Genomic DNA, 144,179 nt, shown 5'->3' with positions numbered 1-144,179 from the left:
ATAATATTTTAAATAATATTATCATCATTTCGAGATTTTTCATTGCTAAATATGGAGTTGAAAATATTCGATGTATGCATTTTACAGCTGTGTCTAGAGAGAAGTTTTTCAAGTTTGGGAGGGAACTAATTATACTTGTTATAATTATAGGGTACAAATGCAAGCGGTGGTGGGGCGCCACAAATGGGTACGCTTTCTTCGCTTTACCTGCTGAGGCTGTTCATCAAACTTGGGGACAATTTGTTCGAAAAGAAAAATCAAGAAAAACATGACATAGATTGGATAGATATTTTCATCTTCAAATTTTGTCTTCTACCTCTTGTCTGCTTCTTTAATGATAAAATTTCATTTTATAATTACAAGGTGACCGAATGCCAACCGTGAACTGACCAACGGGGGACTAATCCGATTCAATCTTTACCATTGTGTCGGTAAAAACAAGAACAAAATAGATAAATCAGGACGATGAGGAAATAGAGTGACTTATTTAATGGTAGTTCATCATAAAAACTACATCAAGCTCTTGAAAACCACAGAAACCAGTGATGATAAGAACAGAACCATAAAAAAAGGCCTAAATGATAGATCTTAAAAACTCTAAGACATTAAACATCCCAAGTAAAACCATAAACGACCCAGTTTTTTTCCCCTAAGAAAGCTGTCCACAGTCGGCGATAACGACGGGCTTGGAGGTCCTTCCAGCCTGGGACCCAACCTTCTCAATGGCTCTCACGACATCCATGCCTTCAACGACTTGTCCGAACACGACGTGCTTTCCATCGAGCCACTCGGTCTTGGCGGTGCAGATGAAGAACTGGGATCCGTTGGTTCCGGGTCCGGCGTTGGCCATGGAGAGAATACCGGGTCCAGTGTGCTTCTTGATGAAGTTCTCGTCGGCGAACTTAGATCCGTAGATGGATTCACCTCCGGTGCCGTTTCCTGCGGTGAAATCGCCTCCTTGGCACATGAAATTAGGGATCACACGGTGGAAGGATGATCCCTTGTAGTGGAGGGGCTTGCCGGATTTTCCGATGCCTTTCTCGCCGGTACAGAGGGCACGGAAGTTCTCGGCGGTGCGTGGAGTGACGTCGGCGAAAAGATCCATCACAATTCGGCCGGCAGGCTGACCACCGACAGTCATATCGAAGAAGACTTTGGGATTTGAGGCCATAGTGCTGAAATTTTTAAGAAGAGATGATCTGATCAGAGATTTTTTTGCTGTGATGGTAGTTAGGGTTTTAAGCCAGAGAGAATATGATTATATAGGAAGAAGAAAGATCTTGATCGTTGAGATAAGGAAACGTGGAATGATCGTGACGGGGAGTATTAACCAGAGTAAAGTTTAAAATCTGACTAGGGTTAGTCGTAGGTATCCAAGGGAGCTTCGCGGCATATGCTTTTTTGTCGGTATTGGCCAATGGGGAGCAGACGACGCCGTTTTCCTTCAAATTAGTAAAGTAGTAGGTAGCAGGAGTTTTAGTTTTGATTTTGACGGGCCTTCTGAATTTTATGGTTAATAGTTTTAAAAAATATTTATAATTGTAAATATAATAATTTGAATATTTCATTTTTAATAAAAATACAGAGATAATTTATTTAAATATAAATTTTAAAAAATCAAAGTACTAATATTTTTAACGTTAAGTGATAAATAGATATATATTCCTTTATCACGTTGAACATTTTTTTGTTTAAATTTTTGTATTAAGTAAAAATCTAACAATTCAAATATGTTATGAAGAGATAATTTATTTCAAATATAAGTTTTTGAAATATAAAATAAATTTAATAATTTAAAAATAGCTACCTAATAGTTGTCGGAACCGTCTTTCGGGTAGGTCCCAGAATTGGGCTTCGACTTAGAAAAATGTAAAATATGTTTAAATGCATAATGCATGCAATCTTCGAGGCATTGATCCAAAAAATGTGTTTGTTATTATAAATAATCCTTATTGGGAACAAAAGTGTTACGTCTAAAGAGACAAAAAATATTTTGATGGTATAGATCCCGAACAGCTCCTGACAAGTTTATTCGTCTTCCGTTTTTTTCCTGTCACCGGTTGAATATCATGTCGAACCGTTTCTGCTTCTTTGGCTAAACTGTGCAAGTGATGAGCTGCTTGCCCCAAAAAAGTCTCGAATGACTGCATCTCCAGCTTTCACTCTCTGCTGAGCCTGTTCCTAACGAAAATGCCATTGGAGCCCTCCATCCGAGGTTTATCTGCTTGTTTCTTGAATTCGTCAATAATGGTCTCCAGCTTAGCTAGGGTTTCTCCATCTTGTTCTCGTAGTCTTCGAAAGGACTCTCTGGGTCAGTAACCTTTTCTCGTCTTGCCCCTGCAACCTTTGCCAACTCAAAAAGTTAACCTTTGGTGTGTACAGTGTAAATCCCGGACCATTCTAAGTAATCTCTGACCATAGCATGACTTTTGAGCTTTTCATCTATTGTATTATAACCCCTTTGTCCATTAATGCAAATTATTTACGTTTAACGAATACGTTTTTGGTGGATCAACACCTCTTTTGAATGATGCAAATGATGAAAATTAAAATAAAAGAGAGCAAAAAAAAGTTAGCAAGGTAAATCAAAATAATCATGAAAATAAAAGTCCTACCCCACATGATATCTACCTAACATGTTTATTATTCCTACCCAGACATGATCTCTATCCCATAAGTTGATTTTGAACAAGTCCTAACCGCATAAATTTCTAGTTCACATGTTTTAAACAGAAAATAAGGCAGGAAATAATATCAAAGCAGTCGAGGGTTTGAAATGAGGTTTTGGGGTGGGCTCTAATTCTCCATAGTCTCCCCGTTTAGGTTTTAAAAAATGGTACTCGAGTTCTCCTTGCTGGTGCCCCCTTGGGCTTGCCAAACCCTTAGTCATAAGCCCATTACAAGCTTGTGTGGACTAAGTTAAACTCGAGAGGAAACATTCCCTTATGCCCGTATGGTGAATAAATTCACACGAAGACATAAGGTTTATGAATCCCGAAGGCTACTTGCTAGGCTCGCACGGTGAATAAATTCACACGAATGCGTCACTTTTACCCCCACTTAAATAGGGTTCGGAGCTCGGTTATAGAGCCTTAGATGAAAATCAAGTTTGGAAGACTGGAATCATTAGAAAACAGTTAGTACAACTATTTACTCAAAAATATAATCAAAAGTAAGCAATAAGGATTGAAATGTTACCTTAAAATTTAAACTTACCATTTTCGTTAAAAAGACAACAGAAAATTACCTTAGTCTGACTCACTTACCTATCCTCAACGGAGTCGTCAAGCTGTCACGACCGTCTTTTAGTGGGCCCCGAAATTGGGCTTCAACTTAGGAAAATAGATTGGGAGTCGTCATCGATCTTTTATTTTAAAACAAATGGGTAGATCAGATACCTTATTTCTTACCTGATCTGCGTATTTCCAAAGATGTGTCGGATTCAGGAGTCGGTTACAGTCAAGGAAAGGTTAACACCCTTGAACTGCCCTTTCACTACTACGTAATTTCCAGTTGTCTTTAATTAAGAAAATTGTAATTTTAAATTAAAAGGTAAAATAACGATCCCAATTACTTACCTTTGACAGTTTTGAAAACGTATCCTTTAGAAAGCTAAGAAACGTGTTAGAAAAAAAAGATAATGAAAATAAATAAAATAAGGAAAATGAAATAAAGGAAATCAAAAATGAGATAAGGTAAAGATAAAATAAAGTAAATAGAGTACATAAAATGAAGAAAAATAGAAAAGATGGAAACAAAACAAAACAAGGGGAAACATAAAGAAAATAAATAATATAAAGAAAATAAATAATATAAAGAAAATAATATTAATGATATACACATAATAAACAAATAAATAAAAACAAGAATAAAAAAACAAATAAAGAAATAAAGAAATAGAAATAAATATAAAAGAAAATAATAATAAATATACATAAACTAATAATAAGATATAGTATTTAATACAAAGCAAATAAAAATGATAAAATACATGTATACATATAATATTAGAGAAAACAATAAAAAAGTAACGTATGTATATATATATATATATTAATGGATAAGCGAAATATTGGATAAAAATAAGAAATAAAAATAAAATGATTAAACAATAAATAATAAAATAATAAAAGGGGTAAATTGTAAGAAAAGTCAAATCTGGGGCTAAATTCCCCCTCTGAAAATGAAAACACGCGGGTCATACGCCCTTGGGTCGGGCCATGGGTCTTCCTCGGGTTGACTACATAAGTCAACAATTAAAAATAACTTTCATTCTTCACTTCTCCCCCCAAACGGATCAAATGAGAGAGAGACAAATTCTCTCCATGGTTCTTGCTTGTTCTTCGTTTTGAAGAACATCCATCGCAACAAAAACCAACACACGGTGGCGTCGTCTCACCGGCCACCTTTTATCGACGCCAATCGCTAGTTATCGCTGGCGATTTATAAAAAGTTTTATTTTTTGGTAGATCTTGACCCCACTTTCTCAATATCTGAATGATTTTTACAAAAGGGTCTCGGGGTTGCGTAGATCTAAAGAAATGGTTTCGAAAAACAACCCCTTTTGGTCATCGGCCGAACACTCCTACATATGGTTTCGAGTCAAAAACACAACCATCGCAAACATGCAAGCATAAAAAGGTATAAAGTTTACCTTATATTCTTTTCGCAAATTTTGAAAGAAAAACGCCTCGGTTTTAATTCATAATCTCTGTCTGTATTTCGTATGAAAATGGTGTGTACCAAACTGACCTTGATTACATGAATTTATAGGAATAAAAATCTTATTTTTAGGTGTTTAAAACCGAATAAAACACTATTGTTTTGTGTTTGTTACGGGTTGTTGGTGGTTATCGTTATTGGCACCATGAAATGCAGAGGAGAAGCGTGCGGTCGTATAGAGTCTTTAGGGGTGAAATGTGGCGTTGATGGAGAAGAGGCTAGGGTTCTGGAAACCCTAGCTCACTGATGTGGGTTTAGCTCGGTTCGGGCTGCTCCAGCAGGTCGCATGTTCTGGAAGCGGGTCGAACTTGGGCTGCTGCACTGGACCCGAGTTGCTACAGTTGGGTTGCACGTATGGCTTGGGTCTGGTGCTCTGTTGGATAGCTGACGGGCTTGTTTGAACTGGATCTTGGGGTTTAAGTTTAACATTGTAACATTGGGCCTGATGCAAAAAATAAAAAATGTGTGATATGTATCATATTGTATAATATAATCAATAAATATATTATAGTAGTATGATCGTAGTAATATTAATCGAGGACGAAATTTGGTGTCTACAATAACTTATTATTTTCAAAATTTTTTGTTTAAAATTTTGTATTAAGAAAAATATTTAACATGAGTATATGATTATTACACACAATTAAAATATTAAAATAATAAGTATTAATCACTCCGTCTTGACCTTATATAATATTCAGGTTATCTTCTCGAGGAGACCTATGGTGGCCTTCCACACCTTATGATAAGCTTGCATTTCCTTTTCAATATTTTTTCAAATCTCAACACAGGCAAATAAAGTTTTAAAAATTACTTAAAAAAGCTCCCCTTGCCATTATCAATATTATTATCCAGATATCTTGACTGTTACTATAAGGATTAGGGGTGTGTAAAATTATTAGATTCGTCGATCCAGATAAAAAAATCGGGTAATTTTTTAAAAAAACATTATCTAGCCGGGTCGAGTACCAGACCTGACACTTTCTGGTTCGGGCTTGGGTTATAAAAATTGAGTTTTTCGGTTACCCGAATATCCGGTTAAATTTTTTTAATATATTAACTAAAAATCGCTATGATGCAGGTACCCGAGTAAATCCCAAAATTGAGTTTGCACGCTCCAGGCCTCAAAGGCTCAAACCATCTAAATCCCTAACAGGCAGGACAGTCACGCTGCAGGTTAATCGTCAAGCTCCAACCTCAACTTTCGTGGAAGCCTTCTACGCTCCGGTCAGTTCCAGCCACTCAGACAGGTAACAATCCACTCAACAGTGTTGAGTCAACACCCGTAGTTCTAACTTATAAGCTTTCCAATCTTCCACGCTTGCTGCTACTATTGGCCATGCTCTGGGCATAAATTAAACTATACTCGTCAATTTAAGCATTGATGCAGTGATGATATTGCCTCATTTTTCTGTTATTGCAGTGATGAAATTGATTTCACATCAGCTGGGCTAGTGTTCCATATTCTTTCGAAATGCATGAATGAATCCTTGGATTTATAGGGAAAATGGGTATATATTTCATTGTATGCAAGGTATGCATGCTACTGATGCAAACACATCGCAGTGAGAGAATGATTTTCCATTTGATTTTGTTCCTTGAAATAAAATGTTTAATTATCACCAATGCTATTTTATAATTTGAAAAAAATTCGGGTATTCGGGTACCTGCAAAATCCGGGTACCCGGAACATCCGGGTCGGGACACGGACCGAGAAATTATTGACATGGATTGGGTACCCGGATTTTCACACCCCTAATTAGGATGGGCATGGGACCCGAATTCGACGGTTCCGACTCGATCCAACTCAATTGGATCGAGTTTTTTTAAAAATATTTGAGTTCGGGTCGTTTCGGATCAGATTTTTTAAAGGTGATGTTCGGGTCGGTTCAGGTCGAAATCGGGTTTAGGGTAAAAATACTCGACCCAAAAAATATAATGTTCCTTATATATTTAGGAATAATTACAATAATACACCTCTATATATTATTATTTTCAATTAAATCAATGTTTTATTGAATAAAAATAATATTTTTTATTATTTCGGGTCGGGTGAAGGATGTAAAATTTTAGGGTAGGATCAATCTGACCCATGCCCGTCCCTAGTTACGATCTTTAAAAAATTCATCAAATAATACTGCTTACATTTATAAAGTTAAAAAAAATTAAAATAAAAAGTTTAAAATTATATTTTAATAAAATCTCTAATTTTTCTCAAATCTTAAAAAATACCCTAAATTTTTTAAACCTTCATTCAAACCCTTTAACCCACTGTCGCTGCTGCCCTTTGCCACTATTGCTCGTTCTTTGTCTCTTGCTGGTAGTTCGGCCAACTATTGTTTTCCCTTGCCTCTTGCTGATTGTTCATTGTTAACCACCGTGACAACAACCTCCCACGCGACAGCAGTCTCCATTGCAACAACAACAGACAATAGCTACGTGTGATCGTATTTCGATCTTCGACTGCATTGGAGGATTCGGTTTGCAACTTGAATCCGTCCTATAACATGTCGGCAAGGGGGATGGCAATATAGTAGTGGTAAAGAGGAATAAAATTAGGGTTAGAGTTTTAGATTTTGTTTAGATTTTTAAAAATATTAAGATTTTTATAAATATAATAAAAATTATAAGTTTTATTTAAAAAATAAAACTTTCAAAATTTAATAAATGTAATATATCTCATTTAACAAATTTTTTTAATTGTCGCAATGACTTAGGCGCCTAAATGATAACATTAGTATCATTAAATACCTAAATTAACAAAAGAAAAATTAGAACACCTAAATAAGAAAAGTCAAATGCGTCCTTGCCTAGGGTAACCCTCCCACTAATCATTTAGGGCAATCTAGTATAATAAATTAGACGAAACATAACGTAAGTTGTTTTAATTTGATTTGGTCACGTTTCAATTGACACATAATTTGATAAAGCCGATTTGATTTTTTTAACGAGTTGAAATGAATTATTTAATACTCAACTCAAAAAGTTCATGAGCAACTCAGAAAATATAATATATTAAAATTTTAATTTTAAAGTAAATTATTAATAATATTAATATTTATAAGTTGTTTTTTATAATAAAAAATTATAGTGTAAGGTTTTTATGTGTTTAAAGTTCAAATTCAACTTCAAGTTTCAATCAAATTAAGGCTTAAAATATTTTGAGTTCAAGTTTTTTTGAGCTCGAGACAAACTTTAATTTTGTATTTTGAGATTGAGTCAAGCTTGACAATTTAAATTTGTGAATTTTTGCGTCAAATCAAACTTAACGTTAAATTTTTTGAATCGCGTTGAACTTAACAATATTCAAACTTAAATCTACTCGATTATAGCCATATACTCATCCCACCTGGCCCCTACAAATTTCATGATTAAGCTTCATGCCAATCTAGGCCCCTTTAACATGCACAAGGAAAGAATTCCTACATCAAGTGTTATATGGGTTTAAAGATCTTAACATAGAGAGCTCAAATGGCCCAATAAACAACATAAAGCTCAAATATCCCAAAGATGAACCACCCATCTCAAATAACCCCTTCCGAATGGGTATATTGGTCGTCCTATCTTCCAATGTTACCATTTTCAGAACATAGGCCAAAGCCCGTAAAAGGAATTTATCAGATTTTGGCCCAAAGGGATAAACTGTTTTATTAATTAGCCCAATAGAATATATAGAAGTTTATTTTAGGATTTACGACATTTACTGTAGTGTTCAATAAACTCAACACGTCGAGGTGATGAGTTTCAATAAAAAAAAATTATTCAAACTCGTTACGTCGAGGTGATGAGTTTTAATAAAATATATATTTTTATTAAATTTTATCACATTGGAGTAAAAAGTTTTAATAAACTCCTTCAAAGTTGTGTGAACAAGGCTTGAATTGCTAGATAGGGATGGACCGAGGGGTCGGTGGGGTGATTGTCGTTTCTGAAAATTTTAAATTCTCATTTAGATATTTTTTTATATTTTTTATTGGCTGTTTTCGTCACTTTATAAGTTGGCTAGATATTGTTGTTAAGTTGCCATGCATTGTTAAACAAGCAAAACGGTGTTGAATTATAGGTATGGAGAGCTTCATTGGTAGAGCTTCTAGGGACATTGCTGGTTTTTGCATTGGACACCATAGTTATTTCGGCATTGCAAACCGAAACATCGACACTCAACCTTGTAATGTCGGTTCTTATCGCCTTTGTCGTCGCGGTTCTCCTCCTTGCCACATGCCCCATCTCTGGCGGCCATATCAATCCTATAGTTTCGTTCGCCACTTTACTGACCGGCCTGGTTTCCGTTTCCAAAGCTGCTGCCATATACATTTTGGCTCAATGTGTTGGTGGCATACTAGGTTCACTAGCACTCAAAGCCGTGGTCAACAGTGGCATCGAACGTACATATTCGTTAGCGGGGTGCACCTTGACAGTCATTGTACCGGGGACACATGGTCCGACCATGATCGTCCTGGGGACAAGCCAGGTCCTTTGGCTCGAGATAATTTGTTCCTTTGTGTTCCTTTTTGCTTCAGTATGGATGGCTTTTGATCGTCGTCAAGCTATGGCTGTGGGACTAGTACAAATTTGCGTTTGGGGGTAGTGTTGGGTCTTTCAGTATGGATGCTGGTTTTGATCGATATTTGAATCCGAAACTTTTAAAACTAACAATCATTTTTTGACAACTGAAATAATTTAGTTCGTGCATTTATAATCATAAATATCAAACGTCATATAAAATTTTAATTTTTTTGAATTAATCACCACTACAACAAAACTGGCATTTTGCGGCGTTTTTTATACCTTTTGCGTCGCTAAAGTTCGCGACGTTTATGAACAAAAAAGGCCGCAAAATGTAACGATATATAGCGGCTTTTGTTCAACAACCGTCGCAAAAGGTGTTGATATTTAGCGGCGTTTGTGCCGCAATAGGTTTAGACATGTCGCGACGTTTGTCTTAAAAACGCCGCAATAGGTTTTGACATTTAGCGGGGTTTGTTTTAAAAACGCAACAATAGGTTTTGACATCTAGCGACGTTTGTTTTAAAAACGCCGCAATAGGTTTTGACATTTCGCGGCGTTTGTTTTACAAACGCAGCAACAGGTTTTGACATTTCGCGGCGTTTGTTTTACAAACGCAACAATAGGTTTTGACATTTAGCGGCGTTTGTTTTACAACCGCCACAATAGGTTTCGACATTTAGCGACATTTTTAGGATAAAACGTCGTTGATGATCTGGTATATAGCAGCGTTTTTAGTATACAGATGCCGCTAAATGTACGATATATTGCGGCGTTTTTTGTAACAAACGCCGCTAAATAACACAGAATTTAACCAGTTAAAGAATTATTGTCGATTACCCCAAATATGTTTCTCAACCTGTTTCATTATCCAACAATCATAACAACCATAACATAAAACTCTATATCCATAACAAGCAACATAAATTCCAATATAATAAATAAAAGTTTTCATTAACATAATATACGTTCAATTAAACACGGTTTAGTAACAATAACATAATGTTGATAACATAAATGAGTCTATGATGGTGGATTTTGAGGTTGAGTTTTCTGTATCATATTCATCATATCAGTGAGTCGTTTTTCAAATTCTTCACATCTCTGTTGATATGTTGCTTCTCTCTGTGCTGCCGCTGCTTCCCTTGCTTCATTTTCCGCTTTCATGTTAGCCATTTGTTGATCCATATCAGCCAATTATTGTTTTACACGACTAACTTATAATTGGGAAGATTGAGACTGTGATGACATGTACTGTGATGAACTGGATTCAAAATATTTGGTCGGAACAAATGATCCTTGACAACGCACCCGACCATATCTTTCAGGACCCAAAACGTCATTAATAGCTCGGTTTTCAATGTCATCATCATTAACAAGACCGTGACTCGAACCCGAAGCATAATACTCCGCCCTTTTCTCCTTCAAATTTTCCTAATAATAAGGTGAATAATTAATTAAAATAAAAGATGTCATGGTACAAATATAAATAAATTCAGGTAAATTTAAAACATGTACCCAATAAACATACCATAATTTTTGCAGCTTCAGTAGTCATAGGAGTTCCATCCTTCTTCGTATGTGTCATGTCGAATAGTTGGATTTGGCCAACTTTAGAACCGGGTGTATTTTCCTACAAAATATCATAATATAATTACTATGAGTTTGTATGTACATAGAATACAAAAAACAATGTCAATAATCTATAATACCTCCTCATTAGCTATACAAGCAAAACTCTTTGATCCAACCGTGTGCGTAAACTTTTGATGTTGCCTGCTAGCGACACCAACATGCTCTCGGTCCTATAATGTCAAACAACCAATTTTAATGATGATTTATAATTCGTTACAATTATTTCTGAAAAATACAACATACATGTCCTTTTTGTGAACTCCAAAATCTGACTGCATCTTCCCATTGGTACCTGAGCATTCCAGGTGGGACTGTTTGCAGCCTCTCTTCAAGACTGAGATCATTCTTGAAGTGTTTCTTCTTTAAGAAGCTCTTGTGGTCCCTCCATCTCTTCCCTAACGCTTGCTTCACATAATCGTCAGATACCTCTAAAGAAAATTTCTCCTATACAACAAATAAGTGTGCACCGTAAGTATACGTTAGTATTGAATTGCTATAGAGTATATACTAATAATGACATTATTACCTTAATAAAATCCAACGCCTGATTTTTGTTACTATTAGGCATTTCGCGCCATGACTCATAATTGATCGGTAACAGATTCGTATTACGTCCAACTATGCCTAAGTAACCTGCTAGAAGACGTGCTTCTGGGCCAATAGGTTGACCGACATCATTTCTTGAAACTTTGACACGATGCCCAGGAGGAAGTTGATATAATTCCTTCAAAGTTGTACGTCCTCGAGTCTTGCGCGTTCCAGCATTTTCAACTATGTAAGAAATTATTAAATGTCAGTTTTGAAAATGATCAAAGTAGTAAATTAAGTTTTGAAGATTACCTTGAATTTCTACTTATTCTTCAACAGTTTCAGGAACTTCAGAAGACTCAGGTGCATTCGATTCTTCGTTATTTCTTTCTTCATGGTCTTCAGAAGCTCGAACAACTCGTAAATTAGTTATTTTTCTCCTCGGCATGATATATGTAATAAACAAACATGTGTAATAAAAAACGAATTAATTAATATATTGAAAGACAAAATGTTAAAGGTTATAACATTATAAATAAATAAATGAAGATATAAACTCGTACGACATTCTTATGTAATGTCAGTTGTCATAAATATCTTCATCAACGTCCTCTCGAACCCATTGAAATTGTGTTGTATTTATGATAGTTTCATCTAAGTTTTGTGGTAGTAGAGGTACACATTCTGATCTTGTTTCAATTTTATCTCTACTTCCATCTCCGATGTCTATCACGTCTCTGGGAGTATTTCGGAGCACAACATACCAACCGTCATCCATTGGATAGTGACAATAAAATACTTGTTTCACTTGAGAAGAAAATACATATGGTTCATCCATCAAACGTTGACCCGTATGAATTATTCGAGAGAAATTCACCATTGTAAACCCGAATTTATCTCTTTTTATGCATCTGTTTACATCAACCCAGTCACACCGAAACAGGACAACCTTTCGTTTTCCATAATAATCTAACTCAATAATGTCCGTAAGATTTCTATAATAATCGACATCTCCCTCCTACGGATTATTGTCCCTGACAGTAATATAACTTGTAGTTGACGAAGTAACTACGACTCCACAATTTTGTGTCCTCCTTAATCTTTCACGAGATTTCGTGTGGAACCTGAACCCATTAATGAGGAAGGCATTATATCTTTTAACTATTATATTCGGACCTTGAGAAAGCCATTTAACATCTTCACTAACTTCTCTCCCACTCCAAACCTATTACACATGAATGGTGAATTAATTTGCATTGATGTCAATATAAAAAGCAAGACATATATTATTTATAAGTATTCCGTAAGATTTAGTTGCTTACCATATGTCCTAACCATTCATGAAAAGTTTCTGTGAATAACTTATGTAGCTCTCGCTGATTTAATCTTCGGGGAGCGTGCACGAGATCTCAAGACTTCTTTAAACTCACTATAAAGTATATTATGTCGTTAAAAATTGATATATATAAAAGATTAAGAGATTTCATATAACTTGGGTCCGAAAGACTTACGTGCGAAAAGGATATTGAATCGTGATGGAAAAGAACATATCGGTGTTCTTGTACCCAAGACGTGTCATCTAAGTGTGCAATTTCAACTTTCCTTAATGGTTGACCATAACTTCCAAACAAATAATGTTGAGGTAAGTCATCAGTACTCAACACATCATTTCGATTTGGTCTACTCCATCTTATTTCAACATCTTCCAAATATCGAGAGCAAAATGTCATACATTCCTCTGCCAAATACCCTTCAGCAATTGATCCTTCCGGATAACGCTTATTACGACAATAAGACTTCAACTTGCCCAAGAACCTATACACAAAACAACATACTACATAAATACATTTTATTAAAAGGTATAATCAGTAGTAATTTGAAACGTGTAAATCAATTAACACCTCTCTATAGGGTACATCCATCGATAGAATACTAGTCCACCAACTCTTGCTTCGTGAGGAAGATGAATTAGCAGATGCACCATAATTGTGAAGAATGAAGGCGGAAATATCTTCTCCAAGTTGCATAAAGTCAATGCAACTCGATCTTGTAATTTATCAAGTTTTTCAACCATTAGAACTTTCCCACAGATGGCTTTCATTATATTAGAAAGTTCAATGATAGAAGACGTCACCTTACTCGACATACAACCGCGAACTGCTACTGGCAGTAAATCTTGCATTAATATGTGATAGTCATGTGACTTTAAACCATAAAGTCTTCGTTCTTTAACACTGACTGATCGTGAAATGTTTGATGCATACCCATATGGGACCTTTATATCCTTCAACACCGTGCAAAACACTTCTTTTTCTTTCTTCGAAAGAGAAAAAATAGAAGCCGACAAGAAATATCTTTCATTCGGATGTAATTGCGGATGAAGATCATGTCGAATTCCCATATCCACTAAGTCAAGTCAACTCTTAAGATTATCTTTAGATTTTCTAGCATCATTCAGAATGGTCCCGATAATATTCTCACAAACATTTTTTCTCAATATGCATTACATCAAGATTATGTCTCAAAATCTGCTTTTTCCAATAAGGCAACTCGAAGAATACACTCCTCTTTTTCCACAAGTCTACCTCATTTGGATCATTCTCTTCATCAGACTCATCATCAGTTTGTTCGTCAACTTCAACCTCTTCATTAACATGTTTTGCCTTTTTCTTTGATCATGTACTACTTGGTTGATTCATCTTTCCATAAGTAAAATTGATATTTTTCAACATTCTGAATATTTCAGAGCCTGTTGTTTGCTCAGGAGCATTTCGAAACTCTTCATCACCATCAAACATATTCTTTTGACATCTAAATCTATGATTATCAGGTAACCACACGATGTCCCATATAAGAGAACTTATTTCCATTAACCAACCACTTCGAACATGTTTGTGCAGCACAACAAGGACAAGCATAACGACCTTTGGTACTCCAACCAGATAAATTTGCATACGCAGGAAAATCATTAATTGTCCATAATAAAGTCGCGCTTAAATTAAAGTTCTCCTTCGTCCACACATCATACATTTCGACCCCTTCCCATAACTGTTTCAACTCGGCAATTAGCGGCTGCATGTAAATATCAATATCATTTATGGGGCCTTTCTCGTCGGGGATTATCATGGATAAGATGAAATATGATTGTTTCATGCAAATCCAGGGTGGCAAATTGTATGGAACAAGTACAACAGGCCAAGTACTATACAAAGTACTCATGATTTTGAATGGATTAAACCCATCAGTTACAAGATCGAGCCTGACATTTCGAGGATCTCTCGCAAAACTTGGATACTTATTGTCAAATGACTTCCAAGCTAAAGAATCTGCAGGATGCCGTAATAATCCATCATCGGTTCTGCTATCATGGTGCCACCTCATATACTCAGCAGTCTTGGATGACATAAACAATCTTTGTAGCCTAGGTATGAGAGGAAAATATCGGAGAATCTTGACCGGTTTATTTCTTGATGGTGCTTGAGCTTCATCCTCAGTAACATTTTCTGCCTCCCTACGCATCCATCGAGATTTTCCGCATACATGACAAGACTCCTGATTTTTTCGATCACCCCAATACAACATACAATCATTCGGACAACTATGAATTTTGTCATATCCAAAACCCAAATCTTTTATCATTTTCTTCATATCTTTACATGATTGAGGGATTTTGCATAAGGAAACACTTCTCCTAGTAACTCCAACAATTGCGTAAAGGAGTTTCCAGTCCACCCTCCCAGGCATTTTAAGTGGAAAAGACGAATGCAGAAAGATAGCTTTGAAAACTTTGATCCATCATAAAGTTGTTCATTCATTTCATTCAGCAACTTGTAAAACTTTGTCGCTTCTCCATTTGGCTCTTCATCGCATCCAATTCTTCCCATCTCAATGGAATCATTAACATTATTCTGCCAATAATTTTCTGTCACATACGACTGACTATTGTGCATATTAAATGCATCTCGTAACATCCCTTCCATGTCATCTTCTCTAAAAGTTGGATGGTGAGAAGGAGCAGGATAAGTCGAAGAACTCGTGGAAGCAGATCTATCTGATACAAACTCTCCATGAAAGATCCATTTTCTATACCCCTGAACAAAGCCAAAAACAACTAGATGTTCGTACATAACTTCACGAATGTGCCAGTTAATGTTAACACAGTTCTTACAAGGGCAAAGAATCATATTCTCTTGGCTTGCATTCAGAAAAGCTAAATTTAGAAAGTTTTCAACTCCATTTCGATATTCGATGCTGACCCTTGAGAAATCCATCCAACTCTTATCCATTTCGTATTTCTGGAGTTTCAAATTCAAATGTTAATTGCTAATATTATAGATAAATTTAGAACCTAAACAGAAGCATTACATTTAATTTCACATTTTATTACTAATACTATAGAGAAAAGTAAGTAATTAATCTTGTACATATGATCAAGACATTGTATGGATATCATATATTGAACATGTCATAATATATGTTTTCCTAGATTCCGATAATTAGTATATATCATCAAGTTGCTTTGATTTTGAACCTACTAAACATCAGTAGAATCTAAACTAATAGATCTATAATTGGACTATCAAACTTTAAATTTCCCTTAAAAAGCTTGATTATGTATTCTTTCATATTTTCAATGTCAAAGCTAAGTTGAATTTAGTATATCTATCAGCAATGAAATTACATCTTTCCGTTTCAGAGTTCAACAATAATTGGTTGACATAATGAGAAGAAAGAAAGTTTGCGTTTATTTTTCTTATCTCAAATAGCTAAAAGAAACACTAGTAGTTAATTTTAAATCAGAAGAGCCAACTATACAATGTCTATTCAGAAAGCTAAATATCTTTAAAAGAGAAATAATCAACTAAACCATTATTGTGTTAATTATTTGGATTAATTAATAACTTAAAAAAGGAATTTTTATTTCACTTAAAGTAAGAATTTTCTTTTACAATTATGAAAGAAACACGCTTCAATACTTTTAGCTTGTTAAGTATCCAACCAAGAACCAACAATCAAAACCATTTGACTACTGGTTTTCGGTTGGATCAGACCATAATATAATTTGGCATGATAGCACTTGAGCTTGGGCCTTGTTTGTTAACCCAGGCTTGATATAGCAACAATTAAAGCCAGTATCACACAATACATAGAGATCAAATACATGCCAATTGCCTTTTGGGCTAATACAATTATACAGTTTGATGGTGTATGATAGAATTCATGAAAATTCTTAGAATATACAGGTTTTCCTTGAAATTCAGATACTAAGCTAAGCATCCGGGTGTTGAACACAATAGAAACAGTAAATGAGCCACCAAAAATATTATAGAGGAAGCGTACTTGTATTTCAAAAGAAAGTTTTGTTGAAGAATCTGAATGTTTGTCTTCGGTTTTCTCAGTGCTTGAAGCTTTTGAACAATAAAATCAAACACCTATAGAAAGATAAACACAGATGAGAGATTCCTTTATACTAATTAGTTCGTAGTAAAAATTAATTTAAAGAATATGCAACAGATCAGTACCACATTATCAATTAACATTTTTTAATTTTGACAGCCAAATACCATATTACCATCAACATAGTAATCAGAAAACATATAAATGAACTCCAACATATTGTAGATTTCAGTCTACGCTCAACAAAAACTGAACATAAGCATTTTATCTGGTTAAATACCAACAGAAGATTCCAAAGAAAAAAAACAGCAAGACCTTCTAACTCTTAGTTTTCGTCAAGATCAATGTTATAAAAATCTAAAATCTGTAGAATAAGAAGTAGATGTTAAATTAAGTTAACATGCATCGTTCGTAAGTTTAAATGACATCGTGAAGGGGTCCTGATTGTGTGAATTGATTCTGAACCTGACATCTCTAACCATTAAGAGAAAACATCATTTCTAATCCAGACATGAATATGTGGAGGTGGTTTAATTTTTAAATAACTTATAGTTTATATTTTTCATTTCCAATGCAATGGATCTTAAAAGCCTACCTAGATAAACTACATTCACATTTGAAACATAAATCATTTGTATATATGATAGCATTGGTAAACAAAAATTACAGATGAATTTTCCAAATATTGACATTTCATTCCATATATGTAATGAACATTGAACTATTAATTAACGATAAAACCAGAAAAATTATTTTAGTTTCTGAACAAGGGATAGGTTCTTTGCTAAACACTAATAAACGCAAACTACTAGTGTCAAAATCCCAGATGCAGCATCAAAAGGTGTATTACCTTTGGCGCTGTTTTTGGGGAAAACACAAACAGTTTCAATTCCTGGAGCTGGACCAAAATTGGAACCAGATAAATTGGAAAAGAATGGAGAAAATAGTATATAATAGAAATTTGTGAAAAACATACCTCAAAATCGGCCAACGTTGTCGTGACCTTAAACGACCAGCAACACCGACAATATAAGGAGAAAGCAAAATACAGAGGCTCCCACGACGAACCAGAGCCGACCAGACGCGAACCAAGTCGGCTAAGCCCTACCTCGACGAAAACCCAACCCTACGGTAGCCTTAATCGGCCGAAAAACACCCCAACGACGGTGATTGTGAGCCAAAGCTGTTGGTTTCGCACTCCAAAACAGCCCCCAATGACAACCAAAACAAGGGTCACAATGTGAGGGGCTTTAAGGAAGAAGATCGAGGACCTTACCCTTAACAACGAATGCTGACAGAGATGGGATGAGTGGATAGCACCGGGGTTGAAAGAGAGAAAACGGGAGGGTGGGGGCGGTACTCGTGAAAAAGGAAAAAGTGATAGGTTTTATGATATAAAAGACCATTTATTTTGCGGCGTTTTCTAATAAAAACGCCACGATTGATAAAGCCTATTACGGCGTTTGGAGACAAACGCCGCTAAAGTACACTTTATAGCGGCGTTAATTATAAAAACGCCACTATAAATGAATCTATTGCGGCTTTTTTAGATACAAACGCCACTATTGATGAAACCTACTGTGACATTTATATAAAAACTAACCCTATTGCGGTGGTTGTACCACAAACGTCGATATATTACTACTCTATCGAGACGTTTTTTAAAGAAACGTCTCTATTTGATAAACATTAAATTAAATGTATAGATGTACTTATTGCGGCATTTTTTGTAAAAACACCGCTATTGATAGACCTATTGCGGCATTTTTTGTTAAAACACCGCTATTGATAAACCTATTGCGGTATTTTTTGATATAAACGCCGCTAAATACCTTTATTTATATAAGATTAACATATTTTAAATATTTCATTTCTTCTCTAGATAAACTAAATTTACTACCATTTACTTTTATGTAATTAACAACAACCATACATTTTAATTAAGAAAGAAGTTATGCATAAAACTACTTAACAACAAAATACATTAAAATTTAGAAACATTAAAGTTATGCATAAACAGTCTTCACCCATATTGTTCACTACAATTTAGTCTTCATTGCTCCTTCGTGGGGAAAGGACGTAGGAAAGCTGTTTTCCTTGTTTGACGACGCATCGTTAAGTTTTTCCTCCCTGTAAACTCTATATGGAGAAACTGTTCATTCATTTCACCAAATAAATCCCCTACCTCCGGTTCACCAAGAAGACTCTTTGCGCGCTTCAGTGCTTCACTTGAAACAGATAACGAACTTCCACCTATACTATGAAACTTGATTAAAGGTGGCTTGGGAAATGAATCAAACATTAAAATAAATTTAAATAGATTATATAAAATGTTTACTTGGAGTAACAGTAGAGGAAACATCGTCATCATTGAGGATACATACTGCTTTTGCAATTGAAGATTCTCTCAACGCCACAGAGTTACCAAATTCAGTTCTAAACATCGGGTATTTATCAACTCCTCTATCATCGTTCTCAATAAGCTTTGAAGATCCTACAAGCGTACGATCTATGAAATTTTAGTGACCATAGAAAAATAGTATATAGCGGCTTAAAGATTTATAGATTATTACCTTCAAGTACGAGATCGGCCATGGAAGGGTATGGAGCAATAAAATTTCCTTTCGGGTCATCATCGAGTTTTGACGGCGAGACCGGACCGATAGCCTCCCAACGATAATTTGATCCATCGTCAGAGCAAAGACGCCACGCAGACATTCCTACGATAATTTCTCTTACTCAAGGCAACACCTGCTCCTTTTTTTTCCAATACGTTAGCTTTCTGGGTTTCACCATTTTCAGAATACCCACAAAAATGAAAATGAAAATATCATTAATTTAAGAGGGATCAAACCGTGCAATTGTGTTATAGTCCGTCGATCAGAGGGCCGATTTGGTCGCTGGGATATTCAAAAGATGACGTCGCTTGGAATCGTGCTCAGCCTGTTGTTATACCATAGAAGAAGGTTTGAGGGAAGAAGAGTTGAAATGATTTTAGGGTTTAGGAAGGAGAAAAGAAAAACCATATATTTAAGATTTTGCGGCATTTTTAATACAAACGCCACTATATCACATACTTTTGTGATGTTTATAAAAAAAATGCCACTATTGATTAATACTATTGTGGCGTTTGTCTAAAAACGACGCGAAAGTATTGATTATTATGGCGTTTGAGGTATAAACGCCGCTAACTTACCGCTATATTGTGGCATTTGGCTTAAAACGCCACAAAATTTCTTCTCTATTGCGGCGTTTTTTTTGTTAAAACGCCACTATATGTCCAATATATTGCAGCGTTTGTACATAAAACGCCACTAAAAACAACAATATTACGGCTTTTATCAAAAAACGTCGTACCATTAATACTCAATAGCGGCGTTTATACAAAAATGCCTCTAAATGACTAATCTTTTACGGCGTTTGTTGATAAAACGCCACAATAAATAACTCTATACCGGCGTCTGTGCCATAAACGCCGCTAGATTACCACTCTATTGCGGCGTTTTTTCAATATTATCATTTGGCGGCGTTTGGATTATAAACGCCGCTAGATTTCAAAATATTGTGGCGTTTACTCTCTAAACGCCGCTAAAAACGTCGCTACAGAACACTTTTGTTGTAGTGCACCTAGTATTAGTTGTATTGATCGGCTAATCCAAACTGGATATTGCGGAGGTAAGGACGACTCACCCAACCTACTTTACTCCATTCGTAAACGTCAGGGTTTGAAATCTTGACCTTATTTAATGAATATAATTTCTCATCCCACTAGACTAACGACTTAGTTGTTATAAAATTTTAATTTTAATAGACATAAAATCATAATAATAAAATAAATCAAAATCTTATTGCATAAAACTTTAATCAAAATAGGCATCAACAAATAACAAATATTCATAATTATCCTCATTAAATGTCTATTAAATATAATATTTCTCGTTAAAAAATTATAAGATAAATATTTCAGTAAAAAATACATATATCTTCTATACCTTCTGATTAAAAATCTTATCAAAAAACTGTATTGAACAAAATTTTGGTTATACTCATGACATCATATAAGATCTTTAAACTTTTACAATTGTTTTGAAATAGTGATTGTTATTGTTATTAATCCTAATTTGGGTACCAATGATCAGATTTTAAGAACTAATTTATAAACATTTCAAATACTTTCTGATGATATTGACATTATATGAAAGTAATATTGATATTTTCATGTTTATGTAATTATAATAGTAATATATTCCATTGACACAACCCATCGAATTGCACAACAGGAAGTGTGATTGAGAACTTGGATTATGGCTGCAAAACGGAAGAGGATGATTCAAGGGGCTCATGCACTACGCAGTTTGATGAAACCGCGATAGGATTTTCCTCTAACTGCAGCATGATGCTCCACAAGATCTCTGTCACCAGATTCTTCAACTCATCTTCTTTAACCATCTTCCCCTCATCCGCATGTATCGTGCCGAAAACATCCGCCACGACCTGGTCAATCTGGTGAATTTCAACAACTTAAGTAAGTGACGGGGGAAAATCAAGGCCGAAACTGTATGTGCGTGATGTGCCATTGAGATACCTGTTCGACTGCACCGATCGGAGGTAGACCGGCAGATGGAGCCACTTCATCCAGCACGACGCGTAAGCACGCGGTCGATATTTTCCCGTGGCTATCTCTGGGAACGTTTTGCAAAGCTGCATTCAGTGACTGCATTTGCAAAGCGAAAGCGATGATTAGTAATGACCGAAACATTCATCGAATGAGACAACAATGGACATGTACCCTGTTGAGTTCAAACTTGTTGGATAGTAATCTCTTGATGCCCCTTCCATCGAAAGTGTTTTCACTATGGGCAACAATCACAGGCTGCTCCTTGAGGTTTTGAGCCACATGCTTTGCCACTTTCCTAAATTCTTCCAAGAAAGTTATTTTCGAGACGGGCACGCCTTGATCATAGCCATCCCATGATTTCAAAGCTGGTTCCACCGTGTTGCTCATAACCTACACCAGCATCACAAGCCAAAAAAGAAAGGTTGAAATTTTGGTTTGACATAATAATCAAATTAGCCTACAACATTTATCAAAATAGTCATTCTAGTCTCTATTATTTTCTTAATACTTTAATCCTTGACTTTTTAGTTTTTAATCAAAATTATTCTTATTAGATAAAAACTGTTAATTGACTAATAAATTAATACATGTTATGACATTTTTACAAATGTTAAATTGTTAATGTGTCATGCTACTTCATATAAAATAATGATGTAACATATGACTCATCTAAAATAATGATGTGACATATAACACATCAATCAACATGATAACATTTGATATATGTCAAGATAATGACTTAATATGTGATAATTGACACGTCAATAATTAAATATATGTAAAAATATTATTTCAATAATATTATTTATTTTATAAAAATCATTTTGATCAAAATTGAAACAGTAGAAACTAAAATATTAAAAAAAAGAGTTGAAGTAATCATTGAATATACATTAGGGTTAATTTTGACATTATTCCTTTTGATTTTGCCAACACTTCCTTAATATGCTATTGAAATGTAGATAGGGAAAGTAAATCACCCATGAATCGGAACAAGGGGGCATTCCATGATCAACCGTGAGTTTCCCAAAAGCCTTAACAATGCAATCGAGCAACGACGCATCATCATCGGAGCACCTAATCTGTGAAAATACAGACACCATCTCTGCATCATAACTCGGACCATCGATGAAATCCAACAGATCTTCTCCTTCAATACGAAGAATCACAACAGGGTCTCTCTTCAAACTCGCCGCTATACCTGGTAGAATATCCAAAAGAGCCTCTTTAAACTCTGCCTTACTCACTTTTTCTTGTTGTCCATGAGTGAACTCGTTCAAAACCTGGAAAAAAATAGTGTTTTTTAAGGAAAAAGAAAACTATACGATGGTGATTGTTGAGGACAAACCTCGTAGTAGATATTATCGGAAACAGGAGAAGAACCCTGAACAAGCAAGCCAAAAGCAGCGCCGATATCGGCAACGGCGGGCTTTAATTCCTTCACGGAGAGCTGGCCGTCGTTGTCCTTATCGAGCTCCTTGAATTTATGATCCACGAAGTTGCTAAACACCTCGTCGTTCTCGACCAATCCCATTATACTCGAACCGTCGAGTACCTGCTGCTGATCACTTTTCTCCTTTACGGAGGTTCCTGTTGTTGCTGTACTTGTCTCCATCGATTCTTTGAGCTCACTGAGACGGTGGTTTACTTGTGCGAGTCCCCTGAGCCGAATACGAGTTAAAAAGAGGTGAGCATGTTCAGATTTTGGACTTTTGGTGAAGTTTTGTCTCCCCTTTGGCTCAGACACGGACTTTTTATTTATTTATTTATAGGTGTCAGTGTTTTCTCTTGTGTTGTAACGTCGTCTTCTTTAGACTTAAAGCTCTTATTGTCGTCCTTTTTTTTTCATAAAAAAAGTATATTGCATGTTAAATTTTTTTATCATCAAAAATTATAAAATGATTAATTAATAATTTATATGTTCTAAATTTATTTATTTTAATAAAGTTGATAGTCGTTTAAGTTTGACGTTAGTTTATTAATTGAGATATAATAAAATTATATTTTTATGATATATATTGATATCAATGTTGCTTTTCAAGCACTAACTTGATAACATAATATTTCAAGTATTGGTTCGATAATATAATATAAATGAAGCATCGACTCATAAAATACAACTCTAACAATTTTATGATCAAATTTTATTATAACTCAATCAAGAGACTAACGTTTAATTTAGACGATTGCCATGAAAAAAATTAATATATAAATAAATATCTAACTATTTTATAACTTTTAATAATTAAAAATTTTAACAAAACAGTACATATGATCATAAGATCATCAGCATATTTTACTCTATTAATAAAATGTGTAAACAATTCTTTGAATTAGAATTTAAAACGTGTCGCCGAAATAAGAGAGTGAAATTTCACGTAAAATTTTAATTACTAGGAGTAAATTATTGAGGGGAAGATTAGTTAGAAACCAAACACATCCCTAGCAAAAGAATGGACCGGCGACCACTAATGAATTTGTGGCTAAGACACGTGGGGCGGTTAGGAAGCTTCCAAAAAAACAACTGGTTATGTATATTGTATAAATTTTCTATTGTTGAGGTTATTCAATGATTTTTTTATGATTTCTAAAAATTTAAAACTAAATTATTAAGTTCTAAACTTTATTTAAATAAGAATTAAGTTTGATTTTATGAAATTGTACCCGTCATGCTTTTAGTAGTACGATTCAAAAATTCTAAAATATAATTTGTTAATATACAATTAAAAAAGATAAGAACTGATTGTAACTAAAGATCTTATTAAGAGTAAAACTTTTTAAGTTGGACATATTGAAATCGAAAATGTTACATTATTCATAATATTTTCGGTTGTAAATCCTAAATTTTGTAATATAATTTTTTTATTGTAATAAAAAATGTTACAAATTTGTATTATTTTTTAGGTTTAACATAATAAAATTTTTAAATTAAAATCGTCTTAAATTAACCTTAAATTAGACTATCACATCGTAGAATTATTCGATATGTTTTTATATATACATTTTTAATTTGTTCACTAAATTTAACAGTGTAGATTTAATGCTTGACACCTAATTGGGGATTTCCATGGAAGGTCATTAAGCCTGTAAACAAATCGAACAAAAACGAACGACGATATGTTTATATTCATTCGTTTAACTTTAATAGAACAAATAAACGAACACGAACATAAATGAACAAAAAAATTCTTGTTCATGTTCGTTCATTAAGGAATGTAGTTAGTTCGTGTTCGTTCATGTTCATTCATTTAAATGATAAACGAGCATAAAAGAACGGATGTAAACAAACATAAACGAACGCAATAAACGAACAAATATAAACAGACAAAACAAATGAACAAAACAAACGAACACAAACCAAAATAACAATAATCACGTAAACGAATATAAATGAACAAAACAAACGAACATAAATGAACTTATTTTACAACAAGAACTTGAAGTTTTGAAAAAATTTATTCTGACGTTCCGACCGAGTCGTCTCCGTTAACTTAGTGAAGAGAACTAGACAACAGTGGACAAAGACTAAATAGCGTGAGGTGTGAGCGATAGCCTATAAGATTGAGATTTGAAAATAGATTTTTTTCTTCATTCTTAATAATTTTAGGATTATATTTTATTTAATTATTTTGGGCTTTTTATTTGTATTTAAACTTAATTGAATTTTAAAATATTAATGTGTATCATACCAAAATTTATTAGGCCTTAATATTTTAAATTGGTCTCGAGATATTGATCTAAACATAAATGAACGAACATAAACGAACGAAAGTAAATGAACATAATCAAACGAACATAAACGGACATAAACGAACAAACATAAATGAATATAAACGAACAAACATAAATGAACGAACATTAACAGAACATAAATAAACGAATATAAATGAATGAACGAACTCTTTGTTCGTGGTCGTTCATTTAATTAAACGAACACAAAATCTTGTTCATGTTCGTTCGTTTAATTAATAAACGAACTTCTCGTCGAACGATTCACTGAACATTCGATTCGTTTATAGGTATAAACCTCATTGGTGCTTTAATTCACATTTATTCATATTACATCAATTGAATGTTAGAGAAGATCCCCTGATTCTACGTTATTGAATTTGGATTTTTTGTTGGTCGGATTCATGTCTGACAAAATTGTATAATATCATAGGGCGATTCGTGGAGTAGGATTCTAAGATCGTAGTCAGATTCATTTAATAATAAATGTAGAATGTGATCCGTTATAAAATTTTAAAATTGATGGGTTTTATATATAAATGTCATTTAAGTACAACCATTTATATTATTTAGGCCCTAATGATATTTTCGTTCAAATAAAAAATTAATTTTTCGTTTGATTATCGAGAAAATTATAGAAAAAGTGTAAATGAAAATTTTGATAATATCTTGAATTCTTTTTATGATGAATTTTGATAAAATAAACCTCGTAGATCTATCATTATTTCAAAATTAATAAATTAATTTTAATATATATAATATTTTAATAGCGTCATCTTTTAAAATAGCACATGCCTACTTCATTCGAGACGGATCTGACCATAACCTCATGTTTCAAATTTTCAATGGGATCATGTAAAGGTCCAATATGTCACATCTATCAAATACGTTCAAAATTAACTATCAAGCAGTTTTTCAAAACACACTCTAAAATTATTATTAGATTTATAAATAATTTATATATGACTAATTAAAAGAAATTCACATAAAATTTAAAAAATATATCAATAGACTTAGAATGTGATAAAAATAACAAATGTGTTGCAATTTTTTTGTCAATAGTTTATCCTTTTTTAATTTAAACGAAGAATTATAGTTGATAATAATATGATGATTGATCGGTATTTAAATATTTTGTCTTCATAAAAAGATAAAAAAATTGGATGAGTGAAGAAACAAATTTCAAATCACCCTCACTATTTTGATCCATATATTTTATAGTGACAGATAGTGTTGATGTCTATCACACCCTAAATTTTTAGTTTATTTTAAATTTAAATTTATTAAAACTTTTGGGGTTCAAAATATGAATTTCTAAAAATATCGAGGACCGATATCTTAATTTTTAGGAAATTCGGGAAAACCCGAATTTCCCCATCACTCTCAACCAAAGAAAAAAAATTAAAATAGGTTACTATATAATCTTGAACTCGTGACCCAACGAGTAAGAGTGCCCATGCCATAGCGGCTAAGCTAGGCAACATTTTTGCTTTGAAATAATAAATATTTTTTTAAGTCTGTTTTGAAGGAGATCTGAAAAACAAGGGCCTTTTCGAATTAAAGTAAACCCCATCCCCCAAATTCAAACCTTCCCCGTCACTTCCCCCTCCGTTCAACCACCGTCCGACCGTCGGTGTGCATCATCGCCACTACTATTGCAATCTCCACCATCATTCGACCAAAACCCCTCAACTGATTTTTCGAATATCGCCTTCCGTTTCGAATAACCTTTCAAAGTTTCACCGGAGAACCAAACTATTGCCCATGTTTTTCTTCGATTCCGACCACTACAAGCGTTCGTTATTGTCATCATCTCCACCTCTAGACTTCTCGATGCCTCGCGACTAGAACCCAGCCGGTGGGTCACTCTATCATCGTTGTTCTCTTCTATTGATATTGGTAAGAAATCCGACCACTCGTTTGTTAATTTTTCTTTAATTTCAGTTGAATATTGGTGTTGATTTAGGTTATTTTTGGCGAGTGAGTAATTGTGGAGTGATCAACCACTCTCAACCAACCCCCGTCGCTGCCACGCGTTGCCATGCGCGTGGGCTTGATCTCCAACATTGATGTAACATCCGCATTACCGGGTTAGTGACCAAATTGTAAAGTTTTAGAATTTGGTGACTAAAGTAGGATAATGGAATAGTTCAATGACTTCTTGGAAATATGATGAAGGTTATTCAGTAATTATTAAAGGAAATAAAGGGTAAAATGGTCATTTGATCATTTAAGAAAAAAAAAAGAAAAAAAGGGAATTATATACACGTGGAGAGTGAGAGAATTCTCCAGAATTCTCTTCTCCTTTCTTCTTCTTCTTCACGTGGAAGCCAAGAGCAAAGGTAAGTTTGATTTAGCTTATGATTTCTTGAAAGTTTTAAGTTGGATTTGAGTCTTTGAGGGTTATATAAGCTTAAGGAAAGCTTATATAAGCTTAAAACACCAAAGAGATAGAATTAGAAAGGAATTTCTATTAAGGGTTTGTAAATGAACTTTTGTTATAGAAAGGTTTTTGAAGTTCTAAAGTTGGATTTGACTTGTCATCAGCTTAATTAAGAAGTATTAAGTGTTAGAATTGGATTTAGAACATATAGAAAATTTGGTATGATTCTTGAATCTCATAAAGAAGATAGGATTTTGAGGTTAAAGATGATTTACATGGATATAAGTTGGTTCAAGTTATAGTAGTTGAGTTTAATGTCAAAATAGGGGCTTAAAATAGAAGAATTAAGGGAAGAGTTGATGATTTACGTGCTAAAATGTCAGTTCTGGGCAATGTGCATCGATGCACATTCATTGTGCACCGATGCATCGATGATAAATACCAGAAATTTGTTTAAGGTGCATCGATGCACATGCAGTGCATCGATGCATGAATTTAAATAGAAAACATCGAATAGGATTTATGCATCGATGCATAAGGAGTGCATCGATGCATCCCCATTAAATAAAAACATCGAATGCATTTTATGCACCGATGCACAAGTAGTGCATCGATGCATACCTTCATTGAAAGAGGAAATGGGCTTTTCTCTTAGCCTAAGAAGTGACAGTTTAGAATATATCAATTGGAATATTGATATGAATCTGTGTATTGTTATGTAGAGATAGAAAGTGATCCGTTTCAGGATAATTGAGGAATTAGAATCGAATCAAAGCAAAGCTAAGGTGAGTGCAATTTATTTTGTACTTATTTTATTGAATTAACATTGGCTTGTGATGAGCCAGTGATGGAGTTACTATGGTAAGAAGTAACTTCTAAATTGTTATGTGATTACCATGTATGCATTAATACATAGAAATAGATAGATGCTACGTTATATGATTTATATGCTTAAGTGAAAATGCAACATATGATATATGTTATTTGACATGACATGCATGGTTACATGAAAGAAAGCTATGTGACTACATGTATATGTGAAAGAAGCTATAAGCTTATATGCACATGTGATATACGTGATATGAATTACATGAAATGATTTACATGAATACATGTATATATATAATACATGTGATATGATATGAGATATATGGTTACACATACATGTGATATGTGACAGAAGAGAAAGAACAAGTGATACGAAATGTATAAATAAATACCCATAGTATATGATACGAGAGCTATAGGTATAGTTGGCATGCCAAGAGTCGAGGGTTTTACCTGTGTCTTTCGAGACATATGGACAGTATACCTATGTTCTAAGGAACATATGGACAGTTTACCTAGGTTCTTTGGGACCTATGGACAGTTGCCGAGGTTCTTTATGACCTCTGGATAGTTACCGGGGTCTGTGTGACCTCTGGATAGGTCCTTCGGGACATTTATACGAGCTGTGGTGTCAGCATTAGTGCACAACCTCAATGTACTCACATACCTCTATTCTCAATAATATACATGGGCAATGAAATTGAAAGACAAATGAAAGTGAAAGTGATAAAAGAAGGTAAGTGGCATGTGTGCATGACCTGATTGTATATTGTTATCATGACATAGATTCATGCATATTGATATGTAGTGATTCAATGATATGAATGCACATACATGAATTATATGTGTTATATGATGATTATATGGTAAGTGGAAAGGATTATTGATAGTGTTTGTATATGTATGTCTTTTATTTATATGAAATGATATATGGTTATATTATATGTTTTATATGCCTCACTAAGTCTATGACTTAGCGTGTAAGTGATTTACACGTAGGTACCAAGAACGAGAAGTGAAAGAATAGAAGTGGCAAAGACAGTATCACTACTAAAAGATCAGATCAGAAGTATTTGACAAAGTATGTATTTGGTTATGTATAAAGTGTTGGCATGTAATAAGTCATTAAGTACGAGCACTCTGATAAAGTCTGTATTTTGTTTTAAATAAAGTTTTAAATTTCCCGAGATTTTTCTTAAGAGTCAAGGTTTTAAAAGTCAATGTGACACTTCGGACTCGTATCCGGGTCGGATACGGGTTGGGGGTGTTACATTTAATGATATCAGAGCTATGGTTTAGCCGATTCTCGGCATAAACCGAAGTCCAAAGTGTCATAAAAGGTGTACATGCCAACATAGATTGAAAAAAAAAATTATGATCTGATAGTGTAAGGAATATGTTGTCTTGCTAATAGAATAAGAATAATTTAATACAGTAGAAATCTGATCGTGATAATTTCGAAGTAAGTGAAAGGTGATATTCCTGATTGTGATAGCTATTCACCTGCCCTGGCCAGGCAGGATGAAGAGCGGACACCTTAGGAAATGCCTAGTAAGATCAAAAGTTGATTTCAGAAAGCTGAAATCATATCTGAATAATGATAGAAAGTTTTCATCGTTTGGAATCGGAAAAAAAACGATATAGAGTAGTTTTGCTATTATGTGGATAAGATAGAATATGGTGAACAGGTGTCACCATAAGAATGTTAAAAAGATCTAATGATGTGATGAGTACGTATAGAAGAACTCAAGGATAAGTGCATCAGTGACAAGCGTATAAGATGTATAAGTCAGAGCTTATGAGTTCGAAATGAAGGGATAACATTGTGTATAAGCCAGAGCGTTTATATGATAAGGGTTTGCAGTTAAGACGGAAAAGTTAGCGTTGGCTAACAAGAATATGCGATGGGAATGTACTGGAATTATAAGATTATAAGATATTGTCAGGATATGATAACCAGATCTGCAATGGATCTGGATATAGTTGCATATTTGGGATCATAGTAATGTGGTATAGTAAAGGAAAAGGAAGTAAGAATTTGTATATTTAAGTAAAGCTGAGGATTGATAAGAAGAGTTTGAGAATGTGTATATCGATGATCAGATTATAAGACACATGAAGTCAGAATGTTGAGTTTGAGCAAAAGAAATTTCAGGATGTATAAGAATAGAGGTGAAATTGATAAGTTGAGTAAGCGAATTTTAAGATAATTTCGATTTGAAAGGATGTATGTGTTTGGTTGATTAGGGTTTGTACCCTAGATTGAATATATGTTATTGACTAGCTGTCAGAGTAAAGGTGCTAGAGTTATAAGATTGGAGGAAAGATAAAGTGGAATTAATTGATTAGGATGTGAATTTGAATATGGTTGTATATTCTGAGCAGATAGCTATGATGTAGAAATAGAGATAAGTATTTACATGGAACCTTCAGGAAGGAAAATACAAGTATAAGAAATGATAAAGAAATGAAAAGGATTGATTTAAAAGATCAGATACGATAAGTATGGAAGTACAGATGACAATTTTGATATAGAAATAAGACAAGTGTGCAAGGTGATGTGAAAAAGATTCTTTAAAGTATAGGTTGAATCATATTTAAGAAGATTTAAGGTCGTATTCTTGGTTAAATGATGATGGAAAATGAATTTGGTTATTATAAAGTATTTAAAGATGAATTTATGATGTTAAGTGATGAAAATTGATGTTACCGTCTATGTGATTAGTGACCTTATATGAAATTTCAGAAATAGTCAAAGGAAAATGCATAAAGGAAGGAGAGAGAAGCCATAAATGGATTAAAGTTACTAGTTACTGTTTATATGATAAGTGTCAGTACATGAATGTATAAAGGAAAAAGGCAACTGAAGAAATAAATGAATGAGAGATTAAGTGAAAGAGGTAGTATGAGAACATTAGAAGATATGTTCTTATTGATATGTTCAGTGAAAATTCGAGGACGAATTTTTTTAAAAGGAGGGGAGATTTGTAACATCCGCATTACCGGGTTAGTGACCAAATTGTAAAGTTTCAGAATTTGGTGACTAAAGTAGGATAATGGAATAGTTCAATGACTTCTTGGAAATATGATGAAGGTTATTCAGTAATTATTAAAGGAAATAAAGGGTAAAATGGTCATTTAATCATTTAAGAAAAAAAAAAGAAAAAAAGGGAATTATATACACGTGGAGAGGGAGAGAATTCTCCAGAATTCTCTTCTCCTTTCTTCTTCTTCTTCACTTGGAAGCCAAGAGCAAAGGTAAGTTTGATTTAGCTTATGATTTCTTGAAAGTTTTAAGTTGGATTTGAGTCTTTGAGGGTTATATAAGCTTAAGGAAAGCTTATATAAGCTTAAAACACCAAAGAGATAGAATTAGAAAGGAATTTCTATTAAGGGTTTATAAATGAACTTTTGTTATAGAAAGGTTTTTGAAGTTCTAAAGTTGGATTTGACTTGTCATCAGCTTAATTAAGAAGTATTAAGTGTTAGAATTGGATTTAGAATATATAGAAAATTTGGTATGATTCTTGAATCTCATAAAGAAGATAGGATTTTGAGGTTAAAGATGATTTACATGGATATAAGTTGGTTCAAGTTATAGTAGTTGAGTTTAATGTCAAAATAGGGGCTTAAAATAGAAGAATTAAGGGAAGAGTTGATGATTTACGTGCTAAAATGTCAGTTCTGGGCAATGTGCATCGATGCACATTCATTGTGCACCGATGCATCGATGATAAATACCAGAAATTTGTTTAAGGTGCATCGATGCACATGAAGTGCATCGATGCATGAATTTAAATAGAAAACATCGAATAGGATTTATGCATCGATGCATAAGGAGTGCATCGATGCATCCCCATTAAATAAAAACATCGAATGCATTTTATGCACCGATGCACAAGTAGTGCATCGATGCATACCTTCATTGAAAGAGGAAATGGGCTTTTCTCTTAGCCTAAGAAGTGACAGTTTAGAATATATCAATTGGAATATTGATATGAATCTGTGTATTGTTATGTAGAGATAGAAAGTGATCCGTTTCAGGACAATTGAGGAATTAGAATCGAATCAAAGCAAAGCTAAGGTGAGTGCAATTTATTTTGAACTTATTTTATTGAATTAACATTGGCTTGTGATGAGCCAGTGATGGAGTTACTATGGTAAGAAGTAACTTCTAAATTGTTATGTGATTACCATGTATGCATTAATACGTAGAAATAGATAGATGCTATGTTATATGATTTATATGCTTAAGTGAAAATGCAACATATGATATATGTTATTTGACATGTCATGCATGGTTACATGAAAGAAAGCTATGTGACTACATGTATATGTGAAAGAAGCTATAAGCTTATATGCACATGTGATATACGTGATATGAATTACATGAAATGATTTACATGAATACATGTATATATATAATACATGTGATATGATATGAGATATATGGTTACACATACATGTGATATGTGACAGAAGAGAAAGAACAAGTGATACGAAATGTATAAATAAATGCCCATAGTATATGATACGAGAGCTATAGGTATAGTTGGCATGCCAAGAGTCGAGGGTTTTACCTATGTCTTTCGAGACATATGGACAGTATACCTATGTTCTAAGGAACATATGGACAGTTTACCTAGGTTCTTTGGGACCTATGGACAGTTGCCGAGGTTCTTTATGACCTCTGGATAGTTACCGGGGTCTGTGTGACCTCTGGATAGGTCCTTCGGGACATTTATACGAGCTGTGGTGACAGCATTAGTGCACAACCTCAATGTACTCACATACCTCTATTCTCAATAATATACATGGGCAATGAAATTGAAAGACAAATGAAAGTGAAAGTGATAAAAGAAGGTAAGTGGCATGTGTGCATGACCTGATTGTATATTTTTATCATGACATAGATTCATGCATATTGATATGTAGTGATTCAATGATATGAATGCACATACATGAATTATATGTGTTATATGATGAGTATATGGTAAGTGGAAAGGATTATCGATAGTGTTTGTATATGTATGTCTTTTATTTATATGAAATGATATATGGGCATATTATATGTTTTATATGCCTCACTAAGTCTATGACTTAGCGTGTAAGTGATTTACACGTAGGTACCAAGAACGAGAAGTGAAAGAATAGAAGTGGCAAAGACAATATCACTACTAAAAGATCAGATCAGAAGTATTTGACAAAGTATGTATTTGGTTATGTATAAAGTGTTGGCATGTAATAAGTCATTAAGTACGAGCACTCTGATAAAGTCTGTATTTTGTTTTAAATAAAGTTTTAAATTTCTCGGGATTTTTCTTAAGAGTCAAGGTTTTAAAAGTCAATGTGACACTTCGGACTCGTATCCGGGTCGGATACGGGTTGGGGTGTTACAATTGATTTTTTCTAGAAATGGTTTGGTCAGACCGAACTGACCCAAACTGAATTTACCTGAACCGACATAAGGGTTATGTTGACCTTGAACCAGTGACTTTGACCCAGACAATTGATTTTGACTTTGACCATGGTTGACATTGAGTTTGTCCAAAAAGTTAAAATATCTAAAAAGAAGAAGTTAAATTCTATATTTTTTGATGTTCTAAGTTTGATTTTGGGGTTTGTTTCACCAAATTCGAACCCGATAAGCTATTTTTCACCGTTTTATCTCCTGATTCGATACGAATTTTTACATTTAAGTTTCATTTCCGATGCAATTCATTTTGCTTTGTCTTCGAGATATTAGGTGACATCAAATTCAAGTACAAGAGCAATCAAATAGAGATTAAATGGTCGATAGGATAGCTAAAAAATTGAGGTAATACATTATTACCTTTTTCATGCTTTATGGAACAAGTCAGTAGTGGTTGATATATGAATGATTAGGATTGGTCATGTATGTATAATTTTCATTTCAAAATTCGATTTGAATGCTATAAAAAGGGCAGTGGACTGAATAAGATTAAGATAACTCATTTAAGGAACTGGAAGGCCAATAATAAATAAATCTAAGTTCAGTGATTGAATCGGCAAATCAATTAATCTCAGGATCTATAAATTTAGATTATTTTTGTTAAAAGTTTTAATACCGAAAATGATCAGATGGAAAATTATGAAAATAACCCTATGAGTTAAAATTATGAAAATACCCTTATGCTATAAAAAGACCATGTCTGTCCTTGAAAGGCGAAAATAACCCTGAAAAGATATTTTGGATCTAAATTAAACTAATGATGCGCATGTTAAATATTTACCACGGTTAGAAAACTTTCGATATTCGATTTTGTTGAGTTAATCGATTGACGGAATCGGCCAAGAGGGGGGTGAATTGGCAATAAAAATTTTGGTGGAAGCTTTTGCAGAAAATTGAAAGTAATTGCACAACGATTTACAATGGTTCGACTTTCTCAACCAAAGTCTACATCCACTACCTTAGCTATCCACACTAAGGATTTTCCAACAAATTCACAAATTTGTTATTTCTTTTGAGACCAAAGAGATAATCTTACAACTCCCTCAAGAATATACCCCAATTCTTGAGAACATTCTTTTCTCAAAGAAAAGATTACAAATTTGTAAACTTACAAGAAAACCCTCATAAGGAAAATATGTTTGCACAACACTCAAGAATAAATACAATTGAGCACAATAAGTGTTCTTCAAACCAAAATGAATATTGAATGAAAAATAGGCTTGAAAATGCTCAAACTTGAGGTTTGATGCTTTCTCTTTGATTCTCTCTTGATTCTAGTTGCTTGATGTTTCTTGTTATTGATCAATGGCTTCTAAGCTTGTTTAAATACACCTTGAATCACTTCTGAACGTTGGGGATCATTAATGAAGTTATTGGAGCCGTTTAAGTGTGAAAACAATTAATATTTCTGCTTGGAGCGTGGGGGGAATCGGTACCCCCTCATGGGGAATCGGTTCCCTAAGTGTAAAATTCAAATATTCGACCGTTGAACATTGGGGGGAATCGATACCCCTTGGGGAAATCGGTTCCCTCCGAGCATACTGGAATTTCTCGGAGCAAAACCATTCAGGGGGAATCGGTACCCTCTTGGGGGGAATCCATTCCCTCTGGACAAACTGTAATTTTTGGCTTTGAAACGGTTCGAAATACTTTGTAAAATTATTTTGAAATTATTTTAAGATTAAAACTTAATTTTACACTTTAGTAAGGATTTAAAATGAACTTTCAAATACTTTGAGTAATATTTTGATATTCGATTTAATATATCGAATATGCTTAGAAAAATCATTTTCAAAATTAAAATTCTTTTAATTTAATTTGTTATATCGAAACATCAAAATGTTTTCAACAATCTCCCCATTTTTGATATAACAAAACATTTTAAGATTTTCTAATTTCAAAATGAATTTTGATTTTGAAAAATACTACTCCCCCTTATTTGAAAAATACTACTCCCCTTACTTTAACACTTTCTCCCCTTTTTTGTTAAATCAAAAAGACCCTATAAAAACATTTTAAACAAGAATTTTGAAAAACGTAAGCCAATTGATTTATTAATATAAAGCTTAAGCTACTAAGACCACAATCAAAAGAGAGGTTAGCCATTAGTTTCATAATCAATATTCATAAACATGTAATGGATAATTGGTCATATATGTCTAAAGATGCAAAATAAACACGAAAATCCAAATCAAATGTATTAAACATAAGTTTGAACAACAAAAAATAAACAATCCAAAAGCATTCAAAATGTTTTAACAATAATGCAAATATCCAAGTTCAATTCAAACAAGCAAAGAAAAGATCAAAGTTCAAGCATCCGTAGGAGGATCGGGAGGTGGGAAATGAGCTCGCATAGCTGCCATTTCATGAGTGAGTGCATTAATACGAGCGTTGGTTGCTTTATTGTTTGCACGCATCTCCCGGAGAATTTCCAATTGTTGAGCTCCCATTGTGGATAAATGGGACTCTATAGAAGTAAAGCGCGAATCTATGGTAGCATATCAGAAATTGAATGTCTCCATGAAAGATTGAAAATATGGAGGCATTTGATCTGTTTGTTGTGCTTGCTCCTCAGGCTGCTCAGGCTCATCTTCGGCTTCATCGATATCTTGCATTAATTGTTCAAGATCAGGATCGTCGTCAGCTGCCGGTGGAGCTTGTGAAGAACTAGCTCCTGGAGTATGCTCAGTGCTTCGAACCCATTCACCAGTTTGCTTATCCTTAATCCATCCCGATCTCATTAAAGAAAGGAGATTGATTTGTTTCTTTAGAGGAAAAGAGGCATCTAGACCAACTCTAAGCCCGGCTTTAGAAAATAGATTACTCAGAATGCAACCGTAAACTAGAGAAGAACAAAGTTTCTTATTTGGAACTTGGTTTACGGTTTCAACAATTTCAGCAAAATAATCTCAGGAAGATTTATTTTAATATTGTTTTGGAAACAATGTAACCACCAAAGATCTAAAGCACGAAGAGTAGAGTAACGACCTCCGGATGGTCGAAACCACCAAGTGATCATTAGATAAAGAAAATGGTCATGAAGATCTAAGACTCTCGCATTATCCCTTCTTTTATAACGAGAACCTAAAATTTGTTTTTCATTAGATAAACCATCATTATCTAATCCTAATGCATTAGCAATTTAAGCCGAATCAAGATGAAAGTATTGTCCTAGAAGATAAGAACGAACTGCTATTGTTTTGGTTTCAGCTTGATTTTTAATACACACGGCATTAGAATAAAAGATACGAACAAGTTGATGAAAAACTTGAGGTTCAAGGTTACAAAGTTTATCAAATTTCCACTCTCGTAGGAGAGGGAGATATCTAAAATTGATATCAATCATAGCCTAAAGAGATGGGATACGTTCTTCCCTAATTTTGTAGGATTCAAAATATTGATAATACCAAAAACGATGATTTCTAGGACCAGTTTGATTGAAACACGAGTTTTGGATAGTCAAATTTGGATCAATGGGATTAGGATTAGGAATTGGAGGAATAGGTGGAGGATTTGGAGGTGGGTTGGATTGACGGTTTGAGCGACTAGATGATGACCTAGCACGTTTAGGATTAGACATGGTTTAGGAAATCGAAATAGAATGGATAACCTGCAATTTAGAAAACACATGTATGTTATTCAATCAATCCCAAAACTCAATTGAGTTCTCAATATTTCAAGGTTTAAAAAAATCCTAATGGGCAAAGTTTTGAAAACTATTGAAAATAATGTTTGAAAAACCATAGTATGTATAGTTTACATGTAAATAACATAACTAAATCAAAAATCATCAATTTTAAAATTAATTAAAGATTTTCGTTTTTTCCCTAAAATTCAAAAATTAATAGAAAATTTGTGAGATTTTGATGAAATTAGTTGTAAAAATTTAGTTTCTAAACACTAATAATCAATTCCCGATCACTAATTCTATTTAGAACTAATTGAAACTAGTCCTATGTTCAAAATCAATAAAATAGAGAGTTTAGAAAATTTTACCTTGAAAGATGAGATTGAGTGGATTTTGATGTTGTTTCCACAATTTTAATGATGCTAGCAGGTTTAGGATTTGAAAAATGATGAAATTCCGACTAGAAAAAGATGTTATGAAGCAAAGAGAAGATAGGGAGAGAGAGGAGAAGAGCACGGCGTGAAGAGGAAGGGAGGGTTTTAGTAACAAATTGGGTTATGCCCGTGTTAAAAACCAGAACCCCAGGGGGGTATCGATTCCCCTAGGGGGAATCGATTCCCCTTCAAAGGGGGAATCAGTTCCCCTTCAAGGGGGCATCGATTCCCTCTGTCCTATAATTAAAAAATCTGTATTTTAAATACTCAAAATGCTAAATTAATCTTCTCTAGTGGTATTGGTAACTCATATATCAAAAATTAATTATGTTTAATCAATCAAATTAATCCTTAAACTATATTTGAACATAAAGTTAATTTTTCATCAAGAATCATAAACTCCCCCTAACTAATAGCAATGAATGTAATCAGAAATTACTATTATAAATATTTTTCATTTATTATTATTAAAAGTGCTAAAAATTATTTTTTAAACAATAAGTGAAGATAGGTCAGTTAAACCTAATTCTCTCCTAAGTGTCCAAAAACGTTCCTTGTCTAAAGGTTTTGTAAAGATATCCGCTAATTGATGCAAAGTATCAACAAATTCTAGAACTACATCTTCCTTAGTGACATGGACTCTAATGAAGTGATGTCTTATTTCAATGTGCTTAGTTCTAGAGTGTTTGATGGGATTTTTAGTGAGACAAATAACACTAGTATTGTCACACTTGATAGGAATGGTACCTACTTCAATTCCATAATCAAAAAGTTGTTGTTTCATCCATAAAACTTGTGCACAACAACTACCAGCTAAAATGTATTCCGCTCCAGTGGTAGATAATGCAACACAATTTTGTTTCTTTGAAAACCAAGAAATCAGCATATTTCCAAGGAATTGGCAAGTACCATAGGTGTTTTTCCTATCTAATTTGCATCCTCCATAATCCGCATCAGAAAAAGCATACAAGCTAAAGCTAGAGTCTCTAGGATACCAAAGTCCTAAACTAGGAGTGTCCTTAAGGTATCTAAAGATTCTCTTAACATCTAGTAAATGTGATTCCTTAGAGCATGATTGAAATCTAGCACATAAGCAAACACTAAACATAATGTGCGGTCTACTTACAGTTAGATAAAGTAAAGATCCAATCATTGACCTATATAATTTAACATCTACACATTTACCTCCTTCATCTAATTCAAGCTTTGTTGAAGAGCTCATTGGAGTGTCATGAGGCTTGCCATTTTCCAGTCCAAATTTCTTGAGCATATCTTTGACGTATTTAGCTTGATTGATGAAGATGCCATCTTTTCTTTTCTTGATTTGGAGTCCCAAGAAAAATGAGAGCTCCACCATCATGCTCATTTCAAATTCGCTTTGCATTAGCTTAGAAAATTCTTGGCAAAGAACATCATTAGTAAAACCAAATATTATATCATCAACATAAATTTGAACTACTAATAAATCTTTACCTTTATGCTTTAAAAACAATGTAGTGTCAACCTTCCCTTTTGAAAAACCTTTTTCAATTAAAAAGTTTGACAATCTTTCATACCAAGCTCTAGGAGCTTGTTTTAAACCATAAAGTGCTTTTGTCAATTTAAGAACATGATCCAGAAATTTTGAATCTTTAAAACCTGGAGGTTGTTCCACATACACTTCTTCTTTTATAAAACCATTTAAAAATGTACTTTTAACATCCATTTGATATAATTTAAATTCATGAAAACAAGCAAATGCTAATAACATTCTAATTGCTTCCATCCTAGCTACGGGAGCGTATATTTCATCATAGTTTATGCCCTCTTCTTGAGTATACCCTTGAGTAACAAGTTTAGCCTTGTTTCTCACTATATTACCACTCTCATCAAGCTTTTTCCTAAATACCCATCTAGTATACAGTAGATTTATTACTAGGCCTTTCAACTAATGTCCATACTTTACTTCTCTCAAATTGATTTAACTCTTCTTGCATAGCCATAATCCAATGTTCATCATTTAATGCTTCTTTAATATTCTTAGGCTCTATGCATGAAATAAATGCAACATAATTACAAATATTTCTAAGAGAAGATCGAGTTGTTACCCCTTTAGATGGATCACCTATAATTTCACCATCCTTGACATAGTTGTACTCTCTTGGATAAGATACTTCCATTTCTTCAATGGTTGGATTCTCGAGAGGATCATGAGTTTCCTCATCTTTCGTTTCTTCCTTTGATGATGATTCTCAAACGTCATTTCTAACATCATTTGTATTTGTAATACCTACATCATCATTAACATAAGAATCCTTCCTCTGAAGGAGATTATCATCGAAAACAACATGTATAGACTCTTATACAACTAAAGTTCTTTTATTAAATACTCGATAAGTTTTAGAATTTAAGGAATAACCCAGAAAAATTCCTTCATCACTTTTGGCATCAAATTTGCCAAGGTTTTCTTTACCGTTGTTTAAAACAAAACATTTACATCCAAAAGGATGAAAATAACTAATGTTAGGCTTTTTATTTTTGAAAATTTCATATGGAGTTTTCTTTAAAATTGGCCTAATCATTACTCGATTTACAACATAACAAGCGGTATTTGTGGCTTCCACCCAAAAATATTTTGGCAAATTATTTTCACAAAGCATGATTCTAGCCATTTCTTCTAAAGTTCGATTTTTCCTCTCAACAACTCCATTTTGTTAAGGGGTTCTAAGTGCTGAAAAATTATGGCTAATACTATTAGAACTACAAAACTCATTAAATCCAAGATTTTCAAATTCAGTGCCATGATCACTTCTAACACTAGTGATAGAGTAACCTTTTTCGTTTTGGATTACTTTTGAAAATGTGATGAAATTTTCTAATGCTTCATCTTTAGTACTTAAGAATAGAACCCAAGTATATCTAGAATAGTCATCTACCAAGACAAATGCATATTGTTTTCCACCCAAGCTAATAGTCCTAGTTGGCCCAAAAAGATCTATATGGATCAATTGTAATACTCTACTAGTTGACACATCATTAATGGATTTAAAAGAAACTCGCTTTTGTTTTCCTTTAGCACAAGCATCACAGATTTTATCATTATCAAATTTTAGTTTAGGCAGCCCTCAAACCAATTCTCCTTGAACTAACCGTTGCAAAACACTAATGCTAGCATGTCCCAGTCTCCTATGCCATAACCAACTATCATGCTCATCCTTAGCAACTAGGCACAAATTAGTCATATTAATAGAATCTAAATGTACCATGTATATGTTTCCTATTCTATGACCAACAAGCATAATCCGATTAGATGCAATGTCAATGACTTTACAACCATTAATTTCAAACATGACATTGAATCTCTTATCGCATAATTGACTAATACTCAATAGATTATGATTTAATCTATTCACATATAACACATTTTTAATTTGTATGGAAGAGGTATTACCTATAGTACCAATACCTTCAATGTGACCTTTTGAATTATCACCAAAAGTCACTTCTCCTCCATTTTTGGCGTTAAGCTCTATGAACCGGCTTTTGTCTCCGATCATGTGTCTCGAGAATCTACTATCAAGGTACCATGAATTTGGATTTATTTCCCGTGCCTTGTAGCAATGCTCCTTTTCCTACAAACATAGATTAATTTCTAATTTTTGGTACCCAAATTCTTTTGGGTCCATATTCATTAGTTTCTAAAATCCTTGTCCCCTTTGGTATCCATTTATGAAGGACATCCTTATCTTTAGTAGTAATGAATTCTTTAGGAACCCATATACTCCTAATAATTTTACCATTCAAGGTTCGTTGAGGACTTCTATGATTGTAGCTTCTAAAACTTTTCTTAACAAAGTTGGATTTTGAATTCTCACCTTTTTAAAAAAAATTTGTTCCAACCTTATTAAAAGAAGTTTTAAGATCATCAATCTTCTTTTGATGATCATCATGAAATTTTGAAAGTAAGTTATGCAAATCAGTATTTTTCTTTTCAAAATCATTAATTTTGATTTGCAATTCTTTGATCTTACTTTCAAGCTCATTGTTGGTCTTGGATATAAGACTATTTTTGTTTTTCAATTTTGAAACATCATTTTTTGTATTTTGAAAATAGGGTCTTATAATCCGAAGCCAACCCATTATAATCCTCTAATAACTCATCATAAGATAATTCATCCAAATCGAATGAATTTGAGGTTACCTTAGAATCTTCCCCGATAGCCATCAAGCACAAGTTTGCAACTTCTTGTTCCTATTCATCGGAACCTTCTTCATCGCTCCATGTAGCTACATGAGCCTTGTGCTTCTTTTTAGATTGACCCTTTTTCTTCAATTGTGGGCAATCATATTTGACATGCCTCGACTTTTTGCATTCATAACAAATGATCGAGTCTTTCTCCTTCGATTCAGTTTTGAAGCCTTCATGATGTTTGAATTTTCTTCCTCGGTTGGGCATCATCAACTTTCTGAATCGTTTGGCAAATAATGCCATTTCCTCGTCATCATCATCGTCATTCGAATCACTCTCATCTTTTGTGGATTTGAGAGCAACTCCAATGTTTTTCTTCTTCTTCTTCTCCTTTGGTATCTCGTCAATCTTATCGAGGTCCACTTCATCTTCAAGCATCATTTCATGAGTGAGAAGGGAACCGATTAGTTCTTCAAGAGTTAAGGACGTTAGGTCCTTAAACTCGATGATTGTCGTCTTCTTTGATTGCCACGATTTTGGAAGGGAGTAGACTAACTTCCTCATAAGCTTTTCATTTGAAATGATCTCTCCATATGATTTGAGACCATTGACAATCGTTGAAAATCTATCTGTCATAGCTTTGATATCTTCATTTGGTTTCATCCTGAAATTTTCATAGCTATGCGTTAGAATACTAATTTTAGATTTCTTTACCTCATCGGTACCTTCATGAGTGACTTGAAGTTTGTCCCATATTTCTTTGGCGGTTGTACAAGATAAAACTCTTCCATATTCATCTGGCCCAAGAGCACAAAATATGATATGGATGGCTTTCGAGTTGAGCTGGAACATTCTTGTCTCTCCTTCACTCCACAATCTTGGATGAGTTAGAGGCTTGATGTATCATTCTTCTATGGCATTCCATGCTCCCATATCACTTGCTTGAATGAAATACATCATCCTATTTTTCCAATAGGCATAGTTAGCCCCATTAAAGAAAGAAGGCTTGTTGACGGGCATCGAATCGAGACCGGAGTCGAAGTTTAAAGTAGAGGCCATTGATGACTTTGATTATCGATGTAAATCTTCCCGAATCGACTCAAGAGGTGATTAAACCTTCAAATGAGTTAGGCTCTGATGCCAATTATTGAGTTAATCGATTGACGGAATCGGCCAAGAGGGGGTGAATTGGCAATAAAAATTTTGGTGGAAGCTTTTGCAGAAAATTGAAAGTAATTGCACAGTGATTTACAGTAGTTCGACTTTCTCAACCAAATTCTACGTCCACTACCTTAGCTATCTACACTAAGGATTTTCCAACAAATTCACTAATTTTTTCTTTCTTTTGAGGCCAAAGAGATAACCTTACAACTCCCTCAAGAATATACCCCAATTCTTGAGAACACTCTTTTCTCAAAGAGAATATTATAAATTTGCAAACTTACAAGAAAAACCTCACAAGGAAAATATGTTTGCACAGTTCTAGAACAAAGAAAGAACACTCAAGAATAAATACAATTGAGCACAATAAGTGTTCTTGAAAGAAAAATGAATATTGAATGAAAAATAGGCTTGAAAATGCTCAAACTTGAGGTTTGATGCTTTCTCTTTGATTCTCTCTTGATTCTAGTTGCTAGATGTTTCTTGTTATTGATCAATGGCTTCTAAGCTTGTTTAAATATACCTTGAATCACTTCTGAATATTGGGGATCATTAATGAAGTTATTGGAGCCGTTTAAGTGTGAAAACAATTAATATTTCTGCTTGGAGCGTAGGGGAATTGGTACCCCCTCATGGGGAATCGGTTCCCTAAGTGTAAAATTCAAATATTCGACCGTTGAACAGTGGGGGGAATCGATACCCCTTGGGGAAATCGGTTCCCTCCGAGCATACTGGAATTTCTCGGAGCAAAACTATTCAGGGGGGAATCGGTACCCCCTTGGGGGGAATCGGTTCCCTCTGGACAAACTATAATTTTTGGCTTTGAAACGGTTCGAAATACTTTGTAAAATTGTTTTGAAATTATTTTAAGATTAAAACTTAATTTTACACTTTAGTAAGGATTTAAAATGAACTTTGAAATACTTTGAGTAATATTTTGATATTCGATTTAATATATCGAATATGCTTAGAAAAATCATTTTCAAAATTAAAATTCTTTTAATTTAATTTGTTATATCGAAACATCAAAATGTTTTCAACAGATTTTAACCTCCGAGATGGCAAAGTATTTAGAATTCTGATTCTTGAATAAATACCTGAAGACTAATTGCCAATAAGTAATGTAAATGACAGAATTGAATGAAATGACAAAAATACCCTTAAAGTGTAAAATGAACTAAGGATGACAATGATAGTGAAAATGACCTGTGAATTCTTATTTTTAATCCGCTTGAACCTATGAATAATTGATTAAATTCCTGATCTGCATGAAAACACTGAAAGTTAGTTTCTACCTTTGGAATTCTTAATACGTCGATCTCATGTTTTTTGAATGACTAGTTAAAGACTAAATTACTGAAAGTATGAGGCATCACTGAAGTATTTATAATGATTGGATTATCCTTGAGTTTTGAAATGACCTAATTGGCCTTTGACCCAAAATAACTAAAATAACCCCAAGTACTGAAATAACTCAAATACCCTCATGATCTGGATTAAGGAAATGCTCGTTGACAAGTTCTAAAAGTAGCAATGAAGCATAATAACAAGCCCCTAAAGGTTATAGAGACAACCAAAGCACGTCATCCACTCTGGATATTATTGCAATACAAAATAAAATAAATACCACAGAAGTACTAGTTTGGTTCTTCAAGATCCGTGCAACGAAGACTCCAAAGTTAATTAGTTCAATTACTACACTTTCCTGATGCGCTTGAATCCTATATGATCCAGAAGCATCAATCTCTAAAAGTCTGATTAGCTTCGTTAGTAATCGAACTTTTTTAATAGGGACCTCTTTCTTGAAATCCAATCAATTTTACGTAAGTTCATGTTTTCTATCCTTGATAATTACCTAGTGCCTTCGAAAAATATATAGATCATCTAGCATGTTCCCTATACCCATAGTTATTTTCTCTATTTAAAAAAAGTATAACTCTGATATTTGAAATAAAAACATGTTTTCTGATCTATGATTTTTTTATCTCTGGTTTCTAATATTGGATACATTTGTCTCTTGATTCTGATATTTCTGTTTACCGGTTAACTTGTTTTATATTGGGGTACTATCTGGGATTTGTTATGGAGATATGTAGGTTCAGTCCCGATCAGGTTGGTAAATCCTTACGGACCTAAGGCGACCCTTGGGTGGGCTCTTCGGCCCAATGGGCCTAATGGTAAGACCTTACGGACCCTAAGGTACTCTATTTGGGTAGCTCCTTTGCTTTGTGCTTAGGGTAAGTCCTTATGGACCTGGGGGAACTCCCCTCAGGTGGCTCCTACATTTCAGCTAGGGTAAGTTCTTATGGACCCAAGGTGCTTCCTTAGGATGGCTCCTACGCCCATTGGGTCCAGGGTAAGTCCTTATAGATGTAGTTATGGGGAACTGCATATTGAGTGTTCGGTTGGAGGGTATTATAATGATTTTAAAAATATGTTTTACTGAAATATATTACTATCGTTTTTAAACTATGATTTCATTTATTCTAGTTTTGTGGGAACATATTAGACGTCCTATTTTCATCTCCTGAATCTGTCTCTTTGAATATTTTCTCCGTGTATGTCTCCTGATGGTTACTTGAAGAACTATTAGTGGAATCTCTGCTCATCGATAATACTTTTAGATGCTTGAATAACTAAGGAAATTTCATGATTTACCTTATACATGTTTGTCCTTTAGCATCATCTGGTAGTATTGTATTACTGAGCTTCCCAAAACTCACTCTGTTATTTACCATTTCAGGTTAAAGATCGATCCTGTGCGGTTATCAACATCTGTGAAAGTTCCTTCGGCGCTAGTTGAGAGTACGATACAAGTGTAATTAGGGGCATGTAGGTCGCATTTGTTTTTATATTGAGACACTATTAGATTTTATTTTAATATGTAAATGATTTTTCTGAAGTTGTGTTTTTATTTCTAAATTGTTTTACAGTTTAAAAAGGGTTAATATTTTATTATTTTTATGATTGGTCATTCCGATGGCCCTACTGTGACACCTCGAATCAGATCGGATTACTGTATTGGTCTGAGATTGTTACAATGTCGTCATATATATGATCATTATAGTTATTTATAAGTTGGTAGAGTCACTAGATATAACAAACTGAAAGTATATTTCGATTCTAACAAATCAAGTGGCGCCTGTAAAAAAATTGTATCAAAATTATTTCTTTTTAAATCTTTAATTTCGGAAGAGGAGTCTTCCAAATTTTATTTTAATTTTTTTGAAGACTTTGATATATCTTTTTTATATATAAAAATCAGCTAGTTTTATTAAAAATAGAAAATATCTAGAATTACAATGAAGATTTACAAGTATAACCGTAAACTAAAATATAATTAGGACATTTTCCTATAAGCATTGTCACAAAAACTAGCCACCAATATCACATAAGGACCAAAGAAAGAAAAGGTTAAAAACCCTAAACAAAAAGTTCGAACAAAATAAAAATATGAACAAATCTGACTGCATCGGTAAACAAACCACAAAAGGGGATGAAACTACTGAAATACCACAAACAAATTACAAATCAGAGGACGTGAGAAAACTATCCACGAATGCAAAACTCCTATCCAAATTAATCTGATGGTCCAAAGCATGGAAGATCATCATGATAACAAATAAGTCCCATGTTGATCAGTTGTTGCGATGTTAAATCCAACTCTGAGATAAAAGATAAACGAAGATGATGGTCAAACAACCGAAAACTACCAAAAGGCAAAGAAAAATGTGCCACAAAACAGAGATAAACGTATCGTAAAGGTGGAGATCAACGTGTCACAAAGATAAAATTATTTCTATTAAAAAAACTAGAACATAAACAAAGGAAAAAAATTGACGGTCGTGAACCAACATCAATACCGGTGCCACCATCGGATAAATTAAATCAAATAAAAAAAGTTAAATTAATATATAAAAAATGAGACAGTGTAAAAAAGAAAAGAAAAAAAAAGGAAAAAGTGAGGGTGGAGGGAGAGACTTTGATATATCGCTATGTTCGGAAGCAATTTTTTTCGAAAATTCTGATGGGTAGAAATTAATTTTACAGAATTTTTGAAGAGGTGTACAATAATAACAGCATTGGTTATTATTTAAAAATAAAAATGTTAGTTTTTACTCACAAAGTTTATAGTTTATAATATCAAGTTAAAAGAGAATTTATAATAAGTATTGTTCAGCTTATGAACATTTTTGTAAAGGAGTACGTGCCGCACCTAAAAGAAAAAGTCCATTGCTTTCCTTTTCCATTTATAAATGCTCACATCGTCGTCCCATAACTTGGCCGGTGACTGATGGACTTATCGACCGGCCAAATATGATTAGCGTCACTGTCACCGGCCCTTTAAAAATTAAGTGAATGCAAGGATGGATGATTGAAAAAAAAGGAAAGCGGTCGCTCTTTATAAATTTTAATTTTTTTTATATATTTTTAAATATTTATTTATATTTTTTATTTATATTTTGTTTTTATTTTTTAAAATTTTAAAAATTTATTATACTCTAAAATTTTATAAATCTATTATTATTAACATAAAATCGTATGTTTATCCCTACGATATTTTGAATGCTAAGCTACCCTTGACCATTAATGTTTGATTTTTGACCTTTTTGGGTTTTGACATTCTACCGGAAAGAGAATGACTTAAGGGTTAGAGATTGACTTAAGGGTTGACTTTTATCCTTTAAAAATTTTAAATTAATATATTTTAAGTAATTTTTATATTTTTAATTAATAATTTACTTTTATCATTCTAAAATTATATAAATTCATCTATTTCTAAAATTTCAAAAGCAATTCACTTAACATAAAATATCGTATCCGTTCCTGATATCCGAGTCTTTTCATTTGGAACAAGTGGGTTGCAAATGGGCATGTTGGGTGGATTTGGGTATTTGAAGTTGAAATATTAGTCGGTGTTAAAAGGGTCCGGTTAAAGTGTAGTTACCCCATCCTAATATATGTCCAAATAAACCCAAATCAAGGTTAGGGTTTCGACCGACTCTGATTGTTACTCACCTAGCCCACGACAATAAAATAAAATCATATACATTAATATTATCTTTATAATAAACTCAAATCAATAATTTTAGAAAAAATAACTTTAGTGATCGAAAATGCCTTATAATATACGATTTTAACCAATTTTTTTTGGATTTACGAAAATAACCAACAAATTCGCAACGTGAACACTAGTTTCGCAGTACAGTTTTCAAATTCGTAACGCGATTCTCCAAAATCGCAATGCATTTTTCAAATTCGCAACGCGATTCTCCAAAATCGCAACGCGGTTTTCAAATTCGCAACACGATTCTCCAAAATCGCAACGCGGTTTTCAAATTCGCAAAGCGACCAATGCTAATTACCGATATAGGTAAACACGAAACTCAATATTTAAATTCGCAACGCGAATTTCATTTTCTCAACGTTAATTACCAATATAGGTAAACACAACTATTCGCAACTCAGTTTTCAAATTCGCAACGCGAATTTCGTTTTCACAACGCGAATTTTGCAACTCGAATTCGCCAATTTCGTAACTAAATTACCGATATAGGTAAACTCGGTAGAAAAAATTCGGTAAAAATCTGAATTCGATAATTTAAAAACTGAGTTGTGTTTACCTATATCGGTAATTAGCGTTGCGAAATTCGAGTTGCGAAAACAAAATTTGCGTTGCGAATTTAAAAACTGAGTTGCGAATAGTCGTGTTTACCTATATCGGTAATTAGCGTTGCGAAATTCGAGTTGCGAAAATGAAATTCGCGTTGCGATTTTGGAGAATCGCGTTGCGAATAGTTGTGTTTACCTATATCTGTAATTAGCGTTGTGAAATTTGCGTTGCGAAAACGAAATTCGCATTGCGATTTTGGAAACTGTGTTGCGAAACTAAAGTTCGCGTTGCAAATTTGTTGGTTATTTTCGCAAATCCAAAAAAAATTGGTTAAAATCGTATATTATAAGGTATTTTCGGTCACTGAAATTATTTTCTCATAATTTTATCCATACTATTTAACTGAATTAATTTTATTCTTATATTTATTTAGGTGTATGATTTTTTTCCTTTTTTATTGGTATTAATTGTTACAATACTGATGTAATAATTAATTATGTTGACGTGATAGTTAATTGTATCGATTTTATGATCCATAATGTTAATAATTCATGTATAAATATGCCATGACAAATAGATTAAATTAATTTTTAATCAAATTTAAGGATATACTTAATTTTAATTAAAAGTTTGATAACTTATTAAAAATTAAATAAAATTTTAAAAAATATTAAAATACATATAATGATAAATTAGTAAAAAGCTAAAATTTAAAAATATTAAGAAAATATTAAGAAAACTGAATACTACTGTCACAAGTATTTGGTGGACTCTGTTCAATCTGAATGTACTACTATTCCTTGGACATATTTTTAGTGGAATCAATTATGTCCACAAATTCAAAAAAAATCAATTAAATCTCACACCATGTAAACATTATGGATCGTTATGTCCACATAGCTAACTTCTATATTAGTATCATAATGATCAATATCAATTAAAGTATAAAATTAATGTAATTAAATAGATTTAAGAATAAATTTAGTACTATTAAAAAATTAGTATAAAATTAATAATTTAAATTTACTAAAAATAATAAACCTTACTTTAATATTGTAAAGATACATGCATGAACCAAATTAACTCAGTAGTTAAAAGAATTATTGTTATTCCTAGAGGTCACGGGTTAAAGCACAAAAAATATTTACGATATACAAGGACAGAAGTAAAAATTTATTATACCCGGGGTCAAAATATTTTTTTATTTTCCATAAATACAATTTTTTAAGTGAGAGGGCATAGTAAATTTTTCTTTGTTTATTTTTTAATATATATATATATATGCCCATGATATTCTTTCCCGAAGATAATTATTTTAGCTTAATAAAAATATTATCGTAAAAACAACATAAAATCTATTAAAGCTAATGTTGTAAAGACGATTAATTTTCCGATATTGGATTCCTTATCCATTTCGTTAATTTATACCATTTTAAGGTGTAAAAATAAATATTACATAATTCAAATATTGAAAATAACTTAAAATATTATATATAAATTATTAATTTTTATTTATTGAAAATTTATTTTTTAAAAAGTAATTATTGTTTTTTAAACTTTACTAAAATAATGTAAAAAACATAAGATAAGACAAATTTATTAAAATAAAATCCAAAAACCATAAAACCAATATTTAAAATTAATAAAAAAACCAAAATTTAAAATTAATAGAAAAATAAAAAATAAAACTAATTTATCATAAATAGTTTAAAGGCAACCAATCATGTTGCTAATTTGTTGGCTATATATATATATATATATATATATGCAATTGAATTAATCTGATGGTATTCAGAATAGTTTGGAGTGATTATAAGATAATATACATTCATAATTTTTTTAACCATTGATAATACATACATACTATATAGATGTAGTTGCTCGAACCAAAGATTTCAAGGTATAATACAATTAGTTTTAGTCACTGAAGTCACTCAATAGATTAGTATCCAGAGGATAAAAATAAAAGTTTAAGGGTCAAATGAGATGAAATTGACTAAACTGAGAAAGTTCGAGGACAAAAATGTTATATTGCCTAAGAAAAAACAGACAGGTTTGCTCCATCAGCAACTATATCCGTTAGTGGATCACCAAGAACAAACTGAAGCATAATCTTCTTCTCTCCTCTCTTCTCCTTTCAATGGATTCCAACGTAATCTACTTATTTTCAAAACTCCAAAAAGAAACGCATTATCTGGGCTCCCGGAGGTTCTTCTTCTCTCATAAAGAAACGCAAAGGCTTGGGTAAGTTAACTGATTGAATTGGAGGTTTCTATTTGGTTTAACTTAAGTTTTTCCAAATTGGGTTGTCGTTTTGGTCGTTGGTTTTCATTATCTGGCTTTTATTTAGTGTTGGAATTATGGTAGTTATGGAAAGAACTATCTGAGAAGGCTCGAAAATTTTGAGCTGTGAATGCACACGTAAAAGTGAGAAAGTTGGTTTAAGCATTCAGAACAAGTTATTTCACGGTAATTATAATTGTTGTAGAACAAACTAGGGGGCACAGCTTATTTCATGGTAATTATAATGATTTTCTTTTCTATATTAGAAATTTTCCAAATTCTGACATTTGGGTTGCCTTTGGATTTGATCGAGTTATTGTCTGAATTGACTGACCTTTCTAATGTGATGTCCATGCGCAGGTATCTGGTCCTCCACAAAGAGAAGGAAATGTTGTGGTGATTCAGACTGCTGATAGCCAGAATTTGGAAATGAATGCTCTTCAAAGGGATACGTAAGCAAAATAAATTGGTGGTTTGTCAGAGAAAATGAGGGAAGTGAATGATGCTTCTGAAAGTAAAGAGGTGAATGGCGGTTCTCTGTTGGCTAAGGCATCAGAATCAAATGGTGCTGATTTCCTTGCATTTAGTGATAACGATTCTGATGATGTTCCTGAAGAATCTGGAACTACAGATCTACCTCTTCAACCTACTGGACCGCTTGAATCAGGAGCAAGACAGTCACTTGAGTGTGACATGGAAAGGTCTAAATTTCATTTGGAAGAAGTTGAATGAGTAAATAGATTTGAAGCTGATTTCCCTAGACTAGCCGTGGAACCGAAATATAGTACTTGGTTTAGCCATTTTGTTCGAGAAAACAGAGGGCCGTACGGAGGAAAATTCGGACCAACGTGATCGTTAATGATGTTTGTTTCTAGTATTGAGCTAATTTAAATGCGTAACATGTTGCTAATTAATGATAAGTAGGATTGATCCAATTTAAGCTTATCATTCACCAAAGCAAATATTAAGGCAAGAACGTAATCGTAGGACCTTACAAAATTTTCTTAGCAAGTTCGGAACTACAGTGGGTCCATCTGGTCCTGACAGTCTAAATTCATACAATATCCACCTATTTTGGGAACTTTTTACTTTAATTTAATAATGTAAGATTAAAAACTTTGGATGTTGTTTAAACAATCTAATATTTTATTTTATTAGATTAATTACTAGTTCATGATAATATATTTTTCTTAATATTTTGGGACTGTATTTTTATTATAAAGTCTACTTAAGTGTCATTAACTCTGTAAATAATTTGATGTGGCATATTTTTCTTAAAGCATATCATATACACCTTGCATTTCCCTTTTTCTACGTGAAACGGTTTTAATGAAATAAAAAAACTATATTAACGCTACTGAATTTTAGGTGGTGTATCATTTAGATCATCGTGCTTTTAATTTCTCCAATCATAGCATTAAATTTTGGTTTTAATCTCAATTATATCACTAGGACGTTAAAACCTAAACGGTGTGATGACATGAATAAAACGACATCATTTTGATGCGACTATTAATACCTAAAATGACGTTGTTTTAGACATTAAGTTTTAAGGTATATCAATTTACTACTAAACTTTTCAGCAATTTTATTTTGATGCTACACTTTTTCAATTGTTGTCGACAATCAATCAACACCTATCACTGATTATCTTTTACAAGAAGATTGATATAAAATTTCTCATTTCAGTTCTTTTTTCTTCTTTAAATTTAGTTGTTTTTTTTACGAAACTCATTCAAAATCATACGAAACCAAAATATGAGTTAAGATATAATATAAAGATTGTCACATTTTTACCACTATATTATTTTAATTTTTAAAGTAATGTAGAAAGTACTAGTCTGTTCTTTAGTTTAATTTCGCATACTAAAATTTTTAGTATGACTTTCTAAATTTATATTTTTTTGATATAAAATTTTACTCGAGTCCTTAAATATAAAATTATATTATAAAGATGGCGGTGTAAAACAGCAGTCTGCTGTACTGGATAGCGGCGTCCAATTGGATGACCGGATAAAAACAATTCAAAAGCACATGCATGAACTGACGACTCACCGACTTCAACCATCCGCCGTGTCTGGGTCACCAGTTTCATTATTACATGTTATTAAATAATTGGATAAACGTTTAAAAGTCACCAGTTTCATTATTACATGTTATTAAATAATTGGATAAACGTTTAAAAGATCATATCTGCATGCAAACATCCAAGAGGTATGGGCAGCAGTTGAAAATAGCAATAAATCAGAGGCCAAGTTGAAGGCAATTTTCAACTTTCCAAGCATTTAATTCAGTTACTGACATATATAGGAATCTGCAACAAACGCACCAGAAAAATTATTGCTTTTGGATGTGGAAACCAGTGGGCGACGTTCTTCCTTAAAATAGTGGTATTTTCTGGATTACTTTATATCCAGACTCCAAGTTGTAGTATTTCCATGCATGCAATATCATTGAGCATTTCGAATGGGAGGCATACTTTACGGTGACAAATCTGTAAAGGACTTGTGGGATTCTGTAGAATGAAATGATTGGTCTGATTTCAAGAACAGTTGGTCAGAACAACAGGTTTTTGTTGTCAGTGAAGAATAAAAGTTTCATTGCCTTACAAATTACTGTATGTTTACAAGCCAGGAAAATGATTTTCATTCTTTGATGGTGATGGAAGCATCTATGAACAATTTAATACTGTAGTTAGACTGATGAAGTACTCTTCGCTGCATGGAATTGTAAGGCCACCCATTGGATGGTGGAATCCGAATTCTTCCTCGGCTCGATTCAACAGGTCGTGAAACAAAGGGTGATTCAAGTACGACACCGGAATCACGAACCTTGTCGGACGGTTGCCTTCCCCGACATAAACTGCAATGTGGCCTTTAGGAACATTCAATGTTCCCAATGCTGCATTCCCATTTCTACCTGAAAGTGTTCGCTGGAGCTTTTGTTTTGCATGAGCTAATCCCATTAGTTGAATGCCCATTTTAGAGAAGAAAACAGATAGCAGAAAGAAGAAAGCTTTAGTTTTTTTAAGACTTGGTTTGAAAATGGCATCTTTGAGGCCAAATATATAGTGGGGATAAAGCAATTTGCAAACCTTAAAGAACCGGATATGACATTGAAGAATATTTAGAAACATACCAGGTGAATAGTTAAGTTTCACATGGTTCCGCTTTGTCTTGTGCTAACCATTATGCCCTACCATCTTAAACAAAGTGGCAGCTTGTGATATTTTTATGTGAATATAGCTTCCCTGGGTTTTGAACTTATAAAGCACTGAATTCAACAGACACTTGTCTTGATCTTAGACTATTGAAGATTCATTTTGGATTATTCACTAAACCACTGAACTTAGACCTTGTTCCTTAGCTGCTTTTCGTTGTACCAACTACCCAACATGCTTTTGAGGATTACTGCAGATCCTCAATATCACCTGTACTTGTCCGAAACAACATTTCGAGACCATTTAAGATCAGCTAACCTTTTGTAATAGTATTAGAAATCATCCTCATCCATTCATTTAAGACTGGTATCTTGGACTAACTTGGTCAAGTCACACTCAATTGTGCAGATGAATCCATTTGTCTAAGCTCTTAGTGACTATCCATAGTCAAACCACCACTCGCAACAGACGAGGACACTTTCAAAAACATACCGGGACTAGCTTCCCAGTTGATTTCATAAAGCTAGGTATAAGTTTGGGTTGCAGCACGTATTCTTTAGGACTATAGCATAACATGAGAAGATGATTTTACGGTTTCCGACATATCAAATCAGTGTGTGATGTGTTTTTGTTGACATGCCAACTGCGTAGATTTACATATTATTAGATCTTTGAACGTTCAATATATGGTCTATGTCAAATGATTAAGCTGTTAATGGTATATATCAAATGTATGCACCAAGGTGAAGTGTCAGCATCAATGTCATTACACTGCTATTGTTGGGAAATATCAGACTATTCCCAGCAACCGCATGTTTTTCGGAAAGTTCGTACCTCTGTTCTTTCTTTACAATTATGAACGAAGAGTGCGAGGAATAAAACCAATGTTTCCAGTTTCAGTATGTAACAACCAAGTAGTAAATCTTCAAAATGAAAAATAATTTGATCTGCATGTTGTACACAGTCAGAACAGTTTTCTTTCAGACTTTCACTCACTGGTATGTTGGACTTGGACATGCTTTATAATCATAAAGTCCATGATAACTCGATAAGAATTTCATCTGGACCACCATTTTTTTTCCTATTGATTGGTTGGCCATATGATAATTCATGATTGCAAAAGTTTATATTAGCATATCTGTGGAAATCTTACCTCCATAGGTAGTGGAAGGCATATCCATGTGAGTCATGATACATGTCGACCTTAAAGAAGCCCCTTTAAAGTGAGTCCTATCTTGACCACTTAATTCACTGTCATTTACTGGTCAAAGAAACTTTAGAGTATCGATACACCCTTTACAGCTAATTTTTTACCTGTTTTCCAAAACATTATACATACATATCAAGTTCCAATTAACTTTTAAAGAGTTGCAAGTCAATAAAGTCGACACTTGCCCTATTCCTAACTCTGTTAAAGCTAAGATGTTTTATGGGAATATTCTTATGTCCCCGGAGATCACTGATTTTAGGTAATTTAGTTCTCTGGAATCTGTTTCTGGTATATAGAGTTCCATCATCTTTCATTTTCTCTCATTTCCTCATCCATGGGTTGTATGTATCCAAGAAATCTATTGGTTAGTTAGGAAACTATGAATATGTCATGTACGCACGACACTTCAGCACAAGAAGGTGTTTGCACATTAGAATTACACTAGGGTTGACCTGTGCTTCGGTTAAAAGTTACTTATGGTAGTTGAAGAGCTGACGTTGCCAACCGTCTCCAACTGGATCAAATAATTTGAACTTTCTTTGTCTAATCATGGACTTCTAAGTTCTAACTTATACCATTTTGTGTACAACAGATTCATACAGTACGAACAGGTCTGGTCTTTGATCATTATTATCTCCAAACATGTAGGGCTTTGCATACCGACTCAGTCACTAGCAGATATGATTATTCTTGCATGATATTTCATCCATATAATCTGCCAGGTAAAGTCATAATCATCTGGCCATGGCTGAATGATAAACAGTATCTAAAATGGGCAATTATTGTTGGTTTCATTGAATGGTGAGCTATAATAAGATTGCAACAGAACAAAGGTACCTACTCTGTCAAAAGATTTTTATTATTTGTTGGTTCACAAGGCCATGTGAGTCCTCACAAGATATGTCTCTAAAGCATTCTCTCTTCACTCTACACCACTCAATTTGCTTGAGACTGCTTACCAATGACCATGAAGCATTTGCTCTCTATAAATACAAATTCCAAGGGATAATAGCTACCCACCCTGAGCCAATTGCCTAAGCCATTCCTTGCCAGTCCAGACAGTCATGGGTTTCCACTTGCAGAGAATTGCTAATGCTAAGAGGAGTCTAAAACGTACTCTTTCATCTTCGGAGACGACAATGGTGCCTAAAGGCCACTTTTCTGTTTATGTTGGGGAAGCTGAAAAGAAGAGATTTGTTGTCCCAATATCATTCCTGAAGCATCCTTCGTTCCAGAATTTGTTGAGTCAAGCCGAAGAAGAGTATGGATTTAGTCATCCTATGGGGGCTTTGACTATTCCCTGCAGCAAAGAAGCTTTCATCGAACTCGCCTGCAATCTACAAAGCTCTTAAGAAGAAATGACAGAAAATGTATGAAAGTGGCTAACCAAGCGGAGACTGATTCTTTTAGGAAAGCTATTGTGTATGGTGGATTGCTTTCTGCGATCCCATGCTCGCCCTTGTAAACTTAATTGTTTTCTCTAACAAATATATAAATGACTTGACTATTCCCTGCAGCAAAGAAGCTTTCACATCGAACTCGCCTGCAATCTACAAAGCTCTTAAGAAGAAATGACAGAAAATGTATGAAAGTGGCTAACCAAGCGGAGACTGATTCTTTTAGGAAAGCTATTGTGTATGGTGGATTGCTTTCTGCGATCCCATGCTCGCCCTTGTAAACTTAATTGTTTTCTCTAACAAATATATAAATGACTTTATTAAAAAGCAAATGTCGACTCGTTCTTTTCATGAATTTCGCTTCTCGTACTATTGAAGAACATATTCTTTTTCCTGGAACTTAGTTGTCACTATCAGCAGCATATTTTGCTCAGTAAAGCATCAAACAAAAATATGGACAAAAGGTGAATATTTTGATGCATACAATAAAGAAATCAATGAGAGGTTCGTTCAACTCACAACTACTTGAGGGTTGACCATTTTCTACACTAGAGAGTCCTTATCCTCATGAGAGTAGAAGGGTTACTTTCCAGGCTAAGTCTGACTTAAAAAAAAGTTTCAGGTCAACTAAAAGAAAATATTTCTTGGTCTGATTCTTGGATCTCTAAACTCTGAACTCAGTGATTCTAGAGGGGATTAGCATAGTACCATAAACTACAAGGTTGGTTCGTGGGTTAGTTTAATCAATCATGCTTTGAAAATCGAGGCTCAACTGTCCACGTTCTCTCGAAGTCTTCCCTCCCTGTTCAGTGCACTAAACAATGGCACATGCACAGGTCAACTTGTTTAATTTTGTGTTCAACATAGTTGCAGCCGTAGAAGAAATAAACAAGCAGCTGTGGTCTTCTAAATCCAAATTATCAACAAACATGTAGGGCTTTGGATACAGGTAGATAGTCATAGTAGGTGCTGGTCTCCACTTCAAAGCAGTTCATCCATACGAGATGCTACGTGCTAATCAAGCAAAGTCATAATGATATTAGGAAGTTCAAAATGGGCCACTACTGTTGGTTTCATCTAGTGGTGAGCTCTAAGGTACCAAACTTGTCAAAATGTTATTATTTGTTGGGATGCAAGGCCATGTGATTCCTCCCAATTCATGTCTCCAATGCATTCTCTATTCACCACCCAATTAGCCCGAGACAGCTCACCAGATACAGCATTCGCTCTTTATAAATACAGATTCTAATGGATAGATTCTAATGGATAGCTTCATCGAGTGCCAAGAATTGTTAATGCTAAGCCAAGTCTGAAACGGATTCTTTCATCTTCGGAGACAACGGTGATGCCGAAAGGCCACTTCGCTGTTTATGTTGGAGAAGCCGAAAAGAAGAGATATGTTGTCCCAATTTCATTATTGAAGCATCCTTCATTCCAGAATTTGTTGAGACAAGCCGAAGAAGAGTTCGGTTTCAATCACACTATGGGTGCTTTGACAATCCCTTGTAGCGAAGAAGCTTTCATTGATCTCACTTGCAACCTACAGCAAATCTCATGACAAGAAATGATGTGAAAATAGGCTAACCAAGCAGAGATTGTCTGAGATTTATCTCAACTGACATTCCCAAATTTTATTTTTAGGAAGCAAGTGTGTAAAGTGGATTGTTTTCTGCAATCCCATGCCCTTTTCAACTAAATTAAGTATTGTAACCAATATATAAATGCCAAATTTATTTCAGAGAAACCCTTTCTTTTCATGAATTTTGATTCTTACGTTGTGTGGATAATTTCAACCATAAAATATTTCCAAGGTCCGAGGGTTGCATATATTAACATGGTCTGAAGCAGTATGCAATTCTTTCAACTAGTTAAGGATTGTTTCTCATGGCAGTCGAAGAGTTGACTTCCCTGCTGCCGCCAGTGTTGGCTAAAACCCTCTCCCCGACTATAAGGTTTCATGACAACTAAAATGAAAATTTGTTTTTGTCTAAAACCATGGATTGTTTTGGATGATTAGCCTAATATTATTCATTACAAGATTGGCTAGTGCTTAACATATTCAGGCTTTCCTCACTTTGTTAAAAGCACAAACTAAACAATGTAACATGGATAGGCAACTAGTTTCATTCTCTGTTTAGCACAGTCATAGAATAATGTCACAGGCAGCTTATAAGTCTTCGATTCAACTTACCAGCAAACATGTAGGGCTTTGCATACCGAGTCATTTTGCTGTTCACCACTCAACTACATGGCATTTCATACGTACGATCTGCTGAGTTAATGGCATCTAATAAATAGTATTTCAAATTGGCCATTCTTGCTGGTTTCATTGAATGCTCGGGTATGGTAGATTTGCAACAGAAGAAGCTTAGGTACCAAATTTGTCAATATGTCATGGTTAATTGGGAGGCAAGACCATGTGATTCCTCAAACCATTCTCTACTGAAGATTTTTCCATTGAAATTTCTTTTCGACCACACACATTCAGCTCGACCAATGCCATAAACCATTTTCTAACCCTCTATAAATACTCATTCTAAGAACAGCCCCTCACTGCCAAAGCCTTCCCAACCAAGCCAGTTACAGTTCTTCTATCTTCTACACGTAAAAAAGAATATAAATTCATCACAAAACCATGGGTTTTCGTTTGCCAAAAATTGTTATCCCTAAGAGTCTAAAACGAAGTCTTCCGTGTTCAGAGACGATGGTGGTGCCCAAAGGCCACTTCGTTGTTTATGTCGGTGAAGCTGATGAAAAGAAGAGATTTGTTGCCCCTATATCATTTTTGAATCATCCCTCGTTCCAAAAGTTCTTGAGTGAAGCTGAAGAAGAATATGGATTTAATCATCCTTAACAATCCCCTGCAGTGAAGAAGCCTTCCTTGATCTCGTTTTCAGTTTCCAAAGCTCATGAAAGTTAGATTTGAAAATAGCTAACCAAGAAGACACCAATTCTCCTTAGCTCAACACACAATTACATTTTTGTTTTACATAGGAACCAAGTGTAAATGTGTAATTGGTGGATTGCTTAATGCAATCCCATGCACTTTATAAATGAAAAGAGAACAATTTCTTTTAATCAAACATATTCTTGTCATTGATATTTTTGTTTACACTAGTTTTATCAATCATCATGCTCTTGTCAATTAAATTAATTTTTGAGACCAACATTTAAATGAAATCATGCCTTTACTTTCACAGGCTTCCATTGTAATATGTTATTGACCTAGGCAGGAACATTCGATCTGAGAAAGTACTTTAGACAACTTCACGTATATAACATGCACTTGTCTTGTAATTTTCCTATAGATCTCTTTGTTGGCAGTATGGCACACATAAGGCCAATATGTGTATGTTTTAGAGGCCAAAACGGCTATTATACTTTCCTATAGACCTATTGTTGGAAGTACAGAACACATATTGCTCTTTACTTCACTCAAACAAGTGCTTTTTTGTGCCTTACACCTGTGGCAATATAAGGGTGCTGATGCCTAGAGCGATGCGATGTTGATAACACCGTTTAGGACTCGATAATGAATTCTAGACTCTATGGATGTTAATTGTACGATTGAAGAATTAAAAGGTATAGGGAACAGTTATAGCAAAGTAAAGGCCCAGCTTCACAGTAAAAGTATTATTGTTTCTGATTTCAATGGAGTGAAAACCTTATGAAAACCAAAGCAAATCTACATACATTCCTATAACTTAAGCTTCAAGTGGGGGAAATAAAGGACTTGATTCTCTTCATTGTAGCACAATATAGAGTCCACAAAAGTGAAGCCTCAAATCGTTATTCTAAAAGCGAAGAATCATTAATCACATCATTCACATGCTCCCATTAAAACAAGCAAACTCCATAATAACGACAAAGTTCAAGACAAACAAATCACCAATTCCATATATAAGATAATTTCTTGAACTTTCTTGAGTAGCTAATTGTTGATACTCGATTTGTCCGGGGCTAAGTCGGAGCAGACCCGAAGCAATGACAGGCCTATAGAAGAACCTAACCCGTTGAAGGCCCAGTTCAAGCCCAATGACCCAGTAGTGTTATCATCCAAGCCTCCAGTCCGTGATGTCCTGGAAAACTGAAAAAATGGTTATCGGGAGTTAAAAAAAACCGTAAATGGGGTGAGGGTCGATTTTTATTGATTAACTACCAGAGATTAAAAGTGATCAGGGCCAAAAAAAAAAGAGGGGAAAAAAAGAACCAGAGACGATTGAAAAGAAAAACCAATGAAAAACACAGAAAAAAGGAAAAAGGCAACTAAAGGGAGAAGACTAGGAGCAGATTGGCCATTTCACAGTGTAAAAGGGATACAAAAGAAACAATAGTGTAATCTCATAATTCAAGAATAGAGAAAACAATAGAGGTACATGTATTTTTTGAGAAATTCTCCCTCAATTCTTTATTTTTAAGTTCGTTTTCTTTGTGTGTGTTGTTAAAACTAAAATTTGAGAGGGATTGGGACTTACCTAGACTACCCAAACACGAGTGGAGTCTTGTTGACTCCATTTGTTCTCTGCGTTGGTTCCATTGTCAAGAAAAAAGTGAGATTTAGTTTAACAAGAGGATAGCGAGTGGTTGTCTACCTTTGAAAAGAATAACTATCGTCGTTAGGAGGGGTTCCCCAGACTTTTCGATCGTGCTGTTGAGGTTAGGTAGTCGTGGTAGGGATTCGATTTAGGTTCGGAAGTCTTATTTTTTTTTTTAGAGTCTAAGGCCGAGGAGGGAATGTAACAATGGGTTATCCATTTTTGAGTAAGCGAAGCAAATACAAAACAAATATTCAAAAAAGCATTTCATCATTTTAAAAATCATTGTCTTGTTTCATTGTAACAAAAGAGAAATTGAAAGTAAGAGGGATTTGATTCATTACCTGAGCAGTGGAGAGAGCGCCGTTCGTTAGGAGATAAGAATGGAGAGGAAGATGAGAGCCAGTCGTGTATTTTGGTAAATTAGTTTAGGTTTGATTTTATTTAGGTTATATATTAGAGTTTTTGGTTAAATTAGTATTTAGTCACTGAAACTTTCAGGTAAAATTATATTTTGATCCTTATAGGTTTAGCTCTTATTTTTTACTTTGGTCACTTATGAGACTGCTTTTGTAATTGGGTTTTTTGTCCTAATGTTGTTATTTTCCAGATTAGTTTCCCTGTTTTATTATTTCAGTATATTTATGCTCACGCTCCTCCTATTTAGTTATTTTTACGTTTTAATCCTTTGTTTGTTAATTGACAAATTATAACCTTGGTGCCTGAAATGTTTTTACTTTTGTATCAAGACTCAATACTTGTACAGTTTGTTATTTTAGCATCAGATTTACATTCCCATTTTAATTTGGTAATATGTCTTTAAGTTCTTTTAATTTTTTTTATCATTTTTACAATAATATGTTGTTTACGTCATTTATGTTTTAACCTTAAATTAGTTTTTTTTTTACATTTTAGTTCATGTTTAAGTTTTTATGCGTATGCATGTATAGTTAGTTAGGGTTGTTTTCGAATGTATGCTTCATATGTTTGAATGATGATGATATGTATGCATGTACACATAGGTGGTTTATTAATTATATAATTTATATATATATATATATATTAATTTGTATGATATCCTCATGTACATAACTCGACATATTACATAATTGGATTAAGGGTAATACACTTTTAATTTAAAATTGTTTTAAGTGGGTTGTCATAATGCATTTGAGGTCCGCTTTTAATGATTTTAAAATAAAAGTGTATACCATTAGTGACTCCTAAAAATCGATCCATCACTTTAAAATTTGGGAATTGAAGAAAAAGAAATGTTCGACTATTTAAATTTATCGAGAAAAGGTTGTTATAGTTTTTAAGATATGGTCTCGATATTTGTAAATAATCGAACATTCTTTATCTTTCTAAAACGACTTGGTAATTTTAATTTAATTTATTTGGGTGCTTTTGAATATTATTAAATTCACATCTTTGTTTTATGGGATCAAAAATAAAATTAAGTTCGAATTTGTAAAGTTCATTGCAAAGACGTTAATTAATCGATTAGGTACCGATTTAGGGAGTTGTGGAGGTGCTAATCCTTCCTCACTCGTAACCGACTCCCGAACTCGATTTTGGTAACGCATACTTTAACTTGTTGTTTTAATTAAAATTAATTTTTATTTAAAATAACAAAAATATTTTTGGGTGCTCAATTACACTCTAATCAAAGATTGATGGCGACTCTTCGAACCATATTTTTTTATTGTAAACGAAATCCCAAAATTTTCGAAACGAGAGGTTTTTTAAATTGCATTTGTTTTTTAAATTAGAAATCAATTGAAAGATTTAAATTAAAAATTAATGTGGTTTTCAAAATCTCACTTTCTCACTTTTAAAGAAAAAAATCGTTTCGACAGCTTGGCGACTCTGTTGGAGATTTTTTTTAGAGATTCTGGCCGATAGTCGATTAATTAATTGTCTTTGCAATTGAAAATTATAAAGTCGTTTTAATTTGGTTTTTGATCCCTTGTTTGGTTTCTAATAAGTTTTGTTTGTATTTTGATTTTTCTAATTTAATTCGATTAACTAATAAATAGTTGTACTGATATGTTTGCTAATGGTTTCAAATTAATTGTGTGAATTTAGGAAATTTTGAGTGTCTTTATTGTGTGTTTTTCGCTTTTCCTCACACACTGCACAACTGCATTTTCATGACATGAGCTAAAACTCCGCTCCGTCTTATTTAAGTAAGAGTGAGAGACTATGCCCTCGTGTGGTTTTCACCTCCGCATGGGATAGTGGATCGCTCCTGGAGCTCACACCTTATGGTCCTCGTGATGGTAATCACCTCCGTATGGATATAAAGAGGCGTGTTCCCTCGAAATTGAACTCAATCCCCTAAAGCCTGTGATGGGCCAGGATTAAGGGTTTGGCAGCCCAAGGGGCACCGACAAGGACAATTCGAGAACCTCTTACTTTAGAATCGAACCCAACATATAGTGAATATAGAGCTTGAACTTAGGTTGAGCCAAACCCGAACCTTAAGAATCCCATAAGGAGGGTACACAAGGAAAAGCTTTTTTAAGTCATTTATTTTCGTTTTCAAATAAATGCATGCGAACTAGATATCATGTAGTTAGGTTTATTTTTCGAACAAGCATGCAAATTAGATATCATGCAGTTAGAATTTTTTGTGAATAACAAAGCATGGGGGTAGATATCATGTTGGTTAGGATCTGATAAAGCATGATTGGGTAGCCAGCATGTGGGTAGGATTCTTTAACAAATTATTATCCCGACTTAATTGTTTTATGTTTACTAACCGATCTTTTGTTGTCTTTGTTTTATTTCTTTTTGTTTTGCATTACAATATCCATTACATGGTGTTGATTTGTGATCGATGTCCATATAGAAGAGTTGTTGTTTTTTTACATTTTAGTTCATGTTTAAGTTTTTATGCGTATGCATGTATAGTTAGTTAGGGTTATTTTCGAATGTATGCTTCATATGTTTGAATGATGATGATATGTATGCATGTACACATAGGTGGTTTATTAATTAGATAATTATATATATATATATATATATATATATATATTAATTTGTATGATATCCTCATGTGCATAACTCGACATATTACATAATTGGATTAAGAGTAATACACTTTTAATTTAAAATTATTTTAAGTGGGTTGTCATAACGCATTTGAGGTCCGCTTTTAATGATTTTAAAATAAAAGTGTATCCCATTAGTGACTCCTAAAAATCGATCCATCACTTTAAAATTTGGGAATTGAAGAAAAAGAAATGTTCGGCTATTTAAATTTATCGAGAAAAGGTTGTTATAACTTTTAAGATCTGGTCTCGATATTTGTACATAATCGAACGTTCTTTATTTTTCTAAAACGACTTGGTAATTGTAATTTAATTTATTTGTGTGCTTTTGAATATTATTAAATTTACATCTTTGTTTTATGGGATCAAAAATCAAATTAAGTTCGAATTTATAAAGTTCATTGCAAAGACGTTAATTAATCGATTAGGTACCGATTTAGGGCATTGTGGGGTGCTAATCCTTCCTCACTCGTAACCGACTCCCGAACTTGATTTTGGTAACGCATACTTTTACTTGTTGTTTTAATTAAAATTAATTTTTATTTAAAATAACAAAAATATTTTTGGGTGCCCAATCACACCCTAATCAAAGATTGGTGGCGACTTTTCGAACCATATTTTTTTATTGTAAACGAAATCCCAAAATTTTCGAAACGAGAGGTTTTTAAATTGCATTTGTTTTTTAAATTAGAAATCAATTGAAAGAGATAAATTAAAAATTAATGTGGTTTTCAAAATCTCACTTTCTCACTTTTAAAGAAAAAAATCGTTTCGACAGCTTGGCGACTCTGCTAGGGATTTTTTGGGAATTAGGAAATTTGAGTGTCTTTATTGTGTGTGTTTTTCCTTTTTCTCACACACTGTACAGCTGTATTTTCATGAATGAGCTAAAACCCCGCCGTCTATTTAAGTAGGAGTGAGAGACGCCCTCGTGTGGTTTTCACTCCGCATGGGATAGTGGATCGCTCATGGAGCTCACACCTTATGGTCCTCGTGATGGTAATCACCTCTGCATGGACATAAGGAGGTGTGTTCCCTCGAAATTGAACTCGATCCCCTAAAGCCTATGATGGACTAGGATTAAGGGTTCGACAGCCCAAGGGAGCACCGATAAGGATAATTCGAGACCTCTTACTTTAGAACTGAACCCAACATATAGTGAATATAGAGCTTGAACTTAGGTTGAGTTAAACCCAAACCTAACATATAGTGAATATAGAGCTTGAACTTAGGTTGATCCAAACCCGAACCTTAAGAATCCTGTGAGGAGGGTACACAAGGAAAAGCTTTTTTGAGTCATTTATTTTCGTTTTCAAATAAATGCATGCGAACTAGATATCATGCGGTTAGGTTTATTTTTCGAACAAGCATGCGAATTAGATATCATGCGGTTAGAATTTTTTGTGAATAACAAAGCATGGGTGTAGATATCATGTTGGTTAGGATCTGATAAAGCATGATTGGGTAGCCAGCATATGGGTAGGATTCTTTAACAAATTATTATCCCGACTTAATTATTTTATGTTTACTAATCGATCTTTTGTTGTATTTGCTTTATTTCTTTTTGTTTTGCATTGCAATATCCATTACATGGTGTTGATTTGGGATCGATGTCCATATAGAAGGCCAGTAATATGGAACGAATGGTTCAGAAAGAGGTTGAGGATAATGTAGATGTTCTGAGGTAGTCGGAACAGTCTCAACTGACCAACGGGGATAGTGTGATGCCTGGAAATGTGTCGGAGTTATTTGGTTACACTCACATCAATGTACATCAGAATGATCCGAGTGAGCTAAGAGAGGTATGGGAAATATGGGAAACAACCGATAAGGAGATGTTTTATCAGTTGTATGGTGATATTCCTTATCTTCTAGATGTTCCTATTGACCAAAATCTGTTTAGAGCATTGGCGCAGTTCTGGAATCCGACTTATAGCTGTTTCACATTTGGTAGGGTGGATCTGAGACCAACAATAGATGAGTATCAAGCTTTGGTTCGTTGTCTGAGGTCCCAAATGGATAGAGTATATACCAAGCTGACAATCACTCCTTTATTTAAGAAGAAATTACTATTGATGACCGGAATGAGTGAAGATTGGGTAGTTAGAAACATTAAGAAGAAGGGAGACAGTGAATGCATCTCTTGGGCTGCTTTGAAAGAAGTAATTGATCATCACCCTGATAAGAGAAAGAAGCTTGACTTGTTTGCTTTAGGGATTTATGGTCTCGTTATTTTTCCAAAGATGCTAGGATATGTAGACGTATCAGTCGTTGACCTGTTTGAAAGATTAGACAAGCACGTGGATCATGTTCCAGCCATTCTAGCTGAGACGTTCCGATCTTTGAGTTCTTGTAGGTGCGAGGGAGAATGACGCTTTATAGGGTGTGCGCCTTTGTTGCTAGTGTGGATTCTTAGTCATTTCAAACATGTTGAAATGACACCAGGACGAGTGTTTCTAGATGGGTTTTCGCCTTTAAAAGATTTTCTTTCTAAAGAATGGTCTGGGGGCTTCACCGAAAAAAATGGATGGTCATCTTTAAGGATATCAGGGATGGTGTTATTTTGTGGCGAGCTTCATGGAATATCTCTTCGGATATACTTTACATAGATTGGGTTCCTTTGCCAGGTATATGGGGTTCTGTCGGGTATGCACCGCTACTAGTTTCTAGATAGTATGGGTCAAGGCAGTTCATTCCAGCCACATGGGACTTGGTAGGATCAGATTTTGCATTCAAAGGAGATCAATATAAGGGTAAAGTTAAAGGGGTTACTAAGGCTTGAAAGCAAACTCGTCGTGTGAATCTGTTCACTTATGATCTTGAGTTATCTCAAGAGTATGAGCAGTGGAGAAGCGGTCGAGTAAATGATAACATCCTAATGATGAATCTTGAAAACATTTAGCCTGTAGAAGAACAGCTGAGAATAGTGCCATCTCCATTAGAGTTAGCTAAGCGCGATTTCGAAGCAGAACGAAGACAATAGAGAATGACTTTGCAGAAGCTAAAAGATGAAGTGTATCAAAAGGGATTGAAGATTGACATTCAGAAGAGTATAGCAGATCGAATTGAAAGAGTGGAGAAGCAACTTTGATTAGACTTTGATGATCTTCAGTCAACTTATCAGTGAATGGTAAAAGCTCAGACAGGTTCTAGCTCGAGTAAGTCATCTATCGAATGGAGGCAAGAAGTGGCGAGCCTCAAGAGAGTAGCCAGAGAGAGTCAAAATGAGCTCAAACAAAGTAGGCACCAAGTGAAGATTTTATCGAAAGAAAATGATTCTTTAGATCAGCGGTTACAAGAGAGTCAGGCCCAGAATGAGAAGTTGAAGGGGAAGATTTCAAGCTTAGAGACTGCATTATGACGATACCGAAACATGGAAGGTAGCTCGAGCCATGAGGAGGTTGAGAGTCTGAAAAAAAAATGAGTGAACTTGAAGCCATGGTTCAATATTTTCAGAGGCGAGCAAGTGAGCTGTCAATAGTTCCTTATGAGGGGGATATACAGTGGCGTTTTCGATGGGAGCAAGCTCAGGTGAGAGTTAAGCAAAGAGAGGACCTTATTGCTTGTTACCTAGGACACACGCAGGGAATAGCTCAATATTTGGTCATTCTATCTGAGGAAGCTGCTGATGTGACTGAAGAACTGGATCCCGAGGCTGAAGAAAACTAAAAGATTATGGAGTTGCTAGCACATGTACAACAAATAGGAGAGATTGTGCAGATTTATTTGTGATATGTTCCAACTTTGTAATTGAACGTCGTTCTAATATAAAGAGTTGTTCTAAGGAGTCATTCCAGTATCAACACCCTGCATTTTGCATATACATTTTTTAATGCATTTAATTTTTTGCATCGCATTTTATTCATTCATAATCATATATTTCATATTCATTAATAAACATCAACATTAATAAAAGGACTGTGTGAGAGAGTAATACTGGGAACTTTCAAGCATCCCTATAATACCCGGAAGAAGGTCATGGATGATTAAATTGCTCAATTTGAGAAAACTCAGCTGGAGTTATGTAACATCCCAACCCGTATCCGACCCGAATACGAGTCTGAGATGTCACATTGATTTTTAAAAACGTTTTCCATACAAAATATCAAAACATTTGAACTTATTTTAAGAAAATAAGTTATTCTATTGTTCAATTGTGCTTGGTATAAAATTTTGAGATAAAAATGTACTTGTGAATAGTAAAATAAGGTATGAACAGTTAACAGTATCGTATGAACAGTAATGAACAGTACCTGCTACAATACCCGAACAGTGCCATGAACACTGAAAAATTTCGAATATAAATTATGCATCAATGCAGTGCTACAGTGCATTGATTCACTGCTACAGTAACTTCGTAAAATACATATAAATTCATAAAATCCAAGGTTTCATCCGTATAAAATTTTCATTTTTACATATACGCCTTTAAAACATTACAAAATTTAATCATATGATTTTACAAAACCGATTAAAACATATCGGATTCAAATCTTTTATATTAGTACATGCCAACTAAATTCTTTCTAACAAAATACATGTAATTCGATTTACATTTCTGATCTGATCGTAGATAAGGAGAACTGACCTGTCTTATTCCTCTTTACTTCTCTTTTCGCTTTCCAAACCTACGTGTGAAACAATCACACGCTAAGTCGATGACTTAGTGAGGCATATAAACATATAATAAAAATCATAAAACATTTCACATAACAAAATACATACATGTACATATGGCAACATTATTATGATCTTTATCATATTCATACACTATTATCATTCATATTTCTTATCTCTTGTTCATATAACCTCTTATGCTCTTATCGTATCTATTATGCCTCATTCTTATAACAGATACAATGACTCATAACACACATATATCATTTCATACAATTCATATCATATAGAAACATATATCATCATATAATTCTTGTAACCTTTCATATCATCAAAAGCATATACATTATATATATATATATATCATATTTAATCTCTTTATTAGCCCATGTACACCGTTGAGAACTGAATGTATGTGAGTACTGTGAGGTTGTGCATTATGCTGTCACCACAGCTCGTATAAATTTACACCGAAGTACCACATAGAATTTGTCCAGAAGGACCACGTAGAAATGCACCGTAGTGCCATATAAGATTGTCCATAAGGACCACATATAAATTCCTTAAGAATCATATACATATACCAAGGATCAAGTAAGTGTTTCAAAAGACCTCATACATGCTCCAAAGAATACATATACGTCCCGAAGGACCACGTAGAATTTTGTCCCGAAGGACCGCGTAGACCCTCTACTCTTGGCATGCCAAATATACCTATAGCTCTCATAATATATAACATGGGCATTATTCTTATGTTTCATATGTTCATGTAATCATGTCATTTCTCTTGTAATCACATATCACATGTGTGTGTAAACATCTATCTCATATCATATAACATGTATCACATATTGCATATTCATGTAATCATATATATCATATCACATAGCTTATATCATTTCTCATATTCATATATATATATATATATATATGGTTCACTTTCACATATCACATATTCCTTTTCTCCTATTTTTCATATCATGTCTCATATAACCACATATGTATGTCTTATATCATATCATCATGTAAATCATGTCACATATAATAACATATGACACATATATCCACTTTCATGTACTCATGCACACATAAGCATCATATCATTCACATGCTTGTATTTATAGAATTATGCATTCAAATATGGCAAGACCAGAAGAGGTTTTTGGATAAGGCGTGGAAACGTCTTACTAGTTCGTGTAAAACCATTTTAGGAGTCCCTTCTTACCATAATAACTCTGTCACTGGCTCATTGCAAGCCAATGTTCATTCTATAAAAAAAATACAAATTAAATTGCACTCACCTTAGTCTTGCATTGATTCGATCCTAATTCTTTGATTGTTCCCGAATTTGTTTAGGCTCATTATCTACATAAACATAATTCCCGAGATGAATTTCAGAAGCATAAACCTTATAATTCAATACTAATAACTTGAGCTAATTTAATGAACCCAAATATTCAATTTTCCTTTAAGGGTGTATCGATGCACTATAGGTGCATCGGTATACAGAATAGCTTCAAAATTCTCATGCATCGATGCACTCCTTAATGTATCGATGCATCCTCTAAATTTATCATAGTGCATCGGTACACACTCATAGTGTATCGATGCACATGCCCAGAAATCACTGTTCATACACGAAAATTCACTACTTATAACTTCAATTCTTCATGTTTCATTCCCTATCATATTCTTAATTCAAATATACATACTTAAACCAATTTCTACTCATTTATCACATCTCAAACCTCAAAATCCTATTCTCCATATAAAAATCAATAATCATACCCAATATTCAATATACTCTAAATTTAATTCTTTCACTTCATATTTCTTAATTAAGTTGATGACAAGTCAAATTTAGTTCCAAATTCAACTTATCAACTCTTTTCCAAAAATTCACTTAAAAACCCATTTCCTTTAATCTATCATAACTCTTTTATCTTTTGAGTTTAAGATAACTTAAGCTTTCCGTAAGCTTAGTTATCATCTAATGATCAAAACCCAAGCTTTAAATCAACAAATAATCAACAAATTCGAAAACTTACCTTTGCAAGCTTGGCTCTCTCTTTCTTTCAAATGATGAAGAAGAAGAAGATGAAGTGGAGAAAATATCCTCATCCTTATCCCCACATGCCTATATATATCATTTTATTATAATTTCCAAGTCAAATGACCATTTTGCCCTTTAATTCTTTTAATAATTACTAACAACTTTCAGGAAATATCTCTACATAAATCATAAAAGTATTCAACTATTCTACTTTAATCACCAAATTCTGAAATTTTATAATTTGGTCACTAATTTGTAGTTTGGGATGTTACAAGTTACAAGAGAATATAAAGAAAATGCAAGAAGATATGATGAATGCCCAGAAGGAGATGTTTGCCAAGTTTGCGAGTTTGTTAGAAGGAAGAAATCCGAAACATGGGAAAAGCCCTGTGCCAGGAGCTGTAACTGAGGACCCACTTTATCCTCCAGGGTTCACCCCAGAACAATCTCAGAATGTTCAAGAGACTCATGTTCATGTCGGGAAGGTGTACATTAATCCAGTCGGTGCTTCTGTTAACGCACAACCTGGATCTAATTCGTATAAGGAAGAACATCAATATCATCAAGTTCCGAACCTTGATGAAGAAGCCAATAAGGACCAAAACAATCCACTGGAAGAGAAATAGAAACAGTTAGAAAGAAAAGTCAGAGCCATGAAGAAAGATACCAGCGTCTATGGATTCGACGCAAAGGAATTAAGTCTAGTTCCTGATTTGGTTTTGCCTCCAAAGTTCAAGGTTCCTGACTTTGAGAAGTTTGATGGTACTAGGTGTCCCTCTGCGCATATCACGATGTTCTGTAGGAAGATGATCGGATACATAGGGGATTATCAATTATTGATACACTGCTTTCAGGAAAGCTTAACAGGTTTGGCAATCCGGTGGTATAACCAGCTGAGTAGAGCTAATATTAAATCGTGGAAAGACTTGGCTAAGTCCTTTCTTGAGCAGTATAAACATGTAAAAGATGTTAGGCCCAATAGGATGATGTTACAAGGAATGGAAAAGAAGTCTAACGAGAGTTTTAGACAATATGCTCAAAGATGGAGAGATGTAGCGGTGCAAGTCCATCCACCATTGGAAGATGAGGAAACAAATATGTTTTTTATCAATACCTTAAGGGGCTCCTTTTTTCTCGCATCTTATCGGTAATCCTTATCGAAGTTTTGCTGATGTAGTTACGGCGGGAGAAATGATTGAAATGGTGTTAAGAGTGGAAAGCTCGAGGGAAGGGAGTCTAGTAAGAGGTCGCCAACGAGGAAAAAGGAAAACAAAGTCAGTAACGTGAGGCAATATGATTCTAATAACATCATTGTTTCCCGTCCTCAAGGAGAAGGGTCATCAACACAAAATGACAATAAACAAGGGGAAAAGGACCAGAGAAGAGATAGGCCTCAATTTGACCCCATCCTGATGACTTATAAGGAATTGTTTCAGATTTTGTATGATCGACATGTGGTTTTATCGTATCATGTGACACTAATGCAACCTCATTTTCCCAAATGGTATGATGCTAGTGTTCAGTGTGAGTATCATGCAGGGAATCCCGGGCATTCCATTGAGAATTATACTGCGTTTAAGAAGGTTGTCCAAGCTTTGAGAACAAGGAATGTCATCAACTTTGGTGACAGTGAGCAGCCAAATATAGCTCAGAATCTGTTGCCAAGCCATGCAGGGGCAGGAGTTAACGCAATTACTAAAGAGAAAAGAAAGAGAATTGTAAGGAAGGTTTGTGAGGTGGTATCACCCATGAGTTGGGTGTGGTGTTAGATGGTTAAGGGTAGGATTGTTGAAGCCCAGTTTGATAGGTGAACAGTTTAACAGTGGAGAGGTGTGCCAGTATCATAACAGTGAAGGACACAATATTCAGCAATGTCATGACTTCCTATCTTTGGTACAAGACATGATGGACAGTAAAGAAATTGAGTTCTTTAAAGAGATTGCTGAAGAAGAGGAAGCGGAAGTTTGCGCTTCAGAAGGATCGTCTAAAGGGGTATACAATGCTAGTTGTCCCCTAATCATTACTCCCAAGAATCGATTAGCTGAAAAGGTAGCTCCGAAAGTGGTTATTACACCTCCATCTTCATTCCCATATCGGGATAATAAACAAGTGCCTTGGAGATATGATTGCCAGGTGGGAGATGTGACAAAAGAGAATGAGGAAGTAGATGAGGTGTGACACTTTACCAGAAGTGGTAGGTGTTATTCTCTTGATCCACCTAAAGAGTCTGAGAAGAAGGTTGCTGTTGATAAGAGGAAAAAGGTTGATGTGCAGATAAAAGATGATGAGCATATTATCAATGAACCTGTTATCGAGAGTGAAGTAGTGGAATTCTTGAAGTTTTTGAAGCACAGTGAGTACAATGTTGTTGAACAGTTACACAAGTTGCCTGTCCGTATTTCTGTTTTATCATTACTTTTGAGTTCAGAGGCCCATAGAAATGCTATGTTAAAGGTTTTGAACCAGACTTTTGTTCCAAAAGAGTTGCCCATTGAAAAGTTAGATCGCTTAGTTTCCAATATACAAGCTGATAATTTTTTATCTTTTTCTGATGATGAGATCCCTTCCGGGATGATTGGTAGTCAGAAGGCTTTGCACATCACATTTAACTGTAAAGCGCATGTGTTGTCTCGGGTTTTGGTTGATAATGGTTCAACTTTGAATGTGATGCCCTTAGTGACTCTGAAGAAGCTTCCATTAGATAGTATGCTTATGAGAACCTGTCAAAGTGTGGTTCGAGCTTTCGATGGGACTAAAAGAGAAGTGTTAGGCAAGATTGATGTTCCTCTGACTATTGGTCCAATAACTTATGAAGTGGAATTTTTCGTAATGGACATTATGCCTACGTACAACTGTTTGTTAGGAAGGCCTTGGATTCATCAGGTCGGTGCAATTCCGTCCACATTGCACCAGAGACTGAAATTTGTGATTGATGGAAGGTTGGTATGTATTCACGCTGAAGAGGACATTATTGCTTATGTTTCTACTACTGCTCTGTATATTGAAGTGGATGAGCAAGCGATCGAGTGTTCTTTTAGATCGTTAGAGTTTGTCAATGCCATGTTTGTGGTCGAAGGCAGGAAGATACCAAAGCCTAGATTGTCAAATTATACCAAAATAGGACTCAAGTTGACCTTGGGAAGAGGAGCAAAAGTTGGAAAAGGGTTAGGAAGTCAGTTACAAGGACCGGTGAATCCAATATGTCATGTCACTAAAAGAGATCGGTTTGGTTTGGGGGTATCAGCCAACTTCGAGGGATAAGATGAGGGGAATTAAGAAGGGTCAGGAAATGAGAAAGGCCAGATTGGCTAGTGAAGACCTTAGCTGGGAACCCATGACCTTCCCGCCGTTGAGCAGCATTTTCATATATGAGGGGCATATGTTTCAAGGGAATTTAAGGGGCAATGAAGTAATGGTTGAGAATGCCTTAGAAGATTTATGCATTAATGTTATAACTGATGGTGAATTTGAGTAAATGAGAGCTACGAGCATTTACCCTGCACCGCCGGGCTTCGTGTTGAACAATTGGACCGCGGAAGAACTGCCTGTAGTTTACAAATCTTTTACAGAGTAATGCACTGGAACTTTTTCCCTGTTGTTCATACCCTGGGGCAATAGGTGATTTTATGTAAAGGGTTAAGCTGTTTGTTTTTGCTCGCTTTCAATAAAAAGTGCATTATGTTAGTTCAAAATGGCAAACATTCTACCATGCATTTTTTCATTCTTTGTTGTATATATGTATGTATTTATTCCTTTCTATTTATTTATATGGGAAAATATCCTCCCATATGTATATATGTATATATATATATTCTCTTTCGTTTTTCTTTCAGGAACTCAGATATCAATAATATGAATGCTAATGACTCTGACCCGGATATTGATTTCGAGAAGCCTATATGTCAAGGGGAAATCGAGGATTGTGATGATAATGAGGGGTGTGAACTACCTTCTGAATTGCTGAAAATGGTGGAGAATGAAGATAAGCAGATTCTGCCTCATAAAGAGTCTACTGAGATTTTGAATTTGGGGACAAATGAGGATAAGAGAGAAGTAAATATTAGTACTACTCTGTCAGTTGGAGGTCGACAAGATTTGATAGAATTGCTTCGAGAATACAAGGATGTGTTTGCTTGGTCATATGAATATATGCCAGGTTTAGATACAGAGTTGGTTTTCCATAAACTACCAATAAAGCCTAAGTGTAAGCCGGTAAAACAAAAACTGAGAAGAATGAGACATGATATGCTGCTCAAGATTAAAGAAGAAGTGAAGAAACAATTTGATGTCGGGTTTCTTAAAGTGGCTAAATATCTTGAGTGGGTGGCGAATATCGTCCCAGTACCGAAGAAAGATGGGAAAGTTCGAATGTGTGTCGAATATAGAGATCTCAACCGAGCTAGTCCAAAGGATAATTTTCCTTTGCCACATATAGACACTTTAGTGGATAATACTGCTGGAAATTCTTTGTTCTCTTTTATGGATGGTTTCTCTGGCTATAATCAAATTAAGATTAACCCTGAAGATATGAAAAAAAACGACGTCCGTTACCATGTGGGGAACGTTTTGTTATAAAGTAATGTCGTTTGGATTAAAGAACGTCGGTGCAACATATCAAAGGGCCATGGTGACGTTATTTCATGACATGATGCATAAAGAAATAGAATTTTATGTCGATGATATGATTGTCAAAGCTAAGACAGAGGAAGAACACATTGTGAATTTAAGAAGGCTCTTTAAAAGACTAAGAATATGCCAGCTAAAACTTAACCCAAATAAATGTACTTTTGGGGTGACATCTGGGAAGTTGTTGGGATTCGTAGTAAGATGAAAAGAAATTGAAATGGACCCAGATAAAGTAAAAGTTATTCAAGACTTTCCACCCCACGAACACAAAAAGAAGTCAGAGGATTTTTAGGGAGATTGAATTATATAGCTCGATTTATTTCACAGCTGACGGAAAAGTGTGATCCCATATTCCACCTTCTTCGCAAGAATAACTCAGGGGAATGGAGTGAGGATTGTCAAAGAGCTTTTGAAGCAGTGAAAATATATTTGTCGAGTACTTCAATCTTAGCGCCACCTGTCTCAGGCAAACCATTGATTCTGTATTTGTCGGTTTATGAAAATTCAATGGGGTGTGTGCTGGGGCAACGTGACCAAACTGAGAAGAAAGAAAAGACTATCTATTATCTAAGTAAGAAGTTCACTGAATATGAGACTAGATACTCACCCATTGAAAAGTTGTGATGCGCTTTAGTATGGGCTACCCGAAGGCTTAGGCAATATATGTTGTATCATACTACTTGGCTTATATCCAAGCTTGATCCCTTGAAGTATCTTATGGGTGTGCCTGCGTTATATGGAAGATTAGATCGTTGGCAGCTCCTATTGTTTGAAATTTACATCCAGTATGTAAACCATACAGCAATTAAAGGAAGTGCTATAGCGGAATTCATTGCAAGCAGGGCTTCGGAAGAATATGAGTCGTTGAGCTTTGATTTCCCATATGAGGATTTAATGGCTATTTCGATAGAAGAAACAGTTGCATCCACTAGTAAATATTGGAAGTTGGACTTCGATGGTGCTTCAAATGCCATGGGACATGGAATTGGGGCAATTTTGGTATCACCAGTGGGAGATCATTATCCTTTCACCAGTCGGCTTAATTTTGATTGTACAAACAATTTGGCCGAGTATAAAGCTTGTGTTATGGGTCTTAGAGCTGCCGTTGAACGTAAAGTAAAAATGCTCAAGGTGTATGGGGATTCAGCTTTGGTAATCTACCAACTCAGAGGAGAATGAGAGACAAAAGAGCCTAAGCTTGTACAATACCGTAAGTTGGTTATGGAACTTGTTGAAGAATTTGAAGAAGTAACTTTCAATTATCTCCCCAGAGAAGAGAATCAAATGGCAGATGCCTTGGCCACACTGGCAGCAACATTTAAGATGAACGAGCATTCAAACATGATGCCCATTGAAATGAAGGCTTATGAGTATCCAACCCATTGTTTTAATATTGAAGAGAAAGAAGATGGAAACCCCTGGTATTATGACATCTTGCAATATATAAGATATCAGAGTTATCCGGAACAGGTCAATGAGAATGATAAGAGAACCATTAGAAGAATGGCATCAGGGTATGTGCTTGATGGTGAGACTCTATACAAGAAAAGTCTAGACCAGGTCTTGTTAAGGTGTGTTAACACGAAAGAAGCCAAGTTGATTCTTGAAGAAGTGCATGAAGGAATATGTGGTATTCATGCTAATGGGCATGTTATGGCTAGGTAGATTATGAGATTTGGGTATTATTGGTCAACTATGGAAACTGGCTGTATTAATTATGCCAGAAAATGTCACAAATGTCAGATTTATGGAGATAAGATGCATACTCTTCCTCATCCGTTGCATGTAATGACAGCTTCGTGGCCATTCTCAATGTGGGGCATGGATGTTATTGGACAAATTTCTCCCAAAGCTTCAAATGGTCACCGCTTCATTCTGGTAGCCATAGATTACTTCACCAAGTGGGTAGAAACAGCTTCTTACGCAAATGTTACCCAGTCGACGGTATGCAAATTCTTAAAGAAGAAAATCATTTGTAGATATGGTTTACCAGAGAGGATTATCTCCGATATTGCGTTGAATTTAAATAATAAGATGATGGATTCAGTTTGTAAGCAGTTCAAAATAAAGCATCATAATTCCACCACTTACCGCCCGAAGATGAATGGGGCAGTAGAGACGGCTAATAAAAACATCAAAAGGCTCATAGAGAAAATGACTGAGACCTATAAGGATTGGCATGAAAAGTTTCCATTTGCTCTTTTTGCTTATCGAACTTCTGTACGGACGTCAACTGGGGCAACTCTTTTTTCTATGGTATATGGGATGTAAGTTGTCTTACCTATTGAGGTGGAAATTACCTCACTTCGGATTTTGTCAGAGGTGAAGCTAAATGAGACAGAATGGGTACAAGCTAGGTATGACCAATTGAATTTGATTTAAGAAAATAGATTGAAAGCTATTTGTCATGGTCAGATGTACCAGAAACGTATGATAGGAGCACATGGTAAGAAAGTTCGCATTCGAGAATTCCACGAAGGAGATTTGGTGCTTAGAAGGATTTTGCCTACTCAGAAAGATTTTCGAGGAAAGTGGACGCCCAACTAGGAAGGGCATTATGTTGTCAAGAAAGCCTTTTCAGGGGGAGCTCTAGTTTTAACTAAAATGGATGGATCAGAATTACCCTATCCAGTAATTCCGACGCTATTAATAGATATTTCGCTTGAAGAAAAAAATGAAAAAAGAAGAAATGAAAAAAAAATGAAAAATGATGAAAAAATAAAAAAATAGAAAAAAGAAAAATGGAAAAATGGAAAAAAAATGAAAAAGAAAAAGAAGAAAGAGAAAAATGAAAAATGAAAATGAAAATGAAAAATGAAAAATGAAAAATGAAAAAAGAAAAAAGAAAATAAAAGGGGGTTCAAGATGAAAATCCGTAAAAGGCGTCTTGAAACTAAAGGAGGTCTCAAGTTGAAAACTCGCAAAGGGCGACTTGAGTTTTGTTTAAATTCAGAATTCGTGCATGGTGGAGGTTCTGAATTGATTTTGGAAGGGAAAGAGCTCATGATATGGGTAGTAATAATGGCAATTAATGATTAGGGTTGAGACCAACGATTAATAAGTCTTGATGAAAACAACTAGGAGGGAAATTGAATGCACATGAGATTCAATACTGGTTTACGGCATCCAATGATGGGAGATTTGGGAGTTTAGAAGTAGCTTCACACTCTTAAGCATCATCCCAATGTTGGAGATCTTTTCGACAGAAGCTACACTCGAGACATTCTAACGGAGTGCCAATTCAAAAGTATTTGCATTATTGATATTTGAATAAGCCTACTCTTTTGTTCTTTTACTTTTTCCAGTTAAAAAGTTTGCCATGTAGTTACCTAAAATTCTCTGCATTATATAAATAAAGAGATGTTTTTTCTTGTTAATTTCCCTTTTGCAAGCATCTTATTTTGAAAAGTTAAAACATATAGCTTAACTTGAAGTACATGAGATCATTTGTATTATTGTGCAAAAGGTTTTGGGAAAATGCAGGTGTTCTGAAGCTAACAATGGTTTTAACATGTAAGCTTGTATAGTTACGGGAAGCTAAAACCTTGTCGTTCATAGAAAATCTCAGCCATTAGAAGATGGCCCAAAGAGATTGGCATTTAGCAAGAAGTTGTTCATGGGTACTGGCGGATTTCAAGAAGGAAATGAGTCAATGTCTTGTTAAACCGAGAGATATGAAATTGAGATTGTTAACTAGGGTGAACTGGTCAAATGTTCTGTGCCCAAGACGAAACCGAGTTCCATTGAGATCAAAGGAGATGGTGTTCATTCGAAGAAGAAAATGCATTAAATTGCATAATTGCATACATTTTAGGCATGAATAGGATCATGACATTCATAATTGCATGATGACTTAAGCATTCACAGGTTTCCCAAAGATAGTTAAAGATTGAAGATATTGAAGCATCGAGATAAAGATAACTAGTTTTGAGATCTTGAAAAGAATGATGTTTATACGAAAACTGAGCCAAAGCAGATTCACATATCCAATGGTTTCTGGACAAGTTTTCATGATGGAGATGGATTTTTAGAAATTTTCTCAAATTATATATAATATTTTCATGCATATGTTCATGATTGATAATGTTTGATTTTCAGGTTTGACCTTCGAAACAAGTCAATCTTAAGCCTTCACGAAAGAGCAATGAAGCAATTCAATCTTAAGCCTTCACGAAAGAGTATTGAAGAAATTCAATCTTAAGCCTTCACGGAAGAGTAGTAAAGCAAACTCATTTTATGAAGATCGAGTCTTATACTCTCTAAAGGAATAGGGAGCGGACACGTTTGTTGAAGATCAAGTCTTAAACTCTCTGAAGGAATAGGGAGCGAACACGTTTGTTGAAGATCGAGTCCTATACTCTCTGAAGGAATAGATAGCGAACCCGTTTTATGAAGATTGCTCGAGTTCTATACTCCCTGAACGAATAGGGAGCAGACCCATCATTCAAAGATTTTTCAAGTTTTATTTATCCCGAAGTAACAGTGGAGTGCTTTAATCTTTTGAAGTTCCCAGGACCGGACAAACTCGATCATCTTTTGATCTTTGCTCTATTCTTGTTACACGATAATGAGCAAAGAGGGACAGCTGTTGATACTCAATTTATCCGGGGCTAAGTCGGAGCATACCCGAAGTAATGACATGCCTATAGAAGAACCTAACCCGTTGAAGGCCCAGTTCAAGCCCAATGACCCAGTAGTGTTATCATCCAAGCCTCCAGTCCGTGATGTCCTAAAAACTGAAAAAATAGTTATCGGGAGTTAAAAAAACCGTAAATGGGGTGAGGGCCGATTTTTATTGATTAACTACCAGAGATTAAAAGTGATCAAGGCCAAAAAAATGGAAAAAAAACCAGAGACGATTGAAAAGAAAAACCAATGAAAAACACAGAAAAAAGGAAAAATCCAACTAAAGGGAGAAGACTAGGAGCAGATTGGCCATTTCACAGTGTAAAAGGGATACAAAAGGAACAATAGTGTAATCTTATAATTCAAGAATAGAGAAAACAATAGAGGTACATGTATTTTTTGAGAAATTCTCCCTCAATTCTTTATTTTTAAGTTCGTTTTCTTTGTGTGTGTGTGTGATTGTTATTTAAAACTAAAATTTGAGAGGGATTGGGACTTACCTAGACTACCCAAACACGAGTGGAGTCTTGTTGACTCCATTTGTTCTCTGCGTTGGTTCCATTGTCAGGAAAAAAGTGAGATTTAGTTTAACAAAACCAAAATAAAATAGAGGAGAGCGAGTGGTTGTCTACATTTGAAAAGAATAGCTATCGCCTTTAGGAGGGGTTCCCCAGAGTTTTCGGTCGTGCTGTTGAGGTTAGGTAGTCGTGGTAGGGATTCGATTTAGGTTCGGAAGTCTTATTTTTTTAGAGTCTAAGGCCAAGGAGGGAATGTAACAATGGGTTATCCATTTTTGAGTAAGCGAAGCAAATACAAAACAAAGATTCAAAAAAGCATTTCATCATTTTAAAAATCATTGTCATGTTTCATTGTAACAAAAGAGAAATTGAAAGTAAGAGGGGTTTGATTCATTACCTGAGCAGTGGAGAGAAACGCCGTTCGTGAGGAGAGATAAGAATGGAGAGGAAGATGAGAGCCAGTCGTGTATTTTGGTAAATTAGTTTATGTTTGTTTTTATTTAGGTTATATATTAGAGTTTTTGGTTAAATTAGTATTTAGTCACGGAAACTTTTAGGTAAAATTATCTTTTGGTCCTTAGAGGTTTAGCTCTTATTTTTACTTTGGTCACTTGTGGGACTGCTTTCGAATTCAGGTTTTTTGTCCTAATGTTGTTATTTTCCAGATTAGTTTCCTTGTTTTATTATTTCAGTATATTTATGCTCACGCTCCTCCTATTTAGTTATTTTTACGTTTTAATCCTCTGTTTGTTAATTGACAAATTATAACCTTGGTGTCGGGAATGTTATTATTTTTGTATCATAACTCAATACTTGTACAGTTTGTTATTTTAGCATCAGATTTACATTCCCATTTTAATTTGGTCACATGTCTTTAAGTTCTTTTAATTTTTTATCATTTTTACAATAGTATGTTGTCTACGTCATTTATGTTTTAACCTTAAATTAGTTTTTTTACATTTTAGTTCATGTTTAAGTTTTTATGCGTATGCATGTATAGTTAGTTAGGGTTGTTTTCAAATGTATGCTTCATATGTTTGAATGATGATGATGATATGTATACATGTATACATAGGTGGTTTATTAATTAGATAATTTTTTATATATATTAATTTGTATGATATCCTCATGTGCATAACTCGATATATTACATAATTGGATTAAGGGTAAGACACTTTTAATTTAAAATTATTTTAAGTGGGTTGTCATAATGTATTTGAGATCCGCTTTTAATGATTTTAAAATAAAAGTGTATCCCATTAGTTACGCCTAAAAATCGATCCATCACTTTAAAATTTAGGAATGGAAGAAAAAGAAATGTTCGACTATTTAAATTTATCGAGAAAATATTGTTATAGCTTTTAAGATCTGATCTCGATATTTGTAAATAATCGAACATTCTTTATCTTTCTAAAACAACTTTATAATTTTAATTTAATTTATTTGGATGCTTTTGAATATTATTAAATTCACATCTTTGTTTTATGAGATCAAAAATTAAATTAAGTTCGAATTTGTAAAATTCATTGCAAAGACGTTAATTAATCGATTAGGTACCGATTTAGGACGTTGTGGGGGTGCTAATCCTTCCTCACTCGTAATCGACTCCCAAACTCGATTTTGATAACGCATACTTTAACTTGTTGTTTTAATTAAAATTAATTTTTATTTAAAATAACAAAAATATTTTTGAGTGTCCAATCACACCCTAATCAAATATTAGTGACGACTATTCGAACCATATTTTTTTATTGTAAACAAAATCCCAAAATTTTCGAAACGAGAGGTTTTTTAAATTGTATTTGTTTTTTAAATTAGAAATCAATTGAAAGTGATAAATTAAAAATTAATGTGGTTTTCAAAATCTCACTTTATCACTTTTAAACAAAAAAAATAGTTTCGAAACTAATCTAGTACAAGTAATTAGCTTGTTGAAATAAAAGAAAGAAATACCTTAAAAGTAATAAAATTCAAAATTTACTCGAGAGAAGAACATTCTTTTTTGATTGTGGACTTAGAGATCATGCTTGCCTTCTTCCTTAATACCTAATAGCTTAGCCAACTCTCCAATCTCGTATGCTTCAACAGTATCTGAAAAATAGGAACACAGTTTGTTAACGTCTCTACCGATTCTATCATCCCAGCATATTGCAATGGCATAAATCTAGAAGGGTTAAATTTGCAGGTAAAGAAAAGCAAAAGTTACCATCTGAGCCTCCGAGCTGTTTTCCATTAATGAAAACCTGTGGCACAGTGCGCCTACCAACAATCTCACTCATCGCATCCTGAATGCTCCATCCATCATCTGTCAACACAAAAGAAAAGTAACTCTTCCAACTTCAAGCATTTCAAGTTCAAAATCAATTTGATGCTACTACTGTAAATTTCAGTTGAAGCTAGTAAAATCTAAGAGAAACCAAGGCTCTGCTGTACCAATTTAGTTCAGACTTTCTATCTCACAAGCAAAGCGAAATTTGCAGCCAAACAGTAATTTGTACAAAATAAAAATGGGAATTTAATTGTCAGCAGACCTCGCTCATCAAGCTCCACAACGAACGGAACTTGATTCAGCTCCTTGAACACGGCTTTTGCCCTCTTACAGTACCTGCATAACACCAAAAAAGTAGTAAATTTTAGCCCAGACATAAAATTTAGTCGTCAATATATATAAGTAATTATTTTGGAATTATTCAAACAATGAACAGAACATATTAATAAAAGCGGAATTAAAACTAAAAAAAGGAGGAGATTGTATCAAATAATACTAAAAGGGAGAAAATCAGTAAAAAACATTATAGATCGAGAAAGAACACAAAGCAAGCTAATTGATTTTTGTCATTTGGATAAGAAATCATTAATAGAAGCAGAACGAATGAGAAGAAAATCGTACGGGCAATAGGACTTTGAGAAGATGACGATCTTGTGGGCAGAGATGGTCTTTTTGACGAAAGCAGCTTCAGGCGAATCAGCCGACGATACCCAACACAGAGATGCTGTAATTACCAAGATCGACGCTATCAAGATTTTCACCGCCGCCATGATAATCCCACCCCTAAACCTCTGTATGTGCTCTCACGGTACCGATTGTTAGTCTCTATGCTTTACAAATGCAATTGTTTTTGGTAACGAAGATTGAAACACCCTAAAATCGCAGGTCTTGGGAACCCATGGGAAGCTAATCAGGCCTTTAATTTCCGACGCCCGTTCACTAAAAAGGCCGAGGCTGATGACTATTAAAAGAGGAACTCGTAATCGGCAAAATTGGCCCAATAGGGCAAACGAGTAAACTATTTGGGAAAATAGGGTAGAAGTTTGTTTTGAGATGTCCGGTATTTTCTACAGTATTTCTAGAACTCATCACGTTAAATTGTGAGTTCTAATAAAAATTATTTTTTATTCAAATTTGTTATCTCAAGGTGACGAGTTCTAATAAAATATAATTTTTTATTAAAATTTATTACATCAAGATAAAAAGAATAAAAAAAATTATTGGAACTTGTCATCTTGACGAGACGAGTTACATGCATTGTAAAAAATGCAATAGATCCCAAAATAAAAGTGTTTATATCCTATTTTACATATTTTTTTCGGGTTGCCCTATTGGGCAAAAAAAAACCACTCGCAATCAGTTCAGATAATCTGAATGATACTATTTCATTTAGGGTCTATTTAATAGATTGTAATTGGTTTTCTAAAAAATAATTTACGTAAAAAATATTACTTAAAAATTGTTTTACATAAAATGAATTACATGAAAATTATTTTACGTAAAATAAATTACATTTTTAGGGAAATAGTTTTCGAAAACTATTTTACAGTGTTTTGATGATATTGTGTAAATTATTTTCAGTAATTGTTTGATACACTATAATTAATTTTATAGAAAATGATTTTCATAAAATGAATAAAGTACGGTTTGATTAATATTTTCAAAAAAAAAAAATTCGGCTAATGATTAAAGAAAAAGAGTTCAATTTATTCGATAGGTGATTGAATTAACCATTTGAACAACCTTAATTTTAATTATTAGTATTTTATTAACGTAAAAATAAATTATAATATTAATATTAAATATATAAATTAATATTACTCATTATTAATAATTTAATAATATTATATTTATATAAAGATAATTGATAAATATTAATAATTTATTATATATTACTAAATTAAAAATAGTTTGTAATATATCTGAATATATATATTAATGTAATATTAAAAATATAATATTATTAAAATTATATTATTTTTATATTAAATATTTTATTAATTAATATTTTTTTATTAAAATGATATTAAAATATGATTTTAATATTAAATGTATAAAATAATTTTTTTTAATGCTTATACTCTGAAGTGAAAAGTTATGAAAATGTTTTATAAAAAATTTAGATGGTAAAATAATTTACAGAAAATACAAAGGAAATAGAAAAATAAATTACACTGGGAAAATTAATTTCAACTATCGAACACCGGACAATGTTTTTCAGAAAACATTTCCTAGTTATCAAACACAGAAAAAATAAGGAAAATATTTTTTAGTTATCAATTAGTTTCATAATATTATCCAAGGACTTAATCTTTTTTATTATTTTCCATCCATTGAATTTTCATCACGAATATATTTCTTCGATAACTTAAGTGTGTCAATTTTTTTTTCTCAAATACATTTTTAATAAATTTGGTTTTTTTATTAGAAGAACAATGACCTATGAGATATCTCCTATGATTTAAAATTGATGTATATTTTTATACTAAATGAATGTTCATTATTTACTATTTTAGACCTGAAATTTAATACTTTAGAAATAATCGCTATAGAACCACAATATTTTTTAGAGATAAAAATGACGGCCTCATTAAAAACCTCTTCTAGTAAGAAAAGTGTGACCAAATTCTATTACCGGAAAACCATGTCAAAGATACAATCATATGCAACTTTTTATGTGAGCAGAACTCATTAACCAGTGTGGTTTACTTCTTTTTCTGTGAGCAGTTGATAATTGATGAAGATGATGAAAGATTGGGGGAGTTGAGAAACGAATGAGGTGAAATGGTCTACAAGGCTGTTACTGGTACCTTCTGGTAAATCTTAAGATGTCAGGTCCCCCCCCCCCCCAAAAAAAAACAAGAGCGGAACAGCTGAAAACATGCTTAGCGGCAACAAGACCAGGCAGGCGAATTGTCATATCTTTTCTGTTGATCAAAACACAAGATGTCAAAGTATTTGTTCTATTTGGAGGCTTTTGAAGGGTTGCACTGTGAAGGGTTGAGTTGGCTTTTCATTTGTGATCAAAATATGCTGCTATATATAGAAGAATGATAAACAAAAAAAATCATCTAAAACATGGAAATGAAGAACTGAAATCATTAAGATAATGCTTAAGAAGTCTCACATGGTCTTGTCTCTATGATCTTTTATGAGATGGAAGGGCTGAAATCATACTATGGTCTGTATGTGGACAAACAATGTGCCCTGAAGTTTTGAGAGAAGACCAATCAAAGGCCAGCAAAAGATTGGAGTATTTGATGTAGACAGAGGAAATGAAAAATGAGAGTTAGATATGAATGCAGATGCTTAAATGATGGACCAACAACCTGCTTCACCACAAGCAGTCTCCTTAGTTGATAACTCTGGCCTGGCCTACAACTTAAAATGGAACAGAAAAAGAGGCCAATAATAGTTGGGCGCTCAAGATTTTAGGCATATGAAGCTTTATGATATTAGCTACAAAATGCTTCTGACATGAATGAAATATATAAACAAGCAATGTTGGAAGGGATTTTAGGCTAATTGGATGCAAAAAAAGATATGTCCAAGAGCCAAACACTGGCTTATATTGGCTGCAGTAGCTCATAGGGCAAGCCCTTGTGAAGAACACCTGAAGTGTGTCCTACAGGCTAGAACTTGTCAAAATGCTATTATTTGTTGGGATGAAAGGCCATGTGATTCCTCCCAATAGATATCTCTCAAGCAATTTCTCTTCACCACTCAATTAGCCTGAGATTGCTGACCATATACAATATTTTCTCTTTATAAATACAGATTCTAATGGATAGCTCCACCAAGTGCCAAAGCATTTCCTAGCTGCTTCTCTAAATTCCAATTCCACACATTTCCTCATCCTAACAATCTCACAAAAACCATGGGTTTCCGCTTGCCAAGAATTGTTAATGCTAAGCGGAGTCTGAAACGGACTCTTTCATCTTCAGAGACCACAGTGGTTCCCCGAGGTCACTTTGCTGTATACGTTGGAGAAGCTGAAAAGAAGAGATTTGTAGTCCCCATATCATTGCTGAAGCATCCTTCATTCCAGACTTTGTTGAGTGAAGCTGAAGAAGAGTTTGGATTTGATCACCCTATGGGTGCTTTGACAATCCCTTGTAGTGAAGAAGCTTTTGGCGATCTTACTCGCAATCTGCGAAGCTCATGAGATGAAATGATGTGCGAATTGGCTAAGCAAGCAGAGATTGACTGATATTTAGCTCAACCGACCCTTCCCAAATTTTAGTTTTAGGATGCAAGTGTGTAAGGTGGATTGTTTTATGCAATCCCATTCCCTTGTCAACTAGATAAAATTTTGTAACTAATATATAAATGCAGAATTTCTTTCAGAGAAACTCCATGAATTTTATTTCTGATGTGTGGACAATTTCAGCCTACGGTCAGAAGCCTTTTATGCCATCATTTACCACGTAATATATAATCTCTCACTCCTGATTTAAAGGGTTTCATGTATGAATAAGATCTATTTGCATGAAAATTCGACCTTTTACAGTTTTTTTTATTTTATTTTTTTTGAGATTTTGGAATATGGGGTCTAAATAAATGTATTTCATTTTACGAATATCGCAGTTTCTATATGTTTCCTTTCTGTCATGTACATCTTGAAAGGATACCACTTCAAGGCTTCCGCACAATATGATTGCCCTTGGAGCCGTTCAAAATCTGAAAATCATGGGTTCATACCACTTGAAGACCAATGTATAGACTCCACAGTTCAGCTTGAAGAGATGTTAACGATACCAAGAGCTTTTTGAAATCCAATGATCCAGCCACCATCGCTAGGACGAAACACAACTCCGATAAATTCAAAAACAGTGGGTGATGGTGAGGAGCAACGTCTTCAAGGATGATCTTCCTGGGTATAAGAAAAAAGAAGTGAAAGTAGAGACTGAAGATGCAGAGTGCTTCAAATCAGTGGGGGGAGGAACGTTGAGAAGGAAGAAAATAATGATATTTGGAACAGGGTTGAACTTAGAAGTGGGAAGTTTATGAGGAGATTCCGGTTGCCTGAGAACTTCAAAACGGATCAAGTTAAAGCTTCCATGGAAAGTGGGGTTCTTACTGTTGTTCCCAAAGTGGAAGTGAAGAAACATGACGTCAAATCCATTGATATTTCTGGTTAAATGATGACTTTTTGTAGGTTTTGTTGTTAAACATTGGAACTTGATTATTGGTCTTCAAGTTCGATAATTCTTCGTGTTGTTCTGTAGTGTTTAAGTGATGAGCAAAGTCTCAAATTTGTGTTTGTGCGTGTAAGACTACCAGGTCCTCATATATAATGTAAAAATGCTGGTATAAACGTGAAATGTAACTGTTTCTATCAACCAATATGGAAAATTAAAGTATGAATGGCATCATTTCTTTTCTGAATTTTCAATGGTCCCTTGTTCTCTTTTGAACTTTAATTGTTTCTTTAGGTATTACTACTAAGGTTCTAAAAGGATCAAATTCATCCATATTTTCAAAGGAAATTCTTATCCTCATTTTGATGGTCTCATCATGAGCTTTCTCCATGTCTTTCACTTATGATCTTTCATACCTGGTTAAAATGGGTTCCATACATTAACAGGATGTCTATTGCATGAAAGTATTGCAGTTGATAGCTATTTCTTTGCTGTCGTAGGCAGCTACTGTGATGGCATGTTATCAGCCAATATAGGAACATACCATATCAAAAAGTACTTCAGACAACGCTACTTGTGATCTTCTATATATATATATATATATATAACATGGACTTGTAACTTTAGAACCTTTTGTTGGCAGTGATCAATTCAGATAAAAATGGATGACTTATTATCATTGGTTAAATGTATGAATTTGAGGTCAAAGTTGCCATTAATCTGAAAATTTCAACCCTTTGTTGCACATGGTAGCTCGGAAGCATGTTTCTGCTGCTATTAGCACTTCTATTCAACCAATTATTTCTTGAAAAAACTGAGGCTATCCTCGTGTGTTGTGAGCGCAAATGAAACAATCTCACATGCATTGGCAACTAGATTATTTCTGTGTTCAACACCGATAGAGAGCAACTATTGCAAGCAGTTTTGATGTATATTATTAGTCTTTGATTCTAGTTATCAGCAAACATGTAGGTCTCTGCATACCAAATCATTTTTTCTGGCCACCGCTCGACTACATGGCTTTCCATCCATATGATCTGCTAAGTTAAATTTATTGTCATCTAATAAATAGTCTTCCAAATAGGCCAGCTTTGTTGGTCACATTGAATGCTCAGCTATGGTAGATCTGCAACAGAATGAACTTAGGTACCAAACTTGTCAAAATGCTATCGTTTGTTGGGAGGCATGACCATGTGATTCCTCAAACCATGTCTTCTTAAAGATTTTCCCATTGAAATTTCTTTTCGACCACAAATTCAGCCTCAGATTGCTTGACCAATGCCATGAACTATTTTCTAGCTCTCTCTATAAATAGACATTCTAACAACAGCCCCTCACTTCCAAAGCCTTCCCAACAGAACCAGTTACACTTCTTCTATCTACCACAAGTAAAAAGAATCCATACTCATCACAAACTCATGGGTTTTCGCTTGCCAAGAATTGTTAAAGCGGAGTCTTTCGTTTTCAGATACGACAGCGGTGCCCAAAGGCCGCTTTGTTGTTTATGTCGGATAAAGCTGATGAAAAGAAGAGATTCTTTGCCCCGATTTCACTTCTGAACCATCATTCATTCCAAAAGTTGCCGAGCGAAGCTGAAGAAGAATATGGATTTAATCATCCTATGGGTGCTCTAACAATCCCCTGCGGTGAAGATGCCTTCCTTGATCTCATCTGCAGCTTCCAAAGCTCATAAAGTTAGAGATTCTATAATGGCTAACCAAGCAGCTGACACCAACTCTCCTTAACAGGCAAATACCAGTTTGTTTTGCATAGGAAGCAACTGTAATTGGTGGATTGTTTTATGCAATCCCATACACTTTGTGAACTCAATTACTTTTTGTAATCACTCTACAAATTGAATGGAAAAATAATCTTTTTACAAAAGTATATTGTCATAGATACTTTTTCTTCGACTAGCTTTATATTACATCTAATTTGTGCTTTATTGGTCAATGATATAATTTACCAAACATATCCTTCTCTTGATATTTTAAGTTTGACCAGTTCTATGTTACATCTATTTGGAAAGCAAAAGCAAATTACAGGCCAAATGTTCAACATTCCTGGATTACTTATCCATGAATGATTAATCCAGGAAAAAATATCAGAAGGGGATAGTTAGATATTAGATGCAGATGTACAACTAAACAACTAAAAGGAAAGAGGAGAGTTTGATCTGTGATGAACAAGTATTAACTCATTGATTAGGCTTTCCTGTGTCTTGGTTGAAAAAACTGTTGTAAATTAAGGCTGATTGCTAAAGAGGGAAAAAAGCATTCTTGATTAAAACCAGTGGATGGTTAAAACCAAATTCCTGAGAAGTTATATGAATGAACATATTTCCATGACAGACTTAACTGTCAAAGCACCCAGTGGATGATTAAAACCAAATTCTTCTTCCGATATGCTTAGCAAATCTTGTAACAAAGGTTGGTTCCAAAATGATACAGGAACAACATATCTCTTCTTTTCAGATTCTCCAACATAAACTGCAACGAAACCTTTCGGTACATCTAAAGATGTTGATCAAATATGCTTAATGGAACCATCACCAGGCAGATGAATTACCAAATCTCTTCCTCTAAATGTTTATGTTACATGTCTCTGGCCATATGTTTCAGCAAATAACAAATAAGTGAATTCTTGAATTCTTCCATGCTATATGTTTCTTATCATTGAATGGTAGCTTTTATGTCTCAAGCATGCCAAACACACATGGTGAAGTAGTGAGCAAATAAGCTTTCTATGGCTCCAAAGACAAGAACATGTGACCGTCCATTCTCCCATATTAACCCATGTCTCTTTCATTACTCATCAGACCCCAGCAATTAATTGCCCCTTCCTCACTCATTCAGCATCCCCTACTTGATAGAACAACATTTCCCTTGTAACCCTCACAATATATACAAGTTCATTTGGCAACATTTATCTTCACAATTACTAAATTTGTTCACCTTTGCTTTCCAAGTTTTTAAGATCTTCTTCTTCCATAAAAAAGGTGAAAACCATGGCTATCCGCCTCCCTCGCATTGTTAGCGCTAAGAAAGTTCCCAAGGGCTACTTTGCAGTTTATGTTGGAGAAAACTAGAAGAGGTTTGTGATACCAGTGTCATTCCTGAACCAGCCTTCGTTTCGAGATTTGCTAGGCTTGTCGGAAGAAGAGTTCGGATATAGACATCCTACTGGTGGTCTCAGAATTCCCTGCAACGAAGACATCTTTCTTGAAGTTACCTCTCGCTTGAATTGATTGTCAGAGAATTTAACACTAATCGGCTATATAATTTTGTAAAACAAACATCAAGAATACTATGTAGACACCTTTTTTCTCCATCCTTTTTTTGCCTTGGGGGAATCTCCCTAAGTGAAAATTTAGAGATGGTTGTAACTGCAACTTTTTCTATCAATTAATATGGAAAATGACCGTAAGAAATGTATCATTCAATTGAAATTTTTGTCTTTTTTCTGAATTTTCCATGGTCCTTTGTTGATCTTTAGTAGCACGGTACATGATCTATCTTGTTCTAAAATGACTTCATGCTTCCAATTTGCTTTTGCATATTATTAGTAAGGCTCTAAAAGATCAGATAAGTGGATAATTGTTGGAAGAATGTTTGGTTGTGCAGATATGACAATAAATTAAGATACAAAATGATTTAAGCCATTAAGACCAACTGAAACTATTTTGCAAGTGGATGGGCGTAGCTACATGATTGGTTCTTATTCCAAAATTGCAGCTACCAATTTTATTGACAGTAAGACTGTAGGAGACACCTAATGTCAACTATTTTGTCTGTTTGTTTATCAGTACTAAGAATGATAAGCAAACAAATCTCTAAAACATGAAAATGAGTGGCTGTGCTGGGGTTTCATTATGATGATGCTTAAGAAGTCTCACATGGTCTTTCCTCTATGATCTTCTATAAGATAAAGGGCTGAAATCATATTATGGTCTGTTTGTGGAGAAACAATGTACCCTAGAGTCTTGAAAGAAGACCAGCCAAAGGCCAGCAAAAGATTGGAGTATTTCAGGTAGACAGAAGCAATGAAACACGAGATTTAGATATAGGGATGCTTAAATAATGGACCGACATGGATGAGAGCCTGAGGCTTCTATAACAGAGGACCCTTTGATCTTCAGCTTGAACTTTAGTGGACAATGCGGGGTCAGGCTCCTACTTTACCACAAGCATTCTCCTTGACTGATAACTCAGGCCTGGCCTACAACTTAAAATGGGAAAAAAAGGAGGCCAATAGAGAATAGGCTAAAGATTGGAAATGTACAGTTGGGCGTTCAAGATTTTAAGCATATAAAGCTTTATGAGATGGTACAGTTTGCTTCATACATGAATGAAATATATAAACAAACAATGTTGGAAGGGATTTTAGACTAATTGGATAAAAGAAATGTCCAAGAGCCAAACACTGGCTTTGTGTTCCTTGATTGCAATAGCTTGTAGGGCAAGCCCTTGTGAAGAGCACCCTGAAGTGTGTGTCCTACAGGCTCGAACATGTCGAAATGTTATTATTTGTTGGGATGCAAGACCATGTGATTCCTCCCAATAGATATCTCCCAAGCAGTCTCTCTTCACCACTCAATTAGCCTAAAATTGCTGACCATATACAATATTTTCTCTTTATAAATACAGATTCTAATAGATAGCTCCACTAAGTGACAAAGCCTTTCCTAGCTACTTCTCTAAATTCCAATTCCACACTCTCATTCCCTCATCCCAACAGCCTCGCCAGAACGATGGGTTTCCGCTTGCCGAGAATTGTTAGTGCTAAGCCGAGTTTGGAACGGACTTTTTCAACTTCGGAGACCACTGTGGTGCCCAAAGGCCACTTTACTGTTTATGTTGGAGAAGCTGAAAAGAAGAGATTTGTAGTCCCCGTATCATTCCTGAAGCATCCTTCATTCCGGACTTTGTTGAGTGAAGTTGAAGAAGAGTTCGGATTCGATCACCCTATGGGTGCTTTGACAATCCCTTGTAGTGAAGAAACTTTTGTCGATCTTACTTGCAATCTGCAACGCTCATGAGATGAAGCGATTTGCGTATTGGCTAACCAAGCAGAGACTGTCTGCTATTTAACTCAACTGACACCTCCCAAATTTGTGTTTTAGGAACCAAGCATGTAAGGTGGATTGTATTCCGCCGATGCCCTTGTCAACCATTTTAATTTTTGTAACCATTGTATAAATGCAGAATTTCTTTCAGAGAAGCTGTTTCTTGTGATGAATTTTGTTTCTGATGTTGTGTGGATAACTTCAGCCATAATCTATTTTCCATGCTCTAGTCTTTTATGCCATCATTTATCACTTAATCTATAATCTCTCACTCCCGGTTAAAAAGGTTTTCATGAATGAACAATGTTGCTTCATTTTTCTCCTCTTTCATTCAGTTTGTATATTAAAATCGTCTCTTGTATTCCTTCCTCTCTCTTTTTTCAAATTAATTTTTCATTCTTGTTCCGTCAACAATCTAGTTGAATCTACAAGTGTTGTCTTGCTAAACGTGTTCAAAGGTCCTTCCAATGCATGCAATATGTCTCCACTTCTATATTACGGTAACCAAATTTACAAACATGGTGCAAAGTATCGTGTATCGCCTAAAGTTCGGCTAGCAATGCTGAACACTCACTTGAACTTCTGGAAAATCCGAAGAGTCACTCCCCTCTATCATTACGGATGACACCCCCCACAGCAGCCGCACTATCGCTGGAATGAACTGATTCCACACTTTAACCCATCCTTCTAAAGGTGGCTTCCATATAGAATAGTTAACTTCATGAAAGATAGTCTTGTGTCGATGTGTACTCCCATAACTATCTCCTCAACAAGTCTCTTGCTTCGTGTTAAAACACTACCGTGTTTAATAAAATTGCTATAAAAAATTTTGAATTCTGGAACTTCCGTAAATTCCAACAAATAACTGGAAACAACATATCCCAATTATTAACATTGAAAGTCTATTATTGCTTTGCAAATTTTCCCATAGCCAGACGTTGAATGGTTTTGCCATGAACTCGACAATCTTCTTCCAATGAATCAAGTTAGTCTATAAGGAGCGAGCATTAGCGCAATGATGTAACACATGATTCGTATCTTCGTGGCTTTGTGGCGCCAAACTCTCCCCTTATTCGTAAGTAGTTTACCGATTTGAGCCAAAATACGGAACATCGAGCTTCCAAATAACCTTTCAATGCCCACCATTCGGTTCATCCTCTGTTACAACAAGTGCGCGATATGTTGATTTGGTAAAGGAAATTCTCCTCTCATCCCATCGCCAAAAGTATCAGCCCCAAAATCAGCATGCGGGGGTGCTTGTCGCAGCAATTTTTTTTAGGATAGAATCCGGTACACAATCAAGTCTTTTGTGTACTAAAGGACCCTCATTGCTCAACCAAGCATCGAACCAAAAATATGTTTGTTGCCCATTTAGGATGTTCCAACTTAAACCACCTAGCACGTCCTCCCAAACCCGATAGATACCCTTCCAAAGACGCGAACAACTATTACCTCGCAACATTGTGGGAATCAAATCCAACTATCATATAAATGAACATATCTTCAGGAGAGGGAATTGTCAAAGTACCCATTGGATGTAAAAACAAACTCTTCTTCTGCAAAAATACATTTTGATTTAATATGGAAACAACCAAGAGATGATAAAAGCAATGTTGTAGAAGATAAGATTCTCCATCTATGACAAGTAGTAGAATACAATATCAACATGGAAGCAACCAAGAAACAATAAAAGCAATGTTGCAGCAACTGATCATAACACTGACTGAGCAGTTAGAGTCCAAGACAATCCCTACTTTGTTTGTTCTTCAAGAAAATTCTTAGAGTTCCTTGGATTTCGGCTGAAATTTTCCCACAACATCGGAAACATTATTCATGACAAGAAATACTTTCTCCAAAAAGAAATTTGGCATTTATATGTAAGTTACAAAATCAGAAGACAAGGGCATGGGATTGCAGATAACAACAATCCACCTTACACGCTTCCTAAAACACAAAATTTAGGAGGTGTCAGTTGAGTTGAAGATCAGTCAATCGCTGCATGGTTAGCCGTTTTCACGTCATTGCTTCTCATGAGCATTGAATATTGCAAGTGAGATCAATGAAAGCTTCTTCGCTACAAGGGATTGTCAAAGCACCCATGGGGTGAGTGAAACCAAACTCTTCTTCAGCTTCACTCAACAGATTCTGGAATGAAGGATGCTTCAGTATTGATATGGGGACCACTGTGGTCTTTGGGCACCACTGTGGTCTCCGAAGATGAAAGAGTCCGTTTCAAACTCGACTTAGCATTAACAATTCTCGTCAAGAGGAAACCCATCGTTTTGGAGAGATTGTTGGGATGAGGGAATGAGAGTGTGGAATTGGAATTTAGAGAAGTAGCTAGGAAAGGCTCTGGCACTTGGTGGATCTATCCATTAGAATCTGTATTTATAAAGAGAAAATATTGTATATGGTCAGCAATCTCATGCTAATCGAGTGGCGAAGAGAAACTGCTTGGGAGATATCTACCGGGAGGAATCACATGACCTTGCATCCCAACAGATGATAACATTTTGACAAGTTCAAGCCTGTAGGACACGCTTCAGGTGCTCTTCACGAGGGCTTGCCCTATAAGCTACTGCAACAAAGGAACACAACCCAATGTTTGGTTCTTGGACATGTCTTTTATCACATCTAAGTATTTTATATACATCCCATTTAAGTTGTAGGCCAGACCAGAGTTATCATCTAAGGAGAATACTTGTGGTAAAGTAGGGGCCTGACCCCCCATTGTCCACTAAAGTTCAACCTGAAGATCAAATGGTCCTCTGTTATAGCAGCCTTAGGCTCTGTACCATTTTGGTCCATTATTTAAGTATATACATCCATTTCTAACTCTCATTTTTCATTTCTTCTGTCTACATCAAATATTCCAATCTTTTTCTGACCTTTGGTTGGTTTTCTTTCAATACCTTAGGGCACATTGTTTGTCCACAAACAGACCAAGTATGATTTCAGCTCTTTATCTCATAGAAGATCATTGAGACAAGACCATGTGAGACCTCTTAAGCATAATCTTAATGAAACCCCAGTACAGCCACTCAATTCCGATTCTAAAAAACATGAAATTTGACCACAGATCTAAACGAATAACTTTCAAGGAAAAAGGGATTCAAGGATACGAACAGATTGCACGAACACATTGCAAATTTAAAACCCTGTTAAAGAACACTTTCAATCTTAAGTAACAGATTGCACAAACATTGCAAGTTAATTCAGCAAACTCAAAGCCAAATCGAATCTCAAATCTAATTAAAAGATTTCGAGGCATTCATTGTTTCAGAGGGTAAACCAGGGCAATCCCAGTAACAAAAACTTCAAATTGCAATCTTAAGTGCGCAAGACCCGTGCAGATGAAATTCAAACCAAGAAAAAATTGCAAAAACAAATTAATAAACAAACCCAGAGAGAGACTAAACTGCAACCTGAAGTGAAAAGAAAAAAAAAACCCCATGAAGATGAATATCTAAACAAACCCAGAAAAATAAATAAACAGAAAACTATAAATTTCTGAAGCGCTAACAGGTTCGGAGATGGAAAATGGAAGAAGGTAGAAAAAAATTAAACCATTTCTCGATATGTTCGTGTCATCCATGCGCAGGGCATGTTGATCTTATCTCTATCGTTTCAATTTTATCGGACATCCCGAAGGGCTTACTAATATGTTTTTCAGCGATGTGGGACTTTTGGTTCGTTCCTAAGTAAATAGCAAACTATGTTAGTGAGGCCCATCGGGTGCTGGATAAGTCTTTGATTATGACGTGTCCCGGTCCGACACATCAACCCGGCCCATCTTATTATTCATAAAAAATTTTCCGAATTTCGATTCTGTGTAGAGTATAGTGACATGATACTAAATTATACAATATTATCACCTAAATTTTAAATATATATATACACACATATTAATATTCTGATATCACATGGAATACATACATTGAAATAACAAGGATAAAAAGAGTAAAACATATGAACTTCTTGCCATCAATTTGTTGATTGTTGCTAGACATTCTCCAGTAAAAGGAGATCGATTCACCGTTCCCGTATGCACAAAGCATTCCTCCTCTATCAACTCTTTAACGGTTGCTTCCAGCTTCATCGACAAGAGATATGTTGTTCCTATAATTACAACTGACAAGCATAAGTCGAGCTTGATTATTAGTTCAAAAGCCGATCATAAGATAACCCCAAGAAATAGAAATAGTTTTTTTTCCCCCGAACTCGTTCACCGACATCTTTTCAGAATGCATTGTTCCAATATAACTCAGAGATGTGAAGGAATCTGTAGGTACAAGCTCATATTGCTAAGCCCAGACGACAGATTAGCGTGATTGACGGGCAGAACCAACGGTTCAAATCTTTTACTGACGGGCACATGATGGCATAGTAATGTGACTGAGTGTGATATGAACCAACAGTTTTTAATTACATAGTTTACTCCTGGAAGCTCTTTAGATGTACAACGCTGCTACATGCTGCTTGTTCAGATTAATGCTTCATTAGGATCAGGTAATTTCCAATGAGTGTTTATTGTTCTGCACCAAGTTTCCTGTATTTGATCAAGTACAATTTCCTCCGAATGCTTTACTTGGAACTCGATTACTGTCGACATGGTACGATTAGCCAAAACCGATGACCTTTACGATATTTAGGGACATAAAAAAGATCCCTAGAGAGCAGTTTACAGTTTCGAGTGAAGGAAGGGTAAAAGGGTATGTGTACTGCAATTTGAAGCAGTAGGGGGAATGATCTCAAAGGATCATACTATGTTGTCTTTTACAGGACAAAAGTAACATGGCCTTCATGTGATGAACCAAAAGCCAAAGTCTTTTTCAACCATAAAAGAATATATCTATATATATATATATATATATATATATATATATATATATGTATCCCTCTCAAGAGACCTATCTTGGCTCAACAAAAGAACCGTATTTCGGTGATGGGTGGTGGGGCTTTCTCGTCTCCTCTTCGCTTTTTCAACCATTTCTCTCATTCACAGAACATGCAAGTGTCTTTCACAGATTGTGACAGATGAAGTAAATTGTTTGCTGTGCTTTTTGTTCCTTGTTGTTGCTGTAAAATCTAGCATTGATCTCTCAAATAACAATGTCATTAGTACATAAAATTAATTCTGTCTTTCTTTTTCATTTGGTCAACTTGTTAGGGTTATCACTAAGATGTGGAACCAAGCTAGGCTAGGAAGATACCAATGGTGAGCCTCATTTGGAAGTATAGCCATTAATAAATGTCTCTAAAATAGTATGAATATTTTCATGTTTGAGCGGTGCAGATTTCAGCAGGACCACATTAAAAAAAAACCCCACCGGCATCTTGGGGACATTCTCTCCAAATTGATGCACCCAACGCTCAAGGGGCTTTTATTCCATGGCAGGCATGGCTTCATTTTCATTTTGTAGATGAAATATGGCTAAACTGAATTCACATACTGACCATGCAAACTCCATGATCAAAACCTGCAAATCTAACAGTGGAAACCACATGGGTTTCTGCACAGAATCACAAGCCAAAACAATCACGAAATTCCAAAAACCAGCCAAACCGATGCACATTGCTCTCTGCTACACTTATTATTCAGGTAGAGATGGCATTCAAAGTTAAAACGGTAAACTATATAAATGGTCACTAATAGGGAGAGAGGGTCCATGTTGTCATTAGGAGGACCAACAAGAATAGAAATTTCAAATGGTAGCGTTTGGCTCCTTATCGTGTCCTATGCGCAGCAAATACAACAATTAATTAACACATACATACCCAAAATAACACCCATGGTTTGTCCCTTTCGGCTTAGCCCCCACAGTCCCACATGACTCCTCAGCCTCAGGCTCTCTATCAATTAATAAATATCCCTCCATCTCTCCTCTCAATCCTCCCACAACACCAATGGCAATCAGAAAACCATCCAAACTGTCTCAAGCCGCAGTCCTCAAGCAGATCCTAAAGCGATGTTCGAGCCTAGGCAAGAAACACGGGTACGACGAAGACGGTCTCCCACTCGACGTGCCAAAAGGCCACTTTGCCGTCTACGTCGGCGAAAACCGGAGCCGATACATCGTCCCGATCACTTTCCTGACTCACCCTGAGTTCCAATGTTTGCTCCGACGAGCCGAGGAAGAGTTCGGGTTCGACCATGATATGGGACTCACTATCCCTTGTGAAGAAGTTGTTTTTCGCTCGCTTACATCTTTGCTTAGATGAAAATGGCAAACAATATAGAATATCGAGCTTTGAAGGGCGCTCTGCCTTTGCCTTGGAGAAAGATGGCCAAGAGAAGCATAGCTAGTTTCTCTTTTTTTAACCTCATTTCTTCAACGTGCTTTTTGGTGGATTTTTTCCTATTTTTTTCACCCATATCAATTAGGGTTTTTTATGTTTAATTAATTAGTCATTAGATCTAACTCAGACCTAGGAATTGCGACATCTTCTGGGTTTGTTATTTGTAAAAAGTAGTGTTTTCCTGGCAGCTTATGGAAACTGTTAGTGAAAGGTTCAATGTTAATGAAAGCCTTATTCAGCTTCACAAACTGGAAAGCCTTATTATTTTTATGCATACGGGCATTGGAAACAGTAATTTAGGCTAAGAAACGAATTTATTAAATCTTAAAGAAGTGTTTGGTTCGCGGAAAAGATCATTATCATGGGAATGATTTTTTTTTAAATTGTATTCTCATGTTTGGTTCATGGAAAAGATTAATAACTTATTATCAATAGTAGTATTTTTTGGGTTAAAATTGTAGGAATGTCGTTACCTTCAAATTCTTAGGTAATTAATAATTTTCACCACTTACGATATAAATACCCCTGAAATAATGATTTTTTTTCTTCAAATGAGTCATTTTCAATTATTATTCTTCGTACGTTATTCAAAATTATAAATTTAATAATAATATATATATATATATAAAGAGTTTAATTTAATAAAATATTAATAAATTTGAGTAGTTAAAATTATTTTTTATTTTCAATATTTAGCATATTGAATATTTTATAATTTCATGAGGTGAAAATATTATTATCGTAAAAATGTAATTATTTAAAATCATATTTAATTTTGAGTTATTAAAAAATAGATCTTATACATTAAAAAATAATATATTTGTCCAGTCAAGATCACAATATTATTTTTCATATTATATTATATGTTATATAAATAAATATGACACTTATGAAAATTATTTAAAATTATAAGTTTGATATACTAATTATATTAATTATATGTTAAATTTATTTTTTTTCTTTAAACTTAGATAGTGTAATAATTAAAATATTTTTATTAGTTTTCATTCAAATATTTATAATTTAATATTAAAGTTTTATTTGTTAAATATATGACAAGGATAATTTGGTAAAATGTACATCCAAATAATCTTATATTTTTTCAACCAATACTGTAATCTTGCATTCCCATTAAACAAACCAAACAGGGTATTATAACATTCCGAGAGTAATGTTAAATTTCGGTAATCTTATTTCTAAAGATAATTGTATATTTCGTGAATCAAACGTACCCTAAGAGATGAAAATATATTACTAATAAAAAGTATAAAAATAAATTTTATAAAAAAATTAAAAAATTTAAAGGACAAGTTCATCCCTACATTCAAATTATGAAAGAAAGTGAATTTTTTGGTAGGTTAGCTTAGGTATGGAAAAGCTGAAAATGGATATCCTTAAACCAAACCAAACTGAAGGACAGGTAAGAAACACAATAGATGTATCCCCATGGGTTGTCATGTAATTAAATCTTTGAGAAAAAGATTAATTATTAAATTAAATAATATTGTTTTCAAATTCATGAAAGTTAATCTTTTAAAAACTCGTAATCAGAATAATTGTATGATGCAATTTTCTTTGTAGAATAATAGAAAAAGCAAAGACATGAGTAATTGTCACCTTAGTTGACTATTGGCATTGGGGTATGCTCTTTACTCCATCAATGATATGTTCTGATCTAATTCTCGTAATCCTAATCCTATAATAATTATTGTATGTGATACATCGTTCTCACGTTTGCAAAATTCAATTTCTCTTCTCTCTCTAACTCTTTTGAATCTTTAAAAAAATAAATAAATAATTCGGAATGATTATAAGATAATATCTATTCAAAAATTTCACAACTTATTGATAACACACCTTGTAAACATTGCTGCTCGAACCCAAAATTTCTAGAGAGATCAATATTTCTTTTTTATCAATAAGATCACTTGATGAGTTAATATCTTGTAAAATTTTTGTTTAATCTTATTTGTATTATCTTTGGACTATACATTAAATTTTAAACTCTAAACTTACTGAATATAATTACCATCTTTATCTTTTCTTTCAATGCATGGTTATCCTCTTCCACTTGAAATGGTAATTCATCCACCTGAAAGTTGAAAGTACGTTAGAAAAGTACCAGACGCATGAAAAACAATCCTCGACTTGAATTACTGAAAAATGAGCTGGATGTGCAGAGGGAACAAGTCTCACCGGTTGGCTGCATGCTTGTTTTAAGCAGGTTGTCTCCTTTGCATGCCCCACACCCCATGTTCTACGTAAATCCTTGGAATCAGCCCTAATTTAGAGTTAGCCGCACCCGTTACTCCCACGGATAACAGGTGCCTATGACCAAACTGCTCGACAATTTAAGGGGAATCGGAAAGAGTATTGAAGGGTGGTTCTCCGATTAAAATTAACTAAAAGGTAAAATATATAAATGGTCTCCTGATTATAGGGCACTATTTTGTTGAGTTATTTGACTATTAAAGTTATAAAATTGTCATTCTATTATGCATGCGTTCCAAATTTGTTCTTTCCTGTTAAAATATTGACGTTCGTCTAAGCTAAACGTTAACCTGTTGACTGAGATATGAAAAAAATCTTTTCTCAAAATCGTTTGAGATGTATTTTATAGATCGAGTCTCTATTTACATTATGTCATCAACTCAGCGCTTGAAACATCATGGTTTTTTAAAGCAACAATTGTGTATGTAGACATCATTAAAATATGGTTATATAATATCCAAGTCAGCATTTTAACGTCCAACTCAGACGGTCGTTAATCTTTTAACAGAAAAGAAAGAATTTGGAAAATATGAATAGTCAAGTGACCATTTTGTAATTTTAATAGTTTTGAGACTCAACGAAGTAGTGTTGTATAGTCAGGGGATCATTTATATACTTTACCCTTAATTAAACATGTCACATAGAGCACGAACCAAACAACCTCGGTGGTAAAGGAATTGTTGTTATTTATTTAGATCTCAGTTCGAGCACCAGGAATACTAGGGTGTGATTGTTTAATGTTAAATGGTTGAGAGTTTTCTTTAAACAAATAATACATTGTTATTAGTCCGGATTAATAAAAAAAATGTCACATTAATAAAAAAATTATTTTATTTTCAAGAAAAAATATGAGGGTAAATTATATCAACGGTTACTGAATTTTTGATAAGTTTCTTTTTCATCATTAAAGTTTCAAAAGTTATAAAATAACCATTTTATAGCAAAATGGTCACTCAATCATTAACAGGCATAACAACCATCACCGGAATCACTAAAATCTATTGTGTAATTCTGAATTAGATAGATTATTGATGAATATAAATAACTTCCTTGGACACTTAAAGTAGTCGGAGCTTCACTACGAGACTTAACTTGAAATGTATTGAGTTAGTGCTAAGAAAAGTGTTATTGCGATGAGAACCCATATATTGTGATGGGACTCAATTAGACGGTGAAATCATGGGCCAACGTGGATGCATGTAATTAATTCAGTCACTTAAATATATCATATCATATTTTTTATAATTAAAATAACAATTGTTAATAGTTGATTCACTGTTATGAATTTTTGAAGATCTACATAATAGCCTCTAAAATTATACTCTAATATATGAATTTTGGATCATTATGAATTTAGGTATAATTTTAGAGATTATTTTATAAATTTTAAGATTTTATAGGATATGAGTTGTAATTTAACCAAATATTAGGATATAAACATTTTTAGAATTGAAAATCGTCACTTATATAATCAACTAAGTCTAGTATGGCTCTCGTTGGTATGTTTGTCATTGTTGTCTTGGATTGCCTTGTTGCCTTTTGTTGTATTCTCCTTATAAGTCAAGTCTTGTTTTGTATTTCTTGGTTATATGTACTATTTTTCTTCATTTAAATATAAGAAAGTTTTTAATGAAACATATAATCGGAATCGGAATCGGAATGGATGTAGGCTTCTCTTTCCTAATAAAATTAGTTTGCCGAGAAAAAAAACTGTAAGGTTTTGGTTACTTATTTCGTTTTCGATACTTTTATCATACTCTTATATTTTCCACACAATTTAGCAATTATAAAAAATAATAATAAAATGTTTAGTTGCATGTTACAAATACAGGAGAAAACATAATCTTGTCTTTTCCATTGGTTTATTCTATATGTTTATATCTTTCTTAATTATATTCCATTTCGGGTTTGTAATATATGGGTTCAAATTTAATATATTAGTCTATAATATTTATTTTATTTAATTAGGTAATTATAAGATAATATTTATTTAAAAATAATTCTCAATCGTTTAATATTAACGCTCACACTCTTAAATTTATAATATTCGAACTTGAAATCTTAATTCATATATATTAATGTATAATTTAATACTTTATCATTAATTCAAATGATGTATAATTTTAAATGTTACTTAAACATAAATCTAGGTAATTAGCTCGTGAAATATTTAAATCAATTAATAAAATAATAAAACCTAATTTGCTTAAGAATAATGAAACCGAATTCTTCCTTCTCGAGCTAAACCGAATTCTGCCTTCTTTCAAAAACAAAAAACTCTAGTTTTTTCCAAAATTGTCCCGATATTAAAGGACACCTCGACGGGTGAATCTGAAGAGTGGGGAGGGACAAAATTGTCTTACAAATAAGGTTATAATATGTACGAATCTGTACTGGATGGTGTCCGTCATTCTTCTGCGGGAAAACCGCTTTTCTGTCAGAGCATTTGATAAAAACACCTCTCTTTCCTTCGCTCGACTCAAAGTTCAAGGCTTCTTCCACGATTTCTACTGGGCTGTTATGTATCCTCTTGTGTACCCTGCGGTTGATATTAGTATCATTTCTGCTAGAGATATAAAATTAGATAATCGTTTTAAGTTTCAGTTGGTTTTTATCATATATAACTCATGTCAGATAATATTAATAGTTTGAATAGAATAAGTTGGGTCTGAGTCAAATCAATTATGGTGATTTTCAGGTTGATTTTATCATCAGATTCAGTTCGTGTTCGGATCGGGTTAATTTCAGTTCGAATCAATACCAGTTCAGGTCAGAATGGTTTAGGGCCGAATTAGCTAAATTTCAGGTTAATTCAAGTTCGAATATACTTTAGGTCGAATCTCATTCATATCTGATCACATCATTGACAAATAAAATTCAGGTCGGATCTTACCGAGTACATATTGACTTCAGGTCGGGTAATTTTGGGGTTAATTATTTTTCTTCTTTCATGAACAATAAATTGTAATTTTTAATTGTATATTATTTGGAGTAAATTAAAAAAATGTAAATAATTATGAGTCAATTTGAATGAAACTATAATATTAAGGACTAAATTGAACAAATAATAATTTACATACAAAATTTAAATAAATTAAACAACACATGCACGAGGGACTAAATCGTAATATAAATAAGTATTGGTCAATTTCATATAAAAATATAATTGTAAGTCCACAAATTAATATTTAAATAAATTACACAATACGTAGGGACCAAATAAATAATTCTAAAAATATGAAACTAAAATTAATATAAAAATAGACTGAATTGTATCTATTTTAAAAGTTGAGGAAAAAATTAAAACAAATATATATACATTACATAGTATATATATATATATATATATATATATATATATATATATATATAATATAAATGTATATTATACTTATAAGTATATAATATAAGTATACATTATACTTATAAGTATATAATATAAACATATATTATACTTATAAATATATATAAGTATATATATATATATAACTATACGTATAAACTTTTATATATATATATATAAGTATACATTATTCTTATACATATGTATACTTTTAAAGAGTAATCATATTTAATTATCATAACAAACAATTTGTTTTAACTTTTAAAATGTAATCATATTAATTATTATAGTTTATTATAAATTTAAAATCTCACAGCTTCATCAATTGTAACTTATAAGTCATGTAAATATCAGATCAGTTTAATAATAGGTCGGATCATTTACAGGTTGAGTCAATTACGGATCAGGTTTATAACAAGTCAGGTAATATCATTTATTTATCGGGTTAATATCGGGTTTGGATTCATATCAGGTCAGATGCAGGTCGAGTTCGATTATCAAATTATCAGGTTCAAGTCGTTCTCAGGTCGGGTGCAGGTTGTAAATTTCCAGTTCCAACTCAGATTCAGATCAACACCAGTTCAGACTCGAATCAGTTTGGGATCACCACCACTTTAGGTCATAAACAATTTTAACTCAAATCGGTTTCAGTCAATTTTACAGATCGGATCAACTTTTTACATCCCTAATTTATGTCGTTGATGAGAAGAATCACATGACTCTTACCCCCACGTAGTATGAGCTTTAAATAAATCTCGAAATTGATGTATGTTACTCCCTCCATTTCACTAAAATTGTCTCTTATTAACTTTTGAAAAATCAAATCTTTTAAACTTTGACCACAATTATTTTAAATATTTAAATTTTTTTTATTAAATACATATTTTAAAACTATTTGATTGAAAGTTTTTAAAATATATTTTTTCATATTTTTATTAAAAATAAATTTTAAATAATAAAAAGTCAAAGTTAAAAAAAATTGACAAAAAAGTCAATTAAAGTACAATTTTATTGGGACAGAGGTAGTATTTATATAAAGAGCTAGAAATTCGAATATCAGACTTTATATAATTTTAAAATCTAGATATCTACAAATTTAATAATTAAAATATTAATTTGTATCTTATTTATAAATCTCGCTTACTGTATAAAGTAATAGCCTTTTGGAGAACGAGATGCATTCCTACGTAACTGATTTGGGGTCATTGTTCCAAATAATGTCGGTTAGGGTCATTTTTTAAATAATAATAAAATGGTAATTGATTTAAAAAAAACCGTTTTGAGACGAGATAGACAATCCTAAAAAGTGGTTGTCGACGTAAAAGCGCACCATTATCCCATCAATTATCGGTCCCAATCCCTACCCTATATTCGTACTTGACCAATCAAATTACTGACCCCAGGACCACCTGGTTCCCATCCATACTTTTAGCTTCCCCTACCCAGCCAATAATTTAGGCTCCTATGAATCTATGGCTTACTTTGGTATTTAAATTAAATTTCATAAATTTTAAAAATATATATATATTTGGATAATCAAGCTTTCATTTCATCCAAAAAGAACCAAAATTACAATTTTTTTAATTTTAAAATATATATTTGTAAACAATAGTTTTATGTTTTTTGGTATTCAACAAGTTATCTATATTCGATTAATGAGATTTTAACACATACGAAAATATCATATCCTCAATAGATTATGTAATACCACGTGTCACATTTAAATACCAAAATATATTATATTTATTAAATTTAATTATCATATTATCAAGAACTCAACAAATGATCTCAAAGGTAAAATTGATTATTATTCTTCCTAGAGATCATGTGTTTGAGTAAATACATCTACAGAATGTGTATACGCTATTGATTATATAAATTTTTAATAGATAATACCTTATAATCATTATAAATTATTAAAAAATATATCATATTTAAATATTAAATATATTATATTTATCACGTTCAAGTAATAAATCTTGATTTTTTTAATTATAAATATAAGATATAATTGTACACATACTTTCGAGAAACTATAAATCTAGTCAAGACGCAATGATGAAAACTATTAATCCAGTTATTTAGAAAATTCTTGGTCTAGCTAATTAATTGTCTATTTTCAATTAGATGAGGATGGAATTTATTCAATATGTCATCAAACAGTTAATTTATTAAATAAAGTAAGATATTTGAATTTTAACGATGTGAACATAGTAAATTAGATTAAATTGATTGTCTTTATAGTGAATTTTTGTAATACTCGATCTGAGTTAATCGCTCAATAAATCGAACATCAACAATTCATCTAAAAAATATGTACTTATTAATTATCCAAAATTAAAATAATTTAAATTTTTGAATATAAAATCTTATTTTATTGTATGATCATTACATTTATCGTTATCTTTGAATAAATTTGCATTAAAATATTCAAAAAAATTATCTTAGACGCAATAATAGTCCTTTTAAAGTATGAAATTTTGAAGTTGAATCATAACATAAAATTTGTATTGTGATAGGTGGAGGTACATAATTTACAATGACTCTACTCTTGTCATGAAATGGTAGAAAAATATTAACAAGCTTCATGTCCTACATAGTTCAATACATTTAAGAAATAAAAATATTATTTCTTTTTAGTATCAGATGATATAATTTACAATTAATTTAAAATAAAAATATAATATAATATTAAATATTTACTTAACATAAAAATAAGTGTCTAAACTATACTTAAAATTGACTTTTAGAAACTAAATATATTTTTTCAGTAAGATGCCTAAAGAATTTTGTAACCCCCTCAGACCGATACGGTTGGCTCCATCCGATCTGGAGCGTCACATTAGAGCCACCGGAGCGACCCACCGTAAAAATAACGTAAATTAAACTTTTTGTTAAAACGATTAAAATCATAAAACAATCTATAAATACAAAAGTAAAATTTATCAATATTCAGAAATAAAACAGATATCTGACTCGGATTTGAAAACAAAATACTAGCTACATGCCCCCAATCATATGCACCGTACTCTGCAGGCAACACTGGAGGAACTCCTAACTGAAGTCGATAGCTGCACAGATTTGATTCTTTTAACCTGAAATTGTGAGTAACAAAGAGTAAGCTTTGGAAAGCTCACTAATACAATACTACCAGTTGATGCTACAAGACATGCAAATAAATGTATAACAACAAAATTTCCTTATTGATTCAGACGTATACAGGTTTTCGGGATAAACTGGGGTTCCACTGGTAGTTTATGAGTAGAAGCCATGAAGATCTCAATTCATATGAAACATTCATAGTATCAACTTTTCAGGAGATCGAATAGGATGTCTAGTGTGTTCCAACCAAAACTAGTGAAAGATATAAATCTTTTAAAAAAGTATTTGTTTTTAACATATTTTCAAAACCATAGTAGAACCATCCAACCAAACACCGTTATGCAGTTTCCCAAAACTGCATCCGTAATGGCTTACCCTAAGCACACAGCAGAGGAAGCCAACCTAAGGGAATGCCTTGGGGTCTATAGGCCTACCCAAGGGTATCCTTAGGTCTGTAAGGATTTACCAGCTGGATCAGGGTTGTACCTCCATACTCTAAAATCATACCCATATAAAAATCTAATAGAAATCAGTTTTAACTGTAAACCGTAATATCTGGATCGTGATCCAGTAATATCTCATAACAGTGATAATGAAATAAACCATATAATTGATCTCCACTTGTACACCATAAGTATTCATATGATTAACCCAAGGGAGTACCTTGGGGCCTGAAAGCCTACCAAGGATCACCTTTGGTCCGCAAGAATTTACCAGCTTGATTAGAGTTATACCTTCATACTCCAGCCTACCCAGATAATATCCCCAAATAAAACAGTTCGAGTATAACCAGTGAAAACAAGAAACCATAGTTCATAAACCATTAAATTCCATGATTCCATAATTCAGGAACAATTCACATTTTTTTGGTGAAAACCGTAATCGGAGAACATACCAAATTACCAAGGTTCATAAACCAGTAAATCAATAATTTCATTAAAACTCATTTCAAAACATATAAAACCATCATGTAGTACATGTGGAACACACTAGAGGATCCAAGTATTTTTCAGAAGCACTGAATAGTTATTAGGAAAACGTGAAACTTAATTACTTTGATCGGATTCCAGGAACGAGGTCCTATTGAAAGGAATTTATTATTAATGGAACTAATCAGACATTTAAAGTTGATACTTTAGAATTCCACTATGATTCAGGTGCATCTGGAAGGTGTTCAGGAAACTTTATACTAAATAAATTCTAGATTCAGATTTACGGAGAGTAATTCATTAATCAAACAATCTGGGGTATTCAGGATTATGCATTGAATTAACGGAATTTTAGTCTAATTAAACCAAATGGGGTATTCAGAATCCTTTGTATCTGAGTTGTGTGATCAGATATAACTGGAGTGATTTGAACTAATAAGGGAGAAATGAAAGTTCAGGACATTGACAATTTGGGTTGATCTATCAGATTATCGAAATAACTCAAGCTGAACAACTCCCAGAACTAATGCATGTAAACCGGTCCATTTGTTGCCCTTCTAGGGTATTCACTCTTTAATACCAACAATTATTGTTCATTGATCACTTTCAGAATCATAGCTAAATATATCTTAAGGAGACGAGCATATATTCCTATAGTCTTTATTCCATTTCCACATTGTAACAATATTAGGAATTATTAATGTACTTTAATTCGTGGTTACTAACCGTTAGGGACGATACATCATGTAAGTTTATCAATGTTTCCAAACTTATCCAAATCACTTACTTAATCCTCAGTCATTGAGATTACATAGTTCATTTAGTAGTAAAGTCTATCCCGGTCACTTTAGAGTTTTCCAGAGTAATTCAGACATTTCTGACATTTGGATACATATGGTACTTCCGTTCAATTTAGTTTGGTCATATAATAAAGTTATTTTGATATTCAAGGTTGATTTTTTTTCATTTCATAGTTAAAGGTATTAATTATTCTAGGGTTTAGAGGTACTTTAGGTCATTTTACATTTTAGGGGTATTTTGGTCATTTTACACTTTAGGGTAATTCTATAATTCCAATATAGATATGGAATTTAATTCCATGATTCCAGAGCTCAAGTGTATCAAGATGTGAGTTCTCAAGTCGTCTTCATAACGTAACCATCTATTATGCTTAACACCTTAAGCATATCATCGTCATTTCATTCAAATATGCCAGTGGCATACTTTTGATAATTTAGGCTTGGATGAATTCTAGTTCCTTTAGCACTCATGTTATTTTGTTCCTTTGATCATTGTAGGTTATTACCGATATTACGAAGTTCGAGGATATTTCAGTAATTACTTTCAAGTCGATCAAATGCAGTTTTTCTAATAATTAGTCAAGTTTTCCTTTCAGAGTTATGATTCACCATCTGGAGAAGTCTTGGTATTTTTCCATTACAAGGATATTTTTGTAATTTTATCCCATGTTGCTCTTTCTGGTAATTTCATATCCAATTAATTTCGGTATTTAACCTTTTAAAGAAAATTTATAAAACTTCACGGATCTTAAAGTCAAATCATTTATTTTTCCGATTGATCTTCCTTTTTCTTAAGCGATTCATATAAGTCATATTAAGTTACCGACTTTTTATAATATTAGGATCGAGTGTAGTAAGTGATCACTACATACATGTGACCAATTATACACATCCATGCATAAACCAGTACCAACATGTTCCATAAAGCATGAAACATGTAGTAATGTATTACCTCAATTTTTTCGCCATACCGATCGACCAATAAAACTCCATTTGATCGCACTCGAACTTGAATTCAACGTCCAATAATTCCTCGGATACAAAGCAATCGAATTTACGTAAGAAACTAAACTTAATTGAAAAAACCAACTTGAATCTGAAGATAAAACATGGAAAAATAGCTTACCGAGTAAAACGGGCTTCGGAATCGGACTCAAGACGTCTAAAAACATAAAATATGTATTTTCAGAAAATTTGACTTTTTCGATCAAAGTCAAAGTCAACGATCAATAGTCAACTGGTTGACTCGGTGACTCGGTAGAGTCGATTCAGCACAAGTTGACTCAGTTGGGTCAAGCGGGTCGGTTAGGAATGTCGACCCAGTTCTGGAAAGTTTCTTGGATCCAAAACAAGCCCCACATGCATACGACGACGCGTGGTGGCGCGTGACATCGGTGACGACCTCGGGGTGGTCTGCTAATTACCCCCTACTTCAACAATCACCATAGTTGATTAATTTTAACATCAAAACTCAACTAAAACTAATTAAAAATAACCAAATGACCTATCGACGTTCATTACCAACGGCGACTGGATAAATACACGAAGACAGGGGACACCACCGACTGGGTCCTGACCACGACTGCATGGGGAGCTCGGTAGGAAGGGCGGTGAGATGAGCCGACGATAGAGGCGACCAGAATCAACGAAAATTGGGGCGTCAGTCTTAGGTTTCAATGTAGCTTCCAACGCTTGATCCCGAAGAACGACGATCGATACGGGGATGATGACAGTCAGGGTTTGGTCAGGGTGAGACATCGATTTGATTGGTAGCATCAGGGCGCGACAACCGTGGCTGAATGGTGAGATTTAGGGAGCCCGACGAGGCTTCGATTGAGGGAGGGGAAAATTAAGGATTTGATAATTTGGGGGGAAAACTTTTGGGGAATTTCACCAGATAAGGGGTTAAAGTTTCAGTGCTTAAGAAAAATGAACAAATTCAAGATTGGGTCTTGGATTTTCCTACACTTTCTAAAATGGTTTGCAAGCTTTGCGATTTTACACTTTAATCTTCAATTTCTTCTGAAATACAACTTTAATTCGACATTTTATATTTTCTAAAATTTAGCCCCTAAATTAGGGTGTGATAATTTTTTTTTAGAACTAGGTGCCTAATGTTTTTTCCATTACTCTTTTAAGTGTACACCGTTAAAAAATTGTTAAGTGATATGTGTCACGTTCAATTTTTTTTTAAATATATATATATTTTTTAAATTTCCAACTATTAATCTAAAAAATATGTATTGCCAATTATCCAAAATTGAAATAATTAAATTTTTGAATATAAAATCCGATTTTATTGTATGATCAATAAATTTATCATTATCTTTGAATAAATTTGATTTAGAATATTCAAAAAAAATTCTCAGACGCAATAATAATATTTATAATGAAGTTATGAATTTGAATCGTAAAATAAAATTTTTATTGTGATAGGTAGAGGTACGCAATTTACAATGACTCTACTATTGTGATGAAATGGTAGAAAAATATTGACAAGTTTCATGCCCTACATAGTTCAATATTTTTCAGAAATAAAATGACTATTTCTCTTTAGTCACATGATAACATTTACAATTAATTTAAAATAAAAATATAATATAATATTAAATATTTACTTAACATAAAAATTAGTGTCTAAATTATACTTAAAATTGACTTTTAGTGTCTAAAGATATTTTTTGAGTAAGATGCCTAAAATTATTTTTTGTTAGAAATAGATGTCTAATGTTTTTTCCCATTACTCTTTTAGGTGTCTATCATTAAAAAATTGTTAAGTGATATATGTCACGTTCAGATTTTTTTTAAATATTGTTTTTAAATTTCCAACTATTAATTTAAAAAATATTTACTTACTAATTATCCAAAATTGAAATAATTTAACTTTTTGAATATATAATCCGATTTTATTGTGTGGTCAATACATTTATCATTATCTTTGAATAAATTCGTATTAGAGTATTCAAAAAAAAATTCTCAAACGTAATAATAATATTTCTAATGAAGTTATGATGTTGAATCGTAACATAAAATTTGTATTGTGATAGGTGGAGGTACGTAATTTACAATGACTCTAATATTATCATTAAATGGTAGAAAAATATTGACAAGCTTATTGTCTTACATAGTTCAATATTTTTCAGAAATAAAAATATTATTTCTCTTTAGTATCACATGATAACATTTACAATTAATTTAAAATATAATATAATATATTTATTTAAATTAAAAATAAGTTCCGAAACTATACTTAAAATTGACTTTTAATGTCTAAAGATATTTTTTTGAGTAAGATGCCTAAAGAATTTTTTGTTAGAAATAGGTGTCTAATGTTTTTTCCATTACACTTTCAGGTGTCTACCATTAGAAAAACTATTAACTGATGTGTCATATTCATATTTTTTAAAATATATTTTTTAATTTCCAACTATTAATCTAGAATGCTAAAATTTTCCAGAATGCTACAGAGGATTGATACCCTGCTACAGTGTACTGATACCCTTGCTACAGTAATTTTGTCCACTTATAAAAACTCATAAAATTTAAAACTTTCATCACCATAAAGTTACCATTTACATATATATATTTAAAACATTACAAAAGTCGATTAGAGCATACATACTAAACGACTCTATTTACATGCCAACACCTATATTACATAAACAGATATACTGTGTAAGGTTCTTCTGATCTGATCTTCAAATAATGATATGTTGCGTTGCTGCTCTTAAGATCGATCTTCTTTCTTTTCTGTACCTACGTGTAAATCACTTACACGCTAAGTCATAGACTTAGTGAGGCATAAACTTATAATGATAAAGCATTTCTTATGAATATGAACATGCAACATAGTAATCAAAATTCCATATCATTTCCTATGATTCAATATATATACAATACTAATACTATAACATATAAGGCGATACACATTTTTCATATGATTTATAGGCCCATGTATATATTGAGAACATAAGATATTCGAGTACATAGAGGTTGAACACATCTGCTGTCACCACAGCTCGTATAAGTCCCACAGTGGCATATGAAATTTTGTCCCGAAAGACCTGTGAATATGTCCCGAAGGACCTATGAAACCCTTGACTCTTGGCATGCCAACTATACCTAGAGCTCTCATATTACATAACATGGGCATTAATATTATTTTTCATATAAACATGTATTCATGTCATTTTGTTTGTGATCACATATGTCTTTTCATTAATCACATTCACATGTACATTTAACCATCCATCTTATATCATATAACATGAGTCATATAACATGTATCAAATCATATGTAACCATATACGACTTATGCATATTTAATAAAAATTATAAAGTATGCATGTTCATAACCATTATACTATGAAATTGACCCAGGAAATAGACTTATCGCAAGTCTTATTTCCATTATATTATCCCTAAATTGCAATCACCTTGGCATTGCTTGCGTTGATTTAATCCTAATTCTTCAATTATTCCGGAATGAGATTACGTTCTATATCTACATAATAATAATACATTGATACAAATCAGTATTCTAATTAGTATACTCTAACCTTTCATTCCTTAACGTGTGTATCGATACACTACCTATGTATCGGTTCACAAATTACATTTGAAGTTTTTATTTTAAGGGGTGTATCGATATACTTCTTGTGTATCGTTATACTTTGAATATTTTTTGGAAATTTACCCTTGATGTATCGGTACATGTTAAATATGCACCGATACACACCAGCCCATAATTCACATTTATACACGAAAATTACTCAACTTAGCTCAATCATCCCCTTACATATTCCTAACTCACATCCATATATATATATATCCATTACTACTCATTTATCACCTCTTAAACCTCAGAAATCCTATCATCCATATGAAATTCAAGAATTACACAACTTTGCAACATGTTCTAATTCCAGCTCTAACACTTCATATCTCTTAATTAGGTTGATGACAAGTCAAATTTAGTTTCGAATTCAACTTATCAACTCTTTTCCAGAAATTCATTTAGACACCCCTCTTCTTTAATCTCTTATAACTTCTTCATCTTTTGATTATAAGACAACTTAAGCTTTCCTTAAGCTTAAGTATCACCTAAAGATCAAAACCCACTCTTAAAATCAACAAGTAATCAGCTAACAAATAAACTCACATTTGCCTTGGATAGCTCACGTTTGAGGAAGAAGAAGAAGAAAATTTTCTGAAGAAATCTTCTCTCTTTCTTATCTTATACAGGGAAATAAAAATCTTTTATATCAAATGATCATTTTGCCATTTACTTCATTTAATAATTACTATTAATAATTTATAAAATATCTCCAAATAAATTATTGAACTATTAAACTATTTTATTTTAATCACCAAATTCTGTAACTTTATAATTTAGTCACTAACCCGGTATTGAGGATGTTACAAATCTCCCCTCTTAAGAAAATTCGTCCTCAAATTTTCAAGGGGCAAAGAGATGGGGGTACTGGTTTCTCATATCCTCTTTACGCTCCCACGTTGCTTCCTCTACCTTGTGATTCCTCCACAACACTTTGACCAATGGAATAGTCTTGTTCCTCAATTGCTTAATTTCATGAGCTAAAATTTGAATCGGTTTGCTTAATTTCATGAGCTAAAATTTGAATCGGTTCTTCTTCATATGTCAGATCAGTCTGAACCTCTATTTCCTCTAGAATAACTATTTGAGAGAGATCAGACCTATATCTTCAGAGCATTGAAACATGAAAGACATTGTGTATCTTTTCCATCTTAGGTGGCAAAATTACCTTATATACTACTGGTCCTACTTTCTTAACAATCTCATAGGGTCTAATGAATCGATGGCTTAACTTTCTTTTCCGACCAAACCTCAGTACCTTCTTCCATGGGGACACTTTTAAAAATACTTTATCACCAACTTGGAATTCAATTCCTTTCATTTTCAGATCTGCATATGATTTTTGTCTATCCGCTACAACTTTGAGATTATTCTGGATCTCCTAAACTTTCTCTTCTACTTCCTGAATCAATTCAGGACCAAGAACTTCTCGATCCTTAAGTTTGTACCAGTTCAAAGGCGTTACTACACTTCCTCCCGTAAAGAGCTTCATAGGGAGCCATTTTAATACTTGACTAATAGTTATTATTGTAGGCACATTCGGCAAGTGGCAAATATTTTTCCCAAGATCCTTTGAATTCAATCACACAAACTCTCAACAATTCCTCTAAGATCTGAATAGTCCGCTCATATTTTCCATCAATCCGAGGATGAAATATTGTGCTAAAATTCAATCGAGTCCCTAATGCTCCATGTAAAGACTTCTAAAACCTCGAAGTAAATCTAGGATCTCTATCCGAAACAATTGGAATTGGTACCCCATGTAATTTGATAATTTCTCTGATATACAGTTCGACATAATTATCCATGGAGAAATCAACTCATACTGGAATAAAATGGGCTGACTTAGTCAATCTATCTACGATCACCCAAATTGAATCTCTTTCATTCGGAGTCAAAGGCAACCCAGATACAAAATTCATCATTACATTCTCCCATTTCCACTGAGAAATTGACATTGGTTGCAATAATCCTGACGGAACCTGATGCTCAGCTTTGACTTACTGACAAGTCAAACATTTGGACACAAATTCTGTAATATTTCTTTTCATTCATGGCCACCAATAACGACTCTTGAGATTCATATACATTTTGTTTCCTCCCGGGTGCATCGTCAAAGGACTATAGTGAGCTTCCATTAATAAATCATTCTTCAACTCATCATTATCTGGAATTATTAATATCCCTTGATAGTATAAATTCCCATCAGCTTTTATATCATAATCATTGAGCTCTCTGTTTTGTACTTGTCGTAACATTTTATTGCACTTTTCATCTCTAGCTTGCAATTCCTTGACTTTGTCTATCCACGATGGTCAAAGAAATAATTCTACACATAAAGCACCATCATCATTCCATGATAACCTAGCATCCAGAGCTCGTAAGACTGCAAATGTCTTTCGTCTTAAAGCATCTGTTACTACATTTGCTTTTCCATGATGGAAGTCAATTACTACATCATAGTCTTTTAGAAATTCCACCCATCTTCTTTGCCTTAAATTCAACTCCTTCTAAGTCATCAAGTACTTTAAACTCTTGTGATCGGTATATAAGTAGCAACGTTTACCATATAAATAGTGACATCAAATCTTAAGAGCGAACACTACTGCAGCTATCTCTAAATCGTGTGTCAGATAATTCTTCTCATACGATTTTAATTGCCTTGAAGCATAAGCCACCACCTTACCTTCTTGTATCAATACATATCCCAACCCATTATGGGACGCATCACTAAAAACCACATAGCTATTGCAAGATTCAGGTTGAACCAATACTGGAGCTTCTGTCAAAATTCTCTTTAACGTTTCAAAACTTTCTTGACACTTCGGAGTCTAAGAAAATTTTACATCTTTCCTCAATAACTTAGTCAAAGGTAAAGCTATCATCGAAAAGTTCTTAACACATTCGATAGTAACCTGCCAATCGCATAAAACTTCGAACTTCAGATACATTTTTTGGGACCTCCCATTCTAGAATAGCTTTTACTTTTTAAGGATCTACTCGAATTCCTTCCGCAGAAATCACATGTCCGAGAAATATTACTTTATTCAACCAAAACTCACATTTGGATAGCTTGGCATATAACTTCTTGTCTCGTAGAATCTGCAATATTGTTCTCAAGTGTGCACTACGATCTTCTTTCGTCTTTGAATACACCACTATGTCATCGATGAAAACCACTACAAATTGGTCCAGATACGGCTGAAATATTCTATTCATTAAATCCATAAAGGCAGCCGGTGCATTTGTAAATCCGAAAGACATCACAATAAATTCATAGTGACCATACCTTGTTCTAAATGCGGTCTTTTGAATATCTTTCTCCTGAACCTTCAACTGATGATATCCAGATCACAAATCAATCTTAGAGAAAACAGAAGCTCCTCTCAACTGATCAAATAAATCATCAATTCTAGGGAGATAATACTTATTCTTAATAGTTACTTTATTGAGCTGCATGTAGTCGATACAGAGACGCATTGACCCATCCTTCTTTTTAACAAACAAAACTGGAGTTCCCCATGGTGAAACACTCGGTCTTACGAATCCTTTGTCCAAAAACTCCTGTAATTGTATCTTCAACTCTTGCAACTCTTTTGGAACCATTTTATATGGTGCCATGGCAATAGTTGCAGTTCCAGACATTATTTCAATATGGAATTCCACTTCTCTATCCGGAGATAACCACGGTAATTGTGCTAGAAAAACATCAGGAAACTCGTTGACTATAGAGATTTCTTCTAACCCTTTTTCCTTGGTTCTAGTGTCCAATACATTAGCTATAAAACCTTGACATCACTGTAGCAATAGCTTCTTGGTTGACATCCCCGAGATGACATTTACTAACGGATTCCATCTTTCACTGAACACTACCACTTCCAATCTATCTGAACTGATTAGCGTTACTCTCTTCAATCTACAATTAACATTTGCATGATAATGGTATAACCAGTCCGTTCCCAGTATCACTTCAAATTCTTCAAAGGGTAATTCCATTAGATTAGCAGGGAATTCAATTCCCTGAACCTGTATGGGACATCCCCGACATATTAAATTCACACGAGCACTATACCCTAATAGATTTGTCACTATCACTTCATTGTTAATAGCTTCTAGCGGAATGTTCAGTTCTCTCACTAACTTACTATTAATGTATGAATATGTAGACCTCGGATCAATCAATACCATAACACGTTTATCAAACAGTAAAAAGATACATGCTATTATCTCTGAATCATCCATGTCTTCATTGGTTTTGAGATTATACACCCGAGCAGTGGAGCAAACTTCATGCTGTGTAGAGGATTCAGGTTGAATTCTACCCCTTCCTCTACCTCGTCTCCTCTGGGACATTAAAGCAGATATCTCTGGTGGAACAAACTCTTCGGCTCTCAATGGACAGTCTCCCATGAAATGTCATGTTTCCCCACATCAGAAACAAGCTCCTGTTTTAACTCTACATATTCCACTATGGTTTCTTCCACAGATCTGACACTGCCCAACTTGACTCTGCTGTGCTCGCCCATCACTAGTCCCTACAGATTGAGTTTTTCTAGCTCTTACTTGATTTGATCCTCTAGCAGAGGATGCCACTGATTCGGATCTTTCTTGATATCGAAAACCAGAATCTCTACCTCTCTTAGGTAGTGCAGAGCTTAATGAAGCTCCAGTTCTTTTTTATGGTTGAGTTCTCTGCTCCCCAAACCGTTCACTCTGAGCTCTCTCTAGAGCTTTAGTACGGTTTACTACTTCTTGGAATGAGGAAAAATTCAATACAATCAACATTTCTTTTATCCTTAGACGCAAGCCCTTAACAAACCACTCGCATGCATCTTTCTCTATAGGCACCAACTCTGCTGCAAAGCGACTTAACTTATTAAATTCACACTCATACTCATACACCGTGCCGTTCATTTGCTTCAGATTCAGAAATTCTTGCTTCATTTGTTTTATAAATTGGTCTCCTATATACTTATGCCTAAACTCTTCAAGGAACAGAGACCAGGTCACCTGATTACTGGTCATTCTCAAGGTCATATTTGTCCACCAAATTCTCGCTTGCCCACGAAGCAAGGAGACCACTCCGTCCAGCTTCTCCACATCAGAACAATGAAGTCCTTCTAACATGATCTTCACATCATTGAGCCAAAGGTCCGCATCAATAGAACCTTCATCATCTTCACTCTAAACTCTGGAGCTCCTAAACCCTTCAACTCATTTACAACATTCATTCTCGGAGTTGAAGTAGAAGGAGGTTGGAAACGCGTCAATACCGTATCTAACGTTCTAAAGAACACATCTTGATCAGCTACATGCACTCCAGAAGGTGTATGTTCTTTACCTTGCCTGGCCAGGGCAGGTGAATTACTACTTTCAGCGGGTCGATCATCTCCCGCTTCACTTCGAGAACTATCATGTCTGGACATTTATTAAGAATAAACATATTGTTCTATTAGCAAAACAACATACTCTTTACTATGCCAGATCATAAGTTTTCACTACTTTATTGGTATGTATACATTATAAGACACTCTAGACTTTGATTTATACCGAGAATCAACTAAGCCGTAGCTCTGATACCATTAAATGTAACACCACAACCCGTACCCGACTCGACCCGAATACGAGTCTGAGATGTTACATTGACTTTTTAAAACAATATTCTTATAAAATACAAAATGTTTGAACTTATATTAAGAAAATACGAAAATATACCGTTGAATTATGTTCGTTATAACAGTACCATTAGAAAAACTATTAAGTGATATGTGTCATATTCATATTTTTTTAAATATAATTTTTAATTTCCAACTATTAATCTAGAATGCTAAAATTTTCCAGGATGCTACAGGGGTATCGATACCCTGCTACAGTGTATCGATACCCTTTCTATAATAATTTCGTCCACTTATAAAAACTCATAAAATTTAAAACTTTCATCATCATAAAGTTACCATTTACATATATACGTTTAAAACATTACAAAAGTCGATCAAAGCATACATACTAAACGACTCTATTTACATGCCAACACCTATATTACATAAACAAACATATTGTGTAAGGTTCTTCTGATCCGATCTTCAAATAATGATATGTTGCGTTGCTGCTCTTAAGATCGATATTCTTTCTTTTCTGTACCTACGTGTAAATCACTTACACGTTAAGTCATAGACTTAGTGAGGCATAAACTTATAATGATAAAGCATTTCTTATGAATATGAACATGCAACATAATAATCAGAATTCCATATCATTTCCTATGATTCAATATATATACAATACTAATACTATAACATATAAGGCGATACACATTTTTCATATGATTTATAGGCCCATGTATATACTGAGAACATATGGTATTCGAGTACATAGAGGTTGAGCACATCTGCTGTCACCACAGCTCGTATAAGTCCCACAGTGGCATATGAAATTTTATCCCGAAAGATATGTGAATATGTCCCGAAGGACCAATGAAACCCTCGACTCTTGGCATGCCAACTATACCTAGAGCTCTCATATTACATAACATGGGCATTAATATTATTTTTCATATAAACATGTACTCATGTCATTTTGTTTGTGATCACATATGTCTTTTCTTTAATCACATTCACATGTACATATAACCATTCATCTTATATCATATAACATGAGTCATATAACATGTATCAAATCATATATAACCATATATGACTTATGCATATTTAATAAAAACTATAATGTATGCATGTTCATAACCATTATACTATGAAATTGACCTAGGAAATAGACTCATCACAAGTCTTATTTCCATTATATTATCCCTACATTATGCACTCACCTTGGCCTTGCTTGCGTTGATTCAATCCTAATTCTTCGATTGTTCCGGAACGGGATTACGTTCTATATCTACATAATAATAATACATTGATACAATTCAGCATTCTAATTAATATACTCTAACCTTTCATTCCTTAACGTGTGTATTGATACACTACTTATGTATCGATTCACAAATTACATTCGAAGTTTTCATTTTAAGGGGTGTATCGATACACTTCTTGTGTATCGGTACACTTTGAATAAGTTCTGGAAATTTACCCTTGATGTATCGGTACATGTTGAATATATACCAATACACACCAACCCAGAATTCACATTTATACACGAAAATTACTCAACTTAGCTCAAAAACTTCATATTTCATCCCCTTACATATTCCTAACTCACATCCATATATTTATATCCATTACTACTCATTTATCACCTCTTAAACCTAAAAAATCCTATCATCCATATGAAATTCAAGAATTACACAACTTTGCAACATGTTCTAATTCCAGCTCTAACACTTCATATCTCTTAATTAGGTTGATGACAAGTCAAATTTAGTTTCGAATTCAACTTATCAACTCTTTTCCAGAAATTCATTTAGACACCCCTCCTCTTTAATCTCTTATAACTTCTTCATCTTTTGATTATAAGACAACTTAAGCTTTCCTTAAGCTTAAGTATCACCTAAGGATCAAAACTCACTCTTAAAATCAACAAGTAATCAGCTAACAAAGAAACTCACCTTTGCCTTGGATAGCTCACGTTTGAGGAGGAAGAAGAAGAAAATTTTCTGAAGAAATCTTATTTCTTTCCTATCTTATATAGGGAAATAAAAATCTTTAATGTCAAATGAGCATTTTGCCCTTTACTTCATTTAATAATTACTATCAATAATTCATAAAATGTCTCCAAATAAATTCTTGAACTATTCAACTATTTTATTTTAATCACCAAATTCTGTAACTTTACAATTTAGTCACTAACCTGGTATTGAGGATGTTACACAATAATAATATTTTTAATGATGTTAGATGTTGAATCATAACATAAATTTGTATTGTGATAGGTGGAGGTACGTAATTTACAATGACTTTACTATTGTGATGAAATGGTAGAAAAATATTAACAAGCTTCATGTTCTACATAGTTCAATATTTTTCAGAAATAAAAATATTATTTCTCTTTACTATAAGATGATAACATTTACAATTAATTTAAAATATAAATATAATATAATATTAAATATTTGCTTAACATAAAAATAAGTGCCTAAACTATACTCAAATTTGACTTTTTGTGTCTAAAGAATTTTTTTAGTAAGGTGCCTAAAGAATTTTTCATTAGAAATAGATGTCTAATGTTTTTTCTATTACTCTTTTAGTTTTGTACCGTTAAAAAAATGTTAAGTGATATGTGTCACATTTAGATTTTTTTTCAAATAATAATTTGTTTTTAATGAATAAATTGATTTAGGTGTCTACCGTTAAAAAAACTGTTAAGTGATTTGAGTCATGTTCAGATTTTTTTAAAATATATTTAATAAATTTCCAACTATTAATCTAAAAAATATGTACTTACTAATTATCCAAAATTGAAAAAAAAAATAACTTTTTGAATATAAAATCCTATTCTATTGTGTGATCAATACATTTATCATTATCTTTGAATAAATTCTTGTTAGAATATTCAAAAAACAATTCTTAGATGCAATAATAATATTTTTAATGAAGTTATGATGTTGAATCGTAACATAAAATTTGTATTGTGATAAGTGGAGGTACGTAATTTACAATGACTCTACTATTGTGATGAAATGGTAGAAAAATATTGACAAGCTTAATGTCCTACACAGTTCAATATTTTTATTTCCTTTAGTATTAGATGATAACATTTACAATTAATTTAAAATATAAATATAATATAATATTAAAATTTCACTTAACATAAAAATAAGTGTCTAAACTATACTTAAAATTGACTTTTAGTGTCTAAAGTTTTTTTTTTGAGTAAGACGCCTAAAGAATTTTTTGTTAGAAATAGGTGTCTAATGTTTTTTTATTGCTCTTTTAGGAGTTAACCGTTAAAAAAACTGTTATGTGATATGTATCACGTTCATATTTTTTTTAAAATATACATATTTTTTAAATTTTCAACTATTAATCTAAAAAATATGTACTTACTAATTATCCAAAATTGAAAAAAATTAACTTTTTGAATATAAAATCCTATTTTATTGTGTGATCAATACATTTATCATTATCTTCGAATAAATTTGTATTAGAATAATAATAAAAATTGTCTCAAACGCAATAATAATATTTTTAATGAAGTTTGATGTTGAATCGTAACATAAAATTTGTATTGTTATAGGAGGAGGTACGTAATTTACAATGACTCTACTATTGTGATTAAATGGTAGAAAAATATTGACAAGCTTCATGTCATACATAGTTCAATATTTTTCAGAAATAAAAATATTATTTCTCTTTAGTATCATATGATAACATTTACAATTAATTTAAAATATAAATATAATATAACATTAAATATTTATTTAACATAAAAATAAGTTCCTAAACTATACTCAAAATTGACTTTTAGTGTCTATTTTTTTGAGTAAGGTGTCAAAATAATTTTCTTTAGAAATAGGTGTTTAATGTTTTTTCCATTACTCTTTTATGTGTCTACCGTTAAAAAACTGTTAAGTGATATGCGTCATGTTTAGATTTTTTAAATAATAATTTATTTTAAAAAATCAAAAGAATATAAAAATGACATGTGTCACCTAATGGGTTTTTCTTAACGCTAAACACTTAAAAGCATCACAGAGAAAATATTAGGCAGCTGTTTTTAACAAAAAAAATTCTTTACACATCAAAAGTCAATTTTAAATGTAGTTTAGACACGTATTTTTTCTATTAAGTATTAAATATAGTTTAATTATTTAAAACATACTAAAAGTATTAAGCAGCTTTTCTATATTTATACTTAATGTTTTATAATTAAATTTTAATAAAAATATATTTTGTTAATAAGTTAGTGATTAAAAATCGAACTAATCTAAATTCTAAAATGTCTATATTGAACCCAACTTAATATGGATCAAGCCGAGCAAATGAACAGATATAATGAATAAATTGATATTTAGTATCTTTAATGTTTATTTCATGATTTATGTTTAGAAAATAAGTTGTTGTTTTTTTCATAAATAATATTTTTTTTAACTTTAAAGTTTGAATTTAGATTTTATTTTTTAATATTTTCATAGTTTTGTAATAATATATGTCTTATTTTAATCCTAAATAAATTTATATGTACCCTATAAATAATACTTCTCAAACTTTTTTTAAGGATAAAGAATGCTGCTCAAATTTGAATTCCTTAAAAAAAACACACCACATTTTGTGGAAAAAATCTAGAATGGGTGTCAAACATTGATATCCACTACTAATTTTATAAGCTAAAATTTATAAATAGACACTAAACTATATCAAATTGATCTTTTTAGACACCAAACTTTTAAAAGTTACATAATAGGCATTAGAGTTTATATTTTTGTTACAAAATGGGCACAACACCATTATTTATCATTAAAGAGGTAATATGACATGTTAAATTAATAGAAAATATCTCATTGGACCCTTTAATTGTAACTAAAATTTTCTTTTTAATGTTAACTTTAATTAAAATATTTTTTTATGTTCGTTGAATTTAATACAAAATAGATATAAATAAATTAAATATTATTTTTAGTATCATATTATAAATATTGAATTTATACCATATAAGATACTCGATACATTATTGAAGTTTAAGGATTGTTTCGATCATTTTTATACTTCTTAAAAAAATCAAATGTTTGAATCACATCGTTTAATAAAAAATAATTGCATTGTTTAATAATTCAATTTTTTCTCGATCTCAAAAATTATAAAATTTTTATTTTACAAATACAAATACAATCACTATTAATAAATAATTAGATATAAAGTATTTTCATGAATGAAAAAAATCAAAAAATTATAATTTTTAATTTAAAAAATTATATATATTTAAAAATTCTTAATTTTCTTTTTTTAATTATTACATAAAAATATTGAACAAAATATCAAAATAAAATTTTAGTTATATTAGAGGGGCCAAATAAGATATCTCTTATTAGTTTAGCATATATTTTAATAAAATTCGAAGTTTAATGTTTGTTTTACAACTTTTAAAAATTTAATGAAAAATGAAATCATTTTAATATATATGAGGATCGTTTATAAATTGCACCATAATTTTATATTAATAGTGCATATCAATACACGTTATTTTAATACATCCGTATGTGTCAGCCAAATTAGATTGATTGAAAACCTTCTTTGGCAAGGTCTCAGGTTAAATTATTTTATATCGTTTAAGCAAAGGTCTCAGGTTAAATTATATTTATATCGCTTAAGCAAAGTCTCAGTCCGAGTCATTGATGTATGCAGAAAATCCCCGCTCGGAGACTCATCTACCAAAGTCAAGTGTGTGACCCAGGTCAGTTCAGATTAGTCAAAGCGAAGCCTTGAAACTGGAGGGCAAAAAAAACTTTGAAGTATGATTTCAAAAGATTGTAAAATACAGGGACTCATTTGTAAATATTTTTTAGGGATTTTTGATCATTATTAAATGAAGTAAAAGGTAAAATGGTCATTTGACAAGAAAGATTTTTATTTTCCCTTATAAGATAAGGAAACCACATGAGAAGAGGGAAAAAGAAGTTCCAGAGTTCTCTTCATCTTTCTTCTTTCTCTCCATCGTGAACCAATGTTGCAAAGGTAAGTCCTCTTGTTAGATAATTTCTTGTTGAATTCAAGGTTTTTTTATGATCATTAGATGATAATTAAGCTTAAAGAAAGCTTAAATCATCTTAAAAGCAAAGGATGGTAGAGTTAGGAGAGATTAAAGATTAAGAGTTTTCAAATGAAATCTTGGAATAGAGTTCATTACTCAAATTGGAAGATAAATTTGACTTTTCATCAACTTAATTAAGAGATATGAAGTGATAGAATTGAATTAAGAACATATTGAAAAATTGGTATGATTATTGATTTCCATATGGAGAAAGAAATTTTGAGATTTAAAGGGTGATAAAGGAGTAGAAATGAGTTTAAGTATGTATATGAGAGTTAAGAATATGGTAGAGGATGTAATATGAAGTGTTTAAGTAGAATTTGAGTGATTTTCGGGCTTAAAAATGAATTATGGGCTATGTGCATCGATGCACATTCAATGTGCACCGATGCATCAAGGGTATTTCCAGAAATTGTTCAGTGTGTATCGATGAACAGGAAGTGCATCGATGCACCCCCTTAAAATTAAAAAACGAAGGTGATTTGTGTATCGATGCATGGATAGTGTATCGATGCACATGTTAAAGAATGCATCGATACATTTTAGAATGTATCGATGCACTTCAAGGGAAAATAGAATTAGGTCTTTCTTTTGGTCTAAGAAATTATAGATTATAATACATCAATTAGATACTGATATGTATCAATGTATAAACATTTAGTTATCGAGTACGAACAAGTTTTGGGATGACCATCAAGTTAAGATTCGATCGGAAGAAAGGAAATCATAAAAGGGGATTGGAACTTAGTGAGGCCAAAGTGAGTGCATACAAGTTAGTTTATGATGTTTAATGGAAATAAGACTTGCGACGAGTCTATTTCCTATATTAGAATGCATGAATTTATGATCATATGTATATGTTTGATTTGGGTATATGTGAAATTACAGTATGTATTAAATGATTTGTGTGAATACATGTATTGTGATAAGTTATAGGAATTAATATGAATGATCTATATGATTACATGGGAATGTGAAATAGGTTATATGATAGGTGACCATACATGTTACATAGTTTACGTGATCAATTATAAGAATCAATATAATAGATTTATATACATGAGAAAGGTGATGAGTTAAATAAGATTAGACTATAGAGTAATATGAGAATAATATATTAGTGAATGGAATTGAGTATAAATGATGATACCAACCCATAAGATAAGCATTTACTTATAGGATAATATGATATTATATGAATATATAGTATAACTTTATGAGGAAGAATTGGGTGTTATATGATTTAGGTATGGAAATGATCTATGTGTAAGTAAATTACGTGATTATGTGACTATGGATGAAATGGAGTAAACTAGGTAATTATAAGGTATGTGAATATATGGTTATGAAACAAAGTATGTAATAATACAATGTTATTTAAGTTACTTAACAATAAGTCATAAGATTACAGGCATATGTAACGTAAGTTATAAGATAAGAAAATATGGGCTTACATGTATTTGTGGATATATATATATATATATAAGATATATATATATAAGATATGATATATGTTTATGTAAAACTATGCAAAGTGATATGAGAAGGGAACTACATGATTATGTGATCATATGAGAATGAAATAAAGAGCCATGTGATATATGTTATGAGATATATGCAAGAGAAAGTATATGTGATAAGTGAAAGTGAATCATATGATTATATGAAGATGTTATACGTGCAAGTGATCTACGTGTATGTGTGATTTATATGGAAATGAACTACTTGACTACGTGTGATCTTATAAAAATGTAATAATAAGACTATGTGTATATGCGAATGTGTGATAACATAAATACGAATGCCCATGTTATGTGTCATGAGAGCTAGAGGTATAGTTGGCATGCCAAGAGTCGAGGGTCTACGCGGTCCTTCGGGACATATATGTATTCCTTGGAACATGTGTGATGTCTTTTGAGACACATACTTGATTCTTTTGCATATGTATATGATTCTTAAGGAATTTTCTACATGGTCCTTAGGGATACTTAAATGGCACTTCAGTGCAATTCTACGCGGCACTTCGGTGCAATTCTACGTGGCACTTCGATGCATTTACACGAGCTGTGGTGACAACATTAGTGCACAACCTCTAGAGACTCACATATCAATAGTTCTCACATATGTACATGGGCTAATCAAGAGATAATAACAAATATATGTTGTGATATGATAAATTTTATAGCAAGGACATGATGAGGTATAGGTATAGTATATGATTAAGAAGGTTAAGTATATGTGCTATGTGATTAAATGATAAGTGACTAATGATGATTTATATGTATGCATGTATTTCTTAATAGATAATCTGGTATAATTTATATGATGATGTTTGTATTGCTTGGTTAATTGAATAATATGTTGAGTAAAAGAATAGATATAAGAGGATATAATTATAAGATATAAATGATAAGAATATTGATAGTGGAATAAGGTTAGAGATTTAAAATAATGTGTGATATGTATATGTTATATATAATGTTATATTGTTTTGATGTGGCATCATAAGATGATATGTTCATGCATGTGTAAATAGTTGGAGTTCTTTTATAATTTAATGCCTCACTAAGTCAAAGACTTAGCGTGTGATTGTTTCACACATAGGTTGTAGAAATGAGAAGAGAAGTTAAGAGGAGCAAGACAGGTTAGCACCTTCCTTATGAATATCAGATCAGAAACCTATGGAGTCTATGTATTTTTTGTTACAAAATTTAGTTGGCATGTAGCTACAAGATTTGGATTGAATATGCTCTGATTGGTTTGTAAAACGAATTAATTATAATTATTTCTATAAAGTACTCATTTTTTTCAAATGATGAATTTAAGATTTTGGTGGATTTGTAAAGAAAAGAGTTTTGAAAAGTCAATGTAACACCTCGGACTCGAATACGGGTTGGGGGTGTTACAAGTTTAAGGATTGTTTCGATCATTTTTATACTTCTTAAACAAAAATCAAATGCTTGAATCACATCATTTAATAAAAAATAATTACATTGTTTAATAATTCAATTTTTCTGGATCTCAAAAATTATAATTTTTTTATTTTACAAATAAAAATACAATCACTATTAATAAATAATTAGATATAAAGTAATTTCATGGATGAAAAAAATCAAAAAATTATAAATTTTAATTTAAAAAATTATATATATTTAAAAATTCTTAATTTTCTTTTTTTTAATTATTACATAAAAATATTGAACAAAATATCAAAATAAAGTTTTAGTTATATTAGAGGGGCCAAACAATATATCCCTTATTAGTTTAGCATATATTTTAATAAAATTCGAAGTTTAATGTTTGTTTTACAACTTTTAAAAATTTAATGACAAATGAAATCATTTTAATATATCTGAGAATCATTTATAAATTTTACCATAATTTTATATTAATGGTGCATATCGATACACATTATTTTAATGCATCGATGTGTGTCAGCCACATTAGATTGATTGAAAACCTTCTTTCTCAAGGTCTCAGGTTAAATTACTTTATATAGCTTAAGCAAAGGTCTCAGGTTAAATTATATTTATATCGCTTAAGCAAACTCTTAGGTTTGAGTCTTTGTGTATGCAAAAAATCCCTGTTGGGAGACTCACTCACCAAAGCCAGATGTGCAACCCGAGTCGGTCCAGATTAGTCAAAGAAAAACCTTGAAACTGAAGGGCAACAAAAAAAACTTTCTTTGAATTTAATTAAAAAAATATATTTAAAAATACAATATATTTTATCATTTATACCTATTTCTGGTTAATAATCATTAAAAACACTTGTTATAAAAAATTATATTTATGAAATATTTATGACTAATAAATAATCCAATAATAATATAAATCCCCGAGCATTGTCAATTCACCATAGTTTCTTAAAATTATAGTTACAGCACATATATCTATACAAATATAATAAGAATCATAAGTTACCAATAATCAAATCATATTCAGATATAAATAATAATAAGATTCAGACGGATAATTCATATATAATATTTATATTATAATCGGTTTATAAATTTTATATTCAACCTTAAATAAAATAATTTATATTTAACTTTCAAATCATAAATATTTTCATTTGCCTTATTAAAATATTTTAATTACATCAATTAATTATTTCACACTTTCTACTCTTTATTTCGTTTTCTTTACTCTTTTTTTCACACTTTTCCATAAATTAATTATTACATTAACCTTATCTACCCTTTATAAAATTCCACCATATCACTTGAAAAGTTTGGTTTGACGTGACTGAGCAAATGCTTCATGTTTGTAAAATTCCACCGTATCATTAATATGAAAGGTTAAATTACTTTTACGATAATTTCTTTAATATTTAATTTAAATTAAATCTTTTTTTATTAAATTAAGATCATTATAAATCAGTATCTGTTTTAAATATTCTCAACCATTTGATGTTGAACGTTCAATACCCTGCTACAGTCGCATATACTCAAAAACATAACCTCTAGGAATAATAATGATTCTTTTAATTAAAGAAGTAAGTGAGTTCGTGTAATTTAAATTAAATATACATATAATCATATATAATTATCTCAAATTTAATATATATTAATGAAAATCGGCATTTTACTTGTCCACTATATTTGAGTTTGATTGGTATCCTTTTATCATTAAAAAAACAGCACTTTACCATCTTTTTATCTTTACATTGCAATAAATTTCAATCGTTAGTGTACATAATCATTGTTCAAGTTCAAATTCAACAACATTGTTTCTATTCCTTATTAGTAAAACAATTGAACTTTTAAATCAAACTTTACAAAGTATGAGAAAATTTATTTAATATTAATGTTATAATTTTCAAAATTTATGGACGTAATTAAAATTCTTTTATTTATATCTAATAATAGAGGCATTCGGGAACAAAGAGTTGGGATTAACGATGAATCTCAATTGATCAACCGAAAGAGTTGTCAAGAAGGGTGAATTGATTTTTTGAGATTAAAGAGTAAGGAGTACAAAAAATAGAAAATTTGCACAAGATTTTTAGTGGTTCGACTTTTCAACTAAGTCTACATCCATTACCTTAGCTCCTCACTAAGGATTTTCTAACAAATTCACTAATTTGTTATTTCTAATTGTTGGGATTTTCGACGAAGCTCAATTGATCAACCGAAAGAATTGCCAAGAGGGGGTGAATTGGCTTTTTGAGATTAGGGAGTAAGGAGTATAAAAGATAGAAAATTTGCACAAAATTTATAGTGGTTCGACTTCTCAACCAAGTCTACATCCAGTACCTTAACTCATCACTAAGGATTTTTTAACAAATTCACTAATTTGTTCTTTCTTTTTCACATGATCAAAAGATAAAATTTACAACTCCCTAGCTTTTCACAGTCTAAGTTAGAACCAAATCCCTTTTGCAAAATGAATAAAATGTAAACAAGAAAACCTCTTAAAGGTAGGGTGTTCACAAAAATTAAGCTCATTAAAACACTAATATTTACAAGAGAAAGAAAAATAAGAATGAAAAACTCTTCTCTTGTGTTTTATTGATTGAATAGGTGTTCTAACCCTTCTTCAAGTGTCCTCAACTTGTTTTTATAAATTATCCGTAAACTTGTGATTATATATTATGTAAAAGTCCGATAATGCATTAACAAATCTATGTTATCATTCTCATACCAGATACGAATAGTGAACAAAACGTGCTAATCTTCAATCTTTCACCCCCTTATTCCTAACAAACCAAAACCCAAGGCACAGGTAATCTCAATGAGGCCTCAATCGAACGCTTGCTGCAACAATTACAAACCAACTTCAGAAGTTAGAGTTAGAATACTCAAGTACATGTTTTATGATCTCTGTTAAAACGTCAATCAAACTGATTTTAGTGGTCTTGAAGGAATTGTCAGGACCATTTGTTTAAAAAACAATTAAGTATTATTTAAAAAAATAATTATAACTTTTATTTGAAAAATTGATAATTTATGGATTGGTTTAAATTAAATGGAAAAGAAGTCGCCATTGACATTTGAGTTAGGTAGGTCGAATACATAAAAACGTTTTTTAAAAAAAATTTAAGAAAAACTATTTTTTAAGACAAAAATTGGTTTGCGTATACCAAAGATTCATTTTTGGATCCGAGAGTCGATTAAGCGTGGAGAAGGATTAGCACCCCTATAGTGCCAAAAAAATTAGTACTGAATCGCTTACACATTGTCGTAACTGGTGGAAATCATAAATCGAATATATAATTAAAATATGAGCTATTTATTAAAGATTAATTTGCTTTGAATTAATTTGTTAGGGAACATTCCTTACTTGAAAAGAAATCTCGAGATTAGCAATCCTCCATCGGAAAAATTATCTCGCCTATTTCTTATATGTAAAAGAATATTCTCTCCTCATTGATTAAAAAATGCCAATCGAACATAAATGATAAATCAACATTTGCGAAAAATAAATTACCACAAAAAAAACATTGGATCATAACAAATTTAATTTGTAAAATAATCTAGATTTATTTCAAGTTCTCATTTCATTAAAATGTTGTTCGGATCGCATCACTTCGACCAAGTGATATTTTCCACGCTCATTCTACAAATCGGTTCTTGAAATTATTCGGATAACATTAATCATTAAGGAAATATCATAGAAACAAATGCGATTGTAATTGTAAAATAAAATATTTACAACATACAATAATAACATTTATTTAAAAATTTATTTAATGTTATACATAAAAATATACAACATGTGAAATATGTACATTCATAAGGGACTAAATCAAAACAATAAAAAAATTACATATAAAAATGTAAATAACCAAATAAGCATATTTAAAAATTTAAGGGACCAAACTGGTATTATCATAAATTTGAGAGGCTGAACAGCAAATACAAACAAACCAGAGCCAAGATCGAAAATAATAAACAGTACAGGTACTAGAAATAAAAATAACCAATAAATAATACAAAGGACTGAAATGAAATAAACATAAACATAAAGGACCAAACAATAATTAAACCAAATGTCAAACAATGACTAAAATAAAAGATTTACAAATGTCATGGCCAAATTTGAACATCAAAGAAAATATCATAACACATGAAATTAGTGACTAAAACATAAATATTGAAAAATAAGTGCCCAAAGTAAAATATCACACAATTTCATTAATGGCTAAAACAAAATGTTACAAACGTGGAGAGACATAAACTTTAATTACCCCACGAGCTGAAAACATACAGAAGACCCACCAGAACGACGTCGTTCAGGGCGTGATATTTAAGGCCAAAATTTGACCAAACCTGCATTTCTCTCATTGCTTTAGAAAGCAGAGAGAGAGAAAGAGAGAAACTCTCTCAACTCTCTCATCGAAGAAGAGAGAGTTTCACACCACCGCGCGACGCTTACGATGACGCACGGTGGCCAAAGAAAAACAACCACCCCAAAAGCTTTCTCTTCTCGCCCTTAACCCCTCAAAAACTGAATAGAAAACCCTAGATCTAAAGAATATACCTCTCGGCTACTCCAAATCCAGTGACGTTTAAACTTTCTGATGAACGAGGAAAACGGTGAGAACCTCTTTTCTTATCCTATATTATTTTAAAGTGGTATGAACCTTCTCTCTCTCTCTCTCTCACTATTTTTCAAATTTCCCCTAAATCTCTATGGTTTCTTTTATTTTCTCTTTTTTCTTTTTTTCTTTTTTTCTTTCGATCTTTTTTCCCTATTTTTCTTTTTTTTCTTCTTTCAAGTGATGTCTCCCTTGTATCTCATATAATGAGGTTAATCCCCTCAGGATTTTGGTATGACTTGTTTATATTTGTTTTCCCTTTTTTTTATTTGGGTTGTTGATAGACTGAGTGATTGCTTGATTATCTTTCGGTCACTGTAGGTTGAAAGCAGCAGTGACAGTGGGTGGCAGCGATGGTGATAGTAGAGAGCAACTAGGTGACGACAGCCACATTAGCTACCTAGGGTTATGATAAAACCCTAAGTGAATCAGGTCAAATCAACTGAACTGGGTCGGATCCTGAGTCGGGTTGGGTCAGATCCGAGTCTGAAGTCTAGGCTCCAATTGGGTTCTGGATCTTCTCTTTTTGGGTCTGGATTCAGGTTTCTGAGTGGTTTCGGGTTGGGCTGGTTATTACTGTTGAACGTTGGGTGAAGGTCTGATGTTGTTTTAGCCTTGTAATAAACTGGGCCTGAAAAAATGTAATAGATGTATAATAATAATAATAATAATGATGATGATGATGATGATAATAATAATAATGATGATGATGATGATGATGATGATGATGATGATGATAATAATAATATATTTTTTATGACCCGAACAAAAACGTGTGTCTACAGCTGCCCCTCTTTGCACATTCTTGTGTTAACAAGAATGTGCAAAGACGAAAAAGATAACAAGTTTTTGTCCTGTTCTCTTTTTGATTTTGGAAATTTGATATGTTTGTTGTTGGGGACGAAACTGCTCATACGTGATGAAGAGTTCTGGCCATCTAAACGTGACACGACTCCTATGTGATGAGGAGATCTGGTCGGTGGATGACACGGTTCCTACGCGATGAGGATGGTTAGTTATCTAGGGGTGACACAACTCCTACGTGATGAGGAGGTATGGTTGGTGGATGACACGGTTCCTATGTAATGAGGATGATAGATCATCTTTAGGGATGATAACATGATTCCTAAGTGATGAGGAAGGCTTGTTATCTAAGAGTGACGCGACTCCTACGTGATGAGGAGGTCTGGTCGGTGGATAACACGATTCCTACGCGATGAGGATAGCTGGTCATCTTTAGGGATTTATTTCAAGAGAAATTATCTTAAGAGAGATAAAACTTATTTCGAGGGAAACAACTTCAATGCTTGTGTTTCAAGCGAAATTGTCTCAAGATAGATAAAATTCGTTTCAAGTGAAACTGTAACATCCTCAATACCGAGTTAATGACTAAATTGTAAAATTTTAGAATCTGGTGATTAAAGTAAAATAGTTCAATAGTTCAATGATTTATTTGAAAATATTTCCTGAAAGTTGTTAGTAATTATCAAAGGAATTAAAGGGTAAAATGGTAATTTGACAAGAAAGATATTTTTTCCCTTTATATGAATGAATCACGTGGGGGAAAGAGAATTATCTTCTTCTTCTCCACCGTGAACCAAGGGAGAAAAGGTGAGTTTTCTGATTACTTGATTGTTTGTTGATTTTAAGTATGGATTTTGATCCTTAGGTAATACTTAAGCTTAAGGAAAACTTAAGTTGTCTTAAAATCAAACGATGAAGAAGTTATGAAAGATTAAAGGGAATGAGTTTTTAAGTGAATTTCTGGAAAAGAGTTGATAAGTTCAATTTGAAACTAAATTTGACTTGTCATCTACTTAATTAAGAGATATGAAGTGATAGAATTGAATTTAGTGTATATTGAAAATTGGGAATGATTATTGATTTTTATATGGAGAATAGGATTTTGAGGTTTGAGATGTGATAAATGAGTATAAATGGGTTTAAGAATATGTATGTGAGTAAAGAACATGAAAGGCGATGAAACATGAAGAATTTCAGCTAAGAAGAGTGAATTTTCGGGTTTAAACAGTAAATTCTGGGCTGAGATTAAGTTGACAGATTATGCAGGGGGTACTGATACCCTAAGGAGGGCATCGATGCCCTGAAATTTCGAATGCAATATGGGTATCGATACCCAAGTTGTGTATCGATACCCTAGCTATGGAGGTACCGATACTACCCTAAGATAAAGTGAAATTAAGCTTTCTTTTAGTCTAAGAAATGAAGGATCGAATCATAATAATTGAAATACTGATATGGATATTATATGTATGATTGTATAGATATCAAGCACAAGCACGTTCAGGAACAACCGCAAAGATAAGATCGATTCAAAGAGAGAAAAATCATAGAGGTGGAGTTGGTAATTAAGTGAGGCTAAGGTGAGTGCAAATTTAATTGTACTTATGTTATTGAACATACATTGGCTTGCGATGAGCCAGTGACGGAGTTACTATGGTAAGAATTGACTCCTAAACTGTTATTTGATTTGTGATTTTTATGTGTGCATGAGTACATGAAAATGGGTATATGTTATTATATATATGAAATTATAATATAAGATATGTGACGAGATATGTGTAATACATGAAAAAGTGATATAAGTTGTGTAATAAACTATGTGAATTGATATAAATAATTAGGAGAATAAATGGAAAGGTAAGATAAAATAAGTAGTATTTACTTATAAGGTAATAGGAGATTATATGAACATATAGTATTGATAGGGCACATAAGACTGCATGTCTATTTTTTAATGTAATAACAATGATATATGTGATATATGGGAAACATATGAGAACAAAAGATGACATGATTTGTATGATGTATGAATTCATGAGTAAATGCATGTGTGAATATGATTTGTATGCATTATATGTCATGTGAACATAAGAGGAAAGAGCGTGAATTATATGATATGAGATATATCTGAAAAGGTACATGTAATATAAGAATTGACATGAACTACGTGAAAAGAAACTACATGATTACAAGTATATGTGAACGAAGCTATGAGCTTATATGAATATGCGAAATGATAAATAATAATGCCCATGTTATATGATACGAGTGCTATAGGTATAGTTTGCATGCCAAGAGTCGAGGGTTTCAAAGGTCCTTCGGGACAACTCATAGGTTCTTCGGAACATATTCACAGGTCCTTTGGGATAAAATTTCATATGCCACTCAGTGGGACTTATACGAGTTGTGGTGACAGCATAAGTGCACAACCTCAATGTACTCGAATATCTTAAGTTCTCAATAATGTACATGGGCCTATAAAAGATATCAAAAGTCTTTGCATTATTATATGATATTATATCTGTTTATTTATTTATGATATATGTGTTATATGATCTACAGAAATGATAAGTACAAAAGTATATGATAAATTGGTTAGTGATAATGATAGTATATGTGCATGTATGTATTTTGTTATATGAAATGTTCTATGATTCTATTATATGTTTATTATGCCTCACTAAGTCAACGACTTAGCGTGTGATTGTTTCACACGTAGGTTTCGAGAAGAGGAAGATTGATAAAAGTTATGCAAGACAGATCAGTTCCTCATTTCCAAAGAACATATCAGAAAAGAATTGAATAGTATGTATTTTGTAATACTGATGGTAGTTGGCATGTAAATAAAGGTTTGAATTCGATATGTTCTAATTGGTTTTGTAAAACCATCTGATCGAGTTTTGTAATGTTTTAAACGTATATATGTAAATGGTAATCTTTATGGTGGTGAAAATTTAATTTTTATGAGTTTTATATAAGTGGACCGAATTTACTGTAGTAAGGGTATCGGTACACTGTAGCAGGGTATCGATACTTCTGTAGCATTCGATACTGTTCATGGTACTGTACATTACTGTTCACAATATTGTATATTACTGTCCATAGTACTGTTCATACCGTATAGTACTATTCATAAAAATGTTTCTTTCCTTAAATTTGTTATAACGAACATAATTCAACAATATATTATTGTATTTTCTTAATATAAGTCAAAATGCTCTGTGAATTTGTAAGAAAATTGTTTTAAAAAGTCAACGTGACACTTTGGACTCGTATCCGGGTCAGGTACGGGTTGGGGTGTGACATTTAATGGTATCATAGCTACAGTTTAGCCGATTCTAGGCTTAAAACAAAGTCAAAAGTGTTTTAAAAAGTATACATGCCAACACAAAGTGAAAAATTTTCTGATCTGATAGTGTAAGGAGTGTATTGTCTTGTAAATAGAGTTAAATTGTTATGTTATATTATAGGTATGATCATTAGAGCTTCCAAAGTGAAGCACAAGGTGATAGATTGAATGTAATAACAATTCACCTGCCCTGGCCAAGCAGGGAGAAGAGCGAATACCTCTGAGAGTGCCTGTATAAGATTAGAGAATGTTTCATGATGTTGAAAGATATTTTGATGTGTTTTAAATTTTATATTTCTTAAACTCATAGAATGAATGTATCGAAATAGTAAAGAGCACCCGAGCTCAAGAGTGAATTTGGGGAAGGTTATGTTGTTACAGATCTTTGGATAAATGATATGAAGATAATGTTAGAAGGTTTTCATTTCTCCAAAGTGAAGAAGTTAAATTGAGTAGTTTCGTTACTATGTGGGCAAGCTAGAGTACGATGGACAAATGTCACCATGAGAATGTTAAAAGATTAAGTGATGTGGTTATTGTTTGTAGAAGAGTTCAAGAATAAGTACATCGATGATTAGTTTATAAGGAAAATGAAGCTAGAATATACGAGCTTGTAGCAAGGGAATTACACGTGCATGTGTATGAATGTAAGTTTAATAAGTTAAGCAGATTTGTTGTTGAGTTGATTCCGTTTAAGAATTATATATGTGATTGGTTGATTAGGGCTTGCACCTTAAATTAAAGAGTGTTACTGGTTTTGAATTTGTTCTCATTTCAAGAAATGGTTAATCGCGTTAAAGCTCTAGAGAAATCTCAGAATGAAAGGTTTGGAGAACAAAAATCTCAGATGCTTAAGAGAATTAGTGCTTCATAGAGTTAAGCATCATCACAGAAAGGTAGAGATTTTGGTTTTCAACTTTAAACCAGATATGAATTAGTTGTATTCTACACTAGAGAATCAGATCATATGAGAGTCAGACAGACTCAAGTAGTAGGGTCTGATATTGGAAGATTAAACAAGGAGTTAATTGATAATAATTCAGGGTTAAAGACAACCTTTGTGAATTAGGTTAAAAGCTCCGTTAGAAGTTATGTAAATTGAAGCACAAAAAGTATTTTAAATGGATTAGATGAGTATTGAAATCTGGTAATTGTTGAAACAAGTGGAGAAAATACAAGTATAAGAATGATAAAGAATAAGGTTTTGTGCAAGTAAAGTTGACTATCAAAGTCATGAAAATATGATAAGGAGTGATAGTTAAGGATAAATATATGTGATATAAAAGAGCATGTGAATATGAAGGACATGATATGATTTAGTTTTGTATAAGGCAATGCTGATTATAAAAAGGATAAATGGATAACGAAATGAAAGGGATAGTATTGTGTATAAGCAAAAGTGTGGATATGATATTGAATATGATAAGAGTTTAAATTTTGGATGGAAAAAGTTAGTGTTGGCTAACAAGATTATGAGATGAAAAATGTATTGGAATTATAAAATTTTAAGATATTGTCAGGTTAAGATAATCGAATATGAAGTATTGTTCATACCGTATAGTACTATTCATAAAAATGTTTCTTTCCTTAAATTTGTTATAACGAATATAATTCAACAATATATTATTGTATTTTCTTAATATAAGTCAAAATGCTCTGTGAATTTGTAAGAACATTGTTTTAAAAAGTCAATGTGACACTTCAGACTCGTATCCGGGTCGGGTATGGGTTGGGGGTGTGACAAAAACAATCTCAAAGATTGGTGTTTCAAGAGAAACTGTCTCAAGAGAGACAAAATTCGTTTCAAGGGAAACATACTCAAAGATTGGTGTTTCATGAGAAACTGTCTCAAGGGAGACAAAATTTGTTTCAAGGGAAACAATCTTAAAGTTTAGTGTTTCATGAGAAACTGTCTCAAGGGAGATAAAATTTGTTTCAAGACAAACAAACTCAAATATTATAAATTTTGTTTCCAGTAAAACAAATTCAGAATTTGTGCTTTAAAGAAAAAATGTCTCAAGTGAGACGAAATTTATTTTGAAAGAAACAATCTCAAGTGAGATTAATTTTGTTTCAAGTAAAACAACTTTGAAATTTGTGTTCTGAGGGGAAATGTCTCAAGTGAGATAAATTTGTTTTAAGAGAAAAATGTCTCAAGCGAGACAGCATTTGTTTTTAAGAAAAAGTGTCTCGGGGAGACGACACTTTGTTTCGAGAGAAACATCATCAAATGAGACAGACAATCTGCTTGTTCCTGCATGCTGAGGAAATGCCTTCAGAAGATTTGATTATTCACTTCAGGATGGTGAATCTGTTTCTTCAAGTTAGAGACATATGGTCATTTTCGAACATTGATTTCCTGAAGGGTTAAAATGATGCATTTATGACTGACTATCTTGGATGTTATGATGGATGCCAAGATGAAGTTTATTTTATGTGTTTGATTTGATGAATTATTGAATTTGTCCTCAAGAGAGGAGAAAAATGTTTTTAATACACATGATGATGAATGTTTGATGCCAAGATGCAAACTTCAATCACGAACTTTTGAGATACATTCGTTGAATTCCAAGATATGCCTCCAGATAGATTATTTTGTTTGAAAATGCTTTTCTTCTTTTTTATTTTCAAAATTTTGAAGAATATCAAAAATAATTTTAAAAAAATATCGCTTCCTTCTAAATTTCACAATTGATACAAATCGTAAAACATGAGTTCATTGGATGTCAAAAGAATCAACTGCTCTTTTAATCTTTGATAGTTGTAAATCTTTGACAAGTATCAAGATCGACATGTTGGTTTTAAGGTTAGTTACCTACATTTTGAGTTTCATTTTATCTATTTGTCCTTGGTCATTGTGGCATGTCCCTCTTTTTGGTTTGGCATTTTGATCGGAGGTGGACAAAATGACACAACTAGCATAGCCAATTGTTAGACTCTTTAGAACACTTTTGTTTTAGTTCTCTGAAATCTTCCATTTGTTCAAGCTTCGTAGGTTCCTTTAGCCAAGGCAGTGCAGAAATATCGGTCTAAAAATGAGATTTCTGAGTGCTCGTGTGAATTCGACTATAACATGTGTTCCTCAACTCCCTTAGTCCATATTCACTGAAACTCCTTATTTAGTAAATTCGATTTAATTTGTCATTGTTTGGCTAGCTGAATTCAGCTTTATTGTACATATATAATTTATAATTGCCTTTGTTCGGCTTGCTGAAGGATTCATGTCGTCATAAAATCTTCGACTTGACAACCACAGTAGAGCAAATATCGAATTGCCAAGTACCCAACCAATGTTTTATCTTTTTGGGGGAAATTTGGAATAATTTTTTAGAATTGTTTTCTAAAAAAATTTAAAATGAGAATTCTTGAACCAAATTTATAGGCGAATTATTAAAACTGGTTTAATTTTTGCAATCTACTTTCCAACATATTATCTCAGAAATAAAAATAAAAACTCTGTGTATTTGAAAGACGTATTTAAGCAGAGGTCCTCTCTATTCGTCAAAATGCATAATATGAACAGCTTCTATACAACTTTAGCTTTTATATCATTGGAATAAGACTGAATCTACCCCAAAAAAAACATAATATAAAGAACACAAACAATTTTACCTTTTAAAAAAGATTATGCCGTTATAGTGCACATACTTTTAAAAAACAATTATGATATTACAAATTAATAATTTATATCTATTTGAATAGAGAAAATAAAGTTGAATATATTTTAGCATATCATTTAATTTAATTTTTTTTAAAATAATATAAATGTAATAATATTGCAATAAAAAAATCCAATAAATTACAATACTTTCTTGACAATATATATATATGAAATTCCTAGGATTAGTAAAATCAAAGTCACTGGATTTACAAGACAGTTAATATTATGCTTGAGCTTTTCCACTTGGGATGACTCGGTAAAAACAATCCCTCTTTGCCATCTCCATAAAAAAAAACCCCTTAAAAATTACCCACTAAACACTCAAATAAAACAATGATTAGCTGTGCTTTATTACGCTTGCTTTAGCTGTCAGTAGACTGATTTATCGGCGGCCCCATGAAGCAACGGTCGGGATTCACTGAAAACCCCGAGTTTGTTCTTCATGCCGACGTGGCAGTATCTCTGTAGAACCTCGAATTTGGAGAAACGGCCCGAGGTTGACGATGAGTCGGGTCCGGATACGACTCGGAGAATCTCCTCGAAGAACGACTCGTCGCATGGAATCGTTAACGGTCCGTCGTTGTTGAAACCGTACTCCTCTTCCGTTTGTACGAGGAGGTTTCTGAACATGGGGTGGTTAAGGTACGTCGCGCGTACGATAAATCTCCTCATACTGACGCCCACGACGACCGCCACGTGTCCGGATGGAACATCGGACGGCGCGCGTTCGTTATTACCGTTGTTTCTGTCGGCTGTTATCCGGGCATTCCTTCGCCACTGCTTGAGCATTTGTCGGATCCTGACGATCTGACGAATTTTCTGGCACTTACCCTGATACATTTCCCCCCCCCCCAGAAAGTGAAAGAAAATGGAGCAAGAAAAAAAGAGAATATTTTCCGAGAAAAAGAGTGAACTCCAGTCGTAGAAGATTGTTTCCCCTTCGCTTTAGAGTTCGAGGAGGGAGGTATTATAAGGTCAAGGATTAGTGGAAGTACCCTTGTAATTGGAGATAATTACGAGATTGTCTCAGTTGTTTCCATAGGTGTCATAGCCATGTGATACTATAGTAAGCGATTGAGATTTTAGCTAACTTTAATTATTATATTCATTAAAATCATTATTTTAATTATTAAAGTGTCCATTACTGGTAAGATTATAATAAAATTACATCAAAACCATTTTAGACCCTAAAATGTAAGGGACCATGGGACTGAGCTTTTTAAGTAAAAGAAATTTAAATTTTGATGTTGAAATTGACCGTTACCCTACATGAATTCGATGGATAAAATTAAAGCGGCATATCAACATATTATTTATCAAATTAATTTTAATTAATGCATTGTTTTTTTTAAATAATAATAATAATAATAATAATAGGCATCAATCAAACAGATTCGTTCAATTAATCAAAGAGTGCACACCGTGATTACCTCATTTTAATAACTTTATTAGCTATTTAATTATGGTATAGATTTATGATATATATATATATATATATATATATTTTGAAGGCTAATGCACAAAAATATAACAAAAAGTGAAATAAATTACAATCGTTTATCAATATTTAGTAGGGAGTCTTAAACAGTGATAAATTTCGTAGTATAATCAAATAAATACTATTGAGATATGAAGATGCAACATTAAATATAACCTTGAGGGAAAAAAATATCTGTTACATAAACAAATGAAGATTAATATGCGAAAATAACACTTTCATACGAAAACTGACGAAAATAATATAACAGATTAAAATAAAATAAAAAGAAAAGAAAAATTAACGGTTGATGTTGTCGTAGACGATGAAAAAATATATATATAAAAAATAGAGAACGCTAAAGAAAAAATAGAGAGAACATGACTAGGCTTTACCCATAAAAAAATAATTTGTACTTAAATAAATAATTATTTGATAATGAATACTCAATCACCCTGCTATAGTTGTTGGTGTTCGAATCGATGATCTCTAGAAACAATAACTATTTTTTTATCATTGAGGAAAGTTGATTCGCTTGTAGTTAAACAAATAATTAATATTAGATGCAAATAAAAATATTATAAAAACAAAAACTTGCCACAATAAAATTAAAAAAACAACTTATTAAAAAGAGTAGAATAATTTAGGATTTGTTTAACATTTTAACCCTAGTTACGCTTATTCTTTTTTTTTACATAAAGTTGGGTCATGGGTGATTCCCCCAATCTAGAGTTAGGACATACCGAAGACCCAATTGTGATTTACATAGGAATTTACAGATTGCCCACCAAGAGTGATGGTGATATAATTTAAACTTGACCTTAACAAACTCAAATTCTTGAATCCTAACCACTTGTAGCAACACTCATTGACATGCTTATTCCCTTTATGACATTTTGTTGATAG

At 33.1% G+C, this 144,179-nt stretch overlaps 9 protein-coding genes, 2 long non-coding RNA genes, 1 other non-coding gene and 2 pseudogenes across 12 annotated transcripts; 8 read left to right on the top strand and 6 right to left on the bottom strand.

The window, feature by feature from the left end:
- Positions 1 to 564: 564 nt before the first annotated feature.
- Positions 565 to 1,251, bottom strand: LOC120203430 (peptidyl-prolyl cis-trans isomerase-like). The gene has a single exon (XM_039203723.1). It carries the CDS (start codon positions 1,169 to 1,171, stop codon positions 650 to 652), a length of 522 nt encoding a protein of 173 aa, XP_039059654.1. The 5' UTR covers positions 1,172 to 1,251; the 3' UTR covers positions 565 to 649.
- Positions 1,252 to 8,459: 7,208 nt separating this feature from the next.
- LOC120203523 lies at positions 8,460 to 9,354 on the top strand (annotated as a pseudogene).
- An 11,721-nt stretch (positions 9,355 to 21,075) lies between these two features.
- LOC120203429 lies at positions 21,076 to 23,126 on the bottom strand. Its single transcript, XM_039203722.1, has 5 exons — positions 22,755 to 23,126; positions 22,387 to 22,689; positions 21,578 to 21,796; positions 21,374 to 21,502; positions 21,076 to 21,291 (listed from the first exon to the last, which is right to left on the bottom strand). Exons 1-5 carry the CDS (start codon positions 23,019 to 23,021, stop codon positions 21,091 to 21,093), a joined length of 1,119 nt encoding a protein of 372 aa, XP_039059653.1. The 5' UTR covers positions 23,022 to 23,126; the 3' UTR covers positions 21,076 to 21,090.
- Positions 23,127 to 53,781: 30,655 nt separating this feature from the next.
- LOC120203422 (auxin-induced protein 15A-like) lies at positions 53,782 to 54,153 on the bottom strand. Its single transcript, XM_039203718.1, has one exon. The coding sequence runs from the start codon at positions 54,088 to 54,090 to the stop codon at positions 53,782 to 53,784; it is 309 nt and encodes a 102-aa protein (XP_039059649.1). The 5' UTR covers positions 54,091 to 54,153.
- A 2,095-nt stretch (positions 54,154 to 56,248) lies between these two features.
- On the top strand, positions 56,249 to 58,130 carry LOC120203428. Its single transcript, XR_005523817.1, has 3 exons — positions 56,249 to 56,268; positions 57,921 to 57,923; positions 57,959 to 58,130. It is a non-coding gene; the product is annotated as an uncharacterized LOC120203428 (long non-coding RNA).
- Positions 56,325 to 56,968, top strand: LOC120203425 (auxin-responsive protein SAUR21-like). The gene has a single exon (XM_039203721.1). It carries the CDS (start codon positions 56,545 to 56,547, stop codon positions 56,830 to 56,832), a length of 288 nt encoding a protein of 95 aa, XP_039059652.1. The 5' UTR covers positions 56,325 to 56,544; the 3' UTR covers positions 56,833 to 56,968.
- Positions 58,131 to 60,680: 2,550 nt separating the features above from the next.
- Positions 60,681 to 82,937, top strand: LOC120203427. The gene is made up of 3 exons (XR_005523816.1): positions 60,681 to 60,814; positions 75,309 to 75,311; positions 82,823 to 82,937. It is a non-coding gene; the product is annotated as an uncharacterized LOC120203427 (long non-coding RNA).
- LOC120203421 (glutaredoxin-C4-like) lies at positions 82,843 to 83,990 on the bottom strand. Its single transcript, XM_039203717.1, has 4 exons — positions 83,799 to 83,990; positions 83,440 to 83,513; positions 83,115 to 83,213; positions 82,843 to 82,999 (listed from the first exon to the last, which is right to left on the bottom strand). Exons 1-4 carry the CDS (start codon positions 83,945 to 83,947, stop codon positions 82,923 to 82,925), a joined length of 399 nt encoding a protein of 132 aa, XP_039059648.1. The 5' UTR covers positions 83,948 to 83,990; the 3' UTR covers positions 82,843 to 82,922.
- Positions 83,991 to 86,763: 2,773 nt separating this feature from the next.
- On the top strand, positions 86,764 to 87,525 carry LOC120203423 (auxin-responsive protein SAUR21-like). The gene has a single exon (XM_039203719.1). It carries the CDS (start codon positions 87,055 to 87,057, stop codon positions 87,340 to 87,342), a length of 288 nt encoding a protein of 95 aa, XP_039059650.1. The 5' UTR covers positions 86,764 to 87,054; the 3' UTR covers positions 87,343 to 87,525.
- A 491-nt stretch (positions 87,526 to 88,016) lies between these two features.
- Positions 88,017 to 88,511, top strand: LOC120203522 (annotated as a pseudogene).
- A 4,292-nt stretch (positions 88,512 to 92,803) lies between these two features.
- On the top strand, positions 92,804 to 93,361 carry LOC120203424 (auxin-responsive protein SAUR21-like). Its single transcript, XM_039203720.1, has one exon. The coding sequence runs from the start codon at positions 93,069 to 93,071 to the stop codon at positions 93,354 to 93,356; it is 288 nt and encodes a 95-aa protein (XP_039059651.1). The 5' UTR covers positions 92,804 to 93,068; the 3' UTR covers positions 93,357 to 93,361.
- A 3,577-nt stretch (positions 93,362 to 96,938) lies between these two features.
- Positions 96,939 to 97,038, bottom strand: LOC120203571. The gene has a single exon (XR_005523835.1). It is a non-coding gene; the product is annotated as a U6 spliceosomal RNA (small nuclear RNA).
- Positions 97,039 to 99,271: 2,233 nt separating this feature from the next.
- On the top strand, positions 99,272 to 99,628 carry LOC120203377 (auxin-responsive protein SAUR50-like). Its single transcript, XM_039203683.1, has one exon. The coding sequence runs from the start codon at positions 99,291 to 99,293 to the stop codon at positions 99,603 to 99,605; it is 315 nt and encodes a 104-aa protein (XP_039059614.1). The 5' UTR covers positions 99,272 to 99,290; the 3' UTR covers positions 99,606 to 99,628.
- A 42,524-nt stretch (positions 99,629 to 142,152) lies between these two features.
- On the bottom strand, positions 142,153 to 142,722 carry LOC120203376 (auxin-responsive protein SAUR50-like). The gene has a single exon (XM_039203682.1). It carries the CDS (start codon positions 142,634 to 142,636, stop codon positions 142,166 to 142,168), a length of 471 nt encoding a protein of 156 aa, XP_039059613.1. The 5' UTR covers positions 142,637 to 142,722; the 3' UTR covers positions 142,153 to 142,165.
- Positions 142,723 to 144,179: the final 1,457 nt, after the last annotated feature.

The sequence above is a fragment of the Hibiscus syriacus genome, unplaced genomic scaffold, assembly GCF_006381635.1.
Source record: "Hibiscus syriacus cultivar Baekdansim isolate YM2019G1 unplaced genomic scaffold, ASM638163v2 tig00009942_pilon, whole genome shotgun sequence".
Lineage (NCBI taxonomy): Eukaryota > Viridiplantae > Streptophyta > Magnoliopsida > Malvales > Malvaceae > Hibiscus > Hibiscus syriacus.
The sequence above is the reverse complement of the archived record's forward strand: the minus strand, read 5'-3'. Positions and strand labels throughout refer to the sequence as shown.

Coding starts and splice junctions, on each gene's coding strand:
- LOC120203430 (XM_039203723.1), bottom strand. CDS start 1,171: ATGGCCTCAAATCCCAAAGTCTTCTTCGATATGACTGTCGGTGGTCAG.
- LOC120203429 (XM_039203722.1), bottom strand. CDS start 23,021: ATGGAGACAAGTACAGCAACAACAGGAACCTCCGTAAAGGAGAAAAGT. Junction 22,690..22,754: donor CCGATAATATCTACTACGAG/GTTTGTCCTCAA, acceptor ATTTTTTTCCAG/GTTTTGAACGAGTTCACTCA. Junction 21,503..21,577: donor ACAAGTTTGAACTCAACAGG/GTACATGTCCAT, acceptor TTGCAAATGCAG/TCACTGAATGCAGCTTTGCA.
- LOC120203422 (XM_039203718.1), bottom strand. CDS start 54,090: ATGGGCATTCAACTAATGGGATTAGCTCATGCAAAACAAAAGCTCCAG.
- LOC120203425 (XM_039203721.1), top strand. CDS start 56,545: ATGGGTTTCCACTTGCAGAGAATTGCTAATGCTAAGAGGAGTCTAAAA.
- LOC120203421 (XM_039203717.1), bottom strand. CDS start 83,947: ATGGCGGCGGTGAAAATCTTGATAGCGTCGATCTTGGTAATTACAGCA. Junction 83,514..83,798: donor TTCTCAAAGTCCTATTGCCC/GTACGATTTTCT, acceptor GGTGTTATGCAG/GTACTGTAAGAGGGCAAAAG. Junction 83,214..83,439: donor TGTGGAGCTTGATGAGCGAG/GTCTGCTGACAA, acceptor TTGTGTTGACAG/ATGATGGATGGAGCATTCAG.
- LOC120203423 (XM_039203719.1), top strand. CDS start 87,055: ATGGGTTTCCGCTTGCCAAGAATTGTTAATGCTAAGCGGAGTCTGAAA.
- LOC120203424 (XM_039203720.1), top strand. CDS start 93,069: ATGGGTTTCCGCTTGCCGAGAATTGTTAGTGCTAAGCCGAGTTTGGAA.
- LOC120203377 (XM_039203683.1), top strand. CDS start 99,291: ATGGCAATCAGAAAACCATCCAAACTGTCTCAAGCCGCAGTCCTCAAG.
- LOC120203376 (XM_039203682.1), bottom strand. CDS start 142,636: ATGTATCAGGGTAAGTGCCAGAAAATTCGTCAGATCGTCAGGATCCGA.